Here is a 144179-nt window from a genome sequence, read left to right on the forward strand (position 1 = left end):
TAAACATATATATGTGTGTGTAAATACACATATATAAAAACACATATGTATGTATACATACATATATATACACATTTTTTTTTTCTGTCTAGACCTGACAACTTTATTTTACTCTCTCAATTACGTTATAATATAAACTAGTAATACTTCTGGGAACCAATTTGTGTGCGTGTGCATGTGTGTGTGTGTGTGTGTGTGAGCTGGTTTGAGTTGGGTTTTTTCAGCACTTAGTGTCCTGATCGACTCCTTCAGTCCTCACAACAATCCTATGAAATAGTTGAGGCTCAGATAAAAGCCTTGTCCACAAGTCATTCAGGCAGCCATGGGAAGCCAACCAACATGCACCCCAGGTTTCTCTGACCCCCTCCAGTTCTGCAGCTGGCATTATGTCTCCTCTTGAAGATGGGTTACAACTGGTCCTGCTCCAGAGAGTTGAAGTCCACAAGGAAAGTTAGACCTTTAAGAAACTACACAACAAGATAGAATATAATGCAGCTGGGTGTGGCATGTCTGTAATCCCTCCCAGCAGCTCAGGAGGTTGAGGCAGGAAAATTATGAGTTCAAAGCCAGCCTCAGCAACTTAGCAAGACACTAGGCAACTCAGCAAGACCCTGTTTCTAAATAAAATACAAAAAAGGACTGGGGATGTGGCTCAGCGGTTAAGGACCCTGCATTCCATCACCCATTTAAAAAAAAAAAAAAAATATATATATATATACATATAAAATGCTAAAACAGATACAAATAAAATTCAGTAGGATCCACAGGGGAGGAAACATTTGAGACTAAACTGTGACTTGAATAAACCCAGGCTGGGTTTAGGATTCTCAACTAGTTGGATGCTCAAGAAAACCCCAACATGGCCAATCTCCCAAAGTCACTGCTGGCTTTCATGGACATTGGCCATTGGTTGATATGCAACCAGCAAATTTTACAACCCTATGCAGAAAGTTATTGCTGTGAGCTGTGGCCACTATTTGCAGAGCTCAGTGTTGTTTGTGACTCTGTCACTCATATTTGCAGTTGACCTGAAACCTTTGGTCTGAAGAGCCGCGCCTCCCCCCAGTTCTGATCACTGCTCCGTTGCTTCATCAGCCGCCTCCATTATTTCCTGCTGCAACCACAGCGAGACTGCAGCTTAGCAGGAGTTGGAAAACGGTAAGTATGAATATTTATTTCCCAGATATCTCCCCAGTGAAATGCATGTGCACATGCCATTTGCAAGTGTTTTGCAGGGGCGTGAAGCACATTCCATTATTCAATCCTAGAGTCTAAAAAAGTAGTTTTCAACCTCTTCTTTTTCCTTCTCTACACCACTTTAAGCTGGGCAAAATAACTCACAGTCAATCTACCCCATCCTTTCTTGTGTACTAGTGGAAAAATAACTTAAGGATACTATTAAGGGAACCAAGTAAGGTATATTTGGGGGAATCAGGTGGATATGTGCTTTAGCAATTGAGGTGTAAATGATTCATAGTCAATTTGAATGCATAATTGTCGTTAGGTATAATTACTAGAAAGTTAAAGAACAAAAATGGTTTATGTAAATATGTATTAGTCACTTTAAGGTTTAAACAAGTCTTGACTACTTTGGTAATGATGGAGCTAAATTAATAGTAAATTATAATTCAAAGCAAGAATGGCAGAAATTGGAAACCTCTACCCACACGTGACAACTCTGATGACAGACTAATGACAAAGCACCTGTCAAGACAATGTATAGGGATGGGCAAGTCTCCACCTGTGCTCTGTTGCAGGCCACATTTTCCCAGAAGCCAAACTTCCTGGTGGAACCCTAAAGCAGAATCCTCAACAGTTGGTTGTGATTTTTGCATATGAATTCCAAATTGGATTAATTTGTATTATGTAGCAAGGCATTAGTAAGTAGGTCTTGATGTATATAAAAATGAGGGCATATGGATTTGTTAATAGTTTATCCCAAAGACCTACAGGGAAGAATTGCTTTCTTGGATCAGTTTCAAGGTCAGGTGAGCCTTGGGTCCAATTTAAGAATCACTGGTTAGAAGGCCCTGGCAAATAACTGAATTGTTATTCTCAAAAATTTCAGACAATATAACACGAGATCTGAGAATCACAGATATTTATTCCAATGTTTTCTATAATAGGAGTCATGCCAGGACCCTAGTCAAAAGCTAAACATTCCAGCTTGTACCCTAGTCAGGTTAGCACACAGGTTAATGTGTCTTGGAAGTGTTTCACACTGGCTAATTTAAAAAACAAAAAAAAGCAATCTCCTCAAAGCAATGAATGTGGATGTTGGCAACTCAGAAGAGTTGTATTTTATTTGTGGTTTAAAAATTAGCTGAAAGAATAGGAAACAGTTATTTCTACCTTAGAAAATAACACTTCACAATTGCATAACACTTTTAGCCTCTCAAAACACATTTGCATGCATGACTACAGTTTCCAGAGAGCAGGTGTAATTTAATTTTTGAGGGAACCTGAGGTAACTCGCAACTCTCTGACCTCTTTTTTTTTTTCTTCTTCCTTTCTCAACCCTTTCCCTGGGTTCATATATTCCTACTAAGTTTTCCCTTCTTCTCTTGTTCTTTTTGTTCAATTTTTACTTCCTATTTTAATAACTTGTTCATTCTTGAAACAAGCCTATAAGACTTTTCAGGTTTATTCAGTGTTTAAGAGGTAGCTAATGCTGGAAACAAAGTTTAACTCAACCTAGATTTTTTTGAGTCCTTTAAAAAAATAAATAAATAAAAATATTTTGCTTTCCAAGTAGGTCAGGTGGAACCCATCATGTAAAGACCTTTGTTTCCTTGATAGAGTCTCAAAGGCGAACAGGCCTGTGAGTAGAGAGTCACTCAGGTGCCACATAGGTCATCTAGGTCATCCCACACCTCCAGACTCACAGAGCTGGCCAGCACAAGCTGTGAAATCTAAAGATCAAAGTAATCTGGGGAATGCTATGGGTTTAATTGTGTACCTTACCTCCACAAATTCCTATGTTGAAGTCCTGACCTCCAAGACCTTGGAATGTGGCCTTATTTGGAGACAGGGTCTTTACAGAGAGAGTCAAGTTAAAAAGAGGTCACATGGATGGACCCTAATCCAATATGGTTGGTGTCCTTATAAGACGAGGAAATTCTGGACACAGATACATACAGAGGGAAGATCTTGTGAAAACATAGGGAGAAGATGTCCTTTATGTAAGCCAAAGAGGGAAGACTGAAACAGGCCTCTGCTTCATGGCCCTCAGAACTCGGCCCAGATTTCTGGCCACCAGAACTGTGAGAAAATATATATTTTTGTTGGTTGAGCCACCTAGTCATGGTCCTTGGTTATGGCAGCCCTAGAAAACTAAGGCATAGAGTAACAGGTCAGGGAGACTAATTTTTCCTGCCTCCTCACAAGATGGTTTGAAGATTGAAATGAAGTAATAGGACTAAAGTACTTCACAAATAGTTAAAGCTACAAGGAAGATGAAAGAGATTGGTATTTGTTTCAGAAAAACTTGGTGTTTAGAACCAGCTGAAAACAGATGGCTCAGAGAAGCACTGAAGGAAGGGGCAGACACATACAGGACTGCACAGGATGCCATATCAAGGATTTAGAGCAGAAGCACGTCTTAGGCAGCAGTAAAATGGGAGTATCCCTGCACCCCAAAGCAGGAAGAAGGGGTTTATATGCTAGGCTGGACAAATGGCCATGGCCAATTGCAGTGTACCTGGGCTTTCTCAAAACTATTAACATGTCAAATGTCAGTTAAGAAACAGTATCTGTGTAGCATGAAATGTTCAGCTGACTGTGTCAACAACTTTGTTTATTCTCAAGGGCTTGGGAGGCATGCCAGGGTCACCTGGTGGGCAAAATGGCATTACAACCAAGATGGCTGCAGCCAGATGGAGCTGGATCTCTGCAGTACTCATCCAGTAGCAGTCCCTGGCTACCATATTAAAATCACTATATTTAAAAATTTAACCCTCTTCCACACATATACACTGAATCCTCTCCTTTGGTTTATTTTTTCTCTATATAGCATTTATGACCTTCTAATCTACTATATATTTGGTTTATTTGTTTTGCTTATTGTCTATCTCTTCCCACTGTGAGGTCAGGGACTTTGTCTTTTGTTTGCTGCTGTCTCCTTGATACTTAGAACTTTGCCTGGCAAATGGTAGTTCTTCAGTACAAACTGGTTGGTGAAGGATAAATTCATATTTGCACCTTCTTATCTTCATCTATTCCCTACTGATTCTTTCCCAAGACTTACCTTAAACATATCCTACCTTAGGAAACCTCCCGAGTTTCTATTCTCTACCCTAGTTTGGAACTCCTCTTCCATTCTCTAAAAAAGGATATTTCTATCATTGTACTGACCATATCACATTTCCACGGCTTCCTTACTGTAGATTCCTTGAAGGTAGGGACCACCGAGATACATATATACTATTGTCCAAGGAAGTGGTTCTGTGTTACTCCTTAGAGGACACTCTGTACTTGACTGTTGAGTAGCCAGTGTATTAGTCTATTTTCTTTTTCTTCCTTCTTCTCCTCCCTCTCCCTCCTCCTCCTCCTCCTCCTCCTCCTCCTCCTCCTTCTTCTTCTTCTTCTTCTTCTTCTTCTTCTTCTTCTTCTTCTTCTTCATTGCTGGGGATCAAACCAGCACATGTTAGGAAAATGTTCTATTACTGAGCTATCTCCATAGCCCATTTTTCCTCACTATAACAAAATACCTGAGGTTGAAGAGCTTTATAAAGAAAGAGACTTTTTTTTTTTAGCTCATAGTTCTGGAGGTTCAAAAGCATGGTGCCAGCATCAGCTCAGATCTGGTGAGAGTCACATGGTGAATGCATCAGAACAGTGGGAGTGTGTGTGGGAAGAAGAGATCACATAATGAGATAGGAGTGATTGAAGGGTCAGGTTCAGGTTCAGACTTTTATGAGAACTCATTTTCTCAAGAAAGTAACTCAAGTTGGGCGTGGAAGCACATACTTGTAATCCCAGGTCTCTGGAGACTGAGGCAGGAGGATCACAAGTTCAAAGTCAGCCTCAGAGATTTAGTGAGGCCCTAAGCAACTTAGTAAAATCCTATCTCAAAATAAGAAAAAGAAAAAAAAAGGGCGGGGGATGTGGCTCAGTGATTGAGCACCCCTGGTTCCAAAAAAAAAAAAAAAAAAAAAAAGAATGTAACATAAGGGACCCCATGAGAACATCAATCCCTTTGGAGAGCACACCCTCCAAAGACCTTAGGACTTCCCACTAGGCTCCACCTCTTAAAGACCCCAACCTGTGTCACATTACCACAATGGAGCTCAAATTTCAACACAGGAACTGGGGGGGAGGGGGGTATCACATCCAAACCATGGCTGCCAGTCCCTAAGGAGCCAAGGAAGGAATGGGCTGAGGGTGGACCAGAAGTGGCTCACTTGTAGCCTAGAGTAAACCCACAAACTAGAATGGTCAGCAATACTGAGCACTGAAAAGGAAGCCATCATATGTTGTCAGGTGTCACAGAGGAAACTATAAGACAGTGATGCCAACTGTGAGGGTATAAAAATCAATAAATTAGAGCAGAGAGGTGCAAAGCTACTTTACAGATCAAAAAGGAAAGTCTCCTAGATGTGTAAATCGAGTCTTACTTGATTCTTAAGTTACATGAACACAGAATGAGTTCACCTGGAACTGAGTTGGTAGTAGGGGGGTGTCAATTAAGAAACTTTGAGAAAGAGGAAAGGAAGGGCCTTTGTCAGCTGAGCTCCCCAGATAGAGAGCCAGGACAGGGATGCAGATATCAGATCTTCCTGTAAAGAGTCTGATGGGAGTTAAATCCCAGAGTTGGGGGCAGGGCCCTTCTGGGAATGGAAGTGCCATGTGGCCAGCAAGCAGTGTGGAGGGAGAGCTTACAGACAGCAGTGATTCAGATAAGAATTCTCTGACCCATGAAACATGATGTTGTGGTTTGCATTCTACAAAGAAAAACATAGAGGAAAGACAAATCTGTAAATGTCATGGTGCCCTCAAGAAGGAATTAAGGATCTCAATAAGAATGAGAAAAGGCATTGCTTGCTTGCCAGATTGACCCACTTTTGGGATTTCACAATCCTTGGGGATGAGAGTCATCCTTCTGTCCATTCATTCATTCAAACATTTTTCAGTTAAACCCTCACTAAATCATGGGGATACAAAAATAAATGTTAACAGACAATCCAACTAAGAACCTTAACCTTCTGGATTTGTGTAATCCATAATCCAGTGGGAATAAGCATTGTCTGGCATCCTCCCCTAGGGATGGGGAGTGGTTAGGAAGGGAAGCATTAACATTGGGGAGAGCAAGGTCAATTGAACAGAACCGAAGGCTCTGAAGAAGGGGTAAAATGCCAGTTCACAGAGGGACTCTGGAACCAGAGAATCATGACTTCTTGCTGGGAATGTTGACTGGGACCCATTAGAGCAGAAACGCAGCTCCGGTTTAAGGGCTCTACTAGAGATAATCAGCTTTTCCCATTGTCTGTGTCTTTGTCTCATCCCTATCATAACTGTGCTCTTCATTCTTGGCTTTGTGGAATTAAACCAAGAAGTCCTAGCATACTGGTACTTTTTCTGCGTGAGCATTTTATAACCGTAAATAAAGATAGAGTCATCTTGGGTTACATATTTCTACCGGTTTGCCACAGTACTTGTCCTCATTCTCCATTTGGCAGTACTTTTCCCTGGTCTGGTAGTCAGCATTTCTGACAGCTGCTTGGCATGGTTTTCAATTAGAGACATCCATCTGTAAAAGGTACATTGCCCCACAGCCCATTACTGCTCTGGAGCTGGTGATAGTAACAATACTTGCTATTACTCATTTGCAACCTAATGGATGAGGACCCATTTTTAGAACATGTACCTGACCTTGGATCTACCTTTTCTGGATAAAAATTTAATTTTAATAAATTGCATCCAGCAAATTGAACTAGACAAAGACATATGTGAAAATGTGGAATACCAACACTCTCAAATATAGGGCTATCCTTGGGTACACAGTTCAAAATGATTTTATGCATCTTTTATGCATCTATACAATCTCAGCTGTACCATTTTAGGAGTTTTTCTCTTTTCCATTTCCAAGTATTGAGTGCAGGCAGATCATTGAGCTACGGGAGCTGACTTTCTATGTAATCTCTTCTTTCTCCCATGGAAATCTCCAGCTGGATGAAGTAAGTCAGCCAAGGTACAGATAGGCAATATTATTAACAACTCAGGTCTGGAGCCCAGTTGTCTGAATTTGACTCCCTAGGATTGAAGACTGGGACACATTTCTTAATATTTTATACCTCCATTTATTCATCTGTAAAGTGGAAGAAATAATAATACCCTTGTAGCTTATTCCAAAGGTCGAATGAGCTAATTCATTTAAAACACTGACTGGCACATAGTAAGCACTTGGTAGTAAAGATTATCTATTATTATTATCTATCATTCCCAACCTGAGTGGTATATCAAATTAATTAGAAAGATTTTTAAAAATACTGATGCTTAGAGACCAATCCTGGATCAAATCTTTTCAACAATGGCACTAGACATTTTTGAGCCAGAGAATTCTTCACAGTGGGGATTTTCCTCTGCATTGTAAGACGTCTAGTGGCGTTCATGGCCTTTACCCATTAAATAGCTAGAGCAAACCCCACCCCCATTGAGACAACTCCAAATGTCTCCAGATATTGCTAAATATCTATTCCCTTGGGATAAAAATTGGCCCCAGCTGAGATCCACTGCCCTAAATCAATTAAATTATAGTCAAAGGCAAATCCAGCTTTTGTGTGGCATGAAGTTTTTCTATTTGGGAGTTCTTCTTTATGAAAAAGAATGCAAATACAAGTACAAATTTAGGTATGGAATGAGTAAAGAAATGACCACACGAAACTAAAGCTTTGGAGATATATATCCCTTAATTGTGTGGTCATTGTAGGCAATTTACCAGCAGAAATTTTGCTTGAAAATAATCTAACTTTCCCCACTTTGAACACTTGACAAGTCTTACCACTTAGAGGGGCCCAGATGGGAGGGGAAGTTCAAGTGTCCTGAGCCAGCTTCATGGAGAATCCACTGCTGGGTCTTCCCCTACTGCAGTGCACTAGCTCTGGATGAAAGCCCATCCCAGAGAGCAGGCACAAGGCCTAAGAGGCCTAACCACCTTAATCACAATTTCAGAAAATTTGGCACTGGGAGATAGGTTGGAGGTAGGGAGCCCAGTGGGAAGGAATCGATCTGCAGCCAAACCCTCAAGTCTGGAGAACTGTGATCCTGGACTACATAAAAGAAGTGCCAGTAACTTTGTTGAGCATTGGTTTTCCACTTCAGCACCAAGATCCTGGGCAGGGTAACCAGTCAGATTTTAGGATAAGGAGTGGTGCAGGTCAGGTATCCAGGAGAGTTTCAAAGGTCAACACAATCTCCTTCCTTCTATTCCTCAAGAATGTTGAGTCCTAGGTCAGCCCAGAGACCAGAAGAATCAGGCAATGAATGGGCAGGCCATACAACACCCAGGGGCCATAATGAGGGCGACAGAATTCAGGTCTTAGAGAGTAAAGTTATTTCTCAGCTCCACAAGATGAAGTTGTAGGGAGAGGCTACACTTGCAAAATTCTGGACTTCCTGCCTTGGTCAGGATGGGCTCAGGAACTGGGTGTGAGGAGGAGTGGCTAGGACTGGGTTTAGAGGTCAGCCATGAACCTAGCTCAGAACTGTAGAGCAAGAAAGAATGAGATGGGTTGACACAGGGCAATGACCACTAACCAGAGGCTCTCTTGATCCTGTGGAAGGAGAATTGAGCTGTGTGGCCCTGCAATTCTTTGTAACATCAGCAGAGTTGCCCATGGAGGCATCATGGAACCTGCTAGGATAAAGTATTGACATTAGGGGCTCTTCTTACCTTCCTCATTCCTTTCCCATCCTTCCTTCTCTCTCTTTCTCTCTTTCTTTCAGTACTGGGAGTTAAACCCAGGGGTCTTCTACCACTGAAATATATCCCCAGCCCTTTTTATTTTGTGACAGGATCTTGGTAAGTCACTGAGCTGGCCTCTAACTTGCAATCCTCCTACTTCAGCCTCCTAAGTTGCTGGGATTACAAGTGTGCACCACTGTGCCCAGCTGGAATTAGGGGTTTTCTACACCCATGGAATGAAGAGTTGGACCCTGTAGTCACTTCACCATTATTCAGATTGGCTAGATACTCATTTTATCATTGAGGACTCATGCCAATTACCCACAAACAAGCTGCCATTTCCATAGCACATCAAAAGGACGATTATAAAGGAATTGGAGAATTGGTTGTGTCCCTCCTAAGATGACTAGTTGTTATTTTCCCATCTGTGTTGGAATGTGATCCCAAATCTGTCAGAACCAGGCTTGTCCAGCTTTGATGCCCATACTTGGTCACTTCACCCACCCCTGCACATTCTTACAGGTGGTTAAACTGAGGCCAAAGATGCTTTGCTTTTGAGGGAATTCAATATCAGCTTTTCATACTTTCAAATGCAACTCCCCATCAATATATTATTAATAATTAATGAAGTAATACCCTATAAATATCTATAATTGCTACATTGCAGAATTGGAGTGAGGAATAAAGATAATGTGCCTGACACATCAGTGATATTTATGAAACAGTAATTATTATTGATACTGTGAATTTACTCCAACTACAAAGTCAGATCTGAGTTTAAATCCTAGCCCTAGATGTGTGATAGAGCAAGTTAGTTAAAAGCCACAATCCCTCAGTTTTGACATCTACAAGTAGTTGGAAATAGTTCCTGCTTTATATTATTGCTGTAAAGATCAACTATGATAATTTTAAGAGAAGGCATTTAGCATTGTGCTTGTCACATAGTAAATGATGAATAAACATTAGTTATTGCATTAATTGTTATTATGAGAGTCTTACCATTCTGCTTCCGTTTGGTTTGTCCCTGATGTCATCGCACATGCTATCTCCTTCTTAATAGCTCTACACTCCTTTTTACCCTTTTGAAATAACATACACTTTTGAAATTCTGAAATCTACTTGGAAGAATTCCATTAGGTTCTTTTTTTTTTTTTTTTTTTTTTTTTTTGAATGCTCATTGACTCTATTTTGATGACTTTTCAGTTTCCCTAAATTCTCTAGGTCCTCTCTCTTTGCCAGTATTATTTTAATTTAGGGCATTCTTGATGCACAGCCCATTATTCAGGCCTGGAACATCCTGTGACTTGGAAACTCTTTGTTCAGTATCAGTCATGCCCTTGATTATAATCATGATGCTTGATTCAGATCCATGGCTGTTTTCTCCATCTCCGCCTGCCTGAGCCTGCGTCTCCTACTTTAAGTGAGACTCCACCATTATTTTCATATTCTCTGATGGTACCCTTTCCCAGGTACTTTGATGGCCTCCTGTCACCTGTGACTGCCCCACTTTGTCTCTACTTAGTGCCCAAGAGTCCTTAAAGCCTGTTTTCCTCCTGCTTGTCCTCTTCTTTGCAGTTTTTCTCTTTTCGAGGCTATACTGATGGGATTTAAATGTTTGTATTATTTCTTAAGCTCTAGCTTCTAAAATAAAGAACATGCTGAATGACTTGGATGTCAGAAAGATTTAAGTATATTATATTACATGTAATGATTATGTTCTTATGAGCTATTGATGGAATTTTTGTAAATAAGATTTTACTTTAAACATTTTAGGGGCGATAACTACTTTCCATAGTAACTACCTTTGTAAAGTAGATAATTACTCACTAATTTATGTTTATACATAAAAATGTGAGAATGTTGATATTGTATTAGACCCTTAATTCATTTGCTATTCAGTCTTCAGGAAAGTTTTATGAAGATCATGGCTATCAGACCCATGTAAAAATAGAAAGAGACCCAATAATGTCCAGCTTTTTTGGTCTCCTGGCCATAAGTTTTTTAAATAATATGGGGAATGGGGGTGTGGCTCAGTGGTAGAATGCATACTTAGCATGTGTGAGGTCCTGGGTTCAGTAGTCAGCACCCCCCCTTATATAAACAAAATGATAATATGCAAAAAATAAATAGACTTCTGGGGAAGCTAATGAATTAAACACATTTGTTAATCTCTGTTGTCTTCCCAAATTTTGTGAAAATGTGTGTGTTTGTGTCTGTACATGTATGTGTGTGTGAGAGAGACAGAGACAAAAAGACAGAGAGATAAAACAATACCCAACCATAAGAAAAACATAAAGAGAACAGGTGAGGCAAGCACAGCTAATGAGAGACATCAACAATATTTTGGATGATGGAAAGTGGGTAGGAATTGATAATGGACTCAGTAGAAAGAAAAAAAAACAGAAATGCTAATGTCCTTTGGGAAGTAACAACAAAAAGCAAACTAATGCCCACACGGAACCCCAGAAAGAAAAGGGAGGTATGTGATTATAGGGAAACTGCAAACTAAAGGACTGAGAGAAAATCTGTCTAGAGAAGTTAGACTCCTTCGAGATTGCCCACTCTTCCCATCCAGGCACAACCATACCCTTCTCCCATCCCAGTGGGAGATTAGATAGACCTTTGCTTTCTGGAAAGGCTGACCCAGAGAGGTTTTGAATCCCTAAAGTGGCTGAGGTCACAGGTTGGAATACCTTGCTAAAAACAGGAATTACATGAAAGTGTACAGACCAAAAACTGGGACTCCAAGCACTCTTATGCTCGGTTCCAGATGCTAGCATCTGTTCTTTCATCCCATTAGGTAGGAGATGACAGGATTCTTCCCCTGGGAGACTGACTGTACCCCCACAAAATCCTACGTGTCCTGATATCTGAAGACTCCCCTCTCAAACTAGCTGGATCTTTGCCCAACAATCTTACAGACAAAGCAGTTATCAATTCTTTTCTACTTACATGCATAGATACCAAGAATTTTAGCAGTTTAGTGCCTCACTCTAATACATGCATGGATGGCCAAGAATCATACAAAAGGTATTTTGAAAGTGTTTATAATGAAAGGCATTTTAAAAAAAATAACAGAAAAGAGAAACTTGGAGGAAAGGATACCATTCAGGAAGCACAACCAAAATTATATACATATTCCTCAGCAGGATAGGAAGATAATTGTGATCATTAAAAGAACAAATACTCTTGGAAATAAAAAATAGAAGAAATTTAAAATTCTAATGAATACAAAGTCAAGAAAATCCCTCAGTAAGAAGAAAATAGGGGAAAAAGAAGGAAATGGGAGAGGTAAAGTGAGCAAGGCTGAGGTTCAAAGAGCTACCGACAACAGGACTTCTAAAAGGGGAGGAAAGAGAAAATGGAGAAGAGGAAGATGTGTATGCGTGAATGTGTGTGCATTATAAAATATGAAAGAACAACACAAGTCAGAATTAGAAAACTTCAAAAGTAAGTGATAAAACACAGGAAAAAAATCAGACATAAAAAAGTGGAAAAGAGAAAAATTTAAATAAAAAAAATATAGTTTAAATTATTTTAACAGAAAGTAATAAATCATTTAAGATAGGGAAAAAAATAACCAACGAATGGATAATAGGGTTCCCTGAAAGAGAAAACCAAAGCAAAGGAACGGAAAAAATACTAAAAAATATAATTAAAGAAAACTTTCCTGAAATTAAAAAAAGAGTACACACTGAAGAAGCACACCACAAACATGAGACTAAACAACATCGAGATACATCTACTAAAATTATTAAACTTTACAAAAAAGAGACAAGTGACTTATAAGGAAATATAAATTGTCATCAGACTTTTTGGCAGCAATAATTTATGCCAAAATAAAATGAAATAACATAATTAAGATACTTAAGGGATGAAAATCTAAGTCTAGGATTTATATCATTTTAAATCTCAGTAAACTGATTTTCAAATTTTAAGAAAACCAGCTGTTTTCATTTTCGAGAACTCAGGGAAACTGGGTGTGGCAGTGCACAATGGTAATCCCAGATACTCAGGGGGCCGAGACAACAAGGTTCTAGTTCCAAGTCCCCCGTCTTTTGGTACTGGGGATTGAACCTAGGGATGGTCTGTCACTGAGCTTCATCTCCTGTGCCCTTTTTTCTTTTTCTTTTTTTTCTTTTTGAAACAGAGTCTCATGTCTCACTAGCTTGCCCAGGCTGGATTTGAACTTGCATTCCTCCTGCCTCAGTCCCCACAAGTCACAGGGATTACAGGCATATACCACTATACCCAGTCAAAAGGCTGCCAAGTTTGAGGTCAACTTGGGCATCTTATCTTGAAATAAAATAAAAATAGGGCTGGGGTTATAGCTCAGAGGTAGAGCACTTGCTTAGAATGTAAGAGGCCCTGGATTCAATCCCTGGTATCACAAACAAAAAAATAAAAATCAAAAAACCATAAATCAGCTCAAGGAATATTTTTCCCTAAATTTTACCTGAGGAATACACTAAGAACATCTGTCTTTCATTCTTTCCTTTTTCCTTCCTTCCTTCCTTCCTTCCTTCCTTCCTTTCTTCCTTCCTTCCTTCCTCCCTCCCTCCCTCCCTCCCTCCCTTCCTTCCCCTCCCTCCCTCCCTTCCTTCTTTCCTTTCTCTCTCTCTTTCTTTCTTCTTTCAAGGGGTGGTGGTGCTGGGGAAGAGCCTTGCACATGCTACACAACTCCTCTGACATTGAGCTATAGCTCCAATCTCTAGAAAATGAGTTCTGGAAATCAAAAATAACTATCAGCATAAGGGTTGATGATTACTTGTAGAACTAAAACTAGATGAGAATTAATGTCTATATGTTCAGGCAATATAAGATGGTACAAATTCAAAAAACCAAATTGGTCAGAAATAGCACAAATGTAAAAAACATTTTTAAAAACTTCCCATTAATTACAATTGTCATGTGGTTTTAGTATTAGTAGTCTGACACTATATGACCAATGCCAAATAAAGTATAGGAGTAATAATGAAGATTTCTAATTTGGTTATCCCATGTATCCTTAGGAACTGGGATTCTTGGTATGTAATTAAGAAAATACAACTATAATAAATCAGTAATGTAAACAATGTAAACATGCAATAAAAATTTAACAATGTAATATATGAAAGAAAAAAATGAAAAAAAAATCCAGTTATATCTGGAATATTCCCCAAGGTCTCATATGTTGAAGACTCGGTCCCCAACACAGTGGTGTTCAGAGATGGGGCTTTGGGAAGTGATTGGATCATTAGGGTTCTGACCATTGCTGGCTGAATGGTCTGCTGTGAGGTGGAGGAATCTGGAACATGGTGGAAGAAAGTAGGTCACAGGGGGCATGACCTTGGAAACTATATCTCTTCCCTGCCCCCTTCTCTCTCTTCCTTATTCTCTTTATTTCTCTCTGCTTCCTGGATGCCAGGAGCTGATCAGGTTTCCTCTGCCATGTCCTTCTGCCATGATGCACTCACTACCTCCCCTCTGGTCCAAACCAATGAAGTCAGCCAACAATAGACTGGAACATCTGAAACCATGAGTCCAAATCAATATTTCCTCCTTTAAGTTGTTTATGTCAGGTATTTTGGTCACTGTGATGAAAAGCTGACTAACATAACCCTCTATACCCAAATTTGAATGAAATATCAGGAAAAACTCATGAGGAATAGAAACAATGACCAATCCTGTAATAATAAGTCAGTGCCCAGAATACAGTCTCCCCCCTCCATGTGACTGACCCCAGAGGTACGCTAGCACTGAGCTACATCCCCAGACCTTTTATGTTTATTTTGAGACAGGGTCTGGCTAAATTATCCTGGCTGGACTCAAACTTGAGATCCTAAAGCCTCCACCTCCCAGGTAGCTGGGATTACAGGTAGGCACCACCACGCCCTGCCAGAATATAGTCTTCAAGTGGCATTTACCATTAAAAGAAAGAAGACTTTGGGGAAGAAGTGGTTGATTCCAGATCTGGGGCAGGAGATTTATAAAAAAAAAAAAAAGAAGCCTAGAATATACCAGATAGCAAAGAAGCTATTAAGGATTACTCGGGTCATATCAAAAAGACTCAGAACTCAACTTTAAGAGCTCTCTCTCACTAGCTAAAGATGGGATAACTGGAGCTTCAAAGGGGATAATATGGGGACCTCTGACTTCCAGTCTGGTATGTCAGGAGGTTAGAAGTTGCCACTGTGTCCTAACAATGAGTAAAAAGTTGAACAAACTGAAAAAATCAACAACTCTGTGAATCTGTCAGAGAAGTGAGGTCACAGTGTAAATGGATGAACCCACAATCCCAAGATTGGAGAGTTTGACATGTGAATAAAGAGAATTATGGCTTGCCAGGCCAGACCAGAGACTCATGATTAGAAACCACTGTGGGAACTAGTGCTTAGGTAGGAAAACCTGAACTGTAATGGACCACTTGCTGTAGGCTTGGTATGGAGAAGCCTGATAGATAAAAACTCTAGGGGACCAGTCATGGAGTATTGTTGGGGGCATGATATTGTGATATTTACCCACTGGAGTTCTACTAGATTCTCACAGTGAATATCTGAGAAAAATCTCTTCATGCTTCTGGCATGGAGAGAGAACAAAGAACCATTATAAAATGTGCCAAGACATTGTGTTCTTAATAAGGTCTGCCTTCAGGAGAAGCTGTTTTATCCAAAGCCTAACCATTATGGGGGAAGGGAGATCACCAAATTTGGCGCCCTGTAGCTTGCCACTGAGGGAAGGGAAATATCCAATTCTTGCTCCCTCTAGCCATTCTGTCCCTCCTGAGGTGGGAGGAACAAAACAAAGCTTAGAAGCAGTTGGGAAGGTCACAGTCCAGGGACACAGGCTCACCACAGGACCTCATCACAGGATGATAGAACACATTCCCTCTCTGATAACTTACTTCTAATTACTGAAAACATTAAAATATTATAGTTTATTTTACACCATACATTTATGCTTGCCTTTCAACAAAAAATTACAAAGCATACAAAGGGCAAAAACCGTTTGAAGAGACAACAAATAAAAGAACCAGAAGCAGATATGGCAAGTATGTTGGTGATTTTTTAAAAATTTGATTAATATGCTAAGGGCTTTGAAGGAAAAAGTAGACAAAGGAAAAAGCAGAGGAATAACATTAGAAGAGAAGATGATTCTAAAAAAAGGTAAAAAAGAAACACTAGAGATTAAAAGCACTGTAACATAAATGAAGAGTGCCTAATGGGCTTGTTAGTAAACAGGACAGTTGTGGAAAGAATCTCTGTGCTTGAAGGTACTATAATACCAACGTCCAAAAATGGAAAGCAAAGAAAAAACAAGACTAACAACTAAGAAAAAAAAATACATGTTGGCAGGTAACATAAACATCTATGTAGAAAATCTGAAAGAATAGACAAAAAAAAAAAAAAAAAAGTTCCTGGAACTAATAACCAATTACACAGCAAGTTGTAAGATACAAAGTTAATATGCAAAGGCAATCGTTTTCCTATATACCAGCAATGAAATCATGGAATTTGAAATTAAAATCACATTACCATTTAAATGAATATGCCCCAAAAGAAACACTTAGGTATAAATCTAACAAAATATATATAGGCTCTATATGAGAAAAACTACAACACTCTGAAAGATATCAAAGAAGATCTAAATAAATGAAGGGATATTCCACGTTCATGGATAGGAAGACTCAATATTATTGAGATGTGTTTCTTTCCAATTTGGTCTATAGATTCAACACAATCCCAAGCAAACTATCAGCAAGTTATCATATAGAGTTGGTTGTTTGTTTCATAATATTGGGGATCCAACCCAGGGTCTCACACATGCTAGGCAACTGCTCTACCACTGAGCTACATCTCTAGCCCTTATCATGTAGATACTGACAAATTGATTCTAAAGTTTATAAAGAGAGTTAAAACTAGTCAACACAATATTGAAGAAGAAGAAAGTTGAAGGACTGATACCACTTGACTTCAATACTTACTGTAAATCTACAGTAATTAAGACAGTGTGGTATTGGTAATATACAAATCAATCAATGAAACAATACAGAATCTTGAAAAAGTTCCACATAAGTATATTCAGCTGATCTTTGACAAAGTAACAAAGGCAATTCAATGAAGCAAAGAGTCTTTTCTACAAATGATGCTGGAACAATTGAATATTCAAATACAAAAAAAAAAAAAAACTAGATATAGACCCTATACTCATCTGAAAAATTAATTCAAACGGATCTGAGACCTAAATGCAAAACTATACAACTCCTAGAAGATAACATAGGAGAAAATCTAGGTGAACTTGTGTTTGGTGAAGGCTTTTTAGTTACAGTATCAAAACCACGATCCATGAAATAAATAATTGATAAGGTAGACATCATTAAAATAAAAATTTTCTGCTTGTCTAAAGATATTGTCAAGTAGGACTATAGGTATAGCTCATTATTAGAGCACTAGCCTAGTATGCACAAGAACCTAGTTTCAATCCCTAGCACCACAAATTGAAATTTTAAAAGTATATTCACAGGGTTCAATTGTGAGGCTCATCTTGAGGCTCAAGTCAAAGGCAAATGCAAACTCCAGGTCCCATTTACCCTGTTTGATATTTGGGGACTTATTTATAATGCTGATCTCAAAAGTCAAAGGTATTTTCCAAACAGTCCTACCTTCCCTAAGAATACATTATAAACCCAAATATTTTTCATTCAGGATATAAACTGTGGAAATTTATACCACTTGGTATATTCCTACTGTAGAGTTATAAAAACATATGTGTTTAGATGTCATGTATTTAGACATCATATATTAGACAAATATAATTAGAAACCCTAGATCTTGAAACATAAGGTTTAGTGACAATAATAAGTTGTCCAGTATTATATTGCATACTATTTTTTTGCATTTGTTTATTTTCATTATTTCATGCATTTATCTTTTGTAGTACTAAACCCCAAGCCCCTATTTATATTTTAATAGCACATTTACATAAAAACACAAAAAATAGTAACTTAAGGAAAGGAGAGTAAGTGGAATAGAGAATAGAGGAAGGAGCATAAGGATTTCAACTGTATTTTCAGTGTTATTTTTAAAAATCCATTATGGAATTACTTCTGGTTTTCTCCTGAAGGGCCCCAAGGGGTAAAAGTTCCTTAAGTTTCCCAGTCATTTTGTAAGATAATGCTTTCATTTGACCCCAAGTTGCCCTTTCATTTTTGAGAGGCATGCCCTAACTCTGGCATCTTAAAATTTGTGAACTTCATTTTGTTCACTTTATCCTTGCTGTTGCAACTTTATAGATGGTCTCCAGAAAGAGTTTAGACACCAGGTTAAATCTTAACTTTATCAATTGTTAGTTGCCTGACACCAAGCGATGTCATTTGTTTCCTTGACTGTGAAGTCGTGGTAACAAAAACTCCTCTCTGGTTGTTAAGCTATATGTTATGGCAGAAAGATGGCACTCAATAAATGCTAGATCCTTTAAGACGTAACATCATATTCTTTCTTAAACTTTGAACTAGTTTTTGAATGAAGGAATAAATGAATGTGTACCAGATAACTGTAGAGTCTGCAATGTAGTAAGTACACCAAGACAGCAGGCTAGAGGTACAGAAATATAAGTAATAAGGGAAGACATCAATTATAGTTTTTGAATAAATGTATTTTAGGAATAGAACAAAAATATGCAAATTCTTTGCACAACATTGAAGAGGAAGCAGATATATAAGTGTAAAATATATGATGAAAGAAATTGTCTCTACTGGCCTCAATATACAGATGGGTAAATTCAGTTATGTCAGCCAGGGTGCAGTGGCCAGCTTCTCAGGAGGCTGAGACCGGAGGATCATAAGTTCGAGGGCAGCTCAGAAACTTAGTAAGACCCTGTCTCAACATTTAGAAGGGAAAAAAATGGGCCAGAGTGACGTTGGGTTTAATACCCAGTACCACACACACACATACACACACACACACGCATGCATGCAATTTAGTTATGTCATATGATACATTGACTAGATGACCTATATTAAATACAAAATGAAAGTCATGACTGATAGTTGCTAAGAATGGAATGGGGGTGATAGCAGAGAGTTGAATAAATTAAGAGTAAAGGTGTTTTGTGGGTTTGAATGTTATAACTTCTGTGGTTAATACATGATTATTTTCTGATGTAGTCTGGCAATAATTAGATGAGGTCCTTCACAAACCATCAATCAATCTGACCATCCAGCACAGTAAAAGCCTTGTTTCCTTTTCTGACCACTTTAGGTTCAGAGGCTTCTTAGAACAAAAAGTGGCTAGTCAAATATTTCTCAGCACATCTAAGTATTTTTTAAAGTGTGGTCCATCTCACCAATAAGAAGCAAGTGGATATCATGCATCTCCAGAGATGATACTCTCAAAAGGGATTCCATTTATGTGGGATTTCAGCCAAAAATGCATAACCTAAATCTAATCACTAGACAACATTAGCCAAACCCATGATAAGGGATGGTCTCTAAAAACTGGCTTGTGTTCTTTAAAGAATGTCAATGCCATAAAAAACAAAGATAGTTTGAGGCACTGTTCCAAACCGAAGGAAACAAAGAAGATGTCATTCAAAAGATAATTATTTCTCTTTTAGTGGATTCATTACTGATGTATAGGAATGTGTTTGATTTATGGGTATTGATTTTATATCCTGCTACTTTATTAAATTCATTTATTAGTTCCAGAAGTTTTTTGGTGGAATATTTTGAATCTTTAAATATAGAATCATATAATTGGCAAATAGTGATAGTTTGAGTTCTTCTTTACCGATTTGTATACCTTTAATTTTTTTTTTCTAATTGTTCTGGCTAGAGTTTCAAGGACAATTTTGAATAAAAGTGGTGAAAAAGGGCATCCTTGTCTTGTTCCAGTTTTTAGAGGGAATGCTTTTAATTTTTCTCCATTTAGGATTATGTTGGCCTTGGGTTTAACATATATGACTTTTATGATGTTGAGCTATGTTCCTACTATCCCTAGTTTTTCTAGAGTTTTGAACATGAAGGGGTACTGCATTTTGTCAAATGCTTTTTCTGCATCCATTGAGATGATCATATAATTCCTGTTTTTAAGTCTTTTGATATGATGAATTATGTTTATTGATTTCTATATGTTGAACCAACTTGCATTCCTGGGATGAACTCCATTTGATCATGGTGCACTATCTTTTTAATATGTTTTTGTATGCAAATATGAATGGATAAAAAAATGTGGTATATATACACAATGGAATATTACTCAGCTTTAAAGAAGAATGAAATTCTGGTATTTGCTGGTAAATGGATGGAGTTAGAGAATATCATGCTAAGTGAAATAAGCCAAACCCAAAAAACCAAAGGTTGAATGTTTTCTCCAATGTGGGAATGTTAATTCAACATAAGGACAGAGAGAAAAGGGAAGAATAGAATTACTTCATATTAGGTAGAGGGGAGTGAAGTGAGGTGAAGGAGTATGGGGAAGGGAATGATAGAAGAGTGAAATGGACATTATTACCTCATGTACATATATGCATGACTGATGTGATCCTACAATTTGTATAATCAGAAAAATGAGAGATTACACTCCATTTATGTATGATCTATCAAAATGTATAAATGCATTCTACTGTCATGTACAATTAGTTAGAACAAATAAAAAAATTAAATCAAAAAAGAGAATATGTGATCTTGTGCCCAATTCTGTATGGGGCAGGGGAAAGCAGCTATAAAAAGGCATTTTGGAGACAATTGATAAAATTGGAATATGTATTGTACATTAAATAGAAGTAGAGTGTGGGGGCCCATGCCTGTAAACCCAGCAGCTCTAGAGGCTAAGGCAGGAGGATTTCAAGTTCAAAGCCATACTCAGCAACAGTGAGGCGCTAAGCAACTCAGTGAGACCCTGTCTCTTATTAAAATACAAAAAAGGGCTGGGTATGTGGCTCAGTGGTCGAGTGCCCCTGAGTTCAATTCCCAGTACCCCCCAAAAAAGTATGCATTAATATTAAATTTCCTGAATTTAATAACTGCTCAGTGGTTATTTAGTGAGGATATCCTTATTCTTAGGAAGCACACACTGAAGTTTTGAAAGGATAAAAAGATGTGATATGCAATGTGTTCTCAAATAATTTAGAAAAAAATTTATATAGAGGCAAATGTAGAAAAAGATTGATAAAGAAAATGTAGCAAATTGTTAGAAATTAATGAATCTTGATAAAGCATATATAAAAGTTTTTTGTGCTTTTTTCACCCCCATGGTGCTAAGGATTAAACCCAAGACCCTATACATACTACACAAGAGTTCTACTCTTCCAAACCCCTCTATGTGATTTTTGCAACTTTCTGTAAATTTGCAATTATAAAAAAATTAACAGTACCCTTGGAAAAAAAAAAAGTGCCCATGCATCACCTGAAGCAGAATACTGGAGTAGTGTTTGCTAAAGATGCAGATTCACAGGACATGCCACTAACTACTGAATCAGAAATTCTGAGGGTAGAGCCTGGTAATTTCATTTAAAAATTATCTTGATGACTATTATGCATACTAAAGTTTGAAAACCACTGGGTGGGTGAACTTCAAATAATGCTTTCATTTCATTTCATTGACTGGTGCATTTTCTTAGCTTAATCAAGTAAATGCCTTGAAATCTATTATGACTAGTTAAATATTTCATGTGCTTCTCATGTGGTAAGCAATATAGATGTATAAGTACAATTCAATTCTCACAGCAATTTTTGTGAATTACTATAATTATACCCCTTACAGATAAGGAAATGGGGGCATACAGTGATTACATAAATTGCGAAGGTCACACAGCTATTAAAAGATGGAGTAAGGATTTGAATCCAAGGACAATCTAACTCTAGGACCACACTCTTGCCACTATACTATTGAGCCTAGCGAGGCAACCATATGTTAAGATTACTGGCTTCGGCTATCATAAAACTAACATGTTGTTTACCTCTTATAAAATCAGTCTTTAATGGCATAAAAGAAGGAGGCAGTGGTGCAGCTAAATGCAATGAGCATTATGATAAGATGGATTGCTCCTGCTAATCCTCCAGCCTGGGGACAAAGCCTTGGTTCTGTGACTAAGATAAGGTTACAACCTATTTTTTCTTCCTCAGCTCTTACTGTGATTTTCCCATTACAGATTTCTAGATCCTCCTTAGCCCACAAAGTGAAATCTGGATATACCTTCACCAAAGATAGATCTACCCTTAGCACGGAAGGATTTCCTCAAACAGATGGAATGTCAGAACAATTTAAGTAGGAAAGGAATTATCCCTGATAAAACCAAGGAAATCACTGCAATAAAAATGGGAAGGCACTGATCAAGGGTACAGCAGTCAGTCCTGCTGCCTCTGGTAGCACTATCCCTAGAGGCCCTCCTCAGAGAACACAGCCAGCCCACAGAAGACAGTATAAAGAAGTAACTCACTGGAACCTCAGCAATGATCCTGTGATGTGAATTAGGCAGGCATTAGTCTTATTGCTTTTACAGACAGAGCTGGACGGGACACCAATCTTCCAATTCCAGATACCAAGCACTTTTAATTAAACCATTGTGCCTCCTGAATGAATGAGATCGATATTAGCAGTTCATTGAAATCATACATTCATGCAGATTGAGGGCAATGCTTGAGGTAAAAAGTAAAACTGTGTATTTTTCAAGTCTATACAGTGGACATGTAATTTGTAAAGAATTAATGAAGATTTTTGTTGAGAGATATATTGTGTGGTGGTGGGGTATAGGGTAGGGAGAGAGAAAGAGAGAAAAAGATATGCTGGGAATTAAACCTAGGGTCTCACACATGCTAAACATGTGCCCTACTTCTGATCTACACCCTCAGTCCTTGTCTACTGAACAAAAATGCAAGGCTTTCAGCGAAAAAGCACATTGCTATTTTTGAAAAGTTGAAGAACCACCCGCAGCTCAGCCCCACCACAGTAGTTATTGTTCTTAAGATCCTTCAGGTTGCAGTTATCACGATTTTATACACAGAAAGGAATCTGCTTGAAGGAAAACTTTTAGAACTAATAAATGAATTCAATTCAGTACAGTTTCAGGATACAAGATTAACATTCAAAAATAAATTCTATTTCTATATTCTTGCTATGAAACATCTTAAAATTAGGAAGCCAATTCTATTTACAACACCACCAATAAAAAAAAATAGGAATAAATTTAATAAAAGGAGACAAAAATGTCTACTTGGAAAACTACAAAATTTTGTTGAAATTGACCTCAATAAATGATAAAACTTAATATTGCTGAGCCTGGTGGTCCACACCTGTAATCCCAGCTACTTGGGAGACTGAGGCATGAGGATGGCAAGCTCATGGCAATTTAAAAAATTATCTCAAAAAAATTTAAAAAGGTTAGGGATATAGCTTAGTGCATGAGATTCTGACTACAATTCCCAGACTGGCAAAAAAAAAAAAAAAAAAAAGACAATATTGTTAGAATGGCAAATTCTCAGGCATTTTTAACACAATCCTTATCAAAATTCTATCAGGTTTCTTTGCAAAAATTGACAAGTTGATCAGAAAAATCCATATGGATATTCAAGGAACCCAGACTAGCCAAAACAATCTTAAAAAAGAATGAAGTTGGAGGACTCACATCCTAATTTTGAAATTTACTACAAAGCTATAATAATCAAGACAGCATGGTACTGTCATAAGGAGAAACAGAGATCAATTGAGAATCCTAGAAACAAACCTTCTCACTGATCATCGGTTGACTTTGACAAGTGTGCTAAGGCCATTCAATGAAGAAAGAATAGTTTGTTTGTTTGTTTGTTTTTAACAGGTGGTTCTGGAACAACTGGATAGCCATATATGAAATAATACAGCTGGATCCCTACTTTGTACCACATATAAAAATTAACTCAAAATGTAGGACTAAAACTGTCAGAAGAAAACATTGGTATAAATCTTAATGATCTTGAATTAAGCAATGGTTAGCTATGACACCAAAAGCACACACAACAAAAGAGAAAAATAGATAAACTGGACATTTTCAAATTAAGTGTGTGGGCTTTTCCATCAAAAAAGTGAAAAGAAAACTTATAGAATAGGAAAACATACTTTCAATATATATCTGATAGAGAACTTTTAGAATCTATGAAATATTATAAGTCAAAAATAAAAAAAAAACACCCCAATGAAAAACAAACAAAGCATGTGAACAGATATTTCTCCCAAGAAAATACAAAGTGGGCAATAGGCACATGCAAATCAAAACTGCATTGAGGGTTAGGGATACAGCTCAGTTGGTAGAGTGCTTGCCTCCTATGCACAAGGCCCTGGGTTCAGTCTCCAGCACCACAAAAAACACAACCAGACAAACAAAAACCATATTGAGTTACCACTTCACACCAATTAGGAAGTGTAATCAAAGAGGGAAAATAGTAAGTGCTGGCAAGAATGTGGAGAAATGGAAACCCTCATACTTTGCTAGTGGGAACATAAAATGGTCTAGAAATTTTGGAAATTAGTATAGCAGTTCCTCAAAAGATTAAGCACAGGGTTATCTTGTGACCCAGCAATTTCATGCCTGAATATACAGTCAAGAGAATGGGAGGGTAAATGTCCATGCTAAACATTTGTACATGAATGTTCACAGCAACATTATTCATAAGAGACCCAAAGCAGAAACAACCCAAACATTTATCAACTGATGAATTGATAAATAAAATGTGGTGTATCCAGATAATGAAATATTATATTTGGTAATAAAAAGAAGTGAAGTTCCAGTACATTCTATAACACTGATGAACCTTGCAAACATTGAGTGAAAGACCAAACTCAAAAGACCACATATTACATGAGTCCATTTGTATGAAATGTCTAGAATAGAAAAATCTATAGAGATAGAATATATAATAGCAATAATCTAGGGCCAGGAAATTATAGGGGAGAGGAATGACTGCTAATGGATGCATGGTTTCTTATTAGGAAGATGAAAATGTTTTAAAATTGATTTTACTGACAGTTGCACAGTTCTGTGAATATACCAAAACCCATTGCATTGCATACTTGAAATGGGTGGATTGTGTAATATGTGAATTGCATCTCAATGAAGTTGATATATGTCAGGCATATATTACTTTGTTTATACATATATATTTCTTTATATATGAACAAATAATTTAATTATATCGTGATGTATACACATATCTAAAGAACCCTTGGGTCTGTATCTTTTCCCATCACTTGCTCAATATTTAGAAATTAGATTATTTTAAAATAGAAACAAAATTGAGAAGTTCCCAGTAATTCTTGGGCTTAATATGTCTTGAGAGACATAAATTAAAACCCTAAACCATGGAAAGATGGCTGTGGATGGCTTTCTACTTTGGGGCAGGAAAGTAAGACCTTCTGATGAGATCCAAGGGAGAGGATTTCCACTGAAGTTTCCAGAAGAGATGCTGATAAGCTCATCATAAGTATAAAATATCATTTAAGTCAAAAATACTTGCAAAACAACTAAGCTATCTAATATAATAGCTTTAGCAAGACAGCTAGTGTACAATATTGGTTGTTTACCCTTCTGATCTTTCACTGGGAGATGCAGCTCTGAGCTGCTGCCCAGCATCACAAGAGAGTATGGTATGCTTATTGCTAGCTTAGGAAAAGATCAAAATTTGAAACTGGAAGTATAGTTTCTATTGACTGCATGTCACTTTTACATCATCCCAATGTCAAATAATTGTAAGTCAAACTATTGTAAGTTGGGGACATCTATAAAAAAATGTTACATTTGAAATGAGACAAATGGATATTTACCTGAAGGGAAATAATGTGATCACAGAGGTGTTTTCCCAGGGTGAGTTTTAGCCATTGCACTTGAGATATGCTGTCCCTTGTGATTTCCCCAAATGCAGGAAACTCGACTGCATAATTTGTGGTAGTCGGGGGACTGCATTTTCGCTTTCCCCTGAAAAAGAAAAAGAAAAAGATATGAGTCAAACAGGATAGGAAGTCAATCAGGGAGCTATAAAAGTATTTCCAAATGACTCAAGAGGGATAGTTGAGTTTGCAAACCATAATGTATTGTGCTACCCTTCCTTACAGAGCTGTGTGGTATTTTTTTTCAACTAAGCCCAACAACCCCAATATGAGTATGACAAAAAAAGATTTAGGACCCATTCTAGTTTGCTGGGCAGGTATACTATAAAGACTAGGGAAGGGCAAAAAGTGGGAATATTGAGAGTGATTGAGTGATTAGAAAGGTGAGAGAAGCCCAGAGGAGAGAGGGTGAGTGGGAGGAAAGGGATGAGTGATGGGTACCAAGGTCATAGATGTGAGGGAGTGAGAGTTGGAAGAACAGGAAGTTGTAGTCAGAGATGGGAATAATGAGGTTCAATCATAATTGTGATGCCACCTACTTCACTCTTCTTACTAAGGATTACTGTGGCTATTCTGGGTCTTTTATTTTTCCAAGTGAATTTCACAATCGCTTTTTCTAGTTTTATGAAGAATGTCATTGGGATTTTAATAGGAATTGCATTAAATCTGTATAACACTTATGGTAGTATGGCCATTTTGACAATATTAATTCTGCCTATCCAAGAGCATGGGATATCTTTCCATTGTCTAAGGTCTTCTTTGATTTCTTTCTTACACCTTAAACTACACTACAGAGCAATAGTAACCAAAACAGCATGGTATTGGCACCAAAATAGACATGTAGACAATGGTAAAATTTAGAAGACACAGAGACAAACCCACATAAATTTGGTTATCTCATTATTAGACAAAGGTGCCAAAAATATACATTGGAGAAAAGACAGCCTATTCAACAAATGGTGCTGGGAAAACTGGAAATCCATATGTAACAAAATGAAAATTAAACCTCTATCTCTCACTCTGCACAAAAATCAACTCAAAGTGGATCAAAGACTTAGGCACTAGAATAGAGACCCTGTGCCTAATAGAAGAAAAAGTAGGCCCAAATCTTCATCATGTTGGCTTAGGACCTGAATTCCTTAGCAAGACTCCTAAAGTGCAAGAAGTAAAATCAAGAATCAACAAATGGGATGAATTCAAACCAAAAAACTTCTTCTCAGCAAAGGAAACAATCAATAATGTGAAGAGTGAGCCTACAGAATGGGAGAAACTCTTTACCACATACACCTCAGATAGAGCACTAATCTCCTCAGAAAACTTAACACCAAAAAACAAAAGCAAAACAAAAACAAAAACAAAACAAAACAACAACAACAAAAAAAAAACCACCAACTATCCCAATCAACAAATGAGCTAAGGAACTGAATAGACACTTCACAGAAGAAATATAATCGATCAACAAACATGAAAATATGTTCATTATCTCTAGCAATTAGAGAAATGCAAATCAAAACTTCCAAGATTTCATCTCACTCCAGTCAGAATGGCAATTATCAAGAATACAAGCAACAATAAGTGTTGGTGAGGATGTGGGGGGGAAAGGTACACTCATAACATTGTGGGTGGGACTGAAAATTGGTGCAACCACTATGGAAAGCAGTATATAGATTCCTCAGAAAACTTGGAATGGACCCACCATTTGTCTCAACTATTCAACTCCTTGGTTTATACCCAAAGGACTCAAAATCAGCATATTACAGTGATGCAGCCACATTAGTGTTTATATAGCTCAAAATTCACAATAGCTAAACTACAGAACCAACCTAGATGCCTTTCAACAGATGAATGGATAAATAAAATGTGGTACACAAACACAATGGAATATTAATCAGCCTTAAAGAAGAATGAAATGATGGCATTGCAGGTACATGGATGGAGCTAGAGAATATCATTCTAAGCGAAATAAGCTGAACCCAAAAAACCAAAGGTTGAATGTTTTCTCTGATATGCTGATCCGTTTAGCGGGGTAGGGAAGAAAGAGGGAGTGAGGGGAGGGGACAGGATGTGGGAATGGGAAAGACAGTGGAATAAGAAAGACATTATTACCCTATATACATGTATGATTACACTTTTGGTGTGACTCAGCACCATGTACAGTCAGAGGAATGAGAAGTTGTGCTCCATTTGTGTAAAATGTGTCAAAAGGCATTCTACTTTCATGTATAATTAATTAGAACAAATTTAAAAAATTTTAAAAAGATCTCATAATTGAAGTAGTTCTGGGTGGTGACAAGGTCCAAGGTGACCCTGATGGTGGGTTGCTGGTGCATGGATGCTGCATACCCCCAAGTCAGTTTCTTTGGAGTTTCTAGATGTTGGAGTAGCTTTTTAGCTTTTTTGACTGAATCAATTATCCTCAGTGAAGAAGGCAGGGTTTATTGTAAAGAGAAGCACATCTGCCCCTGTTGCTGATGCACTTGACCCCCAATCAAGTGTATCCTGGTCACAATCATAAGATTTTCAGGATCATTTCATTATTTTTTAGTATATTTTATAATGAAATTAAGTCATTCAAGTTAAAATCATGAAATGCTACTGAGTAAAATTGGGCTCGTTTAGAATGAAAGTTAATAATATTAAGACATGCCAATTATTATTTTGCAAAGAAAACATGTATGTTCTCAATTTGATTTAAAAAAAAACACTAAAAGTTGCAACAGGCTTTTTAAAGACTTTTATATGTAACTGGAGGAAAACAAGCAGAAAGGTGGTTATGCATAAGTTTTGATTCTATAACATAAAGTTTTTTTTTTTTTCCTTTTTTTTTGCTCACCATTCTAATCTCTTCTTGTTAAGGCCATCGATCAGTTTTATGAGGTTAAAAAAAGAGTACCACAATTAAAAAGATAAATGTGTGCACATGTATACACATTGTTTGCTTCCCCTTCTTTAAACTGCAGTTGCAAACACCAAATGTCCACACAGCATAGGTGCATTTCATTATCCTCTCAAAGTCTCTATATTAGCTTTCTTTATCCCAAATAGAATGGGAGAAGCAACATCTGGGTCTATGTCAAACACCTAATAAGTGCTTATTGATTAATATATAAAACAACTTTATGTATCTATTGTTACACTCATCTAGACTTTGGGTTTATTCAGATTTTGCCCATGCAAGTTAGTTTACTTCTTGTAAAGTTAGAGGGACTTTTTTTGGGGGGGGTATTGGGGATTGAACTCAGGGGCACTCAACCACTGAGTCACATTGCCAGCCCTATTTCATATTTTATTTAGAGACAGGGTCTCACTTAGTTGCTTAGCACCTCACTTTTGCTGAAGTTGGCTTTAAACCTGAAATCCTCCTGCCTCAGCCTCCTGAGCTGCTGGGATTTTGGGCATGAGCCACCACACCCCTCTAGAGGGACTTCTTTAGTCCCTCTCCCATAAAAATACATTCATCTTACAAATATTTGGTGAGTACACATCAAGAGTCCCCCACCACAAAGAAGACGTTTCAATTTCTGAATTGATGTGATTTTGTTTGTTGAATTATAGCCTTTTTGAACCTTATGCACACACAAATTACCTGGGGATTTTATTAGAATTCAGATCCTGATTCAGGAGATCTGGGGTAAAGACTGAAATTCTGCATGTCTAAAATATCCCTGGTGACATTATGATGGCAAGTGTCATCAGCAAGACTGTAGAGAGCCTCCAATCAACACCCTCTGATCACAGGAAGAAGCTTTAAAAGCCAGAGATCCTTGGATCAGAATCCTGGATCAGAACCCTGAGAATGGGGCCCCAGAATCAGCATTTAGCAAGTTCTTCCAGGAATTCACACAGATATGGAGTGGCAAAAGAACCCCAGGTGAATCCTATAATTAGACATGTCTAAGAAACATTGAAATAGATCAGGTTGTTTTTTGGAAGATCATTATTCAATTCAGCACAACACAGAGCAGCTGAAACCACCAACACTTGATACAAGAATTAAACTATGTATGAATTTAACTTGAATGGTTCTAAGCTTTGAAAGTCCTATACTTGAAGATGCTGCATTTTATCATCACTCTTTTGTCCAGAACTTTTTGAAATTTCTAGCACTAAAATTGGAACTGATCCAAGACCCCCCCCCCCCCCAAGATCTACTTGCGGGTTTCTCAAGGCTGGTTGCCAGTTACTAATTTCAAATATTTTAGATTTCCACTTCAGTTTATGCTTTGAAGACAAAATTTCAAAGAAACAGAAGTATGAAGGAATGATTTAAAAAATATTTTTTGAAGACATTTCAAGAGAAAACCACCTGTACAGAAATTCTCATTCCTTACTCTTCTTACTTCTTTGAAACAATAAATACCTACCTATTTCAGGTTGTGCATTTTTAAAAATCTTTCATCAGCATCCCATAAGATCATGTGTGCAAAATATCGTGTGTGCAAAAGAGCTTTGATGTCTACAAAGCACTAGTGAAATGCAAGGTGGCATGGCTTTCATCACACCAGAATCTTAGCCAACAGGTTCAGTCCCCAAACTGATAAATCAACCTTTAACACACAACTAACGTAGGAGCAGAGAGAAAAATTCTGCTCAGACCTCTTATGATTTATTCTGATGAGAACCACAGGAAGAACCTAACTACACCGCAGAAGGTTTGGATAAGCAATTTAACCCGGGAAAGTTAAGCCAGGTAAGGACAAGTGATATGCTTTAAACAAAACATTAAACACCACTATCAGCCTGACTGACTTGTTAGCCTCTGATATAGCAGATCACCAAGAGGCAGATTTAGCAAAGTAAAAGGGACTCAAAGCAAAAGGAGCTGGACTTCTATAACATGACCAAGGAACTGCCTGGAGACCCAGGCGTCAGGTCACATAGATTCACCAACCATTTGCCAAGATGAGGACTTTCCTGTAATGTAGGATTTGCAATGCTAAAACTATGAAAGTCCTGAGTAAACCAGAATCAGTTGGTTATCTTAAGACCACAGCAACTCAATTTCTGATCTAGTCTGTGGTGAATGAGTCCCTTAATTTCTCCAAGCCCTACTTCCTTCACTCTTAAGTGGAATTATCCAGTGTTCCTTTTCTATTGAATTCCTTTCTCTTCTCAAATATCACTGAATTCTACCGCTCTACCCCAATGACTTTTGTTTGTTTAATTTGTATGGAAACCCAGAAACAGAGTACTGGAGAGATGAAAGTTTCCAGAAGTTTGGAGCATGTTGTCAGTACTAGGACTTGGAGTCACAGAAGAAAGCTTGAGATGTGAGATTTACTGGTTTCTTGGGGGGCGGAGTTGAGGCCAGAAGGTAGAGGGTATAATTCACTTCAAAGTCAGTCAAGGTACTGTTCTAGAAATTTCTGTGGGTAAACTCCAGGGAAATGCCAAGCTAGAATTCAGGTGACTGTGAGGAGAGCAGTTTGGAAACTCAGGGGAACCCAGGACCTTGTGAAGACTTAGCGTTCCCAAGGGCATAGAGAGGATGAAGAAAGATTTGTGTTTGAACCAGAGGATGGAGTATGGAAGGACAGAATGATCAGAATGAAGCTACTGAAGGATCAGCAGATAAAGAGGTGATATGGGAGAGCTGGAATTTGCAATCTGAGTGGAGACACATGAAACTGTGCTCCTGGAACTTCTCAAGTGTGTATAGGTGGTATGCTGAAATCTCCCCAAACTTCAGATTCACTGTTGGAAGGTTAGTTGTGGCTACGCAGTACAACAAGCATGCAGAAGGAATATGTGCAAAGAACCAAGTAAAATGTGTGTGCCGTTCTCTCTCTTTTTTTTTTTTTTTTGCACTGGGAATTAATCCCAGGGACACTTTACCACTGAGCTACATCCACAGCCCTTTTTCTTTTGTATTTTGAGACGGGATCTCTCTTACTAAGTTGCTTAGGGCCTTGCTAATTCACTAAGGCTGACCTACGAACATGTGTTCCTCCTTCTTCAGCCTCCCAAGTCGTCGGTATTACATAGGCATGCACCATGGCGCCTGGCAGGATGTAGTGTTCTCTATACCTGCAATAGATATTCAAAGAAAGAACTTGAGTCCTGGACCAGGAGACAGGTTTTTCCTGGTAGTTAAAAGCTAGTCAGGAAGGATGGCATTCTAGGTGGGGGGAACCCTCAAAGAGAAGGTATAGGAATATACTCCTTTAAGAATAGAGAGGGCTGGTTGGGAAGTGCCAAGAATGGAGCAATGTTTTCCAACCTCTCAACTTTATGGTGCTCATTGAAAATGCTAATAGCATGGGGTAAAGGAGGCAGCCAGCTGCCCAGATCGCCAGCCTCTGCCACCTGAATCTAATTGAAGCATTTCAGTATGTATGACCTGTTGGTTAATAAACTCTTCTAGAATTATCAGTGAGGAATCAGGTATAGAAGGCCCTGAAGTAAACCAGATAGAGACATTCAGATTGATTTGGAAGAACATGGGGAAAAAAATTTTAAAACAGACAGGAAAAATGAAATATTAAAAATGGTCCTTTAAGAAAAAAATACTACGGACTGGGGTCATGGCTCAGTGGTAGAGTGCTTGCCTAGCATGTGTGAGGCACTGAGTTTGATTCTCAGCACTGCATATAAATGAATAAATAAATATATGTCCATTGACAACTAAACAAAAAAAAGAAAAATACTATGATCACATCATCTAGGGTACATGGGAAGTAGTTGATAGCTTGAGAATAGAAGAAGGAAGATGTTTTAATAATAAAAAGGTACTATTATTTTGTAAAGTTAATGGTTAAACGGAGGTACTTCTAGCCATGGATTATTACTGAAATAATCTATTTTCAAAGATTGAAATAAAATTTAAAATGAAATATTAGCAACATTATTTCTTCTGACTGTGGTTTGAGAGATGGTGATGATGATTTCACCTATTGTTAATTTTTTAATGAAAAAAAATTACTCTAAATAATTAGATAACCATTGTGTTAAAAAAAAAATCTGCTTCTACCCCATTGGAGATAATAAGTAGCTAGGAAGACAAAGATGAAAAAGACAGGTGATATGGAACCCACAATCTCAACAGAGATCCAGAAGTGTGAAACATTCAGGTTTGTTCCAATGTAAGCCAAGGAACAGAAGCAGATGCCCAGGGAAGAGGCAATGAATTCTGAAGTGAGGGATGTGGATTCTTTGCCATCTTAGCTGGACCCTGAGAGATGGATTTGGTCAAGTAGACACAGAGAAGGGAAAAGCATGAGCTTTTGAGAATGAAGTCGCATAGTATGTCCTTTCCAGGCAGTTCCCTAGTGGGACTACTACAATGGGGGACAGATGCAGGGCCAAGGAGGGAGTGGTGAGATGAGGTTGGAAAAGAGTAACATCCTCTGAAACTTCCTCTCTCTTGGTGGACAACAACTTTTCTAGCAATTGTTCCCAGCGAGGCACTTTAGTGGGAAATCAGGAGCAGGGTTCTGGAGCTCTGAGACTTGAGTCCCAACTCCTCCATTCGATGATTGAGTGAACCAGGGCAAATTGCTTAATCTCCCCAATCTGTAAAATGTGAGTAACAATATGGTCCTTACAAAGCTGTTAATGAAGAGAAAAAGAATTAATACACGTGAAGCACTGAGGACATGGCTTGGAATATTGAAAGTGATCAATAATGTCAGCAATTATTTATTTTAACCTATCTAGTAATAATGTCCTTATTTCTTAAGTTAGAAAAATATCATTTTACATCTGAACTTGTTTTATTCATGAGTATACTATGTGATTTTGTAGGTTTTGTGAGTGGAGGAAGTTGCTGAAATATCTTTTTCCAAAAAGATGTACTCATCCACCTATAGTGGACCTGAGAATCTACTAGCAGAAATGTGCTAGGGCTTTGGGGTTTGAGGAATTTCTTTATAAAATGATAATACTTTAGGAATGGAGAACACCATTTAGAGCCACAAGGCACCTCAGTGTGGATCAGTTACCACACTAGGCAACACAGATGGAGTGAGTCAAGGAAATGCAACCTTGGACAGGTGAGAGAGAAGGTCCTAGCTTAGGGTGCTGTCTTATGCAGAGTTTTCAGAACCCTTGGAAAACTAAGGATAATTTTAGTCTTCAGAGGGAATAAGGTAAATTAGCTGGACAGGAGAGGGGCATGAATAAGACAGCTTGTTTACTTCCCAATATTGTTCAAGACCAACACTGTTAATACAAGAGTTGCTGAAAAATGGCTTAAAGTCACAGTCAAATCTTGGTGATTTGACTCACCTTGTCTAAAAGATTTTAAAGTTGTAAATCCAGTAAGTTTTATATTAAGTGATGGTTGATACTAATAGAGAACATCCATTCACTTATTTTCCTCTTTTGTTTAAGGTTATAGCTGACTTCAGTTGCAATGACTGACTCTTTCATGCTGCTGATTTCTAACTTGCCACTCTTTCCTAGAGATGTAGGTCCTGTACCAAGTCATTGCACATCCACAAAATGGCTGATAGGGTTTCCCCTGGAGAGGAACTAGTTCATTGGAACTTCAGTGCAGAAACCAACACAGGTAGATAAAATGTTTTTATAATTGCCACTAGGAGGGGGTTAAAAATAAGAAGGCCTAGGAGGATTCTTTGGCCCTAGGGAACTCCTCCCTGTTGTAACCTAATTTATTGTGGTATGTAGACCAGATGGGTAGAATTAAACCTTCTAAGGTGTTGTGGTTAGATTGTTTTCAAATGTCTGGAGACTCCAGGAAATGTGAGCAGTCCTATTTGTTTCTCAGAGGATTATCTTTGTGAGGGTTTTCAAAACAGAAACTTTAACACCTACAACTACAAGGTAGGGTCTGCCCCCACACCCCGCTTTTCCCTTTTGGGGGTGTATATGAAAGTTCTGAAATTCTAGACTTCAGGTTTTGATAAAGGTAGTTTAGGGAACAGGAACCTAATTAGTCATTGAAGAGGGTTCTTGCTTTCTGCAGATCTAACGTGAAGAACTGGCCATCTCAATCTTCCTGTGATGGTTATCTACAGCACTTTATTTTTTGAGACAGGGTGTCTTTTGCTAAGTTGCTTAAGGCCTTGCTAAGTTGTTGAGACTGGTTTTGAACTTTCAATGCTCCTGCCTTAGCCTCCTGAGTCACTGTTATTACAGGCGTGTGCCACCATGCCTGGTTATCCACAGCATTTATAAATCCCTTTGCCTGCCATGCAGTGGAGATAAGCCACTGAAAAATCTCAGCAGGTTGCTGAAGTGGTTGAAGGATGGCAGAGAACAAAAAAGTTGTAGGCAAGAGGAAGGTATTATATATAAGGTGAAAGAATACAAAATGTATAACTAAAATGAGCTGTGAAATATAAGAAATAAATACAAGCATTATCTGAAATTATTCCCAAAGTTAGCACAGTTTTTCATACTTTCTAGGTGTTGAATTATTATTTATTTATTTTTTGGTACTAAGGATCGAACCCAGGGGTGCTCTACTACTGAGCTACACCTCCAGTTCTCTTTTGTTTTGAGAAGGGTCTCACTAAACTGCTGAGACTGAACTCAAACTTGCAATCTTCTTGCTCAGTCTCCCAAGTTACTGAGATTACAGGCCTTTGCCACTACCCCTGGTTGCCACATTATCTTGAAACTGAATGTGCTGCTGTGGTCAGAAAGTTAAGACACACACACACACCCTTGGCACAAACCTAGGGCATATCTGTACCCGGAACACAATGTGTTTTACTGAGCTTCAAGAAAAGTCTAAGGACGGGTTGGGAATGTAGCTCAGTGGTAGAGCACATGTTTAGCAGGTGTGTAAGACCTAGCACTGGCTTCTCGAGGTTGGAGCTAGTCAATAGAACACCTGCAATGATCAATGAGATGAGGGATTCCAGATCCTTTCTATGAGGAGCGAGTGAAATGGCAGACTTTGGCAATGTAAAAAGCAGAATGATGTTATGGCTCAACTGTACCCTCAAAATTCGTATGTTGAAGCCCGAAACCCTCCTTTTTCAGGATGTGACCCTTTGGAGATAGGGTCTTTAAAGAAGCAATTAAATTAAAAAGCAGCCATCAGTGTGGGCCCTAATCCAGTCTCTGGTGTCCTTATAAGAAGCGATTTGGAGAGAGACACCAAGAAGAGCAAGCAGACAGGTGCATGCACTGGGAGATGACCAGGTGAATACTGTGAAAATGTGACCACCTGCAAACCAAGAAGCAAGCCTCAGAAGAAACCAAACTGCCCACACCTTGATCTTTGATTTTGGCCTCTAGAACTGTGAGAAAATTAGTTTCTGTTGCTTAGTCTGGGGTATTTTTGTTATGGCAGCCCTAGCAGATTAATACAGATGAGAACAGATATGATTAAATGATTAAAATTATGAAGGGTCTAGAAAATGATGTGATCATTTCAGGATAACTCTAGGTTGAGGTTCCTTAAAGCAATCTGTTTATACTACCTACATCAGAATCACTTATGGTAATTTTTAAAAAGCAAGTTTCCAGGCCCTCTGGATATAGAAATGTTAAATTGCTCTGGTATGAGGCCTAAGAATCCAGGCTTCTTTCTTTCTTTCTTTTCTTTCCTCCCCACTGTGGTAGACATTCCAAGTGATGTTTTTGCACACTAACGTTTGAGACCCACTGTTTCAGGTCCTGCTGGACAGACCTCTGGCTCTTTTCTGGGCTTGGCTGGCAGGTACTAATTTCATCTCATTAAGTGCTGGTGTATCTGGTGCTCTGGCAGATGTTCCACCTTCAGGAACCAGGTGTAAATCCCATTGTAGGTTATCTCTCCCCAGGTGTCAGCCTGTGTTTACTCAGCATGTGGGAAAGCTGAATGGAAAGGAAAGAATGAAATCTTTAGGGGAATTTACTCTTGATCCTGCAAAGAAATACATACCTCACTAGCTTACTAGTGTATATAGTGAATATAATGACACATTTTGAACAATAATCTAAAATACATTTTGAACAATAATCTCAAATACATTTATTATTTTGCTCATGATTTTCTTAATAGTTCTATTACCTCAGCACCTAAATTAACAGAGGGAATACAAGGAATAGAATGGGCATATCTAGCTTTTCTATTGCTATACATCAGTTGAGATCATATAGACAGTTTCCTGACATGGCCTGTGCTTTTTTATGGCCTGTGCTTTTTTATGCCCTGTACAATTAAAATATAACATCAGTGGGTTGGGATATAGCTGAGTGGTAGAGTGCTTGCCTAGTATATGCAAGGCCCTGGCTTCAATCCCCAGTACCCCCCACCCCCACACACACATATATGTGTGTGTGTGTAAAGACACAATGTGCTTTGAGGAGTAAGAGTCCAAAGCAACACAGTGATGAACGTTTTCAAAACAAGCAGAATAGGTTGTACTATTGTCAAATACGACAATGCTGTGGGAACATGTGAAAAGTGCCCTCCTATAATTTACAAATATGATGAAGGGACATAAGGTTTTATAAGTTGGGTTTTTAAAAACAAATTTAGGCAGATCATTTGAGAATGTTCAAGTGGACAAGACATTAGGCTATTGCTCTGTTTTCCTTCTGGTGGTCAGTGTTTCAAGTAGAAAGCAGCTACAGTACCTCCCAGTTGTCCTGTCTGGGAGTTCCTATAGCCAGTTTTTGGAGGACTTATTCAATGCCAGGCACTTGGCTAAATGTTTTTCCTTTTTTGACTAACCGAATTTCAGTCTCTCTGAGTAGATCACTGGATTCCCACTGAATTCCTTTCTATCTGGGGGGATGGGAGAGGAGGGACGATGGGAAATTGGAATTGTCATTAATGTTCCGGTGCTTTCCAGAAACAAGAACTCTGGCGCTTAAAGGAATTGATTTAAAACTCTAGACCTTAATACTCTGGGGAGGTTTAGAAGAAAGGCCAGGAGCACAACTGGGTTTCATTAGGAATGAAAAAAGGACATTCAGTCTTCAAGAAGACAGCTTCCCAGTTTTGGCCGAGGCGCCCTAACAATGAAAAGCGGCGGTTTGGGCTGAAAAGGGCTGTTTGGACTGAAGCACTCCACGTGTGGTGTAAGGCTTGGTGTTCATCCCTAGATCTTTCCGAGCCGCCTTCGCTTGGGTTCTGGGCTCAGCGAGGTCCTGGCCTAACGGCCAGGCAGCCCCGGGCCCAGATCCGCAGACTGGCAGGGTCCGCGGCGCGGGCTGCCGCCGCCGCCGCGCCTTCGTTAGAGGGCGCTCTGGGGGCGGCTCTGCCGCAGTCCCGACTCCCGCCGCTTCCTCCCGCCGCCCCTCCCCGCCATCCCAGGCGAACGCAGCTGGGCCCCGGGGACCAAGTCTCGGAGCCGCCTGGGACCCGGCGCGAGCCGCGGTTTAGCCGGAGCGGGGCCGGGCCGCGCCGCCGCCTCCTTCCGCCAGTCCCGCCGCAGGCCATGCATTCTTCCGGCTCCTCTTGCTCCTGCAGCCCGGGCCGGGCCCCGGCCAGCCCGAGGTAACCTCCGGCTCGGCGGGCTCAGGCCCGGCGCGGCGGAGCCGGGCCCGGGGAGGCGCTGGGGGCGGGGAAGGGGTGTCGTCGCGTGGCCCGGGGAGGAGGCGGCGGCGGCCTGAGGGACGAGGGCGCGGTAGGCCCGGGGGAGGAGGCGGGGGCGCGGGGCATCCGCCCGCCTCCCCGGGACCCGCCCCGGTGACAGGTCCGGCCTCTGAGTCCCCGCCGTCCCTCTGTCCGCAGGCAGTCGCGAGGGGAGTAGGGCGCTCGCGCGCCCGCTCGCGCAGCGCCTCGGGCCGCCTTGGCCGCCGCCGCGTCCATGACCGCGACCTCTCGGCAGGGGACACCCGCCGCCGCCCCGCCCCGCGCCCCGGGCCGCGGGCCCCCGACCCCGCTCGCCCCAGCGCTCCGCCACCGCTCGCCTCTCGCCGCCGGCCGCCCGCTCCCGCCGAGGTGAGCCCGGAGCGCGGCCCGTGTCCGTCGCCAGACCCCTTCCTCATCCGCGGAAACCGCTGCCGGTGTCCCCGCCGGAGCGTGGTGGTCGCCTCCTCGTCCCTGTTTCTTTCATCATCCCTCGCTTCCCGGCCCTCCGGTCGCAGAGCTCATTCTCTTCATCCCTGGCCCCCTTGCCTTTACCTCCCTCTGACTTGTGCTCCCCTCCCCCTCCTGCTTCCTCGTTTTCACCTCATTAGCCCCTCTTTCTTCCTTTCACCTTTTATCTTCTCTTTTCTAGGCCCTTCTCCTTTTTTTCTTAAAAAAAAAAAGGGGGGGGGGGGACAAAAACCCTATTGCTGCAAATGAGAATTTTGAGCGTAACTCTTGGCTGATGCGAGAGACCTTTTAAAGGGATGAATCAATGTGCAGGAATGGTGGTGGAGAGGACGCCCAGCTTCTCGCCATCTGGGAATCCGACCGAGAGGTGCTTGCTTCGGTCGTTTCACTCGTGTGCCCTCAGTTTGGAGACCCTGAGGGTGTCTGAAGCAAGCGGGTCTGTTTTTCTTCCCTAAAGTCCAAATAGACGACCGCAGTGAGACGCGGTGCGGGGACCGCCTCCAATTAGAAGTGGGAATTGTATTATCATTTGCTAAATATATTATGACATGCCCCAAGTGCCCCGGTGAACAGCTCCCTTGACCTTGTGCGGTTCCTCTTCCTTGCTCTCTGTCCCCCTCTGGAATTTGCCTGAGAGATCGCTGAGGTACTACACCCGGGAAGCGTAGACCCTAGCTTTTTTCTTTATTTTTGTGCTGGAGGCAATTCTGGGCTGCTGTCTATTTAGATGTGTTTAGTTCATTTTCCTTTTTAAATGAATTTTCCTTTCACCTCAGGAAGACAGAATGGACTCCAATGTGAGAATGGCTGCGACTTTGGAAGAAGCTCCACGACGGGGCTGGATGTTGGTGAAAGCCCTGATGAGATTTGCCTTCATGATCTTCAACAACCTGGTTGCTATTCCATCCTACGTCTGCTATGTAATTGTTCTGCAGCCCCTTCGAGTGCTGGACAGTAAGCGGTTCTGGTATATTGAAGGAACCATGTACAAATGGCTTTTAGGAATGGTGGCTTCCTGGGGATGGTTCGCAGGATATACAGGTAAGAATGTGAGCACTTTTGTTTAATGCATCTGAAAAAAAAATCTGTCATGCTTATATGCTTAAGTCAGGAGCCATGACAGAATATTTGCTGTGCTTTGGGATGAAGATGCTTTTATGCTTACACTATTAAAAAAAAAAATGAAAAACAGTCCTATTGGGTTTCTCTTAAATTCCTTAAATAATATTTTTAATGTGAATGACATTCATTTGTTAAAACTGGGAGAGATCTTGTAGAGAAATAGGAGTATGTTATATAGGTCTTGAGGGCTTATAAAGATTTTTATCCCATAAACATTGGGAGTTGAAAAAACGACCAAACCCTATTTATGCAAAGATAGCTTAATAAGTTGTTTCATTTAATGTGATGTTGATCTGTGTTAATAATATTATAAGCCAAACAAAAACGGCTCTTTATGTATGTTTTGTTCTCTAGAATCTATATTTTATCTCAGAGTGCTAAGTTCTAAAAATTGTTACCTATGTTAGGCTAGTTTCTCTCTTGAGTGCTTTTAAGTAGATTTCTATTTCTGCTTTTAAATGCATTTTGGGGAGCAGCAGTAACACTATTCTGAAGTGGACTTTCATAGAATTAAATAAGAAGTAGTGTTTATTTTCTTTTTATAAACCATATATACTTTGAGAATTTAATGCTTCTGTGAAAATGCGATGTCCATTATTTACTTGATTTTTTTCCTCCAAGTTTAGGATAATGAAAACATTGAGGTTTCTAGTGCTTGTCAAATGTGGAGGCTTTTTATCACAGAAATGTTTAACTGTCTGGCAGTTTCCTTAATCATGCCGCAGATGCTGGGGTCAGTAGTTTGCAGTTCAGAGCTTTGAACAGTGAGGTGGGTACATACTCTCAGGGTCAAGCAGCATAGCTGTTCTCCATTTTTAAATTCGGCCTCCCTCTTTTCCTGCCCAGGATGCATCTGCAGATTTTATCCATACACATGAGAAAAGGACTGACAGTACACTGCTTTTAAGGAGTCTGGCAGACTCTTGCTATGTCAGAATTTTCTCAGTTGCCCCAGATGAAGCCTTTTCTCCTTCCTGCAATGCCATTTATTACTCTGCAAGTGTTGAAGCACCTGGGATAGTGTGTTCATTGCTTCCTTGTCCTGTGTCTTGTTGAGATTTCTTTGGATATAGTAGGTGAGCTTCTGGTCCTAAAAATGGACCAGAAGTAGTAGCAGTGGTAGATAAAAAAAAATGAAGTTCAAGTCTGTGATGCTGAATTCTTATCTGAATTGCATTGCTGTCTTTGAATGATTTTACTTGATATATTTTGTGCTTTTCCAAATATACTTTGATACTAGTTATTTTATTCTTTGTACTTAAGTATGCTCATTTTAAATGAGCTCATAAGCTTTTTAGAGACAGATTCTAGAAGTCGATTCTACTTAAACACAACAAAATTATTGAAACGTTTGGACTTGTGTGTGATATATGTATAAGTTTCAGCATGATGGAAAGATGAAAAAAATTAATTTGTCATTGACTTTGAGATTATAAGAAATGTAGTGCTGCTGCTTGAAATTAGTTATTCTTTGGCCATAGCACAGCTGCAGTGTATTTTTATTTTCTTGGGGTATCTCTTCCTTACCAATTATAGAACTACTGTGTGGTTTATTTTGCCACCTGCTTAGAAAGTGGTCTTGACATGATGTGCATATGGTGGATCTGCTCTTTTCTAAGCTATCTCATTTTGACAATTTGATCAGTGTCTCATTTAAATATAGAATATTTTAGTGCGTATATTTTAAGTGTTTTTCCCATATGTAGAATATTTGGTTTTAGAGAGTCTGATCATAGTAGAACACAGTCACGTTCTCTAGTTCTGCTCAGATTACTGGGCTAGGGATGTAGCTCAGTACTAGACTTACCTAGCACCTGGATTCAGTCACCAGTACAGCAAATAAATAAACAAATGACCTTTGTTTGAGGAAACATAAAGATGTATTTTTTTTTTTTTTTTTTAGTACCAGGGATTGAACTCGGTGCTTAACCACCCAGCCCTTTTTTGTATTTTATTTAGAGACGGGGTCTCACTGAGTTGCTTAGGTCCTTGCTAAGTTGCTGAAGCTGGCTTTGAACTCACAATCTTCTGACCTCAGCCTCCTGAGCCCCTGGGATTATGGGCATGAGCCACCGCTCCAGGCTACAAAGATGTATTAAAGTTCCATGATGTTGCCTCTTAATGTACAGCAGATGTCACAAATATGAGTCCTTTAAATGCAGACATGTTTCTTGGATGACAAATGGTGAAGCCCAAGGACTTAAATGAATTTTCTTGTATTTAGTTTGCATTCTCAGAGCTGGAGAATTACCTGTGGGCACAAAAGCTAGAAAAGGGATTTTTTGATCTTTCTGCTTATTTCTGACATTGTCTTGTCAGGGGTACACATTTTTTGAAAGAACTCTGAAGACAATGAGTTCGTTCCTCCCCAGCTTGCTGTTATACTAGGTGGAGGTGATAGTTAACATTTCTTTTAGTGGGAAGTGCTGTACAGGTTGAGGAAAAGTTTTATACTGTCTTCGTCCTAGTATTTTAAGGGCAAACCACAAGAGACACCAGTTTAACTAGTGATTCATTTCTGCATGCTCTGTTTGGATCGGGGGTAAATCAGTATACCCATCTTTCCAATTTAAGTCAAGATTGGCAAATTTCAGAGAGATTTTGTGAAAAGGAAAATGTGTTTATTTATGACAGTTTATGTTACACTTTCACTTATTTAATAAAGTTATTGTCATCCAAGCACATTAAAGTCTTTATACATGAAATAGTTAAAAAATATTCATTGTAAGTGGGAACTCCAGAATTTCTATATAGGACTGAGAGTCTTATGGGCTAGTCTGACTGGCAGGGAGTTGGGGTACCAGGGACTTGCTGCCAAGCTATTTTTGCTTAACAAATGTTGTTTTCCTTAGGTTGGGTATTTACTTGGGGTGGCTTTAGGCAAAGCTGATGTAGATGAGGCTTAGGTTCCTCAGCTGCTATGGCTATATGTTCATCTTTGTATGTTATTTGGTAGTATTCTACATTTTTTGTTGGGATACAAATTTGTTGTGCAAGCAAAATTAATTTTCAGGAATTATATCTGACCTTGAATTTCTAGAGAATGATTTAAAAATGTATCTTCTAGAACAGTATTTTTCAGTCTTTGAGTCATAAAACCAATTTAGAATGTCAAGATAAACATTTTTGGAAAGTGAAATTGAACATAGTTAAATAGAAAAAATCAGAAATGTGCTGAGTGTTGAGTCAACGTATTTTTTTACTGTGTGTTTAGTCAACGTTTGAAAGATGTTGTTCTAATGGAAAGAACACGCAACTTAGAGTCAGCAGAGTTAATCTAGCTTTAAACATTTTTACTCATCAGTGGGGGTGACAGCTGGATCTTCTTTATAACCCTAGAGCTTAATTTGTTGCCTGATGCTCATAGAGTACTCAGTAAGTGTCTCTTGTTTTTTTTCTTTTGTTTTGTTTTTGCTTTTGCTTTTGTTATTTGCAGTGCTGGGGACCAAACCCAGGCCTTCATGCATTCTAGGCAAGTGCTGTACCTCTGAGCTACATCCCCAGCTCAAGTCTCTTGAACAATCCCTTCTTTTCTTCTTAATCCCAACTGAAATTCCTTAGCTACCTACCTTCCTGAAAGGTCTGATATCAAGGTGGTTGCAGTCCATAAAATATAAACCCTAAATCAGATCATGTGAACTAGATTGTATAAAATACACGTTTGTTAGTTTAACACATCTTCTGTTATGTGTAGGAATGGGTGTACCGGAAGTACTGAGACACCAAAGACATTGCTGACTTTTAGGAACTCACAACAGCCTTGGTGGGGAGACCATGAAAATATATTGAATGATGCTGTAATAGAGATGTAGCATGGGATGAAAGAGGAGGAGCTTCTGATCTAGCATTAGTGGTAGCAGGGAGGGAATAGGGAATTTAGGGGGAGGAGAGGCTTCAGATTCCTGGGTTTTTTCTCCATTAGGAAACTATTTCTCAGTGGTATCTTTATCTAATAAATCAGTAATTATAATGGATTTAAAATACTTGAATAATATATCAGTTTGAAATTTATATCTTTGGGGCTGTAATGTTAGCTAACATTTATTGAAATATAAGCCAAGTAGTGTTCTAAGAGCTTCATACTAATGAATATCATTTTACTTTGACATTTTGCTATTTAGTCATTTAATGCTCACAACAATTTTATCATTTTGGTACTATTATTATTCCCTCTCCTTTTGTTATTGATAATTGAAAGAGAGGTTTCACAGTTATTTCTCCTTAAGCAGGAACTTAAATTTTTGTTGCCACAGTTTATTTTTGTATTTAAATAGCCAATATTGATCTTAATTTTTACTATCCCGTATGCCCTTTTGTTTGGAAACATGAAATCTCCTTCTGAAGCTACAGCTCTAACATCTGAAAGTACTATCACAACTATGGATTTCTGCAAGAGGTTAAATTGTTCCTTCAATGGAAATATATGCAGCATACTGGAAATTTCATATAATTTCACTTCTCTTATGCTATTTATATATGTGATATATATAAATAAGACAAAAATACAAAGCTGGCTAAATATATGAAAAAAAAGCAACAATAGGCCACACAGTGAAAGATCTAAAATTTGATAGTAACTCTTCTGTGAACAAAGGTAAAATTCTTGTTTTTTCAAATTCTTCTTTTTTCTCTTTTCTCTTCTCCATTGCCCAATTTTAGTCACTAGTGTATTCATAGTAGTATATACTTTTATGTTTGTTTTTACTTCTGCTGCTTCATTTGTAAGCTTCGAGGGTATCCCTTGGCTCCTGTTACGTTAAGGTCATCCGAAAGCTTATTATACTTTACCGTGCCCTTTCCCCCTTTTCTCTCAGCTTGTTACTTGCATTTATATAATTGTATGGACAATTTTTATGTTCTATTTTGTTACACTTATCTACATCTTTTTTGTCTTAATTCATTAAATATGTTTAATACTTACTCAAGCATTTTTGTGAAATTTTCCCAGTTGCGTTTTTGTTCGCTGAAGTTCATCTTTGTAGATTGAGCTTCTCTAATCTGAAAATCCAAAATATGAAATGCTTCAAAATCCCGAACTTTTTGGTATGATATGATGCCACAAGTGGAAAATTCCACACTTGACCTCATGTGAGGTCAAAATGTAGGTACACTAAAAATATTTCATAAAATTACCTTCAGGGTATATAAATATAAGGTATATATAAGACTTAAGTGGCTTTTGCATTTACATTTCAGTCCCATTATCAAGAAAGCTCATTATGTATTTGCACATATTCCTAGATCTAAACAAAAACAAACAAACAAAAAATTGAAATCCAAACTCTTCTGGTCCCAAGCATTTCAGATAAGGGATGCTCAACCTATAATTTCTCAATAATGGCTTATGGGAACAAAATGGATTTTCTTATTATGTTTTCAGAACTGTTTTGTTTCTTTACACTTGAAGGACAGCTTAGCAGGTTATAAAATCCTTATCACCCATTCTTTCCTGTAGTATCATATGGTATTATACAAATGCCTTCTTATATTAAATGTTACTATGGAGGTGTGAAAAGCCAGGTTTTTTTTCCCCCGGTTATTAGTGACTTGATCTTTTTTGCCTATCTGCATAAAGGATTCTTTCTTTATCACCAGCTTCTTGTAACTTTACTGGACTATGTTGGTGTTGACTATTTAGATCATTTTTCCCTAGTACATGTGTGTTCTTTTAGTACGCGGATTCAAATCTATTTTTATTTTAGGACAGTATTTTAAAAAATCTTTATTTATTGTGTTTCACTGATTTGTTTTCTTATTTGGAATCCTAGTTATGTGTGTGTTGAATCTCCCTTTGTATGTCTTTTGTAACAATTTTTTTCCTTTAATTCTTATAAACATTTTTAAATTTCTATCTTAAATGTTTTTTACTGTTTTCTGTAATATCTCTTCTTTGTTCTCCTTTCAGTTTTTCTTTATTTCTGTGATTTTGTTTTTTTCCTATAACTGTTGAGTTCTGCTAGCTTATTCTTCCTTATTCCTGTTATCTAGACATTTCTTTCTTGAATTCTTTTATTTCTGTTCTGTGGTCTTGCTTCACTGGTGGTGGCTTCACTGATTTTCTTAAATTCAGACAGGAATATTCATTTATAATTTTTACCTTCTCCTTTGTAATATAATTCCGGTGACTGTTCATTTCTACCATTTTTCTTATAGTATCATAGTGCCATGCCAATTACTTTTCATTCCTTATAAGGTAATGAATTATATTTTCCCTGTGTGCTAGTTAGTTAGCTTTGTGCCACTCTGACTAAAAGACCTAATAAGAAAAACTTTTGGCTCATGGTTTCAGAGATCTCAGTGTGTGGTTGGCTGACTCCATAGCTGTGGACCCCATGTGAGGTAAAACATTATGGTAGAAGGGCATGGTGGAGAAATCTGCTTAGTTCATGTCAGCCAGGGAGGAGAAAGAGAAAGAGAGGGAGAGGGAGAGGGAGGGGGAGGGAGAAAGGGGGAAAGAGAGGGGAGGGGGAGAGGGAGAGAGGGAAGGGGAGGGATAGAGATTTGGATGCCAGGGACAAAATATAAATCCCAAGGCATGCCCTTCAATGACCTACTTCTCCAGCCACACCCTATCTGCCTATGGTTACCATTCAGTTAATCCATTCAAGTGGATTAATCCACTGATTAGGTTACAGCTCTAATAATCTGATCATTTTATCTCTAAACATTCTTGCATTGTCTCACACATGAGTTTTTTTGTGGGATACCTCATATCTAAGTTGTTATTTGCAGGAGGTTTGAATGGGATCAGGGTAGATTTCTAAATTTCTGCCTCAGAGATGATTTTTTTCACTTGTGGAGCCTGATTATTTCTCTGTTTCACCTCTCCAAGTCAGACTGAGTCTGGTCTTTTGTGACCAATTCTGGACCAGTTAATTTTCTTTGATATCTGCCTCAAAGCAAGTAGTCTCCAAAATATATGTGTATGTGTGTGTGTGTGTGTGTGTGTGTGTGTTTTCCCTCACTGACAGTGGTTCCCAAGCTGTTTTTATTGTTGGACTATTTATAATTGCACATAGTTAAGACATCCACTGTGTTTCCACTTGGCTTTGGTAAGAATATGTCATCTAAATGAATGATACTCAAGTAATTAGTATGAATGTAATGTGACATGAATAAATAATGTAATATAATATTTATACTTTAGGATCTGATCTGTGGACCATCTTGAAACGTTTAAGGATCGCTAATACCCTCCCAGCTTGGATAAAAATTATTATAAACTAGTTTCCTGTGTTTACTATTCCTAATCTAAAATTGGGGTTGGCTAAGTACTTAGCTTTTGTTTTAAGAGTTTCTTTTTGGAGTTTGTAAACCAGTAGCCATATTCAGCAGCTGATGTGTTCATTTGGCCTTATGCTTTTTACAAATTTAGGTGCCAGCATTTTACAATTAGGGAGATTTCACAAGACATGAAAAAAATCTGCATTTCTAGCTGCTGTTGAGAAATTAGAAGTCAGGCCATGCGAGGGCCTCACATCTGCTAGCATCAAGCATAAGATGGCTGCCACCTTTAGATGGGGCCTGTGCCCATCTTCCTTCTCTTACTTTGAGCCTACTTTGGTCATTCACATTACTTGGGTGATGTTCATTAAAAAAAATTCAAATTACAATTACTACTGTTTCTGTTAGGTATATGATAGTTGTTTGCATTTATATGCTTTAATAGTGCCTAAAAATGGTCAACTCTGTCATTAAAAAATATGTTTGTTAGTGATCTCACCTACTCATTTCATGAAGTGGACTTTCAGTGGGAACCAAGAACTGAAGTGCCATTAGCAAGAGCTGCGGTCACAAGATTTTTCAAGTTTTGTGTACCATATCACTAACCTACTAAATGAGATGTTTCCTGCTGTTTGTATACTTATTTAATTAGCAGAATGTCTCATTTCTTCTTATGAATATAATCACATAAAATCTAGATCTTTAAAATTAGTTTTTAGTTATTTTTAAAATATGAAAAATGAAACAAGTCTGGTTGATTTCTGCTTATTTTAAATGATAGTATAGATAACTAAAAATAATATTCTAAAAAGATTAGCTATGAGGTTACACTGATCAAATTTGCTAGCAAAAAACTTTCCCAAACTTTAAAAAATTCATTAAGCATTAAGAAGCTATACAAATCATGCATATAACACACCTACTATTAATTAGAAGTTTGTACTATTTGAGGCTTTAAGGTAAAAAAAGTTTGTAATTTAAGTATATCATGATGTTTCTGAATCATCCAAAAACAAAACTGATCAGCATAACTTTAGTGTTAAACATGGTTTATATATATTTTAAATTGGAATATAATTCATATATGATAAAATTTACCATTTTAAAATATACAATTCAGTGTTGTACTTTTTTTTTAATTGTCAACAAATGGGATACATGTTGTTTCTCTGTACATGGAGTCAAGGCATACCATTTGTGTAATCATAAATTTACATAGGGTAATGTTGTTTGATTCATTCTGTTATTGTTTTTTTCCTTCCCCCCTACCCCTCCCACCCCTCTTTTCCCTCTATACAGTCCTTCCTTCCTCCATTCTTGCCACCCTCCTAAACCCTAACCCTAAACCTAACCCTAACCCTAACGCTAACCCCTCCCACCCTCCATTATATGTCATCATCCGCTTATCAGCGAGATCATTTGTCCTTTAGTTTTTTGAGATTGGCTTATTTCACTTAGCATGAAATTCTCCAATTTCATCCATTTGCCTGCAAATGCCATAATTTTATCATTCTTTATGGTGGAGTAATATTCCATTGTATATATATATGTCACAGTTTCTTTATCCATTCATCAATTGAAGGACATCTAGGTTGGTTGTTTTTTTAGTATAGTCACACAACACAATTAAGCATTCATCATCACCATCTAATTCCAGAACATTTCATCACCCTCAAAAGAAATTCCAAACCTGTTGCCTATCATTCCTTATTCTTCCTCTTTTTAACCTCTGGCAACCTCTTATCTATATTAAGTCTCTATAGTTTTCTTATTTTGGATACTTCATATAAATGGATCATATAAAATATGATCTTTTGTGCCTGATTTCTTTCATGTAGTATAATGTTTTCAGTGTTCATCCACCTTATAACTTGTCAGTACTTCATCCCTTTGTATGGCTGAGTAATATTCCCTTGTATGGGTATACTACGTTTTGTTCATACATTTATTGGTTGATAAATATTTGGGTTGTTTTTACGTTTTGGCTATTATAATGTCACTATGAACATTCATGTACAAGTTTTTGTATGGACATAGATTTTCAATTTTCTTGAGCCTAGGAGTCAAATTGCTGGGTCATGTGGTAATACTATGTTTAACTTTTGAGCAACTGCCAAACTGTTTTCCATAACAGCTGCACTATTGTACATTCTCAGCAGCAATGTAGAAGTGTTCCAGTTTCTCTACATCCTTACTAATACTGGTTATTTATTATTATTATTTTTTTAAAATTCTAACCATCCAAGAGAATATGAGGTGGTATCTTATTGTGGTTTAAATTTCCATTTCCTTAGTGATTTATGGTCTTTTCATATATTTGTTGGCCATTTGTATATTTTCTTTGAAAAATTGTCGTTTCAAATTCTTTCCCCTTTTTTAAATTGGGCTACTAGGTTTTTTTATTGTTGAGTTATGCTATGATTTGGATGTTGTATGTCCTTCCAAAACCTCATATTTTAGGAGCTTGATCCCCAGGGTGGTAGTATTGGGAGGTACTATGGATGTTTAAGAGGTGGGTCCTAAGGTCAACTGGGGGCATGGCCTCAAAAGGGATTAGCATATTGCTTATGGGACTCTGGTTGTTCTTTCAGTAGGATTGTTATAAAAAGCTTGAGCTGGTCCTACACAGTCTCTTGATTTCCTGTTTGGTAAAATGATTACTCGTTAAGTGTTTCTTGCATTTGGTGATGCAGCTAAGGTGATAAGACCCTTAGCTGAGCCTGTACTGTGCTGTCTGGACTTTCAGCCTCCAAAACTCAAGTTAAAAACCTCTTTTCTTTATAAACAGCCTGTTTCTAGTATTTTTTAATAGTAATGCAAAACTAATTGATACAAGTTGTAAGAGTTCTTTATAAATTCTGGATACTAGACTATTTTTTTTATTGTTTTCTTATGCATTTAGTGTCATAAACTGTTGCCTAAGCCAAGGTCATGAACATGTATACCTATGTTTTCTATTAAGAGTTTTAACTTTTATATTTATTTCTGCAGTCCATTTTGAGTTAATTTTTCTGTGTGGAGAGAGGAAAGGGTCCAAACCTCATTCTTTTATATGTAGATATCTAACTGTTGTAGCATCATTTGTTGAAAAGCCTATTTTTCCCCATTCAATGATCTTGGCATCCTTGTCAAAATTAGATATGGATTTATTTCTGAACTCTTAATTGTTTCATTGATCTGTAGTTCTCTCCTTATGCCAGTACCACACTCTCTTGATTACTGTAGCTTTGTAGTAAGTTATGAATATTAAGTACATTTTATTATATTTTAATTCTTTAAAAATTCATATTCCTTTTTGTTACATATTATGACTTTAATAATGAGACTAGTTCACTAAAATAAATTAAAAACCATTTTGGATTTAAAAGCGTTTACTGAGTTAGAGCAGTGCTTTTCAGAATTAATATACATAATTGGATTGAATGATCTTTTTATGTCCAGATAGAGAAAATATTTACTAGTTATATGTTTTATTAGGATTTGGTTTAGAAATATCATTAGTACTCTCTCTCTCAAAAACAAAATGAAACAAAACAGGACATCAATTGTAAAAGTATTTTGTGTAATTGATCAATCAAAAATTTATTCACTACCTACTGCTAGTTAGCAAAGCTGTTGATTTATAAAATACTGGGATAGACAGTGTGATTTAGATTAATTTCTACTGAAAGAATTTTTGGGGTATAATTTTAATTTTGATGGATGGTTTTGGGAATAGTTGAGTTTCATAAGAACTCTTGTGTTCAAAAGTAACCTGTACAATGTTTTTTGAAAAAAGATGAATATGCACATTTTCACCTAATGTGATGGTTCCATTTTAAAGTTGATAGTGTTCCTTTCAGAGAACAAAGTTAACTGAAAGTAAATTTATTTTGTAAAATGAAGGATAAGGAGCAAGGATGTCAATTAGAGTAATTGTTGCAGACTATTTTATTTGAGTAGGATAGAATTAGTTTTTGTGTATGAGAGACTGAATTAGGCAATCTTTTTGAAGCTTAAATAATCACTTTAAATTGTCTTAAGCCCCCAGATACTTGGATACAGATGTATTCTCAGCAAATAATATTGTTAAATAAGTATGATATTAAGGATAGCATACTATATTAGAAAAAAACATTGTCTTTTGAGTTAACATGAGTTTGGATCTTGCCACCCCCACTTTTTGACCTAATTGCTCAGTTTCTCTGATCAGTTTCATCTTCTGTGAAAACAGAGATTACAATATTTGTTTCTTGTGAAGCTCGACTATAAAATGAATAACATGGTGTTTGGCCTTCTATGAATGATAAGTATTGTTATTATTATTATTATTAATGGAAAACAACTATGTTAACCTTACATGCTTACAGGCATGTGCCATTGTACCTGCCTAACGGTATAACTTGTTCACAACGAGTTACTTATGGTATGAGAGACAGACAGCAGGAGTCATTTAATAACCATGTAATCACTGCTGTGGAAGATGCTTTGAGAACAAGTAGAGGGACTGTCAGGATGAAACAGAGAACTTAATGTGGAGACTTCTGGTGTCAGGGAATTGGGTTCCTTGAGAAAGTGACATTGAGACTGAAACCTCAGGAATGAGGTTGGCCAGGTGAAACCAGGAGGAGCAAGGACAACATGTGCAAAGGCAGAACAAGGTTTGTTGTCTTTGGGAACAAAGGGAAGGTCAGGTTGGTGGCAGCATGGAGTGAAGGGAGAGGAGTCATTTGGGAATCTGGTGAGGCCAAATCTTCTGAAGCCTTATGGTACATTTGAAGAATTTTGAAGTTTAATCTTAGATGGAAACTGTGGAAGGATTTTAAATAAGGGAATGATGAAATCCAATTCTTATCTGTAATTGTACACTGTGCTTGCCTTATGAGAATGGATTAGAGAGAAGGGAAAGCCAGAGGATTGGTGGTGCGTATTGTTGGAGGCTGGGGGTTGCAGCTCTGGAAGATTCATGTGTGGGTGAAAGCAATAGGTGATTGGTTAGGGGCGATGGCAGTGGAGATGGAAAGAAGTAAACTAACTGGAAAGTTTATAGGAGGGAAAGTTGTTAAGACATGCTGAGGGATTGGATATGGAGGAGGCAGTAAAGGGACAGGTGACAGAGATGCCCCTGGGGCTTCTGGTGGGAGCTGCTAGGTGGGATGGGGAAGCCTAGAGAAGGAGCAAGAGAGAAAGATGTTTTAAAATTTAGCCTGGGGTAAATGAGAAACATCGAAGGGGAGCTATGAAGTAGACATTCATATGCACTCTGGAACTCAGAAGAAAACTGAGCTAGAAAGAGAAATTGGGGAATTATCAGTGACCTTTAAAGCTGTGAAGATGAGTTAGATCACCTAGGGAGATAGTTAAGTACTGAGTGATGAGACACCCAGAATCAACCCCTAGGGAGTCCAGTGTTTGGGGAGGTGGACGGCACAGACTTGGGAGGAACAGCTGGAGAAGTAGGAGGAATGCCTGCCTTGATAGTGCAGCACCCCAGAGTCCACAGTGTTTCAAGGGACGCACGCACAGGGGAAAGGAGGGAGAGCTGCTGAATGCTGCTGACAGTTTCTGTTTTGTAAGATGAGAGCTAATATATCTTTTATTGTATTTGGCAAGAACAACTTCATTGAGGTGGTAGAGTTGGAAACTAGGCTGGAGTTGGAGATGGGTGATGAATGGGAAGGGATAAAATGGAAATAAGCAAGTATGACTGTCCAGAAGTTTGACTGTCAAGGAATAGAGGATTTTAGTGGCAAGAGTACAGGGTCAAGGCAAGTCTCTTTCTAAGACTTTATTTTTAAGAAGGAAAAGTCTAGATCTTGACCCACTTAGGGTTGTACCTGATGGAACAAGGGTCATTTACTTACACAGCTAATGTATTTTGAAAACTGTTCTTGGTGAGAATTGAATGAGTGAATGCCTCCCAGCACTCAGTGAAAGCACTTAAATGTTGGCTGTGGTGGCAAAGACAGGCAGAGAGGTCCACAGCCTCCATGATCTAATCTTAACCAGAATTCTTTCTGTAGTAGTAAGACTGCTCTCCTACAGCCCCTCTGCATTTATTTTTATTGATATTCTTCCTTTTCCTAAAATCTGTCCTTCTATTTCATCAAAAATTTCTACCTGCTTATCTAGTATCTAGACACCATTCCCCACAGTTTCTGCTGTCTCCTTTCTGAAACTCTGGTATCTCCTCCATAATTGTGTTTCCTAAACATTGGGCTTTACTGCAGTGCTTAGAGTTATCTCCTTGAGGTCAGGAATCCATACGTCTCTCAAATACCATCTGTGGATGAAAAAGAAGTATGTCTTGAAATATGTGCTAATATTTTCCTAATATATATGTATATAGTTCCTGTTTTGACTAATAAATCTTTTGAAGGCATTATAGACTTTAGTAGCTTTTTGTTATGGATATTTTCACTTGATGCTAGAAGAGCTATTATATAAGTCTGCCACATTTTTGGACCTTAAAAAGAATATTCATACTTAAAAAGATTAGGAATCACTGCTCTACAACATAAAACATTCAGAGTTCTGCTTTATGTTCTTTCTTTACTTTTGTAGTTCTGGTCTTTTGTCAATTGCTTAAGGGCAGGGATTGTTCCTTCTTTTACCTTACAGTGAAGGTTGGCAAACTACAACCCTTGGGCTAAATCCAATTCATTTCCTGTTTTGTAAGTCCCCTCCAGCTAAGGTTTTTACAGCTGAACTTTTGCAATCAATCTGACATACAAAAACAGTAACTTTAAACTCCAATTAAGCAAAATGTTATCTCTCCCAACAAGGAATTCCATTCTTCTCATTAGTAGATCTGTATTACAAAGAGTTACATTCAGTTATTATCTTTTATATTTTGAATTTTGTCAATAAAAATCTTGTAGAAACATGCTAGAAAATATTACCTAAATGGCTACATAATAACTTTAGTTTTCTGTTTTGGCTATATATCTTAAATTTTTTACTGACCATCTTTACTATCTTTTAGAAAACGTTTGCCAACTCCTGCTTTACAGTAGTTATTCCCAAATTTGTCTGTGCATCTGAATTACCTGGGGAGCATTATATAAGTATAAATATATATATGGATTCCACTACTTTGAAGATTCTGATCCAGTACAGCAAAAGTGGAACCTAGGAACACACATTTTTAGCAAGGTATTGAATTGTTTAGGAATCACTGCCTTGTAATGTATTATGAGGGTTTAATCCCAAGAAATAATTAAATGAATATTAAATTATGTCAGAGGATAACTTCAACATTTACTAGTTATAGGATCTTATCCCAGGATCTACATTTTCTACAGATTTTTAAAATTTCTAGTTTCCTAGCTAGGCACAATGGCGCACACCTGTATTTCTAGCTACTTAGAAGGCTGAGGCAGGAGAATCAAGTTCAAGGCCAGCCTGGGCAACTTAAGAGAGACCCTGTCTCAAAATGGAAAGAACTGGGGATATAACACAATGGTAGAGTTCTCCTGTGTTCAACTCCTAGTACTACTACTACTGCTACTACTACTACTACTACTAAATTCTAGTTCCTTATTATAGACAATTTTGCTTTACTTTCCACAATAGTAGTTCTTTTATCTTTTAGGGTTCACAAGAACATGTTTTAGAATCTGATGAAAGTTATGCTACCCCCCCAAAAAATGTGCACCTGTATTAGTTTCCTGTGACTGTCATAATAAATTACTATAGAAGTGCTTAAAACAATAGACATTTATTTTCTCAGTGTTCCAGAGGCTAGAAGGTTCTAATCAAGGTGTCAGCAGGTGAACCCCCAAAGGCTCTATGGGAGATCCCTTGCTTTTCCAGCTTCCAGGCTATGTTCCTGGGCTGTGACTGCATCACTCAGTCTGTGCTTCCAGGGTCTCATTGCTGTCTCCTCTTCTATGTATATTTCTTATAAGGACAAATGTTTTTGGGTTTAAGATCTATCTGGATAATCCAGGATAAGTGCTTCCTCTTGAGATCCTTAACTTAATCACATTTTTTATCATATAGGGTAACATTAACAGGTTCCAGGGATTTGACATGGACATCTGGGGGTACCTCTTTGACTTCCCACAGTACCTTTGCGTATGCTCACAATTTTACAGTTTCAATAGGTAATAACTCTCTGAAATCCCTTTATAGACCATAGACTCTAGGTCTGAACTCCTTGTTCAGTGAGAAGCTTACACCTATGGTGTGTTCTAATTATGATATTTTTGTTCTCTTCTTTCTCTGTATCATGTTCTTAATTCTTCTTACTAATACCAGGCTTGAAATGATTTTTTTTCTTCTGGTCTTAGATTCTTCAATTTATAGTTTACTCTTTAAATTAATTTCTCTGATTCTTTTAGGAGCCATTTATCTTCTGCTAAGACTTATTTTTAAAAGAAAAGGCATTTCACTTCATTCTGCAGACTGGGGAGTAGCTTTTACATAGATGATAGATAACTAGTAATGTCTCCATTGAGAAGAGAAACTTACCAATACAGGGTATCTGTGTTCAGTCTTTTAGTAAGTGCTTACACGTGGCTTCTTATTTAATACTGAAAACAATCCTGAGAGGACATATCATTAACCCCTTTTTATAATGAGCAAGCGAGGACTGGTAGGAATTAAGTAACTTGCTCTGAGTGGGTGATAAAGCTAGCAAGGTGCAGAGCGGGTCTTTGTATGAAGGTCTTCTCCTCTAAAACCCATTATACCATGAGAACATAGCACATTTCACGTTTAGTTGAATGGTTACTAATCCCATTAGATAGAGACAATCTTCACTTCGGTTTCAGGGGTCAAAAGACATGGCTTTTCATCAGATTTATGTGCTTACTTAGAGTATTATCTTGCATCAGTATCTTATTGGATCCTTAGCTTTAAATAAGACTGACACTTGTTTTTATATGTCTTTTAAGGCTGTTGTAGAAATTGAGAGAATATGAATGAAAACCCTTCCAAATAGGAAAATTTTACTAAGATATAGTACAATTATTTTTTTCTCATTTATCATATTCTTAGTACTTTCTTCTTTTCATTCCTAAATTTCAAATTTGGGAAATGTGGTCAAGCCTCAGACCAGACACTTTAAAAATCCCAGCTGTGAATTTCTTTTGCTTAAGAATTTCTTTTGCTTGGGTATTTGGCTGGTGTGAATGTTCATAAAGAGCAGAAAGAGCAAAAAAAGAGCAACATTGGGCTTCCCGAACTTTGTCTAGCTCAGTTTTACTTAACATATTTGTGAAAGCTTTCTGAACAATTCTTTTTCCTGGGCCAGTTTTTAATTCCTCTTTACTCTTGGTCCTGGGTTTTTTGGGACTGTGCTCTGGAGACTAGTTCCCTTTTGTCTTATCATCCTCTCCTAATTTCTTCACACCCTCATTCATCTTATCAAAGGCTAAAGTCCCATCTTTTCTTGCTTTACCACACTAATACTACCTCCTTCCATCTTGTTCTTCCAGGATATTAAAGATCTTAAAGACATTCTTATCTTAAAAAATAAATACTCCCTTGTAACAAACCACCACTCTTCCTCATTCCTACTACCTTCTTTCCTTCCCTTCTATAGTCAGTTCCTTATATGTGCTGGCTTTCTGTTATCTATAAGATAATATTGAGAATTCTGCTGCTCTAATAGACTTGCTCCCCAAGCCTACCTCTTCAGCCTTATCTTTTAGTAATCTTTCCCTTTATTCTTCCTGTTATGTAGAATGTTTCTCCTACCAAGAACAATCCCTTTGTTTTAGATTCCATTTCTTCCTCAGGAAACCTCTTCCAGTGTACTTTCATGAAAGTTCTCATATTTTCAATTATAATTGTGTTAAAGACAGATATTTTCTGAGAAATGTATCTTTAGGTGATTTCGTCCTTTTGTGAACATCACAAAGTATATTTATACAAACCTAAATTACACACCTAGGGTGTATGAATTAGTTACCCTCATGTATGCTGTCCATCATTGACTGAAGCTTAACTATACAACACATAAATATTTTCTTAAAGAATGGGAGCATATGGTGGTCTGGGTCTGCACTCCCAAATAACAAATATCAGTGAGAGACTGGAGCTGAAGAGTAACTGCCCTCCTTGGATGGGACATGTGCTTTCTATTTAGATAGTCTCACGGCTTCCTGCTGTCATGAAGGAAGCCTACTTTGCTCAGTTGTCACCTGGTCACTTGAGTGGTCACAAAAAGAATTTTATATTCCCGGTCTATATTTCACTCTCTGACTTTTAAAACTAATTCCATAAGCTGGACTTGTATTTACAGATACAACCTTATTTCCTCTTCTCACCAACTCTCTGTTCCAGAAGGTCTCTACCAGACACGTTCCCCATGTTCTTAGGAACTCTTCCTTTCATGTTTCAGCTCACCAGGATTTCTTCAATTCTTAGCTCCTGTGGTACATACTTTCATGTGTATTTTCTTATTCCCCACCTTGTCTTTTTTTTTGTTTGTTTTATTTATTTATTTATTTATTTTTTATTATTGTAAACAAATGGGATACATGTTGTTTCTCTGTTTGTACATGGCGTAAAGGCATACCATTTTTGTAATCTTAAATTTACATAGAGTAATGTTGTTTGATTCATTCTGTTATTTTTTTCCCTTCCCCCCACCCCTCCCACCCCTCTTTTCCCTCTATACAGTCCTTCCTTCCTCCATTCTTGCCCCCCTCCCTAACCCTAACTCTAACCCTAACACTAACCCACCTTGTCTTTTATTCCCAACAAGTGAGCATATTCCTTGAGGGCAGGGAATCATATTTCCTTATTAAAAAGTTTGCTTAAGTTTTATATGAAAGGAAATGTACCTTTAAAAAACTAAAATCATACTGCTTGGTGAGATGCTGGCATGATGATGGGGACATGAGAACTGAAAATGACAGGGAGCAGCAGATTCACAATTCTAGGTTCTACTCCAGGGCATGCATCTGTTGACTGGAAAGGCAGACAAAATTGCATGTACTCTTCAAAATACTTCTCTCTTTTTCTTCTTTTCTTCCACCCTCTCCCTTCACTCGAGGTCTACTTTGTCTACATTTTCTTTTTGCTAAGCTCACATAATTGATTTTTATAAGTTCATTACTTCATGATAGAATTCCAGTATACTTACCTATCTCTCACAGTGGTGGAACCCTGTGTCTCTATGAAAAGAATAAACCCAGTTGAATGAATGAATACATCAATAAATGCTTTGGGGGATAGTGAGCAGGAGGTGGTGCAAATTAATTATACTTACCATCTGTGTTTTTCTTTGCTGCTATTCAGTCAGGCAAGGAGCAGCCACAGAATTCTGTTTCTTGTTATTTGACTTATAATTTCTGTGAAGTGAAGGATCTAGATGAATATATATCTCTAAATTCCTTTCTATCTCTATACATTTCTTGAAGATTGAAACCTCTACAATGTATCATAGTCTGTTCTAAAGCTTTTTAGAGGTCTGGTAGGAAAGCAAAGAGACATCTATGTGATATACTTATTTCCTGGCAACTTGGTATAATTCTTTGCCTTTAGGAGAAGTTAGAATTTCCTTTTTTCTAGTTACTCAATACTACTTAATTCTGTTGCTTAAAGTTTTTCCAGTGGAATAAAATTAAAATACCTTTGATTCAAATCCTGATCTCTGAATTCAGTATAGTGTTCTATTGGTCAACTCATAGATAAATGAGCTATTTAAAAGATTGAGAAAATAAACCCTTGAGCAAGTTAAGAGTTTTGTAGCAGGTACTGCTGTTGGGATATACTATAGAAAGAAACCCTAGTAGCTACCTCAATTCTCAGTGGCTTAACAAAGTAAATTTGAACTAGATTACTTTGGGGAAAGAGGTTGTTAAGCAGGTAATGTAAGAAACATTTAAGAAATAAAAAGAGTACAGTCTATTTAGGAATATCTTCCTTTAATTACTTTGATTTGGAGGAAAGAATATTTACTATCTGGCTCTATGAGAAGTTTGCCGATCTCTGTTCTAGGGTAAATACCAAGAAGTGGGTTTGCTGGGTTATATGGTGTCTTTTTAACTTTAAAGAAATTGCCAGACTCTTTTCTATAAAGGCTACACTATTTCTCACTGTCTCAGCAATTTTGTAATTTCTTTTTGCCCTTGCTAGTCCTTGGTATTATCAGTAGTTTTAAATTTTAGTAATTTTATTAAGTATATAAAGGTAGCTCATTGTAGTTTCAACTTTCATTTCCTTGGTGGCTAATGATGTTAAGCATCTTTTCATATGGTTAGTTGCAGTTCATATGCTGTATCCTCCTTGGTGAAATGTCTAAGTCTTTCGTCCATTTATTGGGCTGTTTAATGCTAAGTTTAAGAATTCTTTATATATATGCTGGATACAAATTCTTTGTTGGATATGTGATTGCATATATTTTCTCCCATTTTATTCCCTGAACACAATGTCTTTTCCTGAACAACATGTTTAAATTTTGGAAAAGTTCAATTTCTTGTTTTTATTTTCTTTTATGGGTTGCATTTATTTGTGTGTATATAATAGCTAAGAACCCCATGTCATGGAGATTTTCTCCTTTTTTTTTTTTAGAAGTTTTATAGTTCTATGTTTTGCATAGATCCATTTTGAATTAATTGTTGAAAGCATGAGGTTTGAGTAGAGGTTCACATTTTTACACTATTTGTTGTAAAGAATGTTCTTTCTCCATCCAACAGATTTTATATTTTTGTCAGAAATAATTTAGCCATATTTGTGTGGTCTACTTCTGAACCCTCTTTTCTGTTTTTTTGATTTATGTGTGTGTTTTTTCACCAATACTACACCAACTTCATTTTTGTAACTTTTATAGGAAGTTTAAAATCAGGTAGTATGATTCTTCCAACTCTGTTTTTCTTTTTCAAGTTTGTTGGTCTTTCTATACAAATTTTAGAAACCACTTATCTGCAAGCATTCTTATTGGGGGTTTGATTTGAATTATATTTGTAGATCAAATTATGGTTTAGTAAACATCTTGGCTATGTTGAGTCTTTTGGTTCATGGATATGGTATGTCTCTTCATTTGACCTCTTTTGATTTCTTTCATTAGGATTTTGGTAGTTTTCAGTATATAGATCCTATATATGTGTTTTAGATTTATTGCTAAGTATTTCATTTGGGGATGCTAGTTTAAATAATTGATATTTGTATGTTAACCTTGTACCCTGCAACTTTGCTAAACTTCCTTATTAGGAGCTTTCTGTAGATCAGTTGAGATATTCTACATAGGCAGTCATGTCATTTGTAAACAAGAATTTTATTTCTTTATTAACAGCTTGTATGTCTTTTATTTCTTCTTATTACATTTTTTTTAACCTGGCTAGGACTTTTGGTACACTATAAAATAAGAGTGGTGAGAATAGAATGGTCATCATTGCGTTGTTTTTAGTTTTAGAAAATATTCTAAACACTACTAAATATTATGTTAGCTGTAGGTTTATGAAGAAGCAATCACATTCAGCAAATTCTGTCGAGTTTGCTGATTTGTTAAATGCTTTTTCTTTTATCAATTTATGTCATGAAGGTTTTCTTCATGAGAGTGTCTCCCTTTTCTGTTTTCTGAAAGAGATGACAGAATTGATGTTATCATTATTCTTTTCAAATGTTTGGTAGAATATTCTAGTGAAACCACATGGGCTAGTCAAACTTTTTTTTTTTTTTTTTAGAAGTTTTTAGACTCTAAAATCAGTTTGTTTTATAAAAATGACCTTTTTGATTGTCTGTTTTGTCTTGAATTTGTGTTGGTAGTTGATAGTTTTCAAGGAATTGGTCCATTTCACTTAAAGCTGTCAAGTTTGGTGAAATTATTCTTCAGTATTTCTTGTTTGTGTTTGAATGTCCTTGGTGTCTGTTGCACTGTCTTCTCTTTTATTGCTGACATTAGTGATTTATGTATTTTCTTTGTGAGTTTTGCTAGAAATTAATTTTATAAGTTGTGTTGACCTTTTCAAAGAGTCACTTTTGATTTTATTGTTTTTTTTTCCATATAATTGATTTCATTGATCTTTGCTTTTAATTCTTTGTGTTCTTTGGTATTTTATCAATCTAGGCTTTATGTCTAAAAAATTTAAGTTTATGAATTTATTCACTGGCTCAGAAAACATGTTTAAAAAAATCCTTGATTTTCCTAAATTTGTGTGTTTCAACCAGGTTTATAACATGAGATGCACTCTTGTGTATAATCTTTGAGTTTTAATAGATAAACATGATTATATAATCACCACAATCAAGATATAAAATGGTTCTATTACCTCCCAAAATAAACCTTTGACTTTTGATTTATTTCTTTTGGTATCTTACCATTTGTAGGAAAGGACATTTTTAATCTCTATTTTAAGAAAATCACAGAACTTTTTAGAGCAGAAACCTCATAGTTTTTTGCTTTTTATACTTATTTGTCTAACACTTCACTGTGATCAATAGTCTGTACTCAGTATTAGAGAATTAACTAATCTGTAGGACTTACATGCAATGCATTATTATATAGCCATTAAAAATCATGTTGTGGAAGAATAGTTAATGACAGCCTATTTTTAAAATATCAAATGCATAAAACATGTTAAGATTCATTCCTTTTGTTTAAAAATTACTTTGTATACAGAAAAATCACTGAAATATATATTACAAAATTTTATGGGCTGGGAAGATAGCTCAGTTGGTAGAGTGCTTGCCTTGCAAGCACAAGGCCCTGGGTTCAATCCCCAGCATCGGAAAAAAAAAAAAAAAATTATTAGTGTTTTCTTATCCCTGGTTAGTGCTATTTTGGGTAATTTTCTTCTTCATATTATTCTGACTTACTATCGTGAACATATATTATTTTAATATTCAGGATGCTATACTTTTTCAGAAAAATAGCTCTCCTCTTTTAGATAATATTTTAAAAGTAGATTTTTCTAGTTTGTATTTGAATTTTATTATAATTTGAGTTATATAAATAGATGGAATTTTTCTTTATTATAAATATATAAACCAGTTCTACATTAAGCAAGTTAAATTTAAGATGCCTGCATCTGGACCCAATGACATATTGATTTTTCTAAGATACCCATTGCCTCTTTAGACTTGGTTATTATTTAACTATCATTCAGAAAACACTTACTTTCTTGGCAGTATCCCTCTTTTCCCCTCCTTTTACTGCCACCTGCCAACATTGTTGAGTACTCTGGGAGTTGGCCTGCCCATCCCACTCTCTGGCATAATCATGTACAACTTTAGATGCTGCCTGGGAAGTTTATCCAAGTTCCTATCCTGAAGGTTCTTTGACCCACTGCATGTCAGCAGTGACAGTGTGATATAGTGGTTTGAATCCTATTTCCCCTACTTCCTGAGCATAACTTTGAAAACAGAATCTTTTGTGTCTCATTTTCCTCATTTATAAATTGGAGATAATGCTGTTGTACATTTGGGATTTTGTGAAGATTAAATAAGAAAATAATGATTACAAATTACTAATGCTTGGCATATAGTAAGCATTCCAGAAATGTGCACTTAAGATTAGAATTATTTACTTATGTATCTATTTAATAATATATGCAGCTATTTTTATTATAGTTAAGCATCTCCTCCAAAAGCTACACCTTAACACTTGACCCCCAAATTATAGCTGCTTAAATTTTAAGTACTAAAAAAAAGGGAACACTTACCATGATTTCCTAGTGTATTCAGTGTACTTGTTGAAGGAACAAAATAAAACTTAATCAATGCTTTAATCACAGTATACATCAGATTCACCAGCAGGGCTTATCAAAATGTCTGAACTTTCCTTCTGGAAGTTTGAATAAAATATTGTGGAAATCAGGGTGGCATCAAGCATCTCTATTATGATTGCCCTCACTTCCTCCCCTATCTTAATCACCTTCTTGCTTGATTTTGTTTCCTCACCAGTCTGCCCTATATTAATCAGTATCCTACGCTATTTTCTTACAACCACCCTTAGTTAACATACTTTCTCTGTGTCTGTCTCTCCCTTTCTCCCTCCCTCCACTTCTATTTGTTCTGGTAACCCTTGACCTTGGATAAATACAGTCCAGTCTGCCTCTAATCTGGGTTGCTGAAAACTGTGGTACTTGAGCTGTGTGAAATTCATTCTTGGGACATTTTGGCTCTTAACATCTTTACTATTCATATTAGAATGTCTGACCTTACATGACACAGAAGGCATATGGCTCATTTGGTTAATAGTGCTTCCAAAAGGGACTTCACTGTCTTGTAATTCCAATTATTCATGTTTTCTATGACACCATCAATTTTATCTCATTTTTATAGCATGTTTGAGTGGTACTAATGATATTAATAATGTTTCATAAATGAGAAAAACTAAGGCACAGTATGGCAGAATATTTTGTGCCATCAGTTGGTGGGCAATTCTTTTTGAGCTTTAGAAAGGAAAGTTATTATGGTTATATATTAAGCCACCTTCTCCACATTAATTTTGTTTTGTGGGTCAATATAATGACCTTGGCATCACTGTTTTCAAGGAGTTTTTGATGGGTTTTTATGTTTGTCTTCTTTCTGAGATATAATTTCACATTTCAAGCAATTTTAATCTATAATTTTTGGGAGACATGTATTGATACATATATTAGAGTGTCTGAGTGTATATGTGTATATGTAGTAGTAGGTGATAATCTTTAGCTTTGTTCTTTAATAAAAAATTCAGTACAATTAAGACTTTCTTTTACTTTTTACTTAGTTGCCCTTTATTCCCTTTGGAAACAATTGACCTGACCCATTTTTTTTTTTTTTTTTTTGAGAATTTATTTCATAGAACAGTGTGGTAGAATATTTTTGTTCTTCTAAGCAAGTGCAATTTAAGAACTGGCAGGTGTTCATAGCTTCTGTTCTTTAATATGTGAATAATCCTGTTCCTTGCTTAAGATATTAGCTTTAGGGGCTGGGGAGATAGCTCAGTCGGTAGAGTGCTTGCCTTGTAAGCACAAGGCCCTGGGTTCGATCCCCAGCACCCAACAAAAAAAAAAAAAAAAAAAGATATTAGCTCTATATTATATTTACTGTCCTAGGATACCAGAATGTACCTGAGAATCAGAGCTACTTCAATATAAAATAGATGTTTTTTTCTTTGAACATTTTTTTATCTTGATTTTGTTATTTACTTTCCAACAGTTGAACCTTGAAGTATGTTATGTTCTAAAAGAATACTATATATTGGAAATTAAATTTGTTGTCAAATAAAATTTTATAAAATTCAACATGACTTATGTGTTAGGATAATTTCTTAATAAAATGTTGATCCAGCCACCTTCACTTCTTTGATTTTGCATGGTGTGTGAGTTTTGGTAAATTTTTTTGGAGGGGTGGGTGCTTCAGATTAAACTCAGGGTCACTCAACCAGTTAGCCACATTCCCAGCCCTATTTTTACTTTATTTAGAGACAGGGTCTCACTGAGTTGCTTAGCATCTTGTTTTTGCTGAGGCTGGCTTTGAACTTGAGATCCTCCTGCCTCAGCCTCCCGAGCTGCTGGATTACAAGTGTGCATGACCACGCCTGGCCAAGTCTTGTTAAATTGACATTTAGTCTGAAAGTAAGGCTTGGTTAAGTTCTGGTTGAGAGATAAAACATGTTGAATCAACTCTTACTTATTATTCTTTGAAAGTATTTAAAAATGAACACTGAGGACTGTTTATATACATAATGTAAGAAATCTATTAAAATATTCTAAATGTTAAAAGTGGCCATGCATGGTGGTGCACACCTGTAATCCCAGCGGCTCTGGAGGCTGAGGCAGAAAAATTGCAAGTTCAAAGCTAGACTCAGAAACTTAGTGAGGCCTAAGCAACTTGGTGAAATCCTTTCTCAAAATAAAAAAACAAATAAAAAGGGATGAGGATGTAGCTCAGTGGTTAAGTACCCTTGGGTTCAATTCCTGGTACCCCCCCCCAAAAAAAAGTATAATGCAGTTCTTTTTCTATACTTGATAAGGAAAAAAGTCTATAATTTGGGGGGAGATAAGATGGAAAGGGGTGATAGAGATTGGGAAAAGTTAGGGGTATTATATTAATTTCTTAAGACTGCTATTATAAACACTTGGCAGCATACAAGAAGAGAAAATTTGTTCTTCACAGTTGTGGAGGCTGGAAGTCTGAAATTAAGGTGTCAGCAGGGCATGTTCTCCCTGAAGGATCCAGGAAAGAATCCGTCCTTGCCTATTCCTAGTTTCTGGTGATTGTCCACTGTCCTCAGTGTCACTTGACTTGTAGTTGTACCACTTCAACCTCTGCCTGTCTTCACATTGCTTTCTCCCTGTGTGTGTAGCTGTGTCCAAATTTCTCACTTCTCTCTCTCTTTTTTTTGGCAATTATATCACCTGCATGTTTTTCCACTCATGGGTCTAGCTAGGTGTGTTCTCTTTTCCATTCACATAGCAGAGATTGCATTTAAAGGAATGTTTGATTATGAAATGTCTATTTAAATATGATACATTTATTTATATAGATGTGGAACCAGAAAACTTTCCATGTTGCCACTTGGCCCATTATTTATAGAACCAAGCTAGCTTTTTCTTTTTTCTTTTAAGAAAATTGCTATTCATTTTAGAATAATACTTGAAATGTTCTTATTTTATAGCCACAATACCTGATGATGACTTATAGAATGAATAATTAGTGGAATACTGTGTGTGTGTGTGTGTGTGTGTGTATGTGTGCATGTGTTTGTGTGTATCTGCCTCTCTGTTGAAGGGTTGTCAATTAAACCATGAAATGGGGAGTTTTCATTTAGTAAATATGTTCTCCCCCCTTTTTAAAAACACAGCTTGTGGTGTCCTCCACATGATTCTACATTTTGTTTTTATTACTTATAGTATATTATTCCATATTAGTACATAAATTCTATGTTTGCATAGTAGTTCATTGCATATATAATTTCTTTAGCTAGTCTGCCTTTAAAAAATTTCTAATTATGGTAAAAGGCATACAACACAAACCTTAACCATTTTTAAGTGTACAATTCTTTATTTGTATTCACATTATTGTCTTCAAAACTGAAATTGTACAATTGTTCCTCTGTATCTGTGGGTTCCACATCTGTGGATTCAACCAACTCTGGGTCAAAAATGTTTGAAAAACAATTGCATGTATACTGAACATGTAGACTTTTTAAAAAAATTTTTTTATTTTATTTATTTTAAGACTTTTTTGTGGTCATTATTCCCTAAACAGTGTAGTTTAACAAACTGTTTACATAGCATTTACATTGTATCAAGTATTATAAATAATCTAGAGATAATTTAAAATGCATAGAAGGATGTGGGTAGGTTATATGCAAATACTGTGTCACTTTTTATAAGGGATTTGAGCACAGATTTTGGTGTCCTTAAGGGCACTTGGAACCAGTCTACTGCAGATAAGGAGGAATCACTGTACTTATTAAACAATAGTTTCCCCTCCTCCAGCCCTGGCAACCATTGTTCTACTTTCTGTTTCTGTGAATTTAAGTTGGTTTCCCTTTTTAGTTACTTTCATCTTTGCTCTTGCAAACAATGCTGCAGTAAATAGCTTTGCATATGTGTCATTTTGCATATAAATTAGTATATCTGTAGAATGAATTTCTAGAAGTGGAATTGCTGGGTAAAAAGGTTTATTCATCCTTAATTTTGAAAATGTAGTGCCAAGTTGACATTACAGAAACGAAAGTGTACCAATTTCTGTTTTCCATGGCAATGCATCAGCTGTTTAAATATGTTTCAGTGAAGTTAGCTTGTCGGCTGAACCAAATTGGGAACTTGGGAAAGGAAGTGCCCTGAAAAAGAATTGGTGCTGTTACAGTTTACAAGAACCTGGTCTCTCCCACGTTGTTTCTACCTTTATTCCGAAGGAGCATTTGGCACCATCCATTAACATCATTTCCATGCCATATTCACTTAAAAATCTTAAAATAAAAACATTTTTTCATAGAGCCTATAAGCTATTTGAATATGAGTAATAACAGTTAATAGAATGATTGCAATACCTTACTTTGCAGGTAGGTATCACAACTTAATATATGTTCAGCCATGCTGAAAATTTCCTTAGGACAGAATTTTAAGATCTTTAATATGAAACAGATTAAATGGATTTCAGTAGAAATTAAAAATTTAGCAGAACCCTTTCTCAAATGAACAGTTATGTAGAGCTCTACTGTATTATAGGGAGCTCTAACATATTGGGGTGACAGGGGTGAGTGGGGAAGGAGGTGGGAATGTGGGGAAGGTGTCTCCAGGCCCCCATCCCTATTTCATCCAGAAATGTTCCACATAGGAGACTCAACTTCTCTCCTTGTAGCAGTGAGAGAGATGAGGATTAGGTGAAAGTGAATGCTAATGTATAATCAGCTTCTGGTGATTCATGTCAGGCATTTGAGGAACCCTAGAAGCTTCTTTGCAAGATCATGATGTTTGAAAACCGAAGCTCCATTTCATTTTTCCTATGAGGTAAATTTGCTATAAAGTAAGGCATAACTCCATAGAAAGCACTCTCTTCCTTAGAATATATGTATAGGTTTTAGTGCCATGACTATTCATCTGAAGATTTTAAGCAAATTTAACTTATTTATTGGTTTTTTTATTTTAAAGTGAAAATACATAGCTTTGCTTTGTTCAAATTTTTTATACATATAATGGGATTTGCAGGGTCTGAGAAACCACCTCCTAATGATGATTCATTCCCAGACTTTTTTCAATTAATTGAATTAACACATAAATATTATTCCTTCTTTAAAAAGAATGTGCAGTATCTACTCTTGCAATTTGCCTTGTTTATTTGGTCCAAAATATGTGAAAAACAAAACTCATGCTCAAGGGCTGAGGGTGTAACTCAGTGGTAGAGCACTTTCCTACCCTGCTTGAAGCCCTGGGTTCAGTCCCCAGCACCACATAAAAATAAAACAACTCCAGTTCATTTCCTCCTACTACACTCTCACAACACTGATCACTTTTGACAGTAGTGTGAAGTTTTTCCCCCATTCATCAGGCAAGCAGTTCTGCAGCAGATACCAGCTGGGCATCCTCTAATCCAAGTAGTTCAAATACTATCTACCTGCAGATAGCATCAGATTCAACTGGTTAAGGACTCATTCCCCAAGACTGCTCACCTCCTCCATCTTTAAATGCCAGTCACAAGTTCCAGGTTGTTTTACTAATTGACCAGCTATAAATCACGGTTCCTATCACCTCCTCCTTGTGTTTGATTAATTTGCTAAAGTAGCCCACAGAATTCAGAGAAATGTGTACTAGCTTATTATAAAGGCTAGAACGAAGGACACAGATGAAGAAATGCATAGGGCAAGATATGAGGAAAGAAGCACAGAATTTCCATTCCTTCTTGGGAATGCCACCCTCTAGGAACCTCCACGTGTGCTGCTCTGTGAACTCCGTCCTTGTGGATTTTTATGGAGACGACTTTGCTTATCTAATGCTGATAGACAGGTGGGGAAACCAGCAAGGACTGTCTGTTCAGCATTTCTTCCTTCCTGGTATGGGTTAGGATCCCTTCTCAAATGAGAGTCTTATCATCTATTGTCAGACAAGGTAGTCAGAGAAAGGTAGGGAAGATTAGAGTTTCTGTGACCCATCGTAGGAAAGATAGTTTCTATGGCCTGGCTTGGGGAGGAAGTTATGAACCAGGAACCAAAATGTAATATCATAATATCATAGTCGATAATTGATTTTGTGGAGATTAGCATATAGAAATACCCTTCATTCTTTTATAGAATTATTCTCCTCCATTTTATCATAATTTTCTTGTCTTTTCCCCTGTTGATAAACATTTAAGTTGTAATAAACATTCTTAATACCTGCATCTTTGCCTATTTGAACAATCCTATTGGATTCTATAGAATAAATTCTAGGAAGTAGAACTTCTAGATCAAAGGTTTGACCATTTTATATTTTAATGGATAGTTTGGAAATGTAGAAAATGTTATATTAACTTCCTTATTTTTATAGGAAATGAACGTGGTTCTAAACTTTCAGATATTTTAGCTAGGTGACATCAACAATATATACCATTTTTTGTGATAGAAAATGTCTAGTCATGTAAAAATCTTTAAAACAATACTTTGAAACTTATATTCTTACAGTGATGGAATGGGGGGAAGATATTAAAGCAATTTCAGAAGATGAAGCTGTGATGTTGGTGAACCATCAGGCGACAGGAGATGTGTGCACACTGATGATGTGCCTGCAGGACAAAGGACGGGTAAGCCATCCTGAATGCAATAGGTGGACAAATAGAAGGGGAATGCAAGAAAGAATCAATTCAGGTATCTCACTGTGGTTTGAAACAGACCTAAACTTAACATGTATACTTTTCTTGAAAATTTAAAACATATAAAAAAGAAAAAAATAGTAATCCTAAACTACTCTAGGAGGAGAATTTGGGAACCTAACCCCTGCTCCCCCCACATAAACACACAATTAGGTGAAAGCAAAGCTGATATAATTCAAATTAAGGACTGTCTTGAGGTAGAATGGTGTATTGCCAGTTTGAGAACTGCAAATACGAAAAGAAGAAAGGAGAGTAAAATTAGCCAGTGAATTAGGTAGGTGTTCTTGGGGACCTTTAGCCAGAAGAAAAGAGGGTCATTATTACTTTGGATTTCATTTACAAAGTAGATTGAAAGGTAAATAGGAGGCTTGCTTTATTCAGTGCTACTAAGGCTATGTTTTACATTACTTTAGTTAGAAGGGTCACCTGAAACAAATAACAAATACAGTAAGATAGGCAAGCTGTATAATGAATGTGAGATCTGTGTGTCTAATTCTGTCCTAGTTTATTTTAGGGGAAATAATTCAAACTGACTGAAGAAGTAAATACTAATGTTGGTATTTTAAGCCCATTTAAATTGTAGACACTCCATACACACTGTGTATAGTTAAAATGTTTTTATAGGTTGAATCTAGTTGCTTCTTGTTTTTTGCTTGAGTCACTTTTCAACAAATTGCATTTAGTTCAAATCTGGATTTATTTAAACAAGTTATCATTGCAAAACTAAATAATAATGAATAATGAGATGATGGTGTTTATTTTACTCTATTAATTGACATAGTGACTCAGTTCTTCACTGGGCACATATCTTTTTTTTTTCTTAAATTAAAAAATTTAAAGTAATTTAATACAGTAAAGTTGATGGAGTAGTTCTTTCACTGAAAAAATAAGGCAGAGCTGTTAAATTATGTTGTTTATGGGATTTTATTAATAAGTTTTTCTAAAAGCAACACGTGAGTGTCAGTGTTCAGTTTTTTCATTATATGTGAGTTTACATAATTTGGTTCTTAGTGTTTACATTTATTATTCCCATGAAAGACCAAAGTGAAGCTCATTGCATTCTACTCTGAGGTTGTAACTTTCAGCTTTATTTAAAGTTTATAATAAGGAAAGCTATTTCCTAAGTAGGAAAGAACAATTAACCAGTTCATTAATTAGATCCTGTTTATACTCTTAATTTTTAAATTTACTTGAAATGAAGGCTTCTTCTCTCAGTATGGGAGTTAAATCATATCAGCACTGGATAATACTTTTGTGATTAAGTCATCACAGATGATTTAGGCATTATAAATAGTTTTATGTTGGCAAAAGGTATGACCTTGTGTAAACTAACGAATATTCTTTATAACAATAGAATGTATAAATTTTTTAAAAATGTCCTCTTATTTTAAACATTAACTTTTTATATTCTAACCATTAAGTTACACTCACATTTTATAAACCTGTAGTGCTTATTAATTAAATGCATGGCCTTCATTTGTTAACTTTAACCATTTTATTGTATTGATTTAATATAATTTTATAAGATCTAAAAATTGTCAGAGACCTTGTTTAGGGTAGAACAAATTTTAAATCATTAAGTCCAAATCTAAAAAATTAATTTGGTTTCATTTGTTATACAGTGATATATATATTTATGTATATGTATGTATACTCATATTCTACTTACCTACCTATGATTTAAGATTCCAACATTTGGAATCAAGATCTGTAGTTTTTCAGGTGGACTATTAGTACCTGTGTCATGTTTGTAGAAAAAGCATTAGATTTCAAATATATAGGTTTATTAAGAATGCTTAGTGCTTGGATAACTATGTTTAAAATTTGAAGACTTGGCTAGATTACAGTCAGGTTACTTCTATCCAACATTTAATTATCTCTTGCTTTTAAATATTTTAGGCTGTTGCTCAATTAATATGGTTGATGGATCATATTTTTAAGTACACAAACTTTGGAATTGTTTCTCTAATTCATGGAGACTTCTTTATAAGGCAGGTAAGTGATGAGCATTTTTTCCCCACAACAACAGTCTGAATAGTCTGGTCAGACTAATTCTTCATTATGAAAAGGTATATAACAAAGCCAGTTGTAATAGGTAGAGTCAGTTCTAGTGTTTCAGAGCCCTTCCTCTGGGTTTTTCTTCCCTAAACATTTACTTTAATCTGAATTTGAGTATGCATGAGTAATAAGATACTTATAATGCAACTACTTTAATCTCTACTACCCTCCAGTGTAGAGGATACAATTCAGTTTAATAAACATTTATCATGCACTCATCATATTCCCTGCTCTTCAACTTCTTAGCTATGTGAATTGGGCAAATTTCTTAACCAGCTCAAAGTTTCTTTATTTTTCAAATAAAATAATAGGTAGTAACCCCCCAGATAGTTGTTGTGGGGATTAAATTAAATAATATAGGTAAAGCATCAGAACAGTACTTGCTTCCCGTATAATTTTTATCATATTACCACTATCATTATCTTATCACTATTATTTTGATCTATAAGAGCCTGTTAAATGATACAGAAGATATCTTAGTTACCAGCAGAGAGATTATTACATCATCATAATCGTCATCAGTATCATCAGAAATATTTGGGGAATTTGTTTTAGGAGAAATGAGCATGTCAGATTTTTCCTGTGAACTCAGAAAAACTTTAGGATAAAATGATACTTGCATAAATTTGAAAGAATTGTTATGGATTTGATGGACAAACATGAATTGAGGAAGATCCTAAGCATGAGGAATAGTTTAGTGCAGGAGAAAGAATCATACCCTCCTATCAGGTCAACATTACATTATATTTCCCTGTACTAGTATTACAAACCTTATTTTCTCAAAACTAGAAAATCAAAAGATGATATGTAAGAGTTTTTATGTGTGCTACTGCAACACTTACTCGTTGTTTATATACTGAGCAATTTTAATCTGGATTGTGCAGTGTTCTGCACATAAGTACTTACTGAATAACTGTGGAATCAAATGAAACCTCTTCTAAGAAGAACAAATGCAGAAGAACAAATAAACTGGAAATGAGTAGAAAACTTTTAAGCTCTGTGAAAACAAATGCCATGAAACACATCCATTTTACTCCATACAGTTTTATGAACAGAATCTTTTTTTTTTCACATGCTGTCCAATTACCTAGTTCTTACCTTGGTTCTTTTTTTTTTTTTTTTTTTTTTTTGGGTGCTGGGGATCGAACCCAGAGCCTTGTGCTTACAAGGCAAGCACTCTACCGACTGCGCTATCTCCCCAGCCCCTACCTTGGTTCTTTTGAGCAGAGACAGCTGGAAGTGTGGACTGTAACCTCAGAAAGAGGTGACATTTGGGGATTGCCAGGAGGTCAAGACAGAGTAAACAGTGACTAGAACAAAGAACCTAGACTAATATCTCAGAGAAATAGTAGAACTGACAGAAGGCTTAGCAGTCTAGGGAGTCTAGTGGAAAAAGTAGCGAAGCCTTTTAGCAGCATGAGGTCTGAGGAAATTGTTGGCTTACAGTGTAGTCTAACAGTTGATCTTATTGATCATGATCCTTAAACATCAAGAAAGTGCTAAATTATCAGTGTACTTTGAGGGAATTAAAAATGAAAAATTATGTACTCCAAAATATTTTTATGGTTATTGCAATGTCAGGTTTTGTGTATGTAAGACTATATTTCAAAGTATGTGGAGATTTCCAAATTCATTTCTAAAGAGCAGCATTTTCTCCCGATAGATTAGTAATGAAAATCCATAACATTGGAGGAGGGGTGGAATAGAAAAAGTTTTAGTTTTTAAAAAATCTTTGGGACTTTGCTACTAAATGATTTTTAACAAAGTTTCCCAAGAATAGTAAAAATATTTTACAAGTATTCTTGGGAACTTAAGCTATTTTAATCATAATCAATCCAGTTCAGTAGATTAAGAAAATTTCTTCCTTGTTTTACATTTGGGATATGTTTAATTTAAAGACTGAATGTAATTCTTCTTCTTCTTCTTCTTCTTATTATTATTATTATTTGTCCTGGTGATTGACCCCAGTGGTGCTTTACCACTGAGCTACATCCCCATTCCCTTTTTATTTTTTATTTTAAGATGGAGTTGCTGAGACTGGCCTCAAACTTGGGGTCCTCCTGCCTCTCAGCCTCCCTAGTTGCTGGGATTACAGGTGTGCACCATGGCACCTGGCCTGAAAATGTACTAATTATTTTAAGGTACTTCTGTAATTATGTTGCCTGGAAATTATTAGCAAATTGATCACTCTGAAAGGAAGAACTTTTGTGACATTTAGTTGTGGGTTTTGGGCCTTCCTGTAAATTTTTCTGGATTCCTGTTTTCAGTCTTCAAGTCATCCACTTTCCTTTGTTTCCCTCACAACTACAATACAGTATGTCAGAAAATCCTTGTAACTTTGCTTTCAATTTTTTTTTTCTGTATGTACCCACTTCTCATGAATACCCCGTATTTGAATCTTATGAAACTCTCTTGCATGAACCTTTGCAGTAGTCTAACTTTTTTCTTGTTAGTCTTTTTATCAAAGGACCCAATAGATGTTTTTTCAAATTTAAATAGGATTATACCACTGCCTTATTTAAAACCCAGTTATTTCACATCTAAAACTACTTAGCCATGCACAAGACCCTTTTTACTTGGTCTCCACCTCCCTCTGCAATTTCATCTCCTAACACCGATTACCTTATTCATTTTTTCAGTCATACCAACTTTGGTACTGTTCTTTGAACATCCTGAGCTTGTTCCCATCTCTGGACCTTTGTCCTTTTTGTTCTTATTCCTTGGGATACACTTCCTCTTGTCTTCATGTGGCTTATTCCCTCCCATCATCAGCTCTTTGCTTAAATGATGCTCTCCAAAGCAGCTTTCCCTGACCTTCTTGATCCTTTCTAGCCTCTTACTCTTTACTTCCTCATACATTTTTATGGTTTGGATATGAGGTGTCCCCCAAAGCTCCTGTGTTTATGTGTGAATGTTCAGGGGTGAAAGATTGTATTGTAAGAGCTGTAACCTGATCAGTCCATCCTAGCTTGAATGAACTGGGTGGTAACTGTAGGTGGATGGGGTATATCTAGAAGAGGTGGGTCACTGGGGGTGTGCCCTGGAAGGATTCATCTTCCCTTCCATCTCTCTCTGCTTCCTAGCCACTGGAAGGTGAACTGCTTTCCTTCATTTTGCCTTCAGCCATGATGTGCTGCCTCACCTTGAGCCCAGAGCAATGGACTTGGCTATCTATGGACCGAGACCTTTGAAACCATGAGCTCCAAATAAACTTTCCCTCCTCTGAGTTGTGCTTATTGAAAATTTTGATCACAGTGACAAAAAACTGCCAAAACACACATATCACTAATTCTGATTGAGTTTACACTCCAAATTTACCACCTTCCCAAACTAGAGTACAATCTCGCTGTTTAATCCTGTCTCTAGAATCTCTGACAACACTTGGCAGATAGTAGGCATTTAGTGTGTAATCACTGAATAGGTCGATGACTGAACTTTTCCAGCAATCAGAATAAATTGCTTTTCCGGCAGAAAAAAAGGTTTGTTTGTTAAGTGCTAATAAATTTTTCCCTTTTTACCAAAAAGGGAAAAAGGGAAATAAGTGGGGCAGGGGAAATGACTCTTCTCTTCTATGATTGGATTTGAATTTAGCATGATTGTTTTAATTTAATCTTGTAGCATTTAAATTTCAGATATAACTGTCCTTACTATTTGTGTATATCTTCTAGGGAAAATCTCATCGTGACCAACAGCTGCTGCTTCTCAAGAAGCACCTAGAAAATAATTATAGGAGCAGAGATCGAAAATGGATTGTTTTGTTTCCCGAAGGGGGCTTCCTCAGAAAGAGGCGAGAAACAAGTCAGGCATATGCCAAGAAAAATAACTTGCCATTTCTTACACATGTCACTTTGCCAAGATTTGGTGCAACAAAAATTATTTTGAGTGTACTTGTAGCACGACAGGAAAATGGAAGTCCAGCAGGAGGCGATGCTAAAGAATTAGGTATGATTTTTTTTTTTTTTTTTTTTAAATGGTGCTGGTGATTGTACCCAGGTCCTTATGCATGGGAGGCAAGCACTGATATCCCTAGCCCTGGCAGGATGGATTTTAGCATTTCCTGTTCAAATTAAAGGGTTTTCTGGAGTTCCAGAAGATATAGGGTTTTTTTTTTTTTTTTTTTTGTAATTTTTGTCAAATAAAACTAATACTGGGGTAGAAGATGAAACTATAATTTTTTTGATGTTTCTATTTATAAAAACAGTATATGTTTACCATTTTTGTTCAAGTAATACTGAAATATATGTAAAGTTAAGGTGTTTTTCCCTTGCCCTACTTATCTTTATTCCTAGATTGGAATAGGTAGGTTAAAAGATATAGTTATATAAATGACTTGTTTGAAAAAACTAATCATAGCACATACATATAAAAGTGATAACTATATATAATTTTTCATATGTCAAATATAGAAAATTTTGTTTGCTTTTAATAGAAGATAAATTTAACATAGTTGGGCAGCATTTATTAAGACCCTTAAAGTATTAATAAATGACTCAGTTATTCCACTGCAAATAACACTTACCAAAAGGAAATAATCTGAAGTACAGGCGAAGAAATTTATCACAGAATTGTTTAAAATAGCAAAAAAATTGGAAATAGAAGATAATCATCATATATCCATACATTGGAGACTACAGCACAGCCATTATATACTGACTTGTCCACATGCTCATGGTATACTGTTAGTAGGATGGTGGGAAACATACAACTCTGAAACTTGAGCATGAGCTCACGTCTATTATCAATTATCAGTAGGAAATATGTGAAAAGAAAGATACCAAATGTTGGCAGTGATTGTTTTTCTAGGGTGTAAACTTATGGATTATTTTCCCCATTCCTTAATCCTTTCCTGTATTTTCCAATTTTTAAATAATGAGTATGTATTACTTTTATGGCCAAGTTGAAAAGATACAATCATTTTGGAGGTAACTTGGCAGATTGTGAAGTTTTACAGAAGGTATTTGTACCAACAACATGACAACTATCTTGAGCAAGTTAATCTAAGCTACTACTACTGTGAAAATTTGGTGACAAATTATAAATTTAAAAGCTGAGAGAAATTTACTAGGTCTGTTTCCTTAGTAGTGATTTGCTATTCTTTTACTATTCTTTAAATAAAATGAAAACTGAAATGAGTGACTCTCAGAAATGTGAGCAGATGTAGAAATAATGCCCATGAGATTGCACTGAATTTTCCTTTCTTTTTTTTTTTTTTCTCCCCCAAGCAGCTGCTTGGCAGTCTGCTTTCTTAATCTTTCATCATCTATTAAAAAGACAAATTGAAAGAGTCTTTTAATAGGAAAGGATAGTTCAGAATAGCTTCACTGCTGGAAAGACATAGTGGCAGTGTCAGCCAAGCCCAAACTGGAAGGCCAAGGTCTTCCAAACAGGATTAATTGAAACAAGTAATATTGCTGTTTAAATAGTGAACCTGGTCAGAACCCTGTGGTAGTCGAGATCTTGAAGGAAGGGCCAATTGTCATACCTAGAAGCAAAGAAAGATGGTTTTCCTTTTGGAGAGGTAAAGTTTCTGTTTAAAACCAAAGTAATTTATTATTTATCCTACCTTAGTTAAATTTTTTTTTTCTAGCCATTTAGGAAAGATTAGTAGACCAAAAAACTAGTTTTACCTGTATTTTACTATTTTCTTCTCTGTTTTGCATTTATTTATATTTTGCATTTTATTTTTCTTAGTTTTATATTTGCTAGTATTTTATCCACTGTAAATACAAACCATGCCTCTGTGTGTTTTAATACATGATCCATGCACACATATCAAAATTAATTTTAAAAGGATTAGCATATGTGTTTATTAAACGATTAACATATTAGACTGAACTCTGGTATCTATTATTTTTTACAAAAAATTTTTTTACAAATTTCCCCACCTTCAGAATGTTGTTCTAAATTCTTTAAAGAATTTAAGGGATATGTATGCATGCACACACACATCACTGATTTCTAATGCATATATTTGGACTTAGGCTTGAAAATGAGGATATTTTTCTTCTTTTTTTTTTAGGGATTCTTAGATACTTCAAACATAGAACAGACCTTTACACTTTAAAATCTAACATTCTCTGAGGATTTCCCTCTCCATTCTTGCTCAGTTTTGTACTCCATGCTGGGAATAAAAACAGTATAAAGAGGACCAAATTAAATAGAGCTTCCCCATCCCTACTCTTCAACAGTAGTTATCTACTATCTCTTCCAAAAGACCAGGAGAATTTATTGCTTTATTTGCCTGTAACTTTTGCTAAAATTGGGGGAGCAACAATTGACAATAATGTATGTCTAAAAATTGTATGTCTTAAGTATTCTTAATTTTAATGCCATATTCTTAGGTTTATTAATATCTCCCAAGTATTGCAAATCTCGCTATTTGCATTATAATTATATTTAGTGAATAGTTTTGTTTTGAAGTCTATTTTTCATTTTTGTGATGTCATACTTTAACTTCTGACCTTTTCATAGACCAATTCTTTTATAGAATTGATAAAATATAAATAAGACTTTAAGAGTGCATAATTATACTGAATATTTGAATCATGTGTGTGCAGTAAATAATAGTGCTCAGTTATTTGTTTTGAAATTCATCCATTTTATAGCACAATAAGAAATCCTTAATTTTTTCCTAATGGTATTATAGAATAGTAGCACCAAAGTTTATCCTGTCTTCTTAAAGCAAAGGGTATATTCATAAACTTTACACTTATCAAGTAATCAATACTGTGTTATTTACTGAGATAATATGAAAAGCAATCCAACCTTAAGTAATTTTTTAATTTGTTCTCAGAGAGCAAATCAAAAGGCCTTCAATGGATAATAGATACAACCATAGCTTATCCCAAAGCTGAACCTATAGATATTCAAACTTGGATCCTTGGATACAGGAAACCAACAGTCACACATGTCCATTACAGGTAAGAACTCTATATTAGTATTCAGTATATATCCAAAAGAATGACCTCAGAACAGTATAAATGTTTAATATTTTTAACCATACAGTGGAAATAGTTGGCATAGTTTGTGTTTACAGGGAATAAAAAGCATTCCAATACTGACTTTTGAATATGAAAAATATCACTTCAAGTAGTTATTTTCACTGAGTAATACAAATCTCTACAAATGATGTTCCAAAGGCACTTTGATTACTCAATTACCTGACTTCCTTGAATAAAAGTAACTGAAAGGGCAAACATCAAAGAAAAATATGTAATCACTTGAGTTAGGTAGGTATGTATTAATAGAAATGGAATTTGTTTTGAAATCATTAATCCAAATAAGATATTTTGAATGATTAAACTAATAATTTAATATGGTATACATTTTAAGTATTTTGGTATGCCTATACCATTTGCATAAACAACAGCAAAAATGTTGAATATTCTATGTCTTGAGATTTTTTTTAATGTAGTTTTTTGGGGAAAGCTTCACGTAAATGTGTAAAGGTATTTTTATCAAAGCATGGCACTTATAAGGACTGAATAGAGTTGATCACTTTATAGTTCATTTAGCTTTACTCTCCTTGTCAGGGACTTCAACCCATGACAACTAACTTACAAATGTGAGGAATGGGTCCCAAGAAAGATCACAGTGGCCATAAAGGGCCCCTCATGATAACAGGAAAATTGCTTGAATTACATACCCATTGATAATAGGTAGCATTTTTTAAAATGTGTAAACCATCAGCATTCCATAAATGTAAATATAAAGCTGAGAGAATTTGAAACTTAAATTTTGCAACTTAAAATTAAATATTATAGTTTGGGTTTTTGATGTGTATGGGATAACTATAAAATTATAGTTGATTCTAGTGAGTGACTTAATTGCCCAATTAGAAAGTTCATGTGTAAGGTTTAAGTATAATTCTCAATGGTTTTTCTAACTCCATTCCACAAATGTTATATGTTTTATTTAAGTTATTGACTACTTCTATACAAGGTGATGTACTAGGCCCTGGAAGAATTTCTCTAGGAATAATTTTATTTCATATATGAAATACATCTAGCCTACAGTAAGTTTTTTAAGTTTATAATCTATCGACAAAGGTCATTGTTAATGCCCAAACAAGGATGTGTGTATTGGATACAGGTAGATTGTATCTCCATTGATAGATATAGATATCCTAGCAGATCATACCCAGAAAGAACTAAATCAAATAAGAAAACATTCTATTATTTGAGCATTCTGTTATAGTTGACCCTGTTTTTCTGTTTTTAATCACTAAATAGAGGAAATTTCGTTTATAGACAATCAGAACAAAATGAGAATCATATGGGATCTTAGAAATTTAAGAATTGGTCTGTTTTTTAGAAAAATTAACAGGAACAAGAATAAGGTTCTTAAATTCACTTGAAGCAGAGGTTCTTAACTCTGGATCTAATGGATGGACCTCAGATAATTCTAACCAAGTCTGTATGCAAAATTTTATGATTTTATTTATGTTGTACTTTCTACAGAGCAGGTTCATTACTTTAACTTTATTCTCAAAATCATCCATGATCTTAGAAAAGAAAAAATTTAAAAAACCTGACCTAAATAATAAAATCAAAGTACAGATAGAAGATAAGGAACTATTAGTTTGATATAGAAAAATACTTTATTACCAGATGTAAAAATAGTAAAGAATAGTTCATTGTGTTAGGTTAGTAGAGATTTAATTATAGTATAGAATCATATTCTGTCTACTAAAATGCACAGTATGCCTGATTTTTTATGGGTATATACATATCCTGGAAGCCTTGTTGGGACTGGTGAGGAGATATACTTTCCTTTTCTTCCCAGAAATTTATAAGAGATCATTGTCTGGCTAGAATTAAGGAAGGGGGAACAACCTGTGTTCCAGTAGGAAAGGGAGAGCAAATGAAAGGGGGAAGAGAAAACAGAGATGTCTGGTGTCAGCACAGTACTGAGGTTTTGCAGGAGATTGTGAGAAGGGATGTGGGCCATGTCCTTAGCTCTCAGGAATTAGGCTCTATCAACCCTAGGCTGTCTTCATGTTGTTGGTGTCAATCAGGGCACCATTGGAGATGGGAAGAGATTGGTTTTAGTTCATATTCTCTTTTTGGTTATTATTTTTTAAAATATTAATCAAGGTTGAGATGTTTTCAATTAGAATAAAAGTTTTAAAATGCAACATTAGTAATCATATATGAATATATATGTATATATATATATTTTGTGTGTGTAAACAAAGAAAACCCAGGACCAGAAGAATTCTCTGCTGAGTTCTACCAAACCTTTAAAGAACTAACACCAGCCTTTCTCAATTTATTCCTTGAAATTCAAAGGGAAGGAAACAGTGCCAAATGCATTCAGTGAAGCCAGTATAACCCCAATACCAAAACCAAAGACACATCAAGGGAAGAAAAATATAGGCCAATATCCCTGATGAACATAGATACAGAAACCCTTAATAAAATATTAGCAAACTGCATTCAAAAACACATCAAGAAAATAACTCACCATTAACAAGTGAATTTCATCCCAGGGATGCAAGATTGTTTCAACATAATGCAAATCAAAAAACATAATTGGCCGCTTAAGTAGAATTAAGGACAAGAATCACATGATCATCTCAATTGATACAGAAAAGGCCTTTGATAAAATCCAGCATCCATTCATGTTAAAAATGTTGAAGAAGCTAGGGATAGAAAGAACTTATCTTACATTATATTACCTTACATTATGACAAACTCAAAGCTAATATCACACTGAATGGAGAAAAACTGAAAGCATTTGGTCTAAAATTAGGAACAAAACAAAGATGTCCTCTCTTACCACTTCTACTCAATATAATTCTCTAAACACTAACCAGAGCAATCAGACAAGAGAAGAAAATTAAAGGGATACAAATAGAAAAAGAAGTCAAACTATCACCATTTGACATATTTGCTTCAAGTTTTTTTTTTAACAAAAGAAATTGGTATTTCAAGCTAATGAGATAAAAATCAAAGATGATGACTTTGACATACACATAGGAAAAAGTGATCTCTTATGTACTGGTAATGAGATTGTAATCTGCTGACTACATTTTGAGAACTATTTGACTATACCCATTAAGGTGAAAGTGCACAGGCTCAATGATTTAGCAGTTCAACTGCCGGGCACACACATATTCTACATTAGTTTGGAGAGTATTATAAAATTACATCTATGTTGGGTGCAGGCCATAATCCCAACAGCTCTGGAGGCTGAGACAGAAGGATTGCAAGTTCAAAACCAGCCTCTGCAACAGCAAGATGCTAAGCAACTCAGTGAAACCATATCTCTAAATAAAATACAAAACAGGGCTGGGGATGTGGCTCAGTGGTTGAGTGACCCTGGGTTCAGTCCCCGGTACCCCCCACAAATTACATCTGCATAGTGTGAGTAGTAGTCAAAGAGATAAAGAGAAAACATTTATGAGATATTACCAGTACTTAAAAATAGTGTAATATTTAGTGTAACATTTTATGTCTAAACCTAGGTCTGTTTATGATTACTATCTGTTAAACTAATTCTAATATTTAGAGTATAACATTTAGTATAACATTTTTTTATCTAGATCCATATCTATTTATGATTAATATATTACTTGGTTTTCTCTTATGCTTTTACCTTTACTGCATAAAAATAGCAAAATAAAAAAGTCAGAAGTTTTAGGGGATATAATTTCAGAAATAGTCATGCCTCTAAAACATTTTTTTTGTAGAAAATTTCAAACCTGTAAATGAAACCCCATATACCCATCACTCCCCTTATCAATTTATGGTCAATGTTGCTTCTTCTGTATTATTTCCCAGACCCCACTGAATTATTCAGAAGCAAGTCTCAGACATTTCATTTCATTTATAAATATTTCACTTTGTATTATCCAAAATATAAAAACACAAAAGACCTGAATACATGAAAAGACTGTGTTTCTAGAGGAGATGACTCAAAATTATAAATAAACCTATAAATTTAATATAATTTCAGTGAGAATCTAGTATGGTTTTTTCAGGAAATTTGATAAAAGCTTTAAAATTCATTTGAACAAGTAAAGATAAATGAATAACTGAAATAGTTTTGTAGTAATATAAGTGTAAACAGTTCCAGAGAAACAGAACCAATAAGATATATAGAGAAAGAGACTTATCACTAAGGTTGGATCTTGTGGTTATAGATGCAGAGAAGTACCACAGTCTTGCAGTCTGCAGTCTGGAGGCCCAGGAAAGTGAGTAGTGTGGTTCCAGTCCAAGTCCAAAAGCCTGAGAACCAAGGGAGCCAGTGTTCTAAGTCCTGTTCCAAATCTGAGCAGAGTTTGAAACCTTCAAACCAGGGTGTTGATAGTGCATCAGTCCTGGTCTGAGTATGAAGACTTGAGAACAGGAACTGACTGGATAGGTCCTGGGCTCTCAGGAAGCCCAAGAGCGAGGCTTAGCCATGACAGCCCTCACATATAAAGAGCCAAGAGTATAGCAGATACAGTCAATTTGTTGAGATATTATTAGTGTATGAATCTTTTTTTTAAATTTTTTAAGCCATAAGTGATTTGGAGGACTTTATAATTTGCTGCATGAGGGGGAATAAACACTGGAAATGAAGAGCTCTTTCCCTACCTCCTCCCTCTTGGGGGTTCACCATATCTTTTTCATTTTTAAGTCTCTTTGAGGTCTAATAAAGTATCATTGGAATTTAAAATACTTTTTATTTTCTAATTTAATTTATTGTATTGGGAATTTTATGCCCTCAAATACAAAATGCATTAGTACTTAAGTTTTAATTGAATGATGACTATACTTAACTACCACTGATGTTTATCTTTTAGCTCTTTAAAGTCATTGAATTTGAAAAATGGAAGAACTTCCTAGGTATTTTTGTCTAACCTTTTCACTTAACTTACTCTTAAAAATTGGTGGAAAAAATATATATACCAGAAAAAAATAAGTGTGTGTGTGTGTGTGTGTGTGTGTGTGTGTGTGTGTGTAAAGAAAGAATGATAAAGGCAGGCAAATGTGGGAAATATCAATATTGAGGGAATCTTCAGTTAAGCATACATGTGAATTCTTTGTGTTATTTTTATAGTTTTTCTTTGAGACAAACTATTTTAAAATAAAAAGTTTTTATAGACACATGGAAAGCGTAATCATGATTCTCTTAAGCAAATATACCATGTTTTGCTTAGTGGATGACTCCCTTCCATTCACTCAACAAGCATTTGTTAAGCATCTTACAATATCTCAAGGGATACAAAACAGATATAATAAATTCCAATTCTAAGCAATGTCATCTCATTGATTATATCCTTAAGTGGCTTCTCAGTTTGCTGTTGCTATAACTGTTGCAAGGCCTGCTGAAGGGAAGGGGGCTCAGTTATCCCTGACTGTGAAGGAAAGTAGTGGCCTTGGTGCCGAGTGTTTACCATCTCCCTATCTACATAGACTTCAAGGTCATTCAAAATGATTTCTATTATAAGTGTAGGTTTGCTACCTTCAGAGTTTTTGAAAATGTTAGTTTATCCCCTGTATTTAAAGTAGGTAAAAGTTTTAATATCTGAGTTTCTATTTTCAGATACCTGAGTGGTTTTTTTAAAAAAAGCCTTTCTAATGGTTTTAGAGGAAATTATAACTATTGTATTGTGGTATATTGAGGATTAGGCCTGAGCAGTTTACCTCGGGATAATGACTCAAAGTAAAACTTCTGGGAATTGAATGCTGGGAGATATTCTAATGTGTTAAATTTGACAGTGTCTGTTCTTGTCCTTTAATCTGTTTTTGGTAACAAGCAGTTTGGGAATTTCTGAGTTACTCTTGTTGTACTCACCCTGATAGGTCAGTTAGCTGCCCATGGTATTGATGGATGTTTTCAGATGGCACCTCACAAAATTTTACCCTGTCAGATTACTGAATAACAGTTTAATTCAATTCAACAAACCTGAGTTCCCAGTAAGGACCAGGCACTGATTTCTACATAGGATACACAAAGTCTGATAACAAAAACAGACATAAAAAAATAAATAGAACATAAACTAATAAGTATAGTCATGGATACAGTTACAAAGGACAGAGCTGACACCAAGAAGGAAATATTAACTACCTAGAGAGGAGAAGGAAAGACATGAAAGAGAAAATGGTGTAAGAGCCAGATCCTTATTTTCTGTAGTAGGAAGTCAGTGAATAAAGTTAATGGAATAATCTGGAAATAGCGATATTCACATATTGTAAAAATCTGCATGCAAGTAAATAGCAAAAGAAATAGTTGGAATGGGTTCCGTGGAATCTGAGGAGGGAAAGCACAGTGCTATTATTTTTCATTGCCTACTATAGTACACTTTGACTTTTGAAAACTATATGCATCCATTGCTTAGCTAAAAATTTGTTTTCAATTTAATTCTACTTAATCCTTTGGGCCAAACTGAAGTAGTAATTTATGAATTTATCATGTGTCATAAGATAAGTGAACATGGACATTTCTTCATTTAAAAATTCACATGACAGTTTTTTAGACTATACAACACTTATCATATTCCTCATTGCTTATTTTCCTCATCTGTCTGCTAGATTTATTAGCCTTTTGAAAGCAGGAATTGTTTATCTCAGAAATTCCCTTAGTTCTTAATTCCTTACATGTAGTTGACATAATTGAATTGAGGGTTTAGTCATGTTTGTTGGCTCACATTTTGGTATCGTGGTGGCTTAAAAATTCAAATGTTCTAACTAATATATAGAGTGCCATCTGCTAAGCATTATTTTATATCTTTTTTTTAAAGTGTAATTTCATCTAGTGCTCTTAAGTCGGATTCTATGGATTTTGATAGAATACCCTATTTAAGAGCACAGTCTAGTTTATTGATAATAAGAATTTTTGTTTCTTAAAAAATGATGAGCTGATTTCTCATTGGGATAGCTATTGGTTTATAAAGGTTTATTTCTGATATGTATAGGTTTGTTTATTTTGATCCCACAACAACTGCTCTTATTTGATTCCAAGAAGACTGTTATTTAATGCATTTGATCTTTTGCCATATTAGGGGATTACTCATTTTAATATTTTAATCCCATGGTAACCAAACAGTCAGAGTAATAGAAGTGATTGCTGTTGAGAGCAGGCATTTGGTCTGTCCTCCTGGTGTCTCTTAGTCAAGGGACTATCAAGCTATTCTGGGCTGTTGGTAGAATAGGTTGTCAGTCCAAACACAGGCCTACCCCCATACTATCTCCATTTAAAGTAATAGATCTTTTGGCATTCTCACCATGTGCTTAAAGAGTTCATTTGGTAGACATGGGAATTGCTTCTGTTGAATTCAGCCTTGTTTTTAATGTCAGTTTTATCCTTATAAGGATATTTTAAATATTATTCCAAGATCATCTTTGGCCCTATGGTTCTTGCTAACTTATCCTTAGATTGATTAAGTCCAATTTTCTACTAGTAGAAAATGAATTAATCTTCCATCGTAAGATACATACTGCAAATATTATCTGATGTGATTCAACAACTTTTTATCTCTTATAAACAAGAGTACCTATTCTATGCAAAATGCGGGCTTATAGCCTTCTTAGACCAGTGAAAACTTTAGAGGTGATTTATTTGTACTAGTCCTTAAGAGATGATGGGTAGAATTTAGATAGAGATAGAAGGTTAGAAGGGTGGGCATTTTGTGCAGTAATAACTATATGAACAAACACACAGAACTATAGTTTAGCACATGTGTAGGAATCAGTAAGTGATCTGTGATTGTATTAGATTGTTATCACTATAATAAATACCTGAGATAATAAATTTACAAAGAGAAAAGGTTTGTTTTGGCTCACAGTTTTAGAAGTTCTTATCCACATTAGAGCAGACCCATTGCTTTTAAGCCTCTGGAGTACTAGATGGCCATTGCAGGGGCATGTGGTGGAGCAATCCCACTCACTTTATCATGAGTCAAGGGGTAAAAGAGAGCAAAAGCAAGGGATGGGGTACCTTAATCTCCTCTGGGGGCATGCCCTTAATGACCTAATGATCCCTTTTAGGCCCTAGCTCTTAAAGGTTCCACCACTTCCCAATAGTGCCATGGGATGGGGACCTAGCCTTTAACACAGTGGCCCGTGGGGGCTACTTACCTAAACCATAGCAAGAATACAGCATGCATAAAGGAAAATTGTGGAAATAAGATTGGGAAGTAGAATCCAGATTTTGAAACTTTAAGAGTCAACCTAAATATTTGTATCCTCTTAAGTAACTTAAAGCCCAGTTCAAACAAAGTTAGACTTTAACAATCAGGGAAATTATTGACTCATATAATTGAACATCCAAAATAGGACAGGTTCCATGATGGACATTGCAATAACTCAAACTCTGCTTTTCTCAGTACTGCTCTCCCTTCTGTGTCAATTGCTTGCCTAGCTCGTAGATAGGTAACCCAGAAATTTGAGACTTCTCACTTCCATGAAACACAAAGACAAGAGGAAAAATAGATTGAATTTTTCAGGCAGTCTTCAATTTTCCCTACAGCCCCTGTAGAACTTTTATTATCATCTTGTCCCTAACTGGTTATGAGTTCATTCCTACATTCCAATTTCTGTAGCTGAAAGATCTGTATGTAATCACCAACTTTGGCATGGCCTTTTTGTGTGTGTTTGAACCCAGGGATGCTTAACCACTGAGCCACATCCCCAGCCCTTTTTATATTTTATTTAGAGACAGGGTCTCACTAAGTTGCTTCGGGCCTTGCTAGTTGCTGTGCCTGGCTTTGAATTCACGATCCTCCTGCCTCAGCTTCCCCAGTTGCTGGGATTACAGTTGTGCACCCCACACCCATCTGATATGGACTCTTAATGGGAAGATTCCAGGGCTACAACAGCTGTCTGAGTGAGAGCAGATTTGCAGTCATTTACATTGGGTGCATTTCTTTTATTCCTTTCCCCTGAGAGTAGGATTCCTAAGAATAGTAGGTGAATAGCTTAAAAAGTGGTACTTACACTGCAAAACTGTGTCAAAATAGTATTAAACCATCTAAAAGTAAAAACATAGTTATGTCATTCATTTAAAAATAAAATCTGATTTTCAGTTTTATTTTTTAGTTTTGAGGCAGCCCTCTAGTATCAGGATGAAGTGAATTAACCTTCCAAAACTTCCCAATGTTTAAGAGAAAGAAGCAACAAAATTTTGTGTGTGCAGACCATGCTGGCTAAAAACTGGGGTTTTATTCTGCTTGAACTCTGTCCCTTACATACATGAGATTTGAGTGGGGGATGGGGATATAGCTCAGTTGGTGAAGTGTTTGCCTCACAAACACAAGGCCCTGGGTTCAATCCCTAGCACCACCAAAAAAGAAAAGAGAGAGATTTGAGTGGAGTTGAAAATCCGAATTTGTGGCTCCCACTCTGGCCTTACTCCTATTGGGATTCCTCTTTTCCAGTTGCTATGGTCACCCTAATCTGTCCTCTGATTCTTAAACTAATAGGACTGACACATGTTTTTGTGTAAGTTAGAGCCTCCCTATGGGGCCCTGACTGAAATGTTCTTAGGTGAAAAGCTGTTTAAAAAAAAAAAGGAGGAAGTTGCCCATCTTCCAAAGCGGACTCTTCTCCAGTGCCTGCCTCGTTTAGTTCACCTTAGTGCATTCACTGATTACATTTTTATGTTTTGCCCAAAATTTATAGTCATTACCTATAATGACTTTGTCATTATAAGAAGCAGAACTTCTTTCTTGTTTTTTTAGTGGCTAGTAAGAGTCAGGGTGAATTATAGCTTGGAGAGGAGAGAGAATAGGTTTTGCTCACTTCTCTGGCCTTTTATTTTTAAAATAGGACTGCGTTATACAAAAATAATTATGTATGACGGTGCATGCCTGTAATGCCAGTGGCTCAGGAGGCTGAGGCAGGAGCATCTCAGGTTCAAAGCCAGCCTCAGCAACTTAGTGAGGCTGTAAGCATCCTAGCGAGATCCTGTCTCAAAATAAAAATTAAGAAGGGCTGGGGATGTGGCTCAATGGTTAAGCACCCTTGAGTCCAGTCCCTGGTACCAAATAATAAAGGAACCAGAATCACATTGCAGGACTTAATTATAAGATGCTTGTCTTTATGACTCAGAATGTTTTTACTAAATTAAGATTAATGTTGAAGATGGGCCACAAGTCTGTAATCCCAGCTATTCAGGAGGCTGAGGCAGGAGAATCTCAAGTTTGAAATCAGCCTAGGCAATTTAACTAGACCCTGTCTCAATATAAAAAGGGGGGTTGGGGATGTAGTTCAGTGTTGATCATCCCTGGTTTAATACCTAGTACCAGAAAGAAAAAAAAAAAGATAAATATTAAATGAACTAAGAGAACTCATGAATGGATCCCCAAGAGTATGGATCCACAGTGGCTTGGTCCCATTGAGAAACACTGCTGGCCATCATCTACAACTAAATGAGAGTTTTCTGACTTGGTTATTTTCTAGTTTAAAAATCTTATCAGAGGCATTCTCATAAATTTTTAGTGGAAATACAAACTGGTATAATCTTTGTGAAGACAATGTAGTGATATCTTTAAAAAATTACTAATGCATTTAACTTTTGAATTTCTCTTACAGATAAATTTACACAGATCATATATTTAAATTTACACACCTGTGAATGAACATCTGTGTGATGTTGTTCCTTGCCACATTGCTTATAATAAAAGATGAAAACTATTCAATAGGGAATAAGAATTTATTTTTTACCATCAAGAGATTACAATGAAAATTAGAAAATAGTTTTAACAGAATGATAGTACAAATATGAACTCTCAAAACTTGTAGGAGACAACCCTAAACAATTTAGTGAGAGACCCTGTCTTAAAATTTAAAAAATTAAAAGTGCTGGAGATGTAGCTTAGTGGTAAATTACCCCAGGGTTCAGTTTCCATTACCACTCCTGCCAAAAAAGAAAACAATAAAATTGTTCAACTTTGCCATTCTGATCAAGAAAAAAAGAAAAGAAAGAAAGCCTGCATTACTACTATAAGGAATGAAAAAGTGGGATTACCTCAAATCCTATAATTATTTGAAAGACAATAGAAGGACATGGAGTACAACATTTCCAGAACACAGAAAAAGAAGGGATACTTCCTACCTTGTTCATGAGCCCAGCATAACACTGATACCAAAGCCTGAACTGAGGACTTTATAAGAAACAAAAATGTACAGACAAACCTCTTATATGATTACAGATAGAAAACTATCTGAACCTAGCAATATATGAGAAATACATCATGTTATATAGCAAGAACATACATTCCAGGAATAAAAGTTTGGTTTAAAATCTAAAATCAATGTAATTTATCTTAACAGAATTAAAGGGAAAATTACATAAGCATTTCATTAGATGGAATTTTTTGATAAAATGCAACTCTTATTCATGATAAAAATAAAATACTCTCAGCAAACTGGGACTAGACATGGATTTCTTTAATCTGATTAATGTAGCTACAGAAAAAATCTACAGCAAGTTCCATATTTAATTGGATGTTTCCCCCTAAAAGATTAAGAATGAGGAAGAAGGATGCTCATTATCAGTACTTCTGTTCAACGTTGTAGTAAAGGTCCTACTTAGGGCAATTTGGGAAGAAAAATCAAGTGTACATATAGGAGAAGTGTTAACAAAATTGTCATTAGTTACATTAATTTGTCTTCCTAACTGCAAATTAAGATTATATAAGATTCCTTGGAGGATACACACATTAACTCATTCACAGACTTCTGCCCAACCTAACCTACATATGTAAATGGCAGATACCTAAGGAGACTTTTTATGGAAGTTAAGGAAAGGCTCTTCACAAAACTGACTTTCTCCTTATTAATCATCTTCATTTCATATCTATTCAAGTGGAGGTGGTGGCTTGAGACAGAAGGAGTGTGACCTTTTATAACCAGGTAGTTGAGATATAGCAGGGTGAGGATGTATGATCTTAACATGGTATGGTGAACATTGAACAATTTTCCATGGCATTTTGAAATTTTTAGCTCCTTGTTTCTGTATCTCTGAGTCTACCAGTGTTGCTATTAAAAGAGTCTTTAAAATCTCTGTCAGGGATTCATATTTTTAACACTTGGTAGCAACTATACTTTTACTTTTGTATGACTGACTTGAGGCTGACTTCATTGTTGCTCCAGTGGTAGAGGAAAAGAATGTGTATATGGGGGTGTGCATGTGTATATGCAGTGTGTGGGAAGTATCATATTATATGAAATAGTCACGGAGTGACAAATCCTCCTAACAAATGCAGATCCAGTTAGAGCTGTTACTGAACCCAAAGTAGTACAGTAATGCTTGCCCTGAGTGATCTGGCCACCAGTACTGACATTGTATAAGTGCCCTTGTAAGCACTTTACGTGTTTGACAACTTTGTAAGGTAAATCATTGTACTAGTCCTATTTTACAGATGAGGGAATTAAGCCATATCAAGGTTAAATGAATTTCCCAAGGTCACACAGCTGACAAATGATAGAACCAGGATTCAACCCCAGGCAGTCTGGGGTTGCACTCTTAATCACTATGCCACACTGCCTTTTGGGATTGTTTTTATTGTGCCTAAAAAGCAAATTCTTTCAGGGTCCCCAGGTACACCCCTACAAATCCCCACTGTTTTGTGAAGGGAATATCAGTCAGGGAGTACTCGCCTATTCAGTGAGTCATATCAGAACCTGGTGTAGGACTGGGGATATAACTCAGTTGGTAGAGTGCTTGCCTTGCAAGCACAAGGCCCTGGGTTCAATCCCCAGCACCGCAAAAAAAAAAAAAAAAAAAAAAAAAAAAAACTGTGGAGAAGGCAGAGGGGCAATTTTCTTTTGAAAAGAGATCTTTCAATTACTTAGTGTAGGTGTATGTTGTTGTTGTTTTGTTTATGGCACTAGAGATTTAACCCAGATGTGCTCTACCACTGAGCTCCACCCCCAGCTCCTCTGTATTTTTATTTTGAGACAGGATTTCACTTAGTTGCTGAGGCTGACCTTGAATTTGTAATACTCCTGCCTCAGATCCCAAGTTGCTGGGAACCACCCCTAGTAGTAGCATAAGTCTTAAAAGGGCTAAGAAATACAAGTCTTTTGGATGCTTTCATGTACTGTAAGCAGTTCCAATGTTTTTAATTAGTTAAGACTTTCTTCAATTCATCTTTCTGTTGTTGGCTCATTTAGAGTAGGGGGAAGCTCTAAATGAGTTCTGATAAGGGATTTTATAGCTGCAAGTCCAAACCTGAAATTTCTGGACTTTAAGATCTCCTATTCCATTAAAATATTCAGTCAACCAAAACATTCTATACTGTTGCTTTGGAGAAATGTAGTCTTACATTTTGGGAAACAGAAAGATGATTAAGATTGGGAAAGTTATTTTCTATGCAGATAAAACAATTTGGTTCCTTTTCATTCTTTTACATTTTGAATGCAAAATTTGAATCAAAGCTGTATGAGTTCTTGAAATTGACTTTAATAGATTTTTCATACTACACTTTTTTCTTCTTTCCTCTCTTCCTTTTCTTGTTCAGTAACATGTAACTTCTTTCCTCTCTTCCTTTTCTTGTTCAGTAACACGTAACTTTGGGTGTTAAAATGTACCTAATTTGATATTTAAAAGTTTGAATAGCAAAAAAAAAAAAAAAAGAATCTGATTATAATGTAATTCATAATAATGTTCCTTCTGATTATTCCCCCCCAAACTGTTGACTAATGACCTTGGTAAATTTTTTTTAAAGCTTTTAAAGGAGTCTGAGTATAGTTATTCTGTTTTTTTGAAAGCCTTTGTATTTCTTTATTTAACTGGTCTGGACACTGTGTTCTACTGATTCTGCTCTATAAGTTGTTTACTGTTCTTATGATGGAATGCATCATTATAATTTTTAAATTCTTACTAAGTAACTGACAAATTTTGCCAAAACCCAAAATAGCAAGCTAGACCCTTTTGAGAAATGGCAAATGATAGGCCCTAAACAAAGATAAAACAAGCATTTTTGAGCTTCCAGAAATAACAGGAGAGCTTCTCAAAAGAGGTGTTGGTGGATTGAATTCATCTACTTTCATATCTCCCACAAAACGGAGAATGGGAATTTTACTTTCCTTTTTTCCCAAAACCCCAGTAAAATAACACTCAGTGGGATTTTTTAAAGGTGTAAGCCCACAAGGAAGAAAAGAACAGTATGGAAGACAATGGCAACAAACCTTGAGAAGTTGGAAAACAGTTGAAGCAGTAAATAATATGACAAAATCCTCAGCCATCTGTGGGAAGCCAGGAGCCCACCTGATTATACCTTAGAACTTCCAAAAGACTGGCAGCATCAGTACCCATAGCAGTGAGGTTAAAATGTTGCTAAGTTTGGGCAGATTGGTAGAAATATGTTTAGGAAGAACTATAAACCCCTACCCTACACCCCACAGCTGGTTGATAATTTTTTCCCTACCCTGGCAAATACTGGAGGTTTACTCTAGAGAAATAGAAACTCTGTACTGATGAGCAGCAACCCTGCTGAGGCAGAGTTTCCAACATGAAAACAGTACAGCAAAGTAATGTCTGCGTGCTGAATGCTGAGATTCCCAGCCCTCTCTCTCTGGCTACCAGAATGCTTCCCTCTCAAGGCAGGAAATCAGAGGCTCTTTCTCTGGAGAAGTGAAGGAGTTTTCTGTGGCCCAGCCAGTGGACTCCACTTGAATGCAGAAGGCATTTACAACTAACATCTGTAAATGTGAGCAAACAACACTGAATCAGGTAACTAGTGATCCAGCCAGCCAGAACTCTGAAAGATAGAGACTGAAACAAATCTAGGACGTGACTTAGAGAAACAAAAGCAATACAGGGGAAGACAGTGACTGAAAATCATAATAGTACATTGGAGTTCATTGACCCTTTTTTCTTCTTTTCCATTATAATTTTGAAAACGTTTCATAACAATAAGATATTGAAACAATAATAGAATACTCTAAAAAAGGAACATTATGAGTTCTAGAAATTAAAAATACAATAAAAAAATAAAAACTCAGTAAAATATTTAGAAATTAAATAAGAAATCTCCTAGAAAGGACAACCAAAGATAAGAGATGGAAAAATGGTTTTTAACTCTGAATCCTATGTCTAGCCAAATTATCAACCAAAGTTGAAGACTGTGTTAGTGTGAGCTTTCTGTCTCTATAACTAAATACCTAAGATAATCAACTTATAAAGAGAAAAGGCTTATTTTGGCTCAGGGTTTTAGAGGTTTCAGTTCACAAATAGTTGACCCCATTGCTTTTGGGCCTTTGACAAGGCAGCACATCATGGTGGGAAAATATGATGAAGCAAAATCACTCAACTCATAGCCAAAGAGCAAAGAGAAAGGAAGGGGAGGAGGTCACCTCCAATGACCTAAAAGCCTCCCAGTAGGCCCCACCTCTTAAAGGTTCCACTACCTTCCAATAGCACCTTCCTAGGGCCCATGCCTCCAATACTTGGGTCTTTGGGGGACATTTAGAATCCAAGCTATATAGCAAGACAGAAAAAAAGACATTGGCAAACTTGTAAGATATCAAGTACTTTCACAAGAAACCACTAGAGAATGTGCTCCATCAAAATGAATAGAGAAAAAGAAAGACAAGGTATAGAAAATATTGTATCTATTTTAGGAGTACAGGGCATCACCAGGATGGTAGCAAGAGGACTTCAGAGAATGAAAATTACAGGCATCAAATCCAGAGTGTGGGTAAAAATCTTAAAATTTTACTCAAATAGTCCTGCATATTTATGTGTACATTGTCTCTGGCTGTTTTCACACCACAAGGCAAAATCGAACAGATGTGAGAGAGACCAAATTACCAACAAAGCCTATAATTTTTAAAAATTTTTTGTTTTATGTATTTATTTATTTACTGGGATACTAGGTATTGAACCCAGGGGTACTTAACCACTGAGTCACATCCCCAGCCTTTTAAATTTTTTATTTTGAGACAGGTCTTGCTAAGTTGCTTAGGCCCTTGCTGAGGTTGGCCTTGAATTTTGTGATCTTTCTGCCTCAGCCACCAGAGTCACTGGGATTATAGGCAGGAGCTACTGCATCCAGCAAGCATAGAGAGTATTTTCTCTCTAGTCTTTTAAGAAAGTTTGTGGGCCCAAACTAGAGAACTGATTCTGGATAATTGGCTGGCATCTTGTGGTTGAATCAGTCATCTGTACATAGAAAGTAATACACATAAAAATAATATAATTGCTTAATCCAGGGAAAATAAAGATTGGGCAAGAAAGGAAAAGTAACCACAATTTACTACACATGATTTAACTATGAATATATTTGATTATAATACAGAACCTAAGTTTTATATTATATTAAATACCTCATTGAATTTACTGCATAGTTGATTGGGATGATGGGAAGGATGCATATGTCTGGTGAGAACAGGAACAGAGAAGAACTTAATCATCTTCTATTAGCAGGAAGTTAGTAGATAAGGTCTAAAACTAAAGAAGAAACACAGTGACAAATACCAGGTTAATTGGCTAAAAGAGGTGAATAGTGTTTTGGTAACCATTTCCAATCAGTGTAAAAGTTGCTATTTATGAAACCATTATTATGGTACAATTAGTGAAAAGCCACCAATTGGGGCAGATTCAATCTGGTTCTCAGACTTTCCTGCCAAAGAAAGATCATTGCTAAGATGTATCATGGTGCCTAGCATTTAGTAAAATGATTGAGCTTGTTCTGCTTAGCTTCATTTTAAAACTTCATCTGTTCTACATACTGCTCCCACTTAACATCTGGAAACATAGAAAGACATAATTATTCTCAGTAAAAATTCCTAAATATAGGAATTCTAAAAGATTTTTTTCAGCCTTTCGAACTGGACCTAACACATGATAGGTTAGTGCATGTTTGAATGAACAAATAAATGAACTATAATGAACAACAACTTCAAAAGCCAGAACATCCTTAGAAAACTCAGAACAATCCTTAGAAAAGCAAAGGTGGAGCTGGGCACAGTGGCGCACGCCTCTAATCCCAGCGACTTGGGAGGCTGAGGCAGTCAGCTAGATAAACTAGATAATCTCTAGTTCAAAGCCAACCTTGGCCAAAACAAGGCACTAAGCAACTCAATGAGACCCTGTCTCTAAATAAAATACAAAAAAAAAAAAAAACTAGGGCTAGGGATGTGGCTCAGTGGTTGAGTGCCCCTGAGTTCAATCCCTGGTACCCAAAAAAAGAAAAGCAAAGATGGTTCTTTAAGTTTATTCAGCTTCTCATTACTACTAAACCTAAGTTGTGGTTCTGAATGATTTTCACTTCTGAATTAAAGAATGTCCTTTTTCTTCCTAACCCTTGGTAGGATCTTTCCAGTTAAAGATGTACCCCTGGAGACTGATGACCTTGCCAATTGGCTTTATCAACGCTTTATTGAAAAAGAAGACCTCTTATCACATTTTTATAAAACAGGTACACATTATCTTCTATCATGTACATTTCTGAAATTACCAGAAATCTTAAAGGTAGACTTTAGGGAAGATAACCATTTTTCAAAGCTTTAGATGCCCTAAAGAAATAAAAAGTGTTTCTATATTTAAGATATGTCAACTTATAAGTTCTATAAAGAAAAATTTATGTTAAGTTTGCTCTCCGTTAGCCTGAGTATGATGTCACATGGATCCAAGTCAAGAGAGTACACAAGAGAATCTGTGAACAACTGCAGTAACACATGTGCAGTCATAGGGGGCATTTGATGTACTGTATGAGACAGAGAGAATGTGTGTGTGTGTGTGTATGTGTTGCTAGGGATCAAATCCAGGATCTTACCTATGATAGGCAGATGCTCTATCACTGAGCTACATCCCCAACCCTACATGGTGAGATTGTTTTATGAAGTAGCAAATAACATTAGTGTTTTGGCATTCTATTTGATTATTTAAATAATATCATTGTATCTATTCGAGGCCATTTTTAACTGCAGTTTTACTGACTTGTTCTTTACATGAAAAGATAAAGTTCACTTTTTAAGTTTTCATGGATAAAAACTTAGTCTTTTATCCTTAAGAGGAAAAAAAAGTTTATTTAGTCTAAGGTCCCTTGTAAATATTCTCTGCACCCTAAAAAAAAACTATAGTGCAGGGGCTAGGGCTATAGCTCTGTTGGTAGAGTGCTTACCTTGCAAGCACAAAGCCCTGAGTTCAATTCCCAGCACTGCAAAAAAAAAAAAAAAAAAAAAAAAATATGAGGAGGGAAGGAGAAGGAAAAAGAAAGGAAGTTAGGAAAGAAGGAAATTACCATTAGAACAACACCCATCCCAGCCCTGGTACTACCAAAATGCTTTCATGAATTGTTAAGTTGTGTAGCATCTTAATAGGGAAAAAAAGGTTTACAGAAAGTTGTCCTTGATCTGAGAATGGCCTTGGTGTTTTAGTTTAACAGAAGACTGAGAAGGTATGGATGATAGAGACCAACCTTTCTCAACCTCAATTTCTTACCTTCATATATTTGACCTAAAATGTAGCAACAATAGTAGAAGCCTCTTTTTAAGAAAACTATTTGCATATTAGACCTTGAAACTTGAAAGTACACTCTGTAAATTGCTTGTGAGCAGCAAATCCCCTCTTGAATCAGCTTACACTGGGAGATTATCAATAAGGACAGAGATTGTTTGAATGCTGAAGAGAGTTAAAGATGAACTTAGGTAAAATGGTTCTGCAACTCTCTGGCTTTCCAGAAAAGAATTTAAAGGTATCTGTTTGCTTTGTATTTTTTCTTTTTATTATTAAGACATATTCCATAAATTCTACTGCCTTTTAAAAATATTATCAGTGTTGTGTAACCACTTTTTTGTGGCCAAAAAGCATGATATTTTCAAATAAAGGGATTCGAATAAAATTATATTGTTTCAGAAATTATTTGGTATCAATTTCACAGATCCTATGTCCCAACCACTGTGGAAATGTCTAGGGATACAGGGAAAAGGCTACCAGAGTACCTGTTCTCATGCAAATTTTTCTTCTATGGAGGACAGACAGTAAGTAAGTCTGTAGATAGGATAGATGAGACCATTACAGATTGTGGAAAATTCCAGGAAGGAAATAAACCTGGAGGAGAGAGTGACAAGGGCCAGGGGTGGCATTTTTTTCTGATGTGGGAAGGATGCTGATGAACCAGCCATTCACTGAGGAGGAGGGTAAAGGCAAAGGCTAGGACGAGGAAAGGACTGAATAGCTTGGAAATTGTATTTCAAATGAGATATCTTTTCAGGAGCAATGGAAAATTACAAAAGACTTTCAAATTAAATTAATATTCAACTTTTATTCCAGGAGACTAGCCATTACAGTATTACAGTAAACAAATTAATGTTTCTGTCTTGTCTTTCAGGAGCCTTTCCACCTCTCAAGGGTCAGAAGGAAGCTGTTTCCAGGGAGATGAACCTCAGCAACACGTGGTTATTTCTTATATACTCTTTTGCAGTGTTGTCAGCCTGTATGTGGTACAGCATCATTGAGTATTTTTACCATTGCCTATTTTAGGAATTGACTTGGACTTGTCAAGGTCACCATAGGAGTTCAGACTTTCATGAGTGTGCATTATTTTACATGTGCAAATCAGAATATATAAAAGAAGCAAAGGAAATTCAGTGGATGAATTAATATTTATCCCCCTTTGGGATATTTTAAAACTCTATTAAAATGAGAATCAGTAATATAATGACCTGCTAATATATTTTAAGAACTTTTCATGTTTTAAAGAGATAAACTCTACCACATATAAGCAAACATCACAATTGGAGAAGAGGAAATCATAAAATCATCCTAGAAGACTATCTGAAAGAAACTGTTGCCACAGATCAACTTGGTCATTTAGTTCAAGCTCAAAATTTGTGTTCATCTCTTCTAGCTAACAGTCCCTATTAGATCAGTGTACCACAGCGCCCCCATCTCCACCCATTTGGGCTGTGGTACTACTAGCCATGAGGGGAGCTGGGGGCACCTCCCAAAGAGTGGTTTCCCTGTTGCTTGAAGTAACAAACTTCAGTCCTCAGCACCTGCCCAGATACAGTGTGATATTCTCTGTGGAGGAGAACCATTGTCCCCCGAACATCTCCTGACATAGGCTCTGATCTTAAGAAGGCTAACTCAGTTCAGCACCATGTTTACATGCACTAGTGCTTTTCTTTCCACCAGGGTAGGGTGGGGTGGGGGCATCACCCAGTTTCTTTTTTTGTATAGAAGGCATATCATAGATTGATAATTGTATTTTACAAAATGCACCTTTATCAGATGCCAATATAGCAAAGGGTAGTAACATAACCTGAAGATAAAAGTAAGCCTCATCAGTGAGTGGGCTTCCCAGGGGGCTTTCCTGTCTCTTCGAATTTGCCCACAGCTGCTCTCCAGCACCATCCTGCTTTGGGCACCTCCCTGATGGGGTGACCCTATTTGTAGCTAGAGGCTCCCTGCACCCCTTTTGACATAGTAGCACTAAATGCATTTGGGGATGATTGAACAAATTAATGTAAAACATTTAAATGATCAGTTTAAGGGAAAATAGACTAGTTCTTTAGGAAAATAAGAGCCAGAGCCAGACATTGGCTTATACTGCTGACTGGTTCTCAAGTGACTTCCTTCCAAACCTGTACAAACAGCAGTGTGTTCTAGCATTGTATCAAGGAGCTGCCCCTCTCAGGGTGAGTGTAACCAGGAGAGAGACCTGCACAAAAGGCTCCCCAATCTCTTCCAATTGCTTTTGAAGAGGGTAACATCAAGTTTCTGTTATTTCTAGAAAACTTTTTTTTTTTTTTGCCGGTATGTTTATGTAATTTACCTCACAGGAGAACCAAACTCTTCTCAAAAAATGCTGGCACTGCATCAGTGTTGAAATTGAGGATGTTTTTCGGCTTAGGATTGTAAGATTAAGATCTAATAAGTCAGTGGTAGTTTTCTGTGATATGAGCACTGTAGACTCCCCTGTTGTCACTAGTCACACAAATAACAATTCTGAGAAGTAGGCTATAAAAAAAAAAAATAAACAAAGGCTAATGTTTTCTGTTTTCCAGTAAACCAAAAAAAGATGTGAATTTTCCCACTGTTGTATGGGAAAGATAAAGCAATGCCAAATAAAAGCCCACAGCAGCTTCATCTTTAGGATAACTTAGCATATGTGAAAGAGAAGGATGCATTAACTGAAATACCTCATTGAATATTATATTATACTATTAAAATGCAGAAGGCAGTTTTGATATGTTTGGTTTGGTAATAATTGTTATAAAATGCAATTTTTTTGAAACTGAAGCATTTCATTTATGTGTTCTACAGTGACAGTGAATAACTGAGACCAGTCTCGCTTACAAGGTGTCAGTGATGATAGGAAGCCAAAGAGAAGCTCAATGATGTTTCTGTTTGAGATCCAGCAAACATTACTTAATTACAAGATGAAATGAAATTGTTCATTTGAGACATTAGCCATCTGGGGAAAGGTTGCTCACTCTTTAATATACTTATGTACAGTCCTAGCTAGTAGACCTTTCCCTCATTGCAAAGCAAGCCACGTGGTAGAGTGGACAGTTCTCCTATTTTTTAAAAAAATGTATACATAAATGTGGCCTAGAGCCACTTTTGACATCGCTGTGCTCCAAAGGAACATGACACTGTTAAATATACTGTACACATTAAACTTCCCTGTAAGATGCTTTATTTTTCAAGTGCAGTGTCATTTCCACAGTCTCTCTAGATGTATGAGTTAATTTTTGAAAATTGATCCATGAGTTGTAAAATAGATGTGTATTTGATCTGCCCTGCCCCTCTTTGATTTTCTAACATGTTCTCTCTCTTCCATTGCAAAATGTATTTGTTTGAGAGTCTTGATAGTGCTTTCCTTGTTAGTAACTGGAGTTCACCTGCTGTACTAGGAGTAAAGAGAGAATCAGTATTCTTTTATGGCAGTCTGGGGAAGCAACAATACGCCACTATACAGAACTGAATAAAAATTCCTATTTGTACTTTCTTTTTAAAGTGAAAGGAGGTTATACATTTTGTCAAGGGGAAATAAAATTATGCCAGTGTTATACCAGTGGTTCCTTAGAATCTCAGCACTTCTTGATCTCAGCTGCCTAGATTCCCACAGCAGCCAGAGTTGAGAGCTCACTGTTGGCATCTTGGTATCACCAAGAAACAGTGATGGAACATCTGCTTGGCCACAACCAGGTTCAGTGACTACAAAAGTGATCAAGCCAGCTAGTCACTCTTAACTTCAGAAACAATTATCGGTGTTGAAATATACACTTATGATAAGTGAACTTATAAGCAATAGAGGGTAAAGAAAAATTATAGATAGAAAATGATGTTTTGGGTGAGCAAATTAGTTGGTCGAGAATTTAAACAAAAATTTTTTTTTTTAAAGATAGCTGAGTTCAGATCTGTCGTATCATTAAATAGTTTTTGGTATTCAACCAATCCTTAATTTTTCACAGTAAAGGAACTAAAGATTACTGGATAATTAATTAATTATTGGATACTTGATCCAGTTATAAGTCATAGGGAAGTCAAAGATATGATTCCTGAAGGAGTTTGAAGTTTTGCTCTTCATCAAACTTTTTCTTCCTTCTAGGGATGCTTGCTAATTAAAAAAATGATTTGAATTGTTTATTAGCTTCTCTTGACTGTGTATTTAGGACTATTAATAAGTAGTGAAATAACACGGAAAGACAGCTGTCAGGAAGAAAAAATTCCAAAGCCTGAATAAATCCCTGGGCTGGAAAAGGCATCCCTGAATATCAACTATATGTCGTACCATTTTTCTCAGCCTTTTTATCAAAATGAAGTCTTACATCACCCATGTAAGCCTCAGAACATCATTCTAGTGTTGCTGCCGTCGACTGATGCTGAGAATGGCATTCATCTTTGCTCATGTTGCTCACTTGTGGATTTGTCTTAGTAGTGTTTGACAATCACTTCTCTGAAGACTCTTCTGAACTAGTTGGTCCTGGTTATAATCATAGAACGTAGTCTTTAATCATGGGTAGTCTTCTTGTATTCTTTTTATATTTAAAAAGGAAATATTTTATTTGCACTACTGAATAGGAAGAGTTAACTGTTTTCTTCGTTCTTTTTTCGAAGTCACTACATAGGACTTCACTCCAGAGTTACCATGGAGTGTGTTCAGCTCTGGTCCACAAAGGATGGATAAAAATGGTTTGTTTAAAATTTATATATATATATATATATATATATATATATATATATATATATATATATATATATATACTTTTTTTCTTTTTTTGCCCTGCAGAGCTATGAGATTTACATCTGTTAATTTGTCAGGCAAAGTCAAAAGGAGCACAGGGCAGCAGGTATACTAGTTCATTTTATGAGGGGTAGAGACTAAGATGTTTGGGACCAAAATACCTAAGTTGGGAAACTCTGTATCGCCGAAGAGCCGGTGTACTCTGGAGCAGTCATTGCTTGGTGCTTTGTTGTAATCATTTTGCACCAGTCCCCAACAAGTAGGAACTGGGCCCTGGGAAAACGCTGAGGGTGCTGATCTGTTGGGGGAAGGTGACTGTAGCCATTTGGAAGACTAAATATGAGTTTTTCTGTAAAATGTCCATCTGAGATTTTTACATTTAATATTTTTAAAACAGTTTAAAGAGCAAAAAAAATGTTAAGTGTATTCTAATTGCAAAGTATGCACACATTTTGGATGGCTTTATTTTTATTGTGTAAAACTGTTGGACACATGACTGTGATGCACAAATTCTTTACATGTAAGGAGTCTATGCATTTTACAGTAACTTATTTTATAATTGGGTAATGAGACAGTTATACTTTAAACTGCCATTATTTTTATTAATTGCTTTCATTTTCTTTAGTTATTACAAAGTTGTATTTATTTTATACAGATGGATTTTCATTTTCTTGATGCCGTAATGTTTACTTCAGCTTGTTTGACCTTTCTTGTGTATTTGCATGTTGTAATGTGTGATAAGAATGAATGTAAAGGCTGTGGCAACTGTAATTATTTTTGTAAAGGGCTGGTCACACATGGATCTGGTTTATGAATGCATTCGGGATGATTTTAATAACCAGATCGCCTTTTCAGAAATTTAGACATGAACACCAAAAGAAGCATTTTTCTCAGCAAAAATTAATAGCTGGTTCTATTTTTTTTTAACCTAGAGAAAATAAAGTTGATTTTTTCCAAGTACAGTGCTTTAATTCTTAGCAGTGGGAATGGTGTGTCTGTGTCATACTGGAGATGTTTGAGCATTAACACCTTAGGCCTGTGCTTAAAGCCCACCCTGCAGTAGCGTGCTGGGAGTAGGCTGAAACACCCAATGAGAAAATGCTGCACCTCCTGTTCTGGGTCAGAGGATCTGACCCCTCCTCTTCATTCTCCTGGTTAAGTGGTGTGCCAATAAGTGTTTAACAGTCCACTGTCTCAGAAAAAATATATGCAAGTGTACACAAATTTGTACAAATTTTCCTGATAGCAAGGATGTATGACACAAATAACAAAAATAAAATAAAACACCATATAAACTCCACATAGCTAGTTGATTTTCACAAGATTCCTAATTGCTTTTTTCTGAACCTTTAGCCAACCTACAATTGCATTTCAACATGAGTTTAATTATGGCGTTACATCCTACTCCACTTACTCATCTCCCAGAAAATTTGCTGTCATTCAACCTACAATGTGATCTACTCTTAAACTCCTTCTTACCCTTAATACAAGACCACTTTTTAGTTTCAGCACTAATTACAAGTTTATATAATTTTAATAACAGTCATTTAACAACTGCTGGCAAAACCTTGAAATTTAATGATTGGTCCTTGGGAGCCAGTCGGAGATGTCACCAGCACACCATTGCCCTGTTCTTTTTGTTTCATTTTGTTTTAGTTATTAATGTTGAATAATCTTCTTCTGGTTAATTTGCTCACTGTTCTGAGAAAATTTCTGTTGACCCTAGCAGGGACTTGAATGGTAGGAAAAGCCTGAATGGTAAGATCAGTCCTACCACATGAACTTTTGGTTTTGAGGAATCTAACAAAAGCAAACTTTGCCCGAAGTACAGGAGAAGCGTATATTTCTCAAGTTGGTTTTATGCTCTCATTTCTCAAAGCTAAGTAAATGTGGTATAAGCATCTCTAACATTTTGTTTTAAGCATGTAAAACCTCAGTTGTTTAATTTCTTGTGGAATATGTTTGATCCCACTAAAAAATTTAAAATATTTTGCACAATCTACCAAATAAGTTCAATAATTACAGTTCAGTCTACCTCTTTTTTATGGCTGGATTTAGGCTACTGTTTTGGTGAGGTTCTAATTTCTTTTCCCCCAGAGGTGTTTTATATGGAAGACAGAACAGATTGGGGGCAGAGGTAGAATGCAGATTTGAAGCACCCAGAGATCTATCGCTGACCAGCCCTTTTCCTCATAAGTTGGGCAAGGGTGGGGTGGGGGGATTGTTTGTAATTCCCACTTAATATGAAAATGTTTGTTTTTAAAATGTTTCTTCCTGCTGGAAAAAAAAAAAGTGTATTTTTAAATGGAAAAACAGAATCCTCTTTTGGCTCTAAGAAGTCAGCTGTGTGAACAGGTGTGACCATATCATAACATGCTGATATGATAGAAATCAATAAATTTTTACCTCTCAGGATTTGGCAACATTGTTCTTAAATGCTTAGACTTGAAAAAAAATAAATCTCTACAGTTTCTGTCATACGGAAACAGAAATAAGAATGGAACATGGAAAGAGGATGGGCTGACCACTGGAAATGAGACAGGCTCCTTTCATAATCAGAAAAATACTCTTAATTAGGTCTGATTAAACCCACTGTGCATAGGAAGAGATGAGACTGTTTTCTGCTAGAAAGCATGGCACATTTTGCGGGGGTGCAGACCTGCCCTTGGATTACTTTTTGCCCTTCAGGTGTGAAACTAGAGCTGGAGAAGAGGCTCCTACTCCTTACTCACTGAGGGCAAGAGAGGACTCAGCCATGCTTGTGATTGTAGCAGCTTAGCGGTGTCATTGATAAAACATGGGGCTGAGATACTGCGTCTAAAATATCAATGATTGCATCTTCATTGCTTTAATTTTTTTGTGCAAAAACTTCTTGAACTCTTAATCTGTAGTTTTCTTTGGGTTGACACTCAGCTGATGGAAAATTGAGGGAAAAGAAATTAGGTATCTAGAAGGGGAGAGATCAGAAGAGCTTGGAGTACCTGGAAGAGGAACCCAAGTGTTGGGAGACAAAGGGAAGGCCAGAGGCTGCTGTTCACAAGCAGATGCATACACAAAGATTTTCAAGGAATATTCAAACAGATGATTATCAAGAAAATCAACTTCCATGTGAATTCGGTTTTAAGAGTGCCATTCCTGAACCATACTCATCTGTGAGAATCCTCCCATTTCAGGTAACTGCCCCCATTTACAGGAGAAAGGCATACCTCACAGCCATTCAGCATTTCCCTCAAGGCTGCCCAACAAAGGAACAATTCAAAATATTGGTGACACAAATGATCCTTTAAATCAAGACATTATTGTGTAGGCCACAATAGAACTTTTTGTCTTCCCTGATTTGTACACACTCTAATAAGGACAAAGGATGGCGTTAGAAATGGGGCATGTGGGCCTGTATTGGATATATTGAATTCTGATATCTTTCGTGTGAGACAATAAGAGCACTGATAGCTTGCAGCTCCCAAAAGCATAAAAGCAGAAACTACCGACTTCTTAGGGCATCGGGCCAAGACTGGCATGGTGACACTTTCATTGTTGCGGTCCTAGGATCACAGGGTCAGTCAGGTTCAGTTTGGGAGAGTCTACAAAGGAATGTAAATACCCAGAGGCTTGATTCCTTGGGAGCCATCTTTGAAGATCGGCTACCACAGCAAAGCTTTCCTTAGCTTTGAATAAAGCTAAGCCAGTTAGGTCTAGAAGAGTTCTTGTGCTCTGGTCAGTTTACCCATAATTTCCATTAAATGAAAATGTTGAGTTTCCAAATACTTTTAAGAGGATTAAATCTGTTATACTATCACTCATATAAAGTCACATTAATCAAAGGACACCTAACTAAAGGAGATTTTGTTTGAGAGTAATCTTTATATTATTTTGACACTGATTGGTGCATGACTCATTGGCCTTTGGGATTTCAGGATTAATAAACTTCAGAAATCGCCTTTTGTTTTGGAATGGCAGATTTCCTTCTGGTGCAATTTGATCAGTTGCTGATGGCTACTTGGTAGAATTGTGAAGCCATTCTAGAAACAGCATTTGATTCTCACTCAAATGTTTGCCCCAAACAGCAGATTTGCCTCAGTTCAGGTTTCTGTTTTTAGTAAATAACAGTTAAATGTCAAGGATTAAGTACACTTGTTAAAGGGGTGATGAATGTAAAACCTTCTTTAATTTCCTCTTCCTCAATTTTAAAAGTAAACATAATAGTCCCCAAACCCTAAAGGATAATTTTTTATAGTTTCCCCTCAGTTGTTGCAGCTATACAATTAGCCATTTTTTTAAAAAAGTCTGAATCATGATTTTTATCTTTTTGGATGTGGAAGTGAAATAGGTTTTGTTTTTGTCTTTGCCTGGTGTATTACAAGATAAAAAGAATGCCTTCGTTTCAGACAAAAGGGAATAGAGTTTTCAATCTCATAATAGTTCCTTTATTTCTGATTTCCAGGAATAAGCTTGGAAGGGGTTAATAAATTCTAGGTCATGATTGCATCTAATGCTCAAGTGTTCTATCATGGCACCATTAAGTTCAAGGTCTTGTCCAAGTACAGCCCACAGAAGAGCAGAACCATATTCTCAGTCCTTTTTATTTTTTATTTTGAGACAGGGTCTTGCTAAGTTGCACAGGGCCTCCTTTAAGTTGCTGAGGCTGGCCTTGAACTTGCCTTAGCCTCCCAGGTTGCTTGTATTACAGGTGTGTGCCATGGTACAGCTCCTTTCAGTCTTAAGTGAGATAATGTACATGAGGCACATAGGACATTAGTACATTTTGCTCTGTGTTCTGTTCAGATGCTGTGTTTATCCCACCCCCACTGAGTTTCATGGAATGTGAATTATTCCAATACACAGCTGTGCCTCAACTCCAAACTCTGTGCATAAAAATTATATCCCTAACCAATTAAAAAAATAAAAGTCAATGCAGTCATCAAAAAAAAAAAATTGTATCCCTGTCACATAAGCTATTAATGTCACATAAGCTTTTAGAAACTCTGGGTCCTTTGAGTTTCTAAGGTAGACAAATGCAATCAGCATAGCCAGGCTCCTAACTGTATACACTCAGACTGTATCTGATATACCTAAGGCCCTCAGACAGAAGCAAGAACGAGCTCTGAGGTCAGAGAAGCAATTAGGAAGGTGAGAAGACTAGAGCATAAAGAGGAAATAGGATCTGCTAGACAGAAGACATTACATAGTCTTAATAGGCACCTATTTTTGCTTCTGAGACATGATGTCATTGTGGTGAAGACCTTGAACTAATTATCAAAAGAAAGGGAAATGTAATTTCTAGTGTTTGGGAGCTATACACCAGCTGATGGTTCTCTATGCATAATTCATATGATCCTAAATATAAAACTGCATTGAAAGCATCCTAAAACTTCAGGAAGGTGAAAGTAATATTGAATTGTTTTCCCTTTCTAGTTGCATAAGTCTCCAAAGTTTATATTTCAAGAATTGACATATTATCTTCCAGTGGAAAGTGCTCAGTGTTCACTTCTTAGGAACTGGAGTATCAGATCAGAGTCAAATAATGCTTATGGTTGTCAAGGTATCATGGTAGACTACAGAAGAATGGAGGCAGAGCTAGGTCTGCAGGTGAGCTGGGCGGTGGGAAGATCACCTAAGGGCCTGTGATTCCCCAGCCTGATGCTCAGCACATCACCCAGCCCACCAATCACAGAATACCTACAGAGCAACACCAGAAGGTGGGGATTTTAGGAGAGTTGATGCAAGGTGAAGTCAGATTATGGAAGCCAATCGTGCAGTGAAGAGCTTGCTGTGAACCACCACTCATGGATCCAGAGCTTCAGAGTGTTGGTGTGAGAGTAGGAATAATCTGGAAAAATATATGGAACTGTGTCTGACTGGCCAGAGGGCTTGGTGGGTCACAAGGTACATAGGCTCAGACTCTGATTTACTCTCCATTAGGCCTTGACATAGGAAGGTCAGGAGCAACAGCCCCACTGGAGGCACAGGGACATTCTAGCACACACAAGAACCTCTTATTTGAAAAGTATTTATTGTTGGGGGAGGACTGGCAGGCAGAAGTGATGCAGAACAGAGGTAGGTACTAAGACTGAGAACCACAGACCGGAAGGAAGTGAAAGGCTTTGAGTCACTGAGGGTTTGCTCTAGGCTGCGGAAGCAGAAGAGCCCTAGGCCCAACTAGCAAGTGGGAGGAGCCAAGCTCAGACCCAGACATCTCAGTGCAGCGTGCATGCCTGCTGGGCCCACTGGTGAGTTCACATGATGAGGCCCATTTTGCCTAGACAGCCCCCTCACTGGGTTTAAGCTCCTAACCCCACATGGTTTACACCTAAGGCTCTCAGATGGTAGCGGGAAAAACCCTTGCACCCCACCTGGAAGACAGCAAGCCATGGACAACCTTCCCGCCGCTCAGGTCCTGGAACCTGAAGTCCAGGTTCCTCATCCCACCCCCACCATCTGCTCACGTGGCTGCTCTATGAATTGGTGGAAATTGGTGAAGGGTTCAGGATATTCTCGGTTAACATCTTTCCTCCAGTCTGGGGGTGGCATAAAAGTCACTTGCTTCTAGAAACTTCTCTGCCTTTCCTTGATCGGTGCTTTACAGTGTGTTCTCTGCCCTCTGTCCTCCATGTTGGTGACTCTGGTTATTGGAGGTTCTTGTTATACTTTTGTTTGTGAATTCCTGTGTTTATTTCTTGGGGTAATAGGAGAGGGAACTGGGATCCTGCTTTATTCTGTCACCTTTAAACTGAGGTCTAATACTTTTAAAGCATTTGAAATGAATGCATAAAAAGGCTGCTTTGGCTCTTACCATTTTAGGACTGTTACTCAAATAAAGCACGCCTCAAAAACAGACATATTACCTACATCCTGGGAAGGACATCATTTAATACAAAGAATGAAGAGTTTTCCCTGCCCCACCCTGTATACACACACCTATTTTTTTTTTTTTTTTTTTTTTTAATTTTCAGTACTAGGAATTGAACCCTGGGCCTTGCACATGCTAGGTAAGCAACCTCCCCACTGAGCTACATTCCCAGTCCTTTTAATTTTACTTTGAGACAGGGTCTCACTAAGCAGCCCAGACTGGTCTCCAACTTGAGATCCTCCTGCCTCAGCCACCCAAGTAGCTGGAATTACAGGCATGCAACACACTGCTAGGCTATTTCTTCTCTTTGGACGGGCTGAAAGACTTCCCAGATGAGCTGAGATTTCCACCAACACTAGAAGGAAGAGCAAAGGCTGAGTGGGGAGAGTAAGGCTGGCAGTTGTGATGGTTTCCTCAATTCCCACTCCTTAGGGAATGCCCTCCACACAGAGGAGAGGGCAGCAAGCCTCCAGGGAGATCACCCTTGTGAAAGGCTGGGACCTCTGAACACTTCACAAGAGTGGGGGCAGATGTGATGAGAGTCCACAATGAAACAGGAGCTCTCTTGTCGTGAGAACTCACAGAGGTTGGGCGAGCCTGTGCCAGGGGTGCTGAGTGGGAAAAACCAACTCTGGGGGAGGGGACCAGTCCCCACAAGTCGTCACAAGGACCCTGATGAAAGCTCCGACTGAACCTGCATTTTCTGTTGTGCTCAGAGGACAGAAAAAACAATAAACTCAGCTTGGCCAGAGGACAGGGTTCACTAACTCTCATCACTACAGAGCATCAGACCCCTGGGCAGGACCAGCTATGTAGTTTGTGTGCTATGCAAACTGAAAATGTGGAGGCCCTGGTTCAGAATATTACGATTTCAAGACATCAGCAGCAGAGCATGAAAATACACCCTCATGAAGTCAACCCTGCCATCAGGACCACCAAGGAGGAAATGAGAGACGGAAGGAGTCAGGTCCCTTCTCTGTCCATCTTCCCAAGACACTGCAAAGTGCTCTTAGTAGGAGATAAGAGGAGTGTGAGCTCAACTCCAAGGCCTCCAGACCTGTGCCCCTGGAAGAGAGGAGATGGACATTGATCCACCACCACCCAGTTCTGTGACCCTTCTGGGCTTCTGGGCTGCCCCTGAAGTGAGTGAAAAAGGCTCCCCTGTAATCAGAGAAGCCTCAATGCCAAAAACAAAGACTCAGGTGTGTGCTAGAGGTGGGAAGCTGTCCAAGGTGAGTGAGTCCCAGGAGACGGGAGCCATTCATCACAATGGTGGCCGGAAACAGTAAGCCAAGGGAATATGGCTAACAGTGCTAAGACGGCTGCCCAAGGTCCTCCAGGTGTCCCTGGGGGCCCAGCCTCCCCGTAGAATCTGGGACAGGGGTTGCAGGTTCTGTGACCAAAATCTCATTGGCATTGTTCTGTGAATTCCTCTCTCCTTTCCTCCCTCCCCTCTCTTTCTCTCTGACTGCAGTTGTCCATTCTTATCCCCTTACCTCACCCCCTGCCCAGTCGCACAATGGAACCAACACCAGAAGTGCCAGTGTGGGGCAGTGGGGTGGGATCAATCCGCTGTTGTTCACAGAGTATGTTTACTGAATGGATGGAAAGGGGTCAAGGGAGGGGACACAAGCTCAGTCACCAGCACAGATGGCATCAGAGATTAGCTTTGGCAGTGCCAAAGGGCTGGGGGTGGGGTTAGTTCCTAGAGGCTTCCTAGAGAAGGAGACAAAACCTACAGACAGATCCAGAGTGACCCTCCTGCTGGCAGGAGAACACTGAAACTCAGTGCCACCTGCTCCTCAGCCCCCTGCCCAGAGCTTGCCTCAGGCGCCACCTGGCTGCTGGCCCGGGACTGTCCTGGGTCCAGTGGGGATGCTCAGAATCTCTGGCCAAGTCCTTCCTTCCCCCCTCAGGCCTTCTTCCTTGGCCACATTTCCTTGAAACCACTTTCTAAGCCCTCATTGCCTCCCACACTGTTCTGAGAAACTGGTTGGCAAGTCATCCAGCCCAGAGCCCCTGAAGTTGCCAGCAGAGGAGTAAGTTTATGAGTCTTGATAATCTGTGAAGGGGAAGAATCCAGGCTGAGGACACGAGGAACTTAGGGTCTGACCCAGTTCAGCTTCCTTCTACCAGATGGCTCACATTTCCTCAGTTTCTACATCTTGAGACAGTGGTCAGCCCTACCACGTCTACCTCACAAGGTGGTTGTGAGAAGATGAAATAACGCCTGTGAATGGAACTTACAGCCGCGGAGTCTGGTGTGGATGTGGCGTGAGAACCAAGTCTTGCTGCCATATGTCTCGTTCTCGGGCTACCTCCTGCCACACACAGTAGACTTTGTTATTTGAAACTTCTTAGCTTGGCAAACTCCTGTCTGTCTGGAAATTAAAGTAGACACACAGGCCAATTGCAAGTTGTCTCAGGGTTCCCGGGGCACTCCATCGAGTCAGAGCCAGAAACTCTTTCCAGGTTCAGGTCTCAGAAGCTCTGTGGCTTGGGGCAAACTCCTCCAGATGGGCCCCATGTGACCCATCTGACAAAAGGGGATATTAATCTGCCCGGGGTGCCTCCCAGGGTCTCAGGAGGGCCAACTAGATGGGGGCGGGTCTGTGCAAGAGTGAGCTAGATGGTCCCATGCTATGTAAATGTGGGTATTGCTATTGGACAAATAAGCTTTCTGACTTGATTCTGCCACACTCGTCCATTCATCAGACCTAGTGTGGACTTGAAGGTGTTGGCAAGATCCTGAAATATTTCCTGGAACTTCTGAGAAAAAGTGAGTGCACAAAGACAGACTCACCTTACTAGCCAGGTGCTTTGGTTTGAGGTAGGAAAGAAGAAACAAAGATAGAAAGGAGAAAAAAGGGAAGGAAAAGACACTGTAGCTGTATATCTAAAAGCCCCAGGACTTCTTCTATCTAATAGCCCTAGGACTTCTTCCCTAGGCCTATTTTTCCTTCAGGGATGTCACCCTCAAGTTTCCGATAAATCTACAAATCTGAGAGTAGGGGCTTCACTCACCTATGAAAATTGCCTCATTTTTATGAAAGCTTACATGCTGTTTTTGTCAGTTTTTGCATGGCTATGACCAAAAGACCTGACAAGAACAATTTTAGAGAAGGAAAATTTTATTTGGGAACTCACCGTTTCAAAGGTCTCGGTCCACAGATGGCTGGCTCCATTGCTTGGGGCCCAAGATGAGGCAGAACACCATGGTGGAAAGGTGTGGCAGAGGAAAGCAGCTCAGGACAGGACATCAGGAAGCCAAGAGAGAGAGCTTCACCAAGAACAAAATCTATACCTCAAAGACACCCCCCGCCCCAATGACCCACCTCCTCCAGCCACACACTACCTGCCTACAGTTACCATGCAGTTAATTCCTATCAGGGGATTAATGCACTGATTAGGTTAAGGCTCTCATAACTCAATCATGTCACCTCTAAACTTTCCTGCATTATCTCACACAAGAGTTTGGACTCCTCATATCTAAACCACAACTCATGCACTGTTAGCCTACACAATGTATTCTAAGATTAGATAAAATGAAGGAGCTGGGCACAGTGGTGCATGCCTATAATCCCCGCAGCTCCTGAGACTCAGGCATGAAGATCACAAATTCAAGGCCAGCCTGGGCAACTTGGTGAAACCCTATCTCAAAATAAAAAAGACTGAAGATGTAGCTCAGAGATAGAGTACCCCTGGGTTCAGTCCCTGTACCACAAAACAACCAACCAAACAAAAAACCCCAAAGGAGATGTATTTTAAGACACCTATAAAGTAAGCACATTTCAGACATTATCTAGATAGAGGAGACAAAGTCATCCTGAAGACCTGGAGAGAACCAGACCACCAGAAACACCTGTGATCCACCATCAAAGAACTGAGTTCCTAGGATGATGTCCTTTCCACTCATCTTCCCGTGCCCACCCTTACAAAAGCTCCTTTCAAAGAAGAGCCCCAGACCCAGAGAACCTTCTGGAGTGCCCACATTCTGCTATGAGAATGGGTCTCTTCACTTTTTACTTTCCATTAAAATGCTTCCTCTCTTTGTTAAAACCTGATGTGTCTTTAAATTATTTTCTGCAGCAAGTCAAGAGCCTAGAAGGTCTGAGTAGGAGTTTCCTCAGCTTCTGGAGAGAGCCCCTCCAACCCCTTACGGTAACAGTGTGAGTGTGTTCCCTGGAGTTCACGCTTTGGGAACATAATCCCAGATGCAATTGCCTCGTGGACTGGGTGCCTCTGAGAGGTGACCGGGTCACGCAGGCTCTGCCTTGTGAATGGATTCTCGGTATTGTACGAGTGGGATCCTGATGGGAGGGTAAGCTTGGCCCCTTGTCCGTGTGCTCTTCTACTTCTGCCTTTCATCATGGGATGGCACGGGAAGAAGGCCCTCGCCAGACACAGTCCCTCGACCTTGGAATTGGATTTTTTGTTTGGTTTGGTTTGGTTTTGGTACCAGGGACTGAACCCAAAGCCTTGTACATGCTCAGCAAACATTCAGCCACTGAGTGACATTCCAGCCCCTTTTTATTTATTTATTTATTTATTTGATACTGGGGATTCAACCTAGGGACACTTAACCCCTGAGCCACATCCCCAGCCCCTTTAAAAAAATTTTTTTTAGTGCTATGTTTTTAGTTATACATGAGAGTAGAATGTATTTTGACATATTATACTGAGTATCTTCCCATTTCTGTGGTTGTACATGATGTGGAATTACACTGGTCATGTATTCATATGTGAACATAGAAAAGCTTATGTCTGATTCATTCTACTGTCTCTCCCATTCCTGTCCCAGCTCCTTTCCCCCCACTCCACTCTGTTCTACCCCCATCTCCCCCCCATCCCCTATTGTGAGTCAGCATCTGCATGTCAGAGAGAACATTCAGCCTTTGGTTTTTTGGGGATTGGCTTATTTCACTTAGCATGATAGTCTCCAATTCCATCTATTTACCAGGAATTGTCATGATTTCATTCTTCTTTATGACTGAGTAATATTCCATTGTGTATATGTACCACAATTTCTTTATCCATTCATCTGTTGAAAGGTACGTAGGTTGGTTCCATAGCTTAACTCCTTTTTATATTTAATTAGAGATAGGGTCTTGCTAAGTTGCTTTAGGGCCTGGCTAAGTTTCTGAGGCTGGGTTTGAACTCCCAACTTTCCTGCCCCAGCCTGGTGCTACTGAGATTACAGGTGTGTGCCACCACACCTGGTTCAATCTTGGCATTGTGAGCCAAATAAATTTTTTAAAAAAACTTTTATTTAAATTTTTATTTTTACAGACTGCATTTTGAGTCATTGTACACAAATGGGGTACAAGTTTTCATCTCTATGGTTGTGTACAATGTAGATTCTCACCATTCATGTAATCATACATATACATAGAGTAATACTGTCTCATTCTACTATCTTTCCTTCCCCCACCCCTCCTGCCCCATTTTCCTCTAAATCATTCAAAGTTCCTTCATTCTTCTCTTCCCCCACCCCCAGCCACACCCCTCCCCTTGTTATGTATCATCATTCACTTATCAGAGAAAACATTTGGCCTTTGGTGTTTTGGGTTTGGCCTATTTCACTTAGCATGTTATTCTCCAACTCCATCCATTTACCAGCAAATGCCATAATTTTATTCTTCTTAATGACTGAGTAATATTCCATTGTGTATATATGCCACAGTTTCTTTATCCATTCATCAATTGAAAGGCATATCGGTTGGTTTCACAACCTAGTTATTGCGAATTGAGCTGCTATGAACATTGATGTGGTTGCATCCCTGTATGAGGCAAATAAATTTTGTTCTTTATAAATTACCCCATTCAGGTATTCTGTTAGAGCAGCATGAAATGGCTAAGACACAGGGTTAATGGTGGTTGCTGTATGTACCACAAATGAAAGAAGATGTCTCGAAGTCATGGGAGGAGTGGCAGAAACCAGCAAGAAGGAGCAAGGCAGAGTCTAAACTGGAGAGCCTGGAAAGAGACAGAGTAGAAGGGTCAGGGTGGGGCGCCACAGAATGGGGTGCAGAGGAGGGTCGGGGGAGATGCAGCATGTGTGGCAATGGTGTTGGCTCCGCTGCTGACTCACTGGCAGGCCCCCGATTGTGCTCATGGGTCAGGGGAGCTCTCCCTGCTCATGAACTTTGATTGGTTTAGAATCATTCTCAGCCTGTGATTGGCTGAGAAGTCCTGACCAATTGACTTAGTCCCGGCCAATGAAATTCAAGGCAGCATCTATGGCACTTCTGGGAAAGATTTTTCCCTCCTTCTTCCCATCAATGGCTCCTCTGGTGCCCTCCCGGACTGGTCATTAAGTACCTGAGCTGGATAGTAGTGGGTTCACCTTGCTCACCAGCACCCTGGACTGCCCAAGCCTTCCCGTTTCAGGTGTTGACCTGTGAGGCTGAGCCCTGGAGCAGCTCCAGCCGTCTGGTGAGACAAAAACCGAGCGTGGCATAGAAAAGCTAACCCAGAGGCCAGGCAGTGTCCCGCTGCTGGAACAACCTCGGGACTCCTCCAGGTCTGTCGTGTGAGACAGAGAATGCCCGCACGGTGCAAGCACTGTGAGTCTCCAGTTCCAAGGAAAAAATGACACTAACAGCTGACGTGGCAGAGAACTTCCCAGTTTGCACGGCACTTTTATATCCACTCACCTTAGGTGATCGTTGGAATAGACAGGATAGTGATCTTATCCTCTTTTTAAAACAGATGAAGAAACTGGGGCTAGAGGATAAAGGGCCCCCAAGATCACACAGCTAATCGATGGTAGATCTGATCGCATAAGTCAGGGCTTCTGACACCTGGTCCAGTATAGTTTCCACTGGCAGAGAAACTAACATCCCTGAAGCTAAACAGAAGGATATGTGACTACTTCAGAAAGCTAAAATGAGGGCTGGGGAGATAGCTCAGTTGGTAGAGTGCTCGCCTCACAAGCACAAGGCCCTGGGTTCGATCCCCAGCACCGCAAAAAAAAAAAAAAAAAAAAAAGCTAAAATGAAAGGCCATGAAGGGAAGGGAGGGTGGATGGGAATGGGAAAGACAGTGGAATGCATCAGACATAACCTTCCCAGGTTCATATGTGAACACACCACCAGTGTAACGCCACATCATGTACAAACAGAAGAATGGGAAATTACACTCCACATATGTATAATATGCCAAAATACACACTACTGTCCTGTACATCTAAAAAGAACAAATAAAAAAATAAAATGAAAGGCCAGACAGCTTCCTACTTTCCCTTCTCAGAGAAGGTTCAGGATTAGGGAGATGGATGAAGAAGAATTATAAACTACTAGTTAGCCTAGTTGGGAAATAGTCGCTGCTCTGCTCTGGGAACCAGACAGCAGGAAGGCGAACAGGTGACGGAGGTGGCAGGGTCCGACACCACCGGCCCCAGGAAGCTCACAGAAGATGAGAAAGTATAAAGCAAAGATTGGCAGTCTTTCCAAATCATGGAGCCAACTGACTCTCTGAAGTGTGCAGGCCAGCATGGATCTGGGAAGCAAAAAGGGAAGGCATGGGTTTCCCCTTCCATGGAGGAAGCAAAGAACCAGGGGGAGTTCTGAGGGGGAGTTCTGAGGAAATGTGATGAAGTTGTGTGAAAGAACAAGGGACGGTAGCAGCCCTGGCCCAGTGGTCCTCTGGAGCAGGCGGTTCCTGACAGATGTCAGGAATGGAGAGAACCTAGACTTTATTATTATTTTTCTCCCTTCCTCCCTCCCTCACTTTTTTCCTTCCTTCCTTTTTTTCCTTTGCTCACTATGTTCTGAGTGCCTACTGTGTGCTAGGCACTCTGCCAAGTGCTGGGTACAACAAATAATGTAACATACAAGGCCTCCGAGAGCTTACCTACTGGTCAGGAGAGAGACAGAAACCTCACCTAGTGTGTCTGTTCCCCACTGGGAGGACATCGTTCCTGTGGCTGCCATGATCTCTCAGCTGGGCCACCAGAATGGGACTAAGACTCAGGTCTACACTGCAAAGAGGCAGCTCTGTTTGTCTCAGCTGAGTCACATGCCCATCTCTGAAGCCAACTTACCTACTCAATAAACACACAAGAGCCAGTACTCTTTTTAAATGGGAGTGGATGTGGCAGGTCTGGCCATACCAGCTCTGGCCTCTAACAACATGGAGTAGCCCAACTCTCCTTTGTTTTATAGTCATACAGATAAAGGGGCCCGGACCAGGAGGGGCTTCTTCTGTGATGAACAGGATGAGGTGGAATTAGGGAGCCATTTTCTTTTTTATTTATTTATTTTTTTCTTTTTTGCAGTGCTGGGGATTGAACCCAGGGCCTTGTGCTTACAGGCAAGCATTCTATGAACTGAGCTATATCCCCAGCCCGGGGAGCCATTTTCTTAGGGGGACTATCACAGAAGCAGACCCGGAACCACTCCCACGCATGCCACATACTTCCTGGCAACCTGGGACATTCCTCTGTGGTAGCCAGTTCCTAGAAACCAGACCTCTGCATGCCATGGCTCAACCTAGTCTGATTCTGCTAAATAAGGATGACTCCCCACACCTTACTGATCCCTTGACTTTGGGCTTCTGGTCTCCCATCTGTGAGAATAAATTTCTTTTGTTTTATGCCACCTGGTTTGTAGCAATTTGTTATGGCAGCCTTAGGAGACTTATACACAAGGGTGAATAAAAAGTGAACTCAGTTATCTTGTCTAGTTCAGGGTGCTCAGATCTGTCCCCAAGGCTGTTCCCATGGCTTAGCTATTTGAGTCAACGTATTTCCCCTATTGCCTAAACAGGTTCATACTTGTCTTCTGTCATGGGCAACCAAGGCAATCTGAATTATCATCCCAGCAACAAAAGCAAACATCAGCTCACTCTGGCAATAAGGAGGTCAGTAAACAAAGTTAGAAATCATGTTTGGTTTTCAATTTAATGTTTGAGAATAAAGTATTCAGAAAATCAGTATGCTTTTAATCAGGGGATTAACACCAAAATATTGACAAAGCTCTTTTTTACTCAATATAAAAGAGCAAAGGTGACTTTTAATTACAGTAGTTTCACTTTTTAATGGCTATACCTTGTGGTAGGCAGACTTCTAAGATGGTCTCCAATGACCCCCATATCCTGGTACTCACACCTTTGTGAAATCCCTTTCCATTAGCATGAATTGAGCCAGTACCTTGCCTTGGTCAAATAGAATACAGCAAAAGGGGTGGAATGTTACTTCTGTGATTAGGTTACAAAGGACTGTGATGCATACGCTCTCTCTTGCTGGTTTTAATGAAGCAAATCGCCATATTGGAGAGGCCCATATGGTTAGGAACTGGGGGTCACTTCTGGCCAACAGCCAGCTAGGACCTGAGGCCCTCAGTGCATCAGCCTACAAGATTCTGGATCCTGCCACAAACCACATAAGGGAGCTTAAGCGGATCAGGTCCTGTTGAACCTGACTGTGCCTGAGTGAGAAGACCTGAGACAGAGGACCCAGCTAAGCCATGCTGCTATGAGTGATATACTTTACTTTGCTTTTGCTATACTTTATTTTACTATACAGAATGTTATATGAATAATGCAGTGTTATAGGTGATATAATGTAACTATGTGAAAACCCAATGAGGTAAGCCAAAAAAGGGTGTAACCAATCAGAGGATCCAAAAAAGAGGTGTAACCAATCAGAGAAAGTCTAGAGCAACCACACCTAACACACCCAGTGCCATTCACCTTATCGAGTCACCATAGACCCTAAGAAGAACTATAAGAAGACCAACCAGAGAGCAGGAGATCAGATGACCGAAGAGATGAGGGCCCAACCCATGTCAGAGAGCTGAGGACATCAGAAAGCTGAGACCTCACACGCACTGAGCCCAGAGCTGGACAAGATGCGGGAGAAGACCTGCCAGCCTCCCCGCTGCAGTGAATCTTCCACATGTCCTGCCCTCCAGCGAAGCTGGCCTTAAGACATGTCACATGGTGAGCCCTGGGATGTCGGTGCGAGACTAGAATTAGGTTAAGGCTAGAGTTAGGTTAAGCCAGGGTGTGATTGTGTGCAGTGACTAACCAGCATTGAGAAACTACCTGGCTCTCACGTCTCATACTTCAACCGCATGACACGTGCCCAGATTCCAGACACATACAAAGGGAGAAATAAGACATGTTGGTTGAAGCCACTAAACGTTGGGTTAATCTGTTACTTCCATAGATAACTAATATAACTGAAGTAACAAAAATCTCAAATAAAAACTTCCACTAAAAATCAACATAATAAACAAATAGAAGTAAAGTCAAGGAGTAGCTCTGTGTACTTCCTTGATGTTGGTGTTAATTGGCTTTGGGTTCTTGACTGGTGCATTCCCAGAATAATCCTTCCCTATAGTTCGACCCTCAACAAGCAATTTCTCAGGTAGACTTGGAACCTGCTCTTTATATGATCAAATGGGTTACAAGTTGTGACATTAATCATAGAGTACTGAAGTGTGGAAATTATTTCCTTTCAAAAAGTGAAATACATGGGCTGGGAATATAGCTCAGTTGGTAGAGTGCTTGCCTCCCATGCATAAGGCCCTGGGTTCAATCCCCAGCACCACAAAAAAAAAAAGAAAAAAGAAATACATTTAAGATTATCCCCGTAATTTAATTCCATATGGTTACCCTTTGAAAAAGGAGTGGAATGTGTTAAACGCATTAGTGCTCATAAATGTCATTAGTTCCATGTACTGCAAAGGAAAGATTCTGAGAATATCTTTTTCTTTCCTTTGTGTGTGTGTGTGTGTGTGTGTGTGTGTGTGGTGCTCAGGTGGAACCAGGGCCTTAGGCATGCTAAGTAAGAGCTCTACCACACTCAGTCCCTGAATAAATTTTTTTCTGTTACACAATATTGATTTCATAGGGTTCAACTTAGAAGGATATCCTTAGAAAAATACTTGAAGGGCCTTATATCAATACCTCTAACATTAACTACTATGTGTGTGTGTCTCTGTTCATGTGCATAGCTGGAAAAGTATTTTTACACCTCTACATTAGAATACAAAACCTCAAGAGATAAAGTTCTACCAAGAGCTACTATATCATGAAAAATAAAACTCAGACTCACAACTTAGAAAAATTACATGACCATTCACTCTTTCAAATTAAAACAGGTAACATAAAGCATGTCATGTACACACACACATGACATACCCATTGCAGATTTCAGTTCTATGTCATGTGTAGCTATACAAGGTAGAGAGTTATATATAGAGAGAGGATATAGCAGAGAAAAAGCACATGAGCATTGGAAATTGATGACGAAAACACCTTTGTTTCAGAGTGGCCCACTAAGACCTTAAACAGTTCCTTTTTTTCAGTTATGGGTGTGCTTATAGTTGCCAGTCTTAGTGGCAGGAAGTGGGGCTCATTTACCCACACATCCAGTGTCTACAGGGTACTGAGGACTATCCCTGCAGTTGGGGTCAGAAATGCCCTGGGGTAGCCATAGGGCACATGACACACAGCATCTGGTGCAGAGCCAGATGGGAAAGCATTGTGGTGCTCAGTGATGACTGCTAAGAGGGACGTGTGCTATGGAAGCAGAGAGAACCAGGTCTAACCCAATGGAACGAAGCACAGAAAACTCCCCGGAAGAGACGGTGCCTTCATTTAAATTAGGAGAGCCCAACACAGGGGCAGGCCTGCTCTCGAGGCAGTGCCACAAAGTAGGGAGGAATGGTTAATGGAGAGGAGGTCCAGAAAGGACTTGGGTGAGGGAGATGATCCCAATATGCCCCTAATTTCTGGCATTGGCAGTATGCATGGACTATTTACCAAAATAAAGTAGAAAGGAAAAGAACAAATCTATGGGCAAAAGAAAATTTTTTCCCGGATGTCAGAATCTGATCATATAAATATCTGACATAGCATTTTTCAAAGATTCCCCATGGCTCCCAGGATAATACTCAAACTCTTGTTTAACACATATGGTCCTCTAAATTCTTTCTTCTCTAGGTTTGTTTCTTGTCTCTCATCCAAGTTCATCCTTAGATCCAGTTACATAAAACACTAACAATTCTCAGATATATTCCATGGCTGCTGCATCTGTGGTTCTTTCTGTCTAGAAAGTTCTCTGTGGTGCACAGCTGTTGTTTTTGTGATCTCAGCGTACCCTGCTTCGCATTACCATTGCTCTCACTCCATGTGGTCCTGGCAGCATTTCCAACCACAGTATCCTGCTCCCTGGCTCCAGTGAGGGGTAGGAGGTCCAGGTCTGGTTAATTGCAGAATCTCATTCTCTGGTCACACTGATTGGCCAGGATTGGTGCATGTCCCACACTAGGCCAATCAGAGCTCTTCTGTGGAATTTTATATTTGAGGGATTGGGAGAACTCTCTTTTTCTCCTGGGGCCAAAAAACTGAAGCGATGTAAGTCTGGAACACTTTTGGCCATGCCACTTCTGCTTCTGAAACTTGGAGAGAGCTTGACTGATTAGGAGGGATTGAATCCAGTGCAGAGGCAGAAGCAGCAGAGATGAGTGGGAGGAAAATATCAATTCCAAAAATGACTTGCGTAGGTCTGAAACCAACATCACCTAGTTGCCCCAGCTGTGTAGATCTCTGGTTTGCATTGTTTTTTTTTTACAACTTAAAATTAAAGGAGTCTCTAGCTGAAAATTGCAATTTCTTCTTACTTCCCACACATAGTTCAAAACTCAGTTCCAGCCCCTCTCCTCCAGAAAGCCTTCCCTGACCAGATGCTCCTTCCTTCTCAGTTTGATGCTTTTCCTTGGGTTCTCATAACATCTGAACATATCTCAGTTGCATCCCTTAGCAATCAAACTGGCAACGGTTGTTTTGCATCTCTTCTTACCATCAAATCAAGCTCTTTGACCCTGGTTGTACTCACTTGATAGTGCCACACCTGGTACAGAGAAGGTATTCAAACAACTTTTGGTGAACACTAAGTTCAGAATTTACCTATTCAGCTGTCCAGGAGGTATTTGGGGTCTATCAATCACCAGGGAGCCCCTGCTTCAGTGGAGTAGAGGGTGGGTGGGGGGAGCCAGTGGCAGTGTGGTGAGGAAGCAGGTAGTTCCCTCAGTGACTTTCAGTGGCTTATCCAAGAAGTACAGAAGTACAGCATAGTCTGGAGAGGAGAGGGGCGATTTACTTTATAGATTCCAAAGATCTGAGTATGCTTCTATGTTGAGGGAATGGTGCCAGGCGAGGGAGAGAGAGAGAGAGAGAGAGAGAGAGAGAGAGAGAGAGAGAGAGAGAGAGAGAGAAGGTAGGAGAACCAAGAGCACAGGAAAATGACTAGGGTGGGCCTGGAGCCCAGGTGAAAGAAGGATCAACGAAGGTTGCAGTGTAGACATACACCAGAGAGGAGGTGGGGAATGGGCATCCAGGTCCCATAAACTCATTCTGCACCCCCAAAGGCTAGTGAGAAACAACAGATTAGTGAGAAAATCAGGCCTCCATTGTTTTCCTAAGGTTCCCAAAGCATTTGACTTCCTTCTTCTCAATTATCCTCCACCTTCCAGCAAGTGAAGGCCACTGCTAACCTTAAGCAGCCTTTCCAGGTCCCTGGTGTCTAGCTAGGTTCAGCTCCCCTGGGAACCTGGCCAGAGTTCAGGGTAATTCTTGGTATTATGCCCCTTGTTGTTGTTACCTGACCTAGGAGATTAGGTTACCAGTTACCACAGGATAATGTTCATTGACTTTGTTCAGGGTCATGTGATCCTGTAAAGGGAGGAGAATGGTGTAAATTATTAAGGAAATCTCAGGTTCTCAACAATTCCCCAGTGGTTCCAATATGCCAAGAAACCTGAGAGGATTCAGTCCTTGGGGTGCTGTGGCTTGGGTTGAGCAAGCAATCACTTCCCAGCCTACAGACCTCTGTGCCTGCCACCAATTGAAATACAAAGTCCAGTGGCTCACTAGAGCCCCATGTGGGAAGTCCCCTACAGCCAGAGTTTCCCAAAAGATCTCTAGGAAGGGGAGAACACCAACCCACAGAGAGAAACCTAGCTCAGAAGTCACACTCATTCAGGGCCCTCAGGTCATGAAGACAAGGAGAAAGCGATGCCTGTTTTTCACTGGAAGAGCCCAGGGGAGGCATGGTCTACCCTAAAGAGATGCTCAGCCTAATTGTGGGACGTATGATCCCTAATCTCAGAGAGCTCCTTGCCAGACAGAGGATGCATATGAGTGTGCCTGTACACATAATTGATTATAATTGATAGCAGCTGGAAAAAGTACCAGGAAGGTATCAGCACTGAGAAGGGAGCCAAAGCTAACCAGACCTCTGTTGTGCTACAGTTCACAGGAGATGATTAGCATGGAAGTCGCCTGCTCTCCTGAGGCCTTGCTTCCGTCCAGAGCAGAGGAGTGCAAGGATCTGAACTGGTTTGATGCCTCAGGGCCTTGTAATAGGATGCAGGATACATAATGCAGGTTCATTATCGGAGGTAATGGCTGCATGGTCTTGCTTGCCTATTGCCTTAAGTCCTAGATTACTTTCTGGAAAAGAGGAAAATAAGGTGGAGAGAAAAGGAAGGGCAGTTTAAGATTCTGCCTCTCCAGCTCCCTTTGACTTTGGTTATCAAGCCCAAGTGTTTGCTCAGGGCTCTGCTTGCTTGCCCTTTAATACCTCTTATCGCACCCAGCTGTTTTACTTGGACCACAAAGATTGTTGAACGTGTGTGTGTGTGTGTGTGTGTGTGTTCATGTGCAATTAACAGGTATCCTACAGGAACTCTATGTACCCAGGTATTCAAGTGTATATTTGCACCTTTCCATGTGGGCGTGTCCACCTATGCTAAGTCCTGTGTTTGCCTAAATCGTCTGTGTGCATGTGAGTGTATTTGTGTGTGCTCTGGATTCTCTTTAGCAAACACACTGATGCTTCATCCTCCAGGTTTTAAAGTTCAGTGGCATGATGACATTGACACAGCAGGCTGGACATTGAACTGAGTCTCACCACCCCTCTGGCTTTGTCCAGAGTTGACCCATGTACCTTAAGGTCCAAATTACCCTCCTCCCTGTCAGTCTATCGTGAGTCCCTGAGGAACTTTTGCATGCTATGCCCAAGATTTCCCCCACAAGGCTGAGAAGGTCTGCTTTTGGGGGTTTCCACTGAATCTCAGTTCATTTGTTTATTCACTCCTGGAACCATCACTGAGCTTCTGCCAGCTCAGACCCCATGGCAACAGCCAGAGATACAGAGTGAGTAAGACGTGGCTTCTGCCTACATGAACTGTGCATTTGTCAGGAAGAAAGGCCTGGTCATCACTAATCAAGTTCAAAGGCTGACTCTGATAAACTGTGGGAATACAGAGAAAGACGGTAGCATGTCCCCTGAGCAACCTGAGAAGACTTAATGAGGTCACATTTGACTAGGCCATGAAGGTTGAATAGAATTTTGATAAGCAAATGGGCAGAACAGGCTTCCAAGCGGAGCAATGGTGTGACCAGAGATCTGGAAATGACAAAGCCTGTGGAGTGTTAATTTGCAAGCCCTTCCTTGCAACTCCAGGGGAGTGCCTGTCACAGAGCTGCAATGAGAAGAGATCCCCTGAAGCTGTGCAGTCTGGTCCTGTCTTTCATCTGAGCACACAGCCTTACTTGTTACATTAAACCAATTCCAAATAGGAGTTCTAAACTAAAGTGGGGTTCAAAGAACATGAGGTAGGGGAAGCAACTGAACATGCAGTAAGAGAGGTATTTCAAAAGCGGAGGAAGTGATTGAACTCAGTATTATAAATATGTTAATTCTCCCCGGGTCAATTCAACACAATCTCAAAAAAAAAAAAAAAAAAATTTCCAACAGTGTCTTTTCAGAGGTTGACATACTGATTCTAAAATTTTATGGAAATACAAAGGACCTAGAATGGCCAGACCAACTTTGAAAAAGAGCAACATTGGAGGACTAATACTACCTGATTTTAAGATTTAATATAAAGCTACAGTAACTAACACCATTTGTGGTGTTGGCAAAAATAGACTAATAGATCAATGAACTAAAGACTGTCCTGAAACAGACCCACACAGGCATGGAAGTGTTCACCCCTGAGCCTACCAAGGGTGGACAGCCTGCCAACACCTTGATTTCAGACTTCTGTCCTCTAGACTATGAGAGAATGAATTTCTGTTGTCTTAAGCCATCAAGTTTACGAGTAATTTGTTATGGCAGCCCTAGGAAATGAATACAATGCATACAAATGATTTTTTATCAAGATATAAAGGTAATTCGGTGGAAAAAAATAGGTCGTTTTGACAAATGATGCTGATACATATGCAAAAAAGTACACTTTGATTCATACCTCTTATCACATAAAAAATGGATCAAAACCTAAATGTAAAACCAAAGTTATGAAATATCTGGAAGTATTCATAAGAGAAAACCTTGGTGCCCATCTGCTAAGCAAAGATTTCTTAGGCATGACGCTAAAGCATGATTCATACAATTAAAAAAAACCTGTTAGCTAGATGTGGTGGTGCATTCCTATAATCCCAGTGATTTAGGAGGTGGAGTTAGGTAGGAGGATTGCGAGTTCAAGTACAGACTGGGCAACTTAGACCCTATCTCAAAATAAAAAATAAAAAAGGGGTTGGGGATGTAGCTCAGTGGTACAACATTAGCACTTGTGAAGGCCTCAATCCCCAGGACTGCTCCTAAAATAATAAATAAATAAATAAATAAATAAATAAATGAATAAATAAATCATAAAAAGGGTTGGGGATATAACTTAGAGATAGACCACCCCCGGATAAAATCGCCAGTACAAAAAAAAAAAAATTGGACTTCTTAAAGTAAAAATGTTCTACTCCTCATGAGACACAAAAGAATGAAAAGTCACAGATTGCAAGGCATGAATTCAATAAAGGACCTGTATTTAGATTGTTTAAAAAATTCTCAAACTCATTTATTACCCCTTTTTTAAAAAAAAGTCAAATGATTTTTAGTAGACTTTTCACCAAGAGGAACAGATGGCAAATACAACCATGAAAAGGTTCTCAAAATCATTAGTTGATAGGGAAATTTATATCAAAACCACAGTAAGGTACTGTTAACACTAAGTAGAGTATCTAAATTAAAGACCAGCAGTGACAGAAGCTAGCAAGAATAACTGGAAATCTCATACACTGCTGGTGGAAACTGCCAAATGGTACAAAGACATTGGAAAGAAATGGACTAGTTTCTTAAAAATGCATGTACCTGAAGGAAGAAAACATATAATTTTCTTTTCCTCAATCTTCATAAGTTCTTAACCAGGATAGGTGCCTGACGAGTAAAAGACAGATTAACAGGAGCAAAACAAATCAGTTTTTGTGCATACAGTACCCATCACACGGAAGAGAAGTCAGTCTCTCAAGAAAGTAATTCTCTCAACAGTGTCTTGGAAGCCTTGTTTGAACTATGTTATAACAAAAAAACATAGACTTTAGAGGAATGAGAAGACAAAGGAGAGACCAATCCCAGGGTTCTAAAGATGGGAAAACTGTAATGAAGAAACTAAGTTAAATTCTGTTCATAGCTGTCTTTGGTCTCTTGGGGGTCCACTGGAGTGCACTCTGGGCTGGTAAGTAGCTCTCTACTAGTAAGGGAGGATTTGTGTCCCGCCTTTAGGTAGACTTCTGAGGGCAGAAAGTTCCTCTGCTTTCTAACCTTTTTCAGTTCAACAATCCTCAGTAATTAGGGACTCAAACCAAAATATTTTGGCTTCCTTCACATCTATCACATGGTTCAGCTATTCCACTCCTAGATATTTACCCAAGAGAAATGAAAGCATATATCCATACAAAGACTCCAATACGAATGTTCATAGCACCTCTGTAATGGCCCCAAACTGAAAACAACCGAAATGTCCATCAGTAATTATATGGACAAATTATGATATATTAATACAATATTACTTATAAATGGAGTGATCCATTGATACAAGCAATAACGGATAACTCTCAGGATAATCAAGCTGTGTGAAAAAAATATGGTCCGTAAAAGTACATTGTAGAGGAGGAGGGTTCCTTTCCCTCCAACCACCTAGCGCTCGCTTGCACGTTTCCTCCAATCTGCGGTTTCCATGGAGCTGGTTTCCTACTTTCTTGCCATCTCTTCGGCCATTCTAAAGTCCTACAGTATCCAGATGAGAGACAACAAGAGAAGGCATAAATTCTGGAGCCCAAAGATCAAGATTTTAATGTCAGCATGTTGCATCTTGGGTATATAATCTCAAAACGGGACTCAGGATTCAAGAAGAGGAGGTATTGAGAGACTTGGGACCAACTCAGAGCTGCTGGGTGAATCTCTCCCACTGGGCAAGGCTCTCCGGCCAGGGTGGTAGTCCCAGAATGCAGAGAACTTCATGGAGAAGAGCTGCCCAGCGAGATTCCCCTGCTGGAGCAGTGAACCCGGACAGCCGGGAGCGTTGCAGAGGAGGACTACCTAGTGAGAGACTTCCGCGCAGAGCGAGGCTCCCTGGCCAGAACAGTAGTTGCGGACCGAAGGGAACTTCTAGGAGGAGAGCTGCCCAGCAAGACTTCCCCACCAGGTGAGTTTTCCCGGCCAGGCGAGGCTTTCCTACTGGGGTGGTAGAACCAGAGACCCAGGCCCAGACCAGCCGTGCCCCAGCCCGCAGTCTAGTCCCCCTTTGGCTGATCATTGGTCAACAAGTGGAGGCGCCTCTGCCCACTAGCAGGGAATATACCCCACCTGAAGCCACCACCCCTAGAGGGGCAGCTTCCTTGTGGATCACTGCATTATCAAGTTCCTCCAAGACTTCAGGCTACTGAAGGCTAGGAGGTGAGTTATTGGAAATCTACAGGGACACTATCAGTCAATAGGGGAAATCTGCAATATCTCAGAGTTTCACTACTAGAGGGGAAGATACCTGAGCAATATGAGGGAAAAAAAGGGAAGAAAATGTCTCAAACAAACCTAGATGCTACTACATCAATAAAATCCAATGACAGCATGGCAGAAGAAATGTCAGAAAGAGAGTTCAGAAAGTACATAATTAAAATGATCTAATAAGCAAATGATGAGATGAAAGAGCAAATGCAGGCTTTGAATGATCGCACCAATCAACAGTTAAAAGAGCAAATGTGGGAAGCAAAAGATCATTTCAATGAAGAGTTAGAGATACTGAAAAACAACCAAACAGAAAACCTTGAAATGAAGGAAACAATAAACCAAATTACAAACTCCATAGAAAGCATAACCAATAGGATAAAACACCTGGGAGACAGAACCTCAGACATTGAAGACAAAATATTTAATCTTGAAAACAAATTTGACCAAACGGAGAAGATGGTAAGAAATCATGAACAGAATCTACAAGAATTATGGGATATCATGAAAAGGCCAAATTCAAGAATTATTGGGATTGAGGAAGGCACAGAGAAACAAACCAAAGGAATGAACAATCTATTCAATGAAATAATATCAGAAAATTTCCCAGATCTGAAGAATGAAATGGAAAATCAAGTACAAGAGGCTTATAGAACTTCAAATATACAAAATTACAACAGACCCACACCAAGGCACATTATAATGAAAATACCTAACATACAAAATAAAGACAGAAATTTAAAGGCTGGAGAGAAAAAAATCAAATTACATTCAGGCGGAAACCAATACAGATGCCAGCAGATTTTTCAACCCAGACCCTAAAAGCTAGAAGGGCCTGGAACAACATTTTTCAAGCTCTGAAAGAAAACGAATGCCAACCAAGAATCCTATACCCGGCAAATCTTACCTTCAGATTTGACGACCAAATAAAATCCTTCCATGATAAACAAAAGCTAAAAGAATTTACAAAAAGAAAGCCGGCACTACAGAACATTCTCAGCAAAACATTCCATGAGGAAGAGATAAAAAACAATGATGTAAATCAGCAAAGGGATGAACTACCCTAAAGGAATAGCCAAATAAAGGAGAAACCAAGTCGTGTTAAAAAAACAAAAATGAGCCAAATGACCGGGAATACAAATAATAATAATAACCCTGAATGTTAATGGCTGAACTCATCATTCAAAAGACATAGACTGGTAGATTGGATTAAAAAGAAAGATCCAACAATTTGCTGCCTGTAGGAGACTAATCTCATAGAAAGAGACTAAAAGTAAAAGGATGGGAAAAAACACAAGCCAAAGTTAGTCAGAAGGGATAAAGAAGGACATTTCATACTGCTTAAGGGAAGCATAAATCAGCAGGACATAACAATCATAAATATCTATGCCCCAAACAATGGTGCATCCATGTATGTCAAACAAATCCTTCTCAATTCCAGGAATCAAATAGACCATAACACAATAATACTAGCTGACTTTAACACACCTTTCTCACCCCTGGACAGATCTTCCAAACAAAAATTGAACAAATTATTAAGACAATTTGTTTTATGTGTGTGTAAATACACACACACACAAATACTCTCTCTCTCTCACACACACACACACACAACACACACACACACACACACACACATTGCTCTAATACTATTAAAATTAGTGTGGTTTTGTAGGTTATACTATTCATATAAGAATTTCTCTTGTTTGAATGTAAACATATCCTGCCTGATTTTGTAAAGGACAATCAATCACTCTCTATGAAAGGTTATTAGTTGGTGAGATAGTGAAAGAAGTTAGAAGTTAACAGGAGCCAGAAACACTGTTATTTTAATCAAAAGATTGAATATTCTACCATTTTGAATTTCATGTTATTTAATACATCTCAAGCACACTATAAGTGCATAAAATCTCATCCAGGTTATTCCAGATGAGACTAGATTCAGTGCTTTTTGAAATGCTGAAGAGAATATTTGGCTAAAACTACCATTTAAAAGTTAGGAGCAGGAGATCCTTGGCAGGAACAGGGTTGTAGTGGTACAGACAGCCAGACAGGACCCAACCAGAAGCTGAATTTTACTGCTACTGGATCAAAGGATATTGATAAATGCAAGCACCAGCTTTATTATATTACTTTACCTTTAGAAGTTTTAAAATGTATGGATCAAGTTTGAAACTCCCAACCCTAAACCAAACAGTACTTATAGGGATCTTTAGCTAAAATTAAACAAGTTAGCCCTTAAACAGATGAATGGATAAAGAAAATGTGGTGGAAAAAATATGTATATAATGAGATATTATACATAAATAAGAATGAAATTATGATATTTTCTGGTAAATGGATGGAACTGGAGAATATCATGCTAAGTGAAATAAGCCAATCCCAAAAAAACAATGGCTGAATGTTTTCTCTGATATACAAATGCTAGCAATAAGGGGAGAGTAGGGAAGAATAGAAGTACTTTGGATTAAACAAAGGGGAATGAAGGGGAGGAAAGGGGAATGGGAATTGGAAAGATAGTAGAATAAATCAGACATTACTATGCTATATGCACATATGATTACATGACCAATGTAATTCCACATCACATACAACCAGAAGAATGAGAAGTTACACTCCATATATGTATAGAATATTCTACGATCAGGTATAACTAATAAGAACAAATTAAAAAATTTAAAAAAATAAGTTAAAGGTAAAATGCATACAATAAAGAAATGTAGAAGCCTTTTGCTTCCAGAATTGACATGACGAAGTATTGAAATATCCAATTGAAATATCCATCTTCTTAACTAGCTTATTTTTACTAAGTCTGCAGATACCTATTTATTCCTTTCTTGGAGTTAACATGCCTATTACAAAGTATTTGTGAGCCATGAACAGTATTAAAATTTTCTTGATAATGGGGAACTGAGACAATTCAAGGCCATTGTAATTTTCCTTAAGATACTTGTCCTTGTGCTTGACTTTACTGTAGGTTGGAAATGAAGTTATAGGAGGCATAAAGCCCATTTTCCCTTTTTTTTTCTTTTTTTGTCCCTGAAGAATTACTTCATTGTCACATTTTCAGCATCCAGGTAATTTACATCTTTAGATGTGATTTACTTAATTACTCTGTGGAAGAATTGGTCCTAAGAAAATTGTTTGGAAGTATGAAATATGCTTGGCAAACTAAAGATTTTTAGAAATTAAAAGTTATGAAGTTATATTTCTAGAGTTGGTCTAGATAATAAGCAAACATGCAACTCTTTATTTTCTTCAAAAAATAAAGTTACCATTACAATAACCACACACATACACACACACAAAAGAAGTACATTGTAGGGCTGGGACTGGGGCTCAGTGGCAGAGTGCTTGCCTATCATGTGTGAGGCACTGGGTTCGATCCTTAGCACCAAGTGCAAAAAAAAAAAAAAAAAAAGGAAATAAAATAAAGGCATGCTGTCCATCTATAACTACAAAAAAAATTTTCTTAAAAAGTACATTGTACCATTCCATATATAAGAAATTCTATAAAGTGAAATTTAATCTATAGTGACAAAAAAGCAGATTAGAAATTGCCTGACTGTGGGAGGTGGGGGTTCAAGGGTTGATGGGTACAGAGGAGGAGGAAAGAATTACCAAGAGGCTCCAGGAGACTTCTGGGTCAGATGTATATGCATACTGTCTTGCAGGAATGGTTTCACAGGTGTACACAAACATGAAAACTTATCAGAGTATTTAGTTTAAATATGTGCACTTTGTTTGTATGTCAGTTACTCTTCAATAAAGCTATCAAACAAACAAACAAAAAAGATAAAAGAAAAACCCATGTCCCCAGCGTTCCCAGCATTGATGCTGCATACCAATGAGGCAGAGGGGAGGGACCCTGAGGCCTGGATGGACCAAGGACAGGCAACGAATCCCTGTCTCACTCTCTGTGCCCTCCGGGTCTGTCAGTCCTTCACCTTTGAGACAGTGCCCTATGCTTTGTGAGGGTTGTCTGCAGGGAGATGAGGCTATTAGATTTCTCACGACATCCCCGGAGAGTCAGTGCAAATGTCAGAAACCATTTGGTCCAACAGATGTTTAAAGCCCCTTGGAGTCATCTCCTTTCTTTGCTTCATTTGTTCTTGCTGCCCATCAACGGCCTTAGAGCTCAGCTCAGTTGCTGTCCCTCCAAGTCATGGTGGGGCTTTTGGGAAGAGGAAAATTCAGGCCTGGGTCCCTGGCTTCATGATGTTTGGATCCCAGTTGGGGTCTATATTTCTTAGAATTTCAAGAGTGGGATTCTTTTCTTCTAGTGCATTTTTAATTAAATGTGATTGCACTTTAGGGTTTCATCAGACTTTTTATAATCACATTTTAAAAAATTGCACAATATAAATATGAAAATTGCACACAGTACTTATTACTACTGAATTGTACACTTAAAATGGTTAAGATGGCAAATTATACGTTAAGTGTATTTTACCAAAATTAAAAATACAAAAAGTTTTGAGGAATTAATTAACTAAAAAAATGCTAGAAGGGTCTGCTTGAGCAGAAGATGAGATTATTTCCAATGATATTCCTGGAACTCACTAAAGTTCCAGCTAAAGGTTTTAAAGGAAGATTATCTTTCTTAAGAAACCTTCCCTGTACTCAACTTACATTGTTTTATGTCAAAAAGTGAGTTTGGTTTACCCTTTACCTGTTCAAAGACTCAGAAACTCATATGCTGTGTTCGAATTTGTACAAGATCAAAATTATTAGAGTTTAAGTAATTGGAAGACCTGGGCAGTTCTCCTGGGTCCCAGATGTTCAGACAAGCATTGATGAATTCCTCCATCTTGCAGGGTAGATCCGAGGGTCATGGAGCAGACCTGCTTCCCAATACACTACCCCTCCACAGGTCATCCTTGTCCCCTTCCTCAGAAAAGTCAATCACTAATACACCCCCTTCTTGCTCTGCTTGACATGAAACATTCACAATAATAATCGTGACAAGAGGACACTTTGATGGACAGGCATAAGTGTGAATTATTATGCAGTAAATTCTCCTATTTTATAAATAAGGCAACTTATTTATGAGGTGAACTCAAGAGTAGAGTATCAGGGCTTTTTATTTTATTTATTTATTTATTTAGTGGTGCTAAGAGTTGAAGCCAGGGCCTTGCATATGCTAGGCAAACTCTCTGCCACTCAGCCACATCCCCATCCCTTACAATTTTTTAATTGTGGAAACATAACACATAACATGCAATTTATTATCTTCACAATTTTTAACTGAACAGTTCAGTAGTGTCGAACATTCATCCTGCTGTGTATCCAAGCTCTAAACTATTTTCGACTTCCCACACAGAAACTCTATACCCATTAAGGGATTCTCCATTCCTGTTCAGCCCTTGGCAATGGGCTCTTTTGTTTTAATTTGATGACTCTAGATACCTCATATGATTGTAATCATATAATATTTGTCTTTCTGTGTCTGGAGTTAACATAATTCCTCAAGGTTCATCCATGTGGGCCTATATATATGTTATGGGCCAAACTATATGTGCCTTGACCAGACAAACTCCATTTTACCCTGAGACTCCATTTCATATAGAAATGCTTCTCCTCTGAGAAAACCCTGCCTATACCACCTCCTGCTAAGCCCACCCTACTTGGCAATGCATGGCATTTGAAAAATGGTTCTGTTACACAATGTATTATTAAAAAACACATTTGTAAGATATTCTGCTTTTTAGTTCCCATTATTCTTGGGCAGTGTACTGTACCCTGAACTGGGTCATTCTGACCCACTTCCTACGTTGCTATGGTTTTGACTTACTGGTCACTTGTAGTTTGGGGCTATAAAAGACATACCCTACCTTCTACAAAAGGGGTTGGTCGAGGTGTGCGGAGGCAACTTGGTTGCTGCCCATTGACTTGCTGGCGAGAAAGTTTCACATCCTGCTTCAAGACTGACATGGTGATTTATTTCAAATGTGCCACAATATATGGGCATTCCCCAGATTTCAGTTTTGCAAGATGACAAGAATTCTGCAGATGGATAGTAGTGATCTGCGCAACACTGTGAATGTACTTAATGCCACTACACTCTGTGCTTAGAAGTAGTGAACATGGTAAGTTTTTCTTTGTGTGTTTTACCATAATTTTAAAACAGTAACAACAAGAAGAAAGAGAAATAAGGGGTTTGCCCAAACACATAAAAAGTGAGTGGCAGATTCAAGCCCAAATAGTGGGCCCCAGGGTCAATTGCCTTCAGCACTGTGTCATATAAAGTGGGACTTTCATACCTGTGAGTTCTGCATCCACTGATTCAACCACCGTGGAGAGAAATATTTTAAAAATATTCCATTGTTGCTGAAGGTGGTTGAGTCTATACCCAACATGTAGAGACTTTTTTCTCCCCTTTTCTTTATTCCCTAACAATACAGTCTAACTATTGACATAGCATTTACACTGTATTAGGTATTGTGAGTAAGCTAGAGATGACTTAAAATATATAGGAGAATAGGTTATCTGAGGACTTGCGCCTCCTTAGATAGTCATATGACTGGAGTCCTGGACCTCATCCCCTAGATAATGAAGGACAACTGCACCGCCTTTCCAAACAGCAGTCACGCAGATATGGAACCCGAAGCCCTAAGTTCTCCATGATATGCCCCAGGGGGTTTGCATGGCTGTAGATTCAGGAGTAGGGGTGTATTACCAAGAGAACTTGGCAGTCAATGACAAGTTATGGGCGGGAGAAAGTGTCAGATCCAACAGGCTGCTGGGGTGCTTGGGTCAGATGGAAGAGGAAAGAGGGGAGCAAAAGCCACAGCATGTGTGGAGAGACAAGAGCCTGGAGGCCTGGGGCCTGTCAAGGGGCCTGAAACTGGGACATGCTGGGGAGCAGAGAGTTTCGGAAGTCGCGTGAGGGTGGCGTGCCAAGAGCCACGTGATGGGAATCCTAAGTCTAGAACAGACCAGGCAGGTGTCACCTGCACACACAGGCCCAGGGTCCAGTTGAACCCACCTGCCCAGGGCTCATCCCAGCAGGCAGAGCCCCCAAACTGGCCTGTGTCTCTTCCCCTGGGAAAGAATGTCCCTGATGATTCACCCAGTGACTCAACTAGCCCCTGGGGAATTCCTGGAAGGACTGAGGAAAACCTGCTCAGGCATCCACCAACAAGGCTGAGCGTTAGCCCGCGTGGGAGGAGGCAGCCGTGTCTCTGGCCCATTGCCCATGAAGTAGCCCTAGGTATCTTAATGACCTGGGAAGCCACCTCCAGTATCACCCAGTTGAAAGTAGCAGAGTAGTAGGGCAGGATGTGCAAGTTCTGAAAATCAGCCCAGGGTGTTGACAAATCTCCCTTGGCCTTTCTCACCTGAGTGGGGTGGCTGTCCCCAGCAACAACAGAGCTCAGACCTTTATTACAATTTAGAACAACCTCCTATTTGTGTAGACAAATAGGGGTGCTTAAAGGGACAAGCGCGTCAAAGAGGCAACATGAACACTAAGATTGTACTCTGGCTTTCTGGCACAGGAAGCCCTGGGGTGCGGGGTCTTCTCTTTGGAAAACATTTATTTATCCTCACCCTCCAGCACCCTCTTTGCCAGCACCCACGCCCTTCCTTGTTTAGCACTTGTGTGAGGCACTGATGCTGCACAGCCTCCTGTCTTGAGCACAATTTGCATAGGTAACCTGACCTGCAGGCTGCGCTTCCTGAGGCAAGTTGAGGCCCAGATTTCCAACAACCTTTGTCCCACAGGCCCTCCGGGCCAGAAGGCATGGAGCCAGGCAGCGTTGCTGGCCTCACCAGAGGGCTGAGTGCAGAGCCAGTCAGTCAGCCAGTTGAACAGAGGGTTCTGGTTACACTGAGGGTTTTTTTTTTTTTTTTTTTTTTTTTTTTTTTTTACCAACTTCCTAACTAACCCTTTGGTTAGTTTGGGTAGGTAGGCCTGCTTTCCACAGGCTCACAAGAGAATACGTATTCTAATAGAGTGATAGCTAGTTAATGTTTATGGTACTTGTACCAAGGCCTTAGCATTTGAAATGCAATGCCTAATGTAAACGCCACAACTTTAGAAGTTGGTACTAGGAGTTAAGTGCTATTTTTACCCCCTATGAAGGATAGGAGAACTAAGCCTCATACGTCAGGAAGACAGTTGTAAAAACCAGGGTCTGTTCCCAAAACCATGCCTGTATCCTCTTCCAGGGTTCTCAGCTTCCAGGAGCATCCCTCCTTCATCAGAGTCCCCTGGAAGGGCATGTTGAGCTGGGTGATGTTTAAGCCCTGCCCTTGGGTTTCTGAGTCCCCAGTTCTGGATGGGGCCTGAGTCTGTGTTTCTCATAAGCACCTGCAGGACTACTGGCAGGGGACCCGCTCTCTAAGTCGCACTGCCCTGCATCATTCCCAGGCCCCAAACCAGCTGCAGGCATCATGGTCTCACACTCTGCTGGTGTTGTCACCTCTTGGTCTTTATCCAAGAAATTCAGTCACTAAGGAGTGTGGCGCATTGCTGTCACCTTGGCCACAAGAGCCCCTCGGCCCCATGCAGAGAAGGCAGACGCCGGCGCCCACAGCTGCGCTCGACACCACGTCTTTCACAGGGCAAAGCATTCAGCATTCTGCACATAACTGACCGTCCTTATCCTCACGGGAACCACGGGTGTCACAAACAGGCTGGGGTCTGTGTCAGGGTTAATCGGGAGATAAGGTCCCGGGCGAACGGCTCTCTGGCTCTCAGCACGCTGCTTCTGTCACGGCAGCACGCACCGCTGCCATCATTTTACGCAGATTTTAGCACCGTGTAACTAATGAGCTTGCTTCCACGGTAAGGAGCGCACGGAGAGGACAAGGCTCCATCCTGTCTGTTGCCACCCCCATTCTGCCCAGCACCTGGACAGTGGCTGGCACACAGTATAGGGGCAAACAAACTGTGCTGGGTGAACAAAAAACCAAATGGACAGGAGCTGGGGTTGTGGTCAGTGGTGGAGCGCTTGCTAGCTTTTGTGAGGCACTGGGTTCGATCCTCAGCACCACATAAAAATAAATGAATAAAATAAAGGTCCATCAACATCTAAAAATATGTGTGTGTGTGTGTGTGTGTGTGTGTGTGTGTGTGTGAGTGTACACCAAATGGACAGATGGACAAGTGGACAAATAAGAGAATGAACAAGTGCCAAGAGAGTCATGGACAGGCTGTGGAACAGGGACAGAAGTGACTGACTGAGAGAAGCTGGAATAACTTAACTGGAGAGAGACCAGAAGAAAGACCCCTCTTGAGGAAACTCACCTCCCTCTTTCCTTTCTGAAAGAGACCATCCTTCATAGGGGTGAAAGGTGTGGCCTTGTGTGTCCCTCCTTCACACGAATGTGGACAGAGGTATATCATTGGCTAGGACTGTCCTAACAAAATACCACAAGCTGAGTGACTTACATAACAGAATGTACTGCCTCACAATTCTGGAAGCTGGAAGTCTGAGATTAAGGGGTCAGCAAGGTTGTTCCCCTCTGAAGGCTGTGACAGAATCTGTCCCAGGCCTCTCCCCTGGCTTCTAGTGTCTTGCTGGTGACCTTTGCCCTTCCTTGACTGGTAGACATAGCTCGTCAATCCTGCCTGTCATCACATGGCCTTCTCCCTGTGCAGTATACATGACTGTCTCTAGATTCCCCTTTTTGTGAAGACACTAGTCCTATTAGGTTAAGGTTCATTAAAATGACTCCATCTTAACTACATTTGGCTGCAATGACCCTATTTCCAAATAAGCTCATATGCTGAGGTACTGGGGTTAGGACACCAATATACCTTTTTTGGGAGGGGACACAATTCAACCCGTAACGGGTGGTTAGCAGTAATGTTTGCTGGCACAATTTGCAGCAGTAGATCTCCCTCACTGACACTTACGGGTTATCTGTCAACAGCACCTTTAGGTCTATGAGGAAAACATGTTGGAAGTCTCTGGAAGGGAAGCTGGTGAGAAGAGCTGCTGAGAAGGTGAGAAGGTGGTCAAAGGTACTGGCTCCCTGAGGCCGTGGGAGAAGCAGGGGTAATGCCCAGGCAGTGGACTTGCCCACACACTTTTGTTGGCAGCTGTTTCCTGGGGCTGGTGGAGAAGAGCTGAGGGCCTGGGTTGAAGCCCCACAGGCAGGGCTGCAGGTTCTGGGCACAGCTCTCCTCTCAGGATCTACCTCAACGAGCCTGCCAGCTGCATCCCTGGCACCAGCCAAAGTCACCAGAGGACCAGCTTGGGCTTGACTTTGGGACTTCTCTTTCTGGAACTTTTCTTTGGACAAGTGGACAAATAAGAGAATGAACAAGTGCCAAGAGAGTCATGGACAGGCTGTGGAACAGGGACAGAAGTGACTGGCTGAGAGAAGCTGGAATAACTTAACTGGAGAGAGACCAGAAGAAAGACCCCTCTTGAGGAAACTCGCCTCCCTCTTTCCTTTCTGAAAGAGACCATCCTTCATAGGGGTGGAAGGTGTGGCCTTGTGCAAGTTACAACACCTGCTGCCTCCTCCCTGCCACCTCTTTCCTGTGGCATAGGAAGAAAGGAAGGTCATTTGGGGGCACAGGCCCACTGGCCCAGGCTGAGCAGGTTCAGTTCTGATGCTTCCACTTCCCTTGAGCCTCAGCTGTGTTATTATGGACCCCCTCCCTCACCCCCTCCTTCCCTCCAGGGCCCACCACCGTCTGAGCGTTTGCACTGGCACATGCGTGGTGGGGGAGGGCGGGGAGACACCTCTACCTTGCTTCTATGATCTAATTTTCTTATTCAATCGTGCTTATAATGAAAGGAACAACCAGTAAGTGCACAGATCATGTATTGGAGAGCACCTTTAGATCCCAGGTACCCTTCCTCCTGCAAGGACTGTGGACAGATTGAGCTGGATTTGAATTTATCAGAACAGGGACTTGGCAGAGTCCTGAAGACAGAGATCGTTCTCCCCATGAACTCTGCTTGGCTGGTCGGTCGACCTGCGACCCTCTGTTCACCTCGCACAGTCCCCCTACACCCCGCTCCCCCCATCTGCCTCATCCATGCCCCTCCGTGGCTTCCACTATCACTCACCGCTGATGACCCAGGCGTCTGTCTCTCCGTCCCAGGCCATCTATCCACGGCTGTGGGATTCTCTGACAGAGGGTGGCAAGACTCGCCCTTCCTTCCAGACCTGCTCCCCTCCTCCTCATATCAGGGGTCATCATTCCAGGAACCTCAGCATTGGCCTCAGTGCCTCCCTCCCATTTATTGACCACATTCCTGTCGCCAAGTCCTGGTTGTTCTACTGTCTAACTGTGCCTTGATGGCAGCCTCAACTCTGTGCCCAGCTCCATGGCCTTGGTTTAGGGGCCTTCCTATGCTCCATGGTAACCTCTTATCTGGGTGCCCTACCTCCAACCATGAGATCTCTTTTTGATTTTTAGATGCTGAGTATCCTACTGTGCCCACACCCCCTTGCTGAGAACCCTTCACCGTCTCCCTGTCACCCCAGGATGCAGCACCCCTCTTCAGCCAAGATTCAAGGACGTACAGGCCTGGGTCAGCCTCCAGTAGCCTCTTCGCTGGCACCCAGGGATCCCCCAGTTCCTCTGCTGTAACACTGTCCCTGAGGTGGGAGTTAAGGGATACAGAGAGATCGCTGAGTCTCAAAAGAGAATTAGCCATAAACTGTTGAATGTAGAACAACTCTTGAGCAACCCAGGCCTCACGGCTTGTCACTGGCTGACAAAAAACAGAAAAACCTCCAGGATAACCATGAGGCATCTGGAGAAACCACTCCTTTAGGGACCCTGCTGCATTTGAGGCTTTGGACCAAGAACTGACCCTAATCCCATTATAATAGTAAGATGCACCCCTGCGGTGGAGATTAAAGATGCTAATGAGACATGTGATGCTTACAGCAGTTGCACTATCAAGGGGAAATTTTGTAACCCCACCCTGACTCCACCTCTAGTCCGGCCCCCTAACTACTGTCCCTCTGTAACCCTGAAAAAAAGAGACCAAGAGGAGGTAACTCCCCCCGCCCTCTCCAGTGTGTACTTTCTCTCTATAATAAATCTCTTGCTCTGTTGCTCAAAAACCTGGAAATTCTGGGTAGACATTTCTTCTACTCCTAGAGACCTCCATGGTCCCCTGCATGGTGACATTCCCACTGTCTTAAAAGTGTGCTTGGTCTTTGACCCATTCCTTGCACAAGACTCCCCAAACCCTTGGAATTTTCTGAACTGTAAGTATGCCTTGTTAGTCATACGAATCCCTTTTGGGCTCCGCTGCTGCGTCTGGGCCCTGCACCCTCGCCCATCGCAGCCTCTTCCCCAGCGCAGACATGGCCTCGGATGCCGCTACCGCTACTGTGAAGAAATGGAGAAGGACCTATGAATACAAATTGGAATGATTGGTGGAACAGGCCTGGATGATCCAGAAATTTTAGAAGGAAGAACTGAAAAATATGTGGATACTCCATTTGGCAAGCCATCTGATGCCTTAATTCGGGGGAAGATAAAAAATGTTGATTGTGTCCTCCTTGCAAGACATGGGAGGCAGCACAATTTCATGCCTTCAAAAGTCAACTACCAGGCAAAGATCTGGGCTCTGAAGGAGAAGGGCTGTACTCATGTCATAGTGACAACAGCTTGTGGCTCCTTGAGGGAGGAGATTCAGCCTGGTGATATTGTCGTCATCGATCAGTTCATCGACAGGTCCTCATAGAAACTGCTAAGAAGTTAGGACTCTGATGTCACTCAAAGGGGATGATAGTCATAATCGAGGGACCTCAGTTTACCTCCCAGGCAGAAAGCTTCATGTTCCGCACCTGGGGGGCAGACATGATCAATATGACCACAGTTCCAGAGGTGGTTCTTGCTAAGGAGGCCAGAATTTGCTATGCAGGCATCGCCATGGCAACAGATTATGTTTGCCGAAAGGAGCACGAGGAAGCAGTTTCAGTGGACCAGGTTTTAAAGACCCTGAAAGAAAATGCCAACAAAGCTAAAAGTTTACTTCTCACTCCTATACCTCAGATAGGATCCATCGAATGATCAGAAACATGCCATAACCTGAAGAATATGGCCCAGCTTTGTGTTTTATTACCAAGACACTAAAATAGTATGACTGCTCAGAAGAAAAGAAGACTTTCCAGTCATTTTGGGTATTTGCTTAACTTGAGGGGAAAACAAAAAACAAACAAAAACTTGGGAAAGACATGGAGCTCTTTCGTCCTTGCCTGCAAAAGAAGAGCCTGTGGGAGGACATTGCACGTACTGGAGACCCTGCCTTAAAGACTGAGACTGCTCGACAGCACAGAGAAAAGCAAACGAACAGTAAACGTAGGGGCAGTCTTATATTTGGGGGAAAACACCAAGAAGTGAGCATTCTCACCTCACTTCCCCTATTAAATATGCAACAATAATAAGGTTTGAGGGTAATATCTACTTTCCTACATTGCCATGGAATATGGGGAAGAAGTGGAACTCTGGCTATGTATTGTAAATTGGTACAATCTTTTTGGAGGGCAATTTGGTAAAATGTATCAGAAGGCTTAGAAATATTTATGCACTTTGTTGGGTGTTCTTAGAAATTTCTCTTTAAAAAATTGTCAGAGATACATACAAAATCTATGTATGAAAAAGATGTTTAACAGTTATTGTTACGATAGCATGTATTCAGAACAATCTTGATTTCCAACAACTGAAGGTCAATTATGGTTTAGTTATAATTAGATTGTAAAGCAATCAGCTGAAGAACATGTTTTCATGTAATATTTAATGTTCTAAAGAAATGGTCGATGTATATTATGAAATGGAGAAAAAGGAAACATTTTAACTATATTAGATTTGTTTTAAAATGCTATATAAATGTAAAAAGACCAGAAGGACGTATACATAATCTTTTATTGTATTTGGGAAAGGGATCCTAGATAATTTTAATTTTCTTTGAATCTTTCTGTATCTTCACATTTTTCTACAATTAGTAAAATAATAAAGTTGAAAAATAGAAGTGGATTTAAACACTTTCTGGCAATAAATCAAAATTTAAAAGAAAAAAAAAAAAGAATCTCTTTTAATCATGTTTATGTTAATGAAGTGGGTTAGGTGGAGGAGGAGCTAGTAACCTCAGGCTGGCACTAGTCACCAGAAAGGTTAGTGATTAAGGGTTCTGAAATCTCAGCTGCACTAACCAACCTCTGGGAAGGGAAGATTAAGATCCATAAAATGAGGGTGAGCATGAGATTTGACCAGCTTCTAGCTGGCATCTGTCTGTCTGAGGCCCTCTGCTCACTTCACTTTGGCTGGTGTCTGGGTTGAACATGTAACATGAACTTAGATTCTTCATTTGGGCCTGCAAATGCCCAATGGGTAACTAAAAGCAAGATAAAATACTTGGCATCTCTGCCCCCATTTGTGCCTCTCTCCCTTGCCCTGAGTTACCTTGGACCCCCAGAACATCTTGTGGTGAGTTGAAACCACTCCCCCTCAGCCAAAACAGCAACATCCTAATTACTGACAAGTCCCCTCCTGACCAATTCTGAGCGAATGATGGATCAGACTGTGTAAACCCTCAACTCTTGCACTCATTCACCTTTCTAAAAAACCTCAAAGTCAAATGCTTGGTATGGTGGCACACCTGTAATCCCTGCGACTGGGGAGGCAGAGGCAGGAGGAGTTCAAAGCCAACCTCAGCAACTTAGTGGCCTCTAAATAAAATATTAAAAAGGGCTGGGGATGTGACCCGGGGTTCAATCCCTGGTATCACAAACAAACAAAAACACTCAAAATCATTGTTAGTCACTAAAAAACAGAGCTAAGGATGTGGGTCCCTTTATTTTTCTGGTGTGTCTATACCAATTAAAGTTCCTTTCTTGTTTACACCATTACTTTTTGCATTTGGTTTTGGGATGCATGGTCAGACCTGATTTGTTGGGATCCCCAGATTTAGGACTCTGTCCTGGGACTCCAGTAATAAACAGAGAGAGGTACACTTGCCTGTGTCTCTTCCATCTGATTCTTCCTCAGTTGCATCCTTTATAATAAACCAGCAAATATAAATAGTTTTTCCTTGAGATCAGTGAGCCATGCTAGCTGGATTTCAAGGAGGGAATATGGGAACTCTAGATGTATAACTGGTTGGTCAGAAGCCTGGGCTTCTGACTGGCATCTGAAATGGGGCAGTCTTGTGAATCTGAGTCCTTAACCTATGGGATCTGATGCCACATGGCAGGCTGAAATGAATTATGGTATAGGAAAGCCATTGGTGATGGAGAATTAGTATGAAAAAAAATTGGTAGTTTTAGTATCAGAAATTAAATGTAACCTGTAATCCCAGCGGCTCAGGAGGCTGAGGCAGGAGGATCATGAGTCCAAACCCAGCCTCAGCAACTTAGCAAGACCGTAAGCAACTCAGTGAGACCCTGATTCTAAATAAAATACAAAAAAAGGGCTCAGTGGTTAAGTGCCTCTGAGTTTAGTCTCCAGTACCAAAAAAAAAAAAAAAAAAAGTAAATGTAAAGAAACTGATTTTCTCACCTACTCTAGATTTCCTTTCCTGGCCAACATTCTACTTGGCAGTCAAAACCCAGCTGAAGGAGCGCCTTCTCTGATTCCCAAGGTGGGAGGTAGGTGCTTGCTTTTGCACATCATTGAGCACAGAGACTTACTCTGTCAAAGCTAAAAGATATTTTTATGGTCATGGTCATGATTGATTTCCCTCAACCTAAACTCTGAATCTTAGAGAGCAGAGCTATGTCTTGGGCATTGTGGGATCGCCAGCACCTAGAACACAGCCTGGTACATTAAAAACAGATAGTTTTGGTTTGTCGGTGGATGAGCCTATCATTTTGACCCAACGTGAGGCATGGGCATGTTCTCACCTCACTACTAACATGGTACGGCTCACTGATACTGGCATATGCTCTGACAGCAGCCAGTCCTGGGTCCAAATCTTCACTATTCACAGACTGTGTGACCCCGAGCAAATGTCTTAACTTCTCTGAGCCTCAGCTGCCTAATGTGTAAAATGAGGATAAATGGTGATGTAGGGAGCTAGGGTTGTGGCTCAGTGGCAGAGCGCTTGCCTAGCACAAGTCAGGCACTGGATTCGATCCTCAGAACCACATATTAAAAAAAAATAAATAAATGAATAAAATGGTGATGTAGGGTGGGGGGTGGGGGAGAGTGGGATTTGGAATACATAAGTTAAAGGTGCTCTAGTAGTTTTATCTGTGCTGATAATGCACCAGAATTTGTTTTTTAAAAAATAATCACAAACAACAAGGACAACAACAGAAACCCCATTGTGCCCAGTGTTTTATGAGTTCAACTCACTCTCAAGATAATCAGTTATATGATAAAGAAGTGTCAAATATTTTGTCAGTATTCAAAATATTGATTTAAAAGTCAATCTAAATTTTGTCCCACACTAAGATCTGTTAGTTCTCAATGGACAAATGCTTTTTGCTTTATGAGTCAAATGGTGATACAATTGGTTTGAATGTCCCCTCAAAAACTTGGGTTGGAATTTAATTGCCACAGTGATGGAATTAAGAGGCAGGACCTTTAAGAGGTGATGAATGCCCTTCTCTTGGAAGTAGGCTCCTGGTAGAGGAACAGTCTAGCCCCACCCCGCCTCTCACACCAGCTTGCCCTTCTGGCTCCTGCCATGGAATGACATAGACCCTCACCAGATGTGGTCCCTTAGATCTTGGACTCACCAGCCTCCAGAACTGTGAGCCATGTAAACTTTTAGTGTTTACTATTTACAGAGTCTGTGATACTCTGTTAGAGCAGCAGAAAATGGACTGAGATAGCCCATTTTTAGTTCAACAAGGAATAACCTCAAATTATGCATTCCGGCAAGCCTGGTACATTCGATAGTTTAAACTTTCTTCTAACACTGAGATCAAACCAAATGGGATAAGTGCTACCTCCTCATATGCTCACGGAAGGATAGAAAGAGATAAACGTGCAACAGGTCTGTGCCGGGGCATGTTAAAGACACTGGTGTGTGACAGTCCTCATTCCCCAGTGCTGTGACTACTGCTGGGACAGGGGCAGCCTGCATCTGCAGCGGGAAGAAGACACAATGAATCTTCCCCACAGATCCCTCAGAACTCTATCCCAGGAGGATGCTCACATAGATGTGTCCTG

General features: G+C 38.6%; 1 protein-coding gene, 1 non-coding gene and 1 pseudogene across 6 annotated transcripts; all 3 read left to right on the forward strand.

Moving 5' to 3' along the window:
* Positions 1 to 1119: 1119 nt before the first annotated feature.
* On the forward strand, positions 1120 to 100835 carry Lpgat1 (lysophosphatidylglycerol acyltransferase 1). Of its 5 annotated transcripts, XM_047520567.1 has the most exons (9): positions 37942 to 38134; positions 38372 to 38581; positions 39457 to 39721; positions 69054 to 69172; positions 71141 to 71236; positions 74968 to 75241; positions 78093 to 78219; positions 95551 to 95657; positions 97572 to 100835. In XM_047520567.1, exons 3-9 carry the CDS (start codon positions 39466 to 39468, stop codon positions 97721 to 97723), a joined length of 1131 nt encoding a protein of 376 aa, XP_047376523.1. In that variant the 5' UTR covers positions 37942 to 38134; positions 38372 to 38581; positions 39457 to 39465; the 3' UTR covers positions 97724 to 100835. The 5 variants fall into 5 exon arrangements, with proteins under 5 accessions (XP_047376525.1, XP_047376523.1, XP_047376524.1 ...); XM_047520569.1 differs by lacking the exons at positions 37942 to 38134; positions 38372 to 38581 and adding an exon at positions 1120 to 1158; XM_047520568.1 differs by lacking the exon at positions 38372 to 38581.
* Positions 25664 to 25825, forward strand: LOC124962470 (U1 spliceosomal RNA). The gene has a single exon (XR_007104488.1). It is a non-coding gene; the product is annotated as a U1 spliceosomal RNA (small nuclear RNA).
* Positions 100836 to 139422: 38587 nt separating the features above from the next.
* On the forward strand, positions 139423 to 140238 carry LOC124962396 (S-methyl-5'-thioadenosine phosphorylase-like; annotated as a pseudogene).
* Positions 140239 to 144179: the final 3941 nt, after the last annotated feature.

This window comes from Sciurus carolinensis, chromosome 12 (genome assembly GCF_902686445.1).
Source record: "Sciurus carolinensis chromosome 12, mSciCar1.2, whole genome shotgun sequence".
Taxonomy (NCBI): domain Eukaryota; kingdom Metazoa; phylum Chordata; class Mammalia; order Rodentia; family Sciuridae; genus Sciurus; species Sciurus carolinensis.

What these genes read in the sequence shown, in the direction of transcription:
- Lpgat1 (XM_047520572.1), top strand. Translation starts at nt 38,448, where the DNA reads ATGACCGCGACCTCTCGGCAGGGGACACCCGCCGCCGCCCCGCCCCGC. An exon ending in CGCCCCGCCCCGCGCCCCGG is followed by an intron (nt 38,503 to 39,451) that starts GCCGCGGGCCCC and finishes TTTTCCTTTCAC; the next exon opens with CTCAGGAAGACAGAATGGAC. An exon ending in ATGGTTCGCAGGATATACAG is followed by an intron (nt 39,722 to 69,053) that starts GTAAGAATGTGA and finishes ATATTCTTACAG; the next exon opens with TGATGGAATGGGGGGAAGAT.